Source organism: Neomonachus schauinslandi, chromosome 2, assembly GCF_002201575.2.
Source record: "Neomonachus schauinslandi chromosome 2, ASM220157v2, whole genome shotgun sequence".
Lineage (NCBI taxonomy): Eukaryota > Metazoa > Chordata > Mammalia > Carnivora > Phocidae > Neomonachus > Neomonachus schauinslandi.
The window spans coordinates 44,774,942-44,919,120 of record NC_058404.1 but is presented as its reverse complement, the minus strand read 5'-3'; the positions used below and the strand labels follow the sequence as shown (position 1 = coordinate 44,919,120).

At 45.3% G+C, this 144,179-nt stretch overlaps 1 protein-coding gene and 1 non-coding gene across 3 annotated transcripts; one reads left to right on the top strand and one right to left on the bottom strand.

Annotated features, from left to right (window-relative positions):
* Positions 1-64,366: 64,366 nt before the first annotated feature.
* SLC25A37 (solute carrier family 25 member 37) lies at positions 64,367-102,096 on the bottom strand. Of its 2 annotated transcripts, XM_021698844.2 has the most exons (4): positions 101,860-102,096; positions 69,839-70,067; positions 67,774-67,830; positions 64,367-65,687 (listed from the first exon to the last, which is right to left on the bottom strand). In XM_021698844.2, the coding sequence occupies exons 1-4, from the start codon at positions 102,067-102,069 to the stop codon at positions 65,167-65,169; spliced, it is 1,017 nt and encodes a 338-aa protein (XP_021554519.1). In that variant the 5' UTR covers positions 102,070-102,096; the 3' UTR covers positions 64,367-65,166. The 2 variants fall into 2 exon arrangements, with proteins under 2 accessions (XP_021554519.1, XP_021554520.1); XM_021698845.2 differs by lacking the exons at positions 69,839-70,067; positions 101,860-102,096 and adding an exon at positions 69,361-69,504.
* Positions 76,328-76,400, top strand: TRNAR-CCU. The gene has a single exon. It is a non-coding gene; the product is annotated as a tRNA-Arg (tRNA).
* Positions 102,097-144,179: the final 42,083 nt, after the last annotated feature.

The window sequence follows — 144,179 nt, the reverse complement described above, 5'->3', positions numbered from 1 at the left end:
GGCTGCCTCCTCCCACCCCATACTCCTCTCTCCTCCTTTTTCCCCCCCATAGCCAATTCCCTTAGCTGCCCAAGGCATAAGATCATGCTGTCTTTTGTTTCCCTGTAAATGAATAATAGTATGGTGTCAGGACTTAATATGTAAGTCTGTACACTTTTAAGGCATTTTAGGAGCATTTTTAAAAAACTGCAGCTTGACGAAGGCAATGCTAGACCAAAAGAATGAATCTTCAGCGTGGAATTCCAGGCATTGATAGAGGAGATACTTTGAGGACAAAAGTAAGGAGGAGCCTTCCCGTGTCCTGTAAGTCACTCCTGGTGTTTATCTAGGAGATAAATTGATAAGCCTCCCTGACTGTGCAGTTCAACTCAAATTCAAACACTTTATTGAATGCCTACTATGTGCTAGACACTGCGATATCCTCTGTGGCTTAATTAACAATAGGCGTTTTAATTTAAATTTTACAGACATAAAGGTCAAGTAATTTGCCCAAAGTCACCAACAAAAAAAAAAAAAAAGGAAACACCAAGGCAAAGACCAAGTCTGAAGGATATTTCCACTTTACTGTTTCCACTCTTCTCTGTTCCATGATACAGAGTTCCAATTCCAAGGATACATTATAAATCTGTGCTGAGATATTGGTTGTAACGGCCATTGTCAAAGTTGTAGGTGAGTGCCTTTAATACAGAAAATCAGTGCTTTTAATACTGAAAATTTTGAGTTGATATTAATGCCTCAAATAAAAGGAAATTAAATCATTTCCCATATCTGCAGGTCAAACCGAGCTTTATGCACAGTCCCTAAGCTCACAGTCTCAAGGGTAACAAACACTGATGGGACTCACTTTCAATCAACCAACACATATTTATTAGGCAACTAGTATCTAAGTACTGAAAAAGGATGTAACAAACCTAAGATTCAGTTTGTGTTTAGAGCCTGACACCTACACTCAAAGAAGTAACTAGAAGGTAAGGTGGAATACAGTAGGTGCTAACATGGCGGGGGGGGGGGGGGGGGGGGTAATGTGTGAAAATAAATACCATAAGAGTCCAAAAGAAACACAAATCTCTTAAAGTTGGAGCATTCGGGGAAGTCTTTGGAGAGATATTTTAGGGCTAGATGATAAGCAGATAAAAGGAGAGAAGGACTAAAAATAAGTCTGTTGGGAGGCTAGGCAATGATTTCTGCTGGACACAGTGAGGCTGGGAGTGGGGAAGGGGATATAAGAAGGCAGAATACCAGTGACAAAGTGACTAAAAAAATTGGCTCATTGGATATGGGCAAGAGGGCAAAAGGCTCTAGACTAAAAAGTAGCACCAGGGTTTCTCCTAAAATAAAGGAGAAGCTGAGAAGAGTTGGAAGTTTGATTTGGGATACAGAAGTTCCCCTTATCTGCAGTTCTGGTTCCCTGGTTTCAGTTATGTGTGGTCGACCATGGCCTGGAAGCAGGTAGTCCTCCCTGTGGTGAATCATTAGACAGCTAATAGTAGCCTAACACTACATCACAACACCTATGCCATTCCCTCCTTCATCTCATCACGGAGGCATTTTATCATCTCACATCATCACTAGAAGAAGGGTGAGTACAGAACAATAAGATACTTTTGAGAAAGAGAGAGACAGAGACCACATTCACATAACGTTTATTACAGTATATTGTTATAATTGTTCTATTTTATTATTATGGTTGTTAATCTATTACTGTGCTTAACTTAGAAATTAAACTTTATAATAGGTATATATATATCAGAAAAAACCTAGTATGTTTGGGTTTGGTACTATCCATGGTTTCAGGTATTCACAGGCGGTCTTGGAACGTATCCCCCATAGATAAGGGTGACTACTGTATACTGAGTTAGAAGTGTCATTGGAACATCCTACGTGTCTAGTGGGCAGTTAGGAGATTCTAGTTCTCTGGAGGAAGGCACCAGCCAGAGTTAAAATCTTGGTGTCCTGTACCTAGACACATGGGAATAGATAAGTCTGCAGAGGAACAAAACACTCTTAACTAACATTTACAAGCTATATTCTGTGTTCTAAGCATATGCTTAGAAACATTTAATTTAATCATCACAACTCCATCACATAGAATGCCCTAGTACCATTATTATTCATATTTTTGTAGATTGTGAAACTGATTCAGAGAGTTTTTCTAATTTTTCCATATTGCTCAGCAGATAAGCCAATGGTGAAGCCAGGATTAGAACTCCAAACTCATAGTCTTAAATGCAACAGAAGGTAAGTTGGCTGACTGGTAACTACCAAGGAAGTGACAGAGGTTAGGTGGGTTTGTTTGCCTTGGCACAAGACCTGGGAGACTGGCAAGGCCAGACAAGATGGAAGGGGAGGGGAGAGGCAGAGCCTTCCAACACCTGGCTAGGGCCTCCCTCCCGAGCTGAGCACCGGCAAGCCTTCTTTTGCTAAGAATGCGTGTCCAGGAGAGGGTTGTGCCCACTGAATCAAAGTCATATTGATCACTTTTTATCCTCTCTCTTAGCCACTTCCTGAGCAAACTTGCTGAACTTTCCCAATCCAGCCCAGTGCACTTTTGAACCAGTCAATCTCCTCCCCCAAATACCAACATGCTTCCTTCCTACTCCCCCAGATTGGTTCTGCTGATGAACTGGGCTCATGGTTTCTGTTCTAAACCTTGTTCTTCTTCCATGAGTAAACTGAGGAAGCAGTTGACGACAACAAGACAGGTGTCTTGGACAAAATCCAACTCAAGCTTAGCAAAATTGTCAAGTGGGGAAAATATGCCTTTCTTTATCTCCCCTTTATGGCTTTTTTTCCCCAATTCCCTCAGGTTCCTGCTTTTGATCCAATTCATGGGGTGGGGGCACTTTTTCAGAGTCCTATGCCCACTTGTTCCTTCATAATCCTTTTTAGCAAAACTCTCCTTTGTGAAAAGATATGATAAACTCATTTACTGTCATATATAAAAGACTGATAATGGCTTTATATATTATCTCTACCAACTATTTAACTCAGCACAGAGCCATTTGATTTGTGCCTTTATTATAAACACCTGAAAGTCAAGTCAAAAAGGAATATTAAAGAAGGAAAATCAGGCAACTTTCAAATTGCTGTGTCCCTGAATAGTTTCTACTTATTGGGCCGATCATAGCCATTTGAAATTTTTGCTTTAGAAAAAAAATACTCTGAAATTTAAAAATCTAATCCTCACGTTAGTCAACACAGTTTTACCATGTGGGCAATTTATATCCATTGAAAAATATTAAGCAGAGAACGGACTCAGTAGAGCATTGTTTTGAGAATACGCTGGCAAAAACCATGGTCCCTAACTTCAACTAACTTACCATCTAGTTAGGAACATAAGACTGATGTGAAAAGCAATTAACACCCAATAAATATGCTAGAGATGTTAAGTATAATAGGCTGTTAAGTGAAAGAGAAATCTCTAGAGTCTTCAGTGGGCTTTCACTTGGGAGCAGGACCTTACCCGACCCTTCTCACTGGAACTTCCTATCCTCACAGACCCACCCCGTAAGCATAAATAAAAGGGCTTGATAAAATATGTTAAAACCTACCCTTAAAACTAATATAACATTATATGTGAAGTATACTTCAATTAAAATGAATAAAATTTAAGAAATATTTTAAAATCTTTTCCTATAAATCTCTAATGTGTTATGTTAAGGGAAAGAAGCCAGATTTTGTCTGATTCCATTTATATTACTTTCTGGAAATAGCAAAACTATAGGGACAGAAAACAGCTTAGTCAGGGGAGGGGCTGACCACAAAGGGCCAACATGAGGAAATTCTGGAAGGTGTTAGAACTCTTCTTTGTACTCATTGTGGTGGATTCTCAACTGTATATATTTGTCAAAACCTAGAATTGCACATCAACAGAGATAAATTGTACTGTAAATAAATTCTACCTCAACTGAAAATAAATAAAAACTAAACCTAAAAAAACCCTTTTTCCAAAGTGTATGGATGAGTTGCCAGGTGAGTAAGGAATACTCAGGTATCAAAAGCTAAATGAGAGTGGGGATCTGGTGAGTCAGAGATGCCTTGAACCTGGACTCTGACATTTTCTGATCCTGGTTTGTTGACTTTTGGTTGACAGAGCCCTGAGGCTAATGCGAGACAGAAAAGAAAGCCCAATTTGGAAACTCTAAAAGGTAACTCTTGATAAAACTAGGTCCCTGATGGATTTCACCTTCAGTTAAGAGTGAGTTAGAAATAAACCTGTTTTTCCCAGCCCTCCTACAGGGACTACTTAAAAAGTTCTTTATCTCAAAATTTGATGCTGAGTGGAGAAGAAAAAGAAAATTCCCCTTGGGAATAAGTAGCCACAAGAAAGATTTTATTTATTTATTTGTGTGTTTGTTTTGCACCTTGAATGCACACTATCAGGATAGACTAATATATCTCAAACCAAGCATTTCTTTTAGAATGTTTTTGAGCTGGTAGAACCTCTCAAATGCCTGGCAGAAACTAATTTGAATTTCCTCCTTGAAAGAATTTACCTTAAACCCAATCCTCACAGAATTCCCTAAGCTAAAGTTCCAAGGGGTATGACTCAGTCCAAAAAAAAAAAAAAAAAATCATAAAATACACAAGAAAACAAGGCACCATGAGTGAAATCAAGCACAAACAACAGATAGCTAAATCAGATCTGAAAGCACTAATCAGTTTTGACAAAGAACCAAATACAACTTTGAGGAATGAAAACATTTAATGATTTAAAATGAAAATTTAATGAATGAACTTGTAGGATAGTAAAGGCCACTGAAGAAAAAAAAGGCCACTGAAGAGAGATATGATGAACTTAGATCTTAAAAATTATCCAAATGCATCACAAACAGATAAAGGGACATGATGTCCAAAAGAGAGATTAAGAGTCATGGAGAATGAGGTGTGAAGATTTAACAGATGTGTAATCAGAGTTCCAAAAGAAGAGGAGACATTATCTGAAGGAATAAATTCTGAGAATTTTTCAGAGCTTGTAAAAAGACCCTAACCCAAAGACTTCAGGAAGCAAAAAAAAAAAAAAAAAAAAAGCATTAAATACAAAAAGAAATCTATACCCACATGCATCATGAGGAAATTGCAGATACCAAAGACAAAGAAGATCATAAAAAAATCCATAAAGAAAACAAAATTTAATTAAATAAAGAAAAACTGGAAAGCAGATTGCTATGATCTGAATGTTTCTGTCCGCCTAGATTCCTATGTTGAAACCTACTGCCCAGCATGATAGTATTAGGAGGTGAGGTCTTAAAGAGGTGATTAGGTCATGATGGCAGAACCCATGAGTGGGATTAGAGCCCTTATAAAACACCCTGCCAGCACCTTGATCTTGGACTTCCAGCCTGCAGGATTGTGAGACATAAATTACTGTTGCTTAAGCTACCCAGTCCACGGTATTTTGTTACAGCAGCTTGAACAGACTAAGACCCTAGTCCAAAGAATTCAGGAAGATTAACTTCAAAGGAATAACAATAAAGTTGACAGCTAACTTTCTTAACATGAGACAAAAAGCCAATGAAGTAATATTTTTAATATACCAAGGGGAAAACACTTAGAAAATTCGAAAGAGTGTGATTCAGAAAAAAGAAATCATAAACAAAGTTTTGAGATACAAAAGAATGATGAGCAAAGAAAGCAATATGCAAGTAAATCTTAACATTGATTAAAACAATAATAACCATGTCAGTGGGCTAACAAAAATAATAGCTTGTAAGTCAGGAGAGAAGTTGGCTAAATTAGTGTTCGAAGGTTTTTATATAGATCTGGAAGATGGTTAATATTGATTAACTTTAGATTTGCAAGTTAGGTTATACATCTAATTTTATAGGGTAACATCTAAACACATCGAAATAGCGCATAACTTCCAAACAACTACAATAGTGGGATACATTAACACACATCAGTAGAGAGATCAAGCAGACAAAGAGTAATCTACTGGACAAAAATAGAACACTGCAGAAGGCATATTGATTTCAAGCACATATAGAGTATTTATGAAAATTGCCCACAAACAGACTGTGATGGTTATTTTCATGTGTCAATTTGATTGGTCCATAGGATGCCTCAATATTGGCCAAACATTATCCTGGATGTTTCTGTGAGTGTGTTTTTGGATAGATTAACATTTAAATTGGTAGACTGAGGGACTGCCTGGGTGGCTCAGTTAGTTAAGCGTCTGCCTTAGGCTCAGGTCATGATTTCAGGGTCCTGGGATGGAGCCACACATCAGGCTGTATGCTCAGAGGTAAGTCTGCTTCTCCCTCTCCCTCTGTGATCTCTCTGGCTTTCTCTCAAATAAATGAAATCTTTAAAAATAAATAAATAAATAGATAGATAGATAAAGAAAGAAATAAATTGGTAGACTGAGTAAAGCAGATTGCCTTTCCTAATGTGGATGAGCCTCATCCAATCAGTCGAAGGCCCAAATAGAACAAAAGGGCTGATCTTCCCCCAAGTAGAGAGAATTCTTCCTGCCTGCTGGCCTTTGAACTAAAACATTGGCTTTTTTACCTGCCTTTGGATTTGAACTGAAATATTGGCTCTCCCTGGATCTCAAGCTTGTTGGTCTTTGAACTGAAACTGACCATGAACTCTCCTGGTTCTTAGGTCTTCAGACTCAGACTAAACTAATCATTGTCTCTCTTGGCTCTCCAGCCACCTCACCCCGCAGATCTGGGGACTTGCCAGGCTTCATAATTGCATGAGTCATTCCTTATAATAAATCTCAACTTCTCTTTCTCAATGTGGATGTAGATTTACATAAAGGTAAGTCTCAACAAATTTCAAAAGATTTCCATCTTTGACAATAGTGTAATTAAGTGGAAAAATTATAGAAGAAAACTAGCAACATTTGACAGACTTGAAAATTAGAAAATGTACTTCTAAATATTTTATTTATTAAAGAAGAAATGAGAAGAGAAATTAGAAAATATTGGAACTGTATTAATCAGCTGTGGGCTGCCATCATGAAATGCCACAGATCACATGGCTTGAACAACAGAAATGTATTCTCTTACGATTCTGGAAACTGGAAAGTCTAAGATCAAGGTGTGGCAGTATTAGGCTTCTGATGAGAGCTCTCTTCCTGGCCTGCTGATGGACACCTTCTTGCTGTGTCCTCAAATGGTCAGGGGTGGAGGGGCGGTGAGGAAGGGAGCTTGATCTGGTGTCTCTACTTGTAAGGACACTAATTCTGTCAGATCAGGGCCCCGCTCTTAGGACTTCATTTAACCTTAATTACCTCCGTGTAGGCCTTGCCTCAAAATACAGTCACTTTGGGGTTGCACAATTCAGTCTACAGCAAGAACTGAACAATAAAAAATAATAAATACCAGAATTTAAAAGTGTAGCTATTGACTGATAATTAAAGAGAAGTGTGTAGCTTTATTTTATTGTTTTTTTTTTTTATTTAAATTCAAGTTAGTTAACAGTATTGGCAGTATTGGTTTCAGGAGTAGAATGTAGTGATTCATCACTTACATATAATACCCAGCGCTCATCCCAACAAGTGCCCTCCTTAATGCCCATCACCCATTTAGCCCATCCCCCATCCACTTCTCTTCCAGCAACCCTCAGTTTGTTCTCTATAGTTAAGAGTCTCTTATGGTTTGTCTCCCTCTCTGTTTTTATTTATTTTACTTTTCCCTCCTTTCCCCTATGTTCATCTGTTTGGTTTCTTAATTTGCACATATGAGTGAAATCCTATGATATTTGTCTTTCTCTGATTGACTTATTTCACTTAGCATAATACACTCTCCTCGCATCCATGTTGTTGCAAATGGCAAGATTTCATTCTTTTTGATTGCCAAGTATTATTCCATTTTATACACACACACACACACACACACACACACCCCACATCTTCTTTATCTATTCATCAGTCAATGGGCATTTGGGCTCTCTCCATAATATCCGGGTGCATATATGCCTTCGAATCAGCATTTTTGTGTCCTTTAGGTAAATACCTAGTAGTGCAATTGCTGGGTTGCACAGTGAGACATGTATAGCTTTAAAAGTAAATATTGGGGGGCGCCTGGGTGGCTCAGTCGTTAAGCGTCTGCCTTCAGGTCAGACCATGATCCCAGGGTCCTGGGATCGAGCCCTGCATCAGGCTCTCTGCTCAGCGGGAAGACTGCCTCTCCCTCTCCTGCTCGCCTTGCTTGTATTCCCTCTCTCTGTCAAATAAATAAAATCTTAAAAAAAACAAAAGTAAGTATTAGGAAGGAGAAAAGGTTGAAATTGATTATCTAAGAATCTATCTCTAGTCTAGAATATAGAAAAAGTAAAACAAAATACACCCAAAGGAAGTAGAAGAAAGAAATAATCATGATAAAAATTAATGAATACAAACATACCATAGAGAAGATCAACAATGCCAGAAAAACTAATGAAGTTGACAAACCACTGGCAGGATTAATCACCAAAAAAGAGAAAAAGAAAAAAAATTAGGGTAAAAAGGAGAGATGTAACTATAGAAACTACAAAAATCTAAAGAGACAATAAGGGAAATTAACAAATTAATTATGAATTATTAACTAATTATACTTAATCAATTATTCCATCTGCAGGAAAACCTGCATACAGGTGATCATTTGTAGCAGTTTTATTCATAACTGCCAAAACTTGGAAGCAACCAAGATGTCCTTCAGTAGAAATGAATATGTAAATAAACTATGGTGCATCCAGACAATGGGATATTGTTCAGTGCTAAAAAGAAATGACCTATCACGTCATGAAAAGACACTGAGAAAACTTAAATACTTGTTACTAATTTAAACAAGTCAATCTCAAAAGGCTATATATGGTATGATTCCAACTATATGACATTCTGGAAAAGGCAAAATTACAAAGATAAGAAAATCGTCAGTGGTTGCCGAAGATTGGGGTGTGCAACAGTGAGGGGTGGGAGGAGAGATGAATAGGCAGAGCAAAATGGATTTGAGGGCAGTAAAACTACCCTGTATGATACTAGAATGATGAATACATGTCATTTTACATTGGTCAAAACCCATAGAATGTACAACACCAAGAGTGAACCCTCATGAAAACTATGGACCCTGGTGGTTATGATGTGTCAGTGTCGGTTCATCAGTTGTAACCAATGTACCCCTCTAGTGGGGGATGTTGACAGTGAGGGAGGCCGTGCACATGTGGGGGCAGGTGTGTGGGAATTCTGTACATTCCAGTAAATTTTGCTGTGAACCTAACACTGCTCTAAAAAATAGTCAATTTAAAAAGGCAATTATAACTCTAAAATCTTTGAGTTGAATTGTGACTCCAAGAAACAAGTTGTCGTTCTATACATCAGCCAATGAGATAGAAAATAACAAATTTTAAGAGATAACATTTACAATACCCTAAAAAATATAAAGACATACCTAAGAGTAAATCTGCAAGAGATGTCCATCCCTTTGTAGAGTAAATCTAAAAATCTTATTGAAAACCACTAAAGGATATTCATAGAGAGGCATACTGTATCTGTGGAGAGAAAGAATTCATACATTGTAAGTATTATCGAGTTTGACAAAATGATCCTAAAAGTAATTGGAAGAGCAAAGGACCCATAATAGCCAGTACACTCTTGAAAAACAAACTACAAGGATTTACCTCTGCATATCAGGAATTAATATAAAGCTCTTATAATTAAGGTAATGGCTAGACAAACTGACTAAGAGAACAGAAGAATGGAAACTTGATTCATGACAGAACTAGCCCTGCAGATCGATGGGAGTGGATGGTACTGGGAAAATTGGATCTCCATATAGAAACATTGACATTTGACCCTATCTCACACCATTCACAGAAATCAATTCCAGGTAGATTCAAGACTGAAATGTGAAGGACAAAGCTAGAAGTCTTCCAGAAGTCCATGTAGGAGAATATATTTAATATGTAGGGGTAGGAGAGGATTTTTTACCCCCCCCAAAAAAACAACAACAACAACAACAACAAAAAACTGAAAGCTATAAAAGTCTATAATAAAGTTAAGAATTTCTTTTTTTTTTTAATTTGTATTTATTTATTTGACAGAGAGAGACACAGTGAAAGAGGGAACACAAGCAGGGGGAGAGGGAGAGGGAGAAGCAGACTCCCAGCTGAGCAGGGAGCCTGATGCGGGGCTCGATCCCAGGACCCTGGGATCATGACCTGAGCCGAAGGCAGATGCTTAACGACTGAGCCACCCAGGTGCCCCTAAAATTAAGAATTTCTATTTATCAAAAAATATCATTAAAAGACTGAAAAAGCAAATATAAACCTGGAATATATGTCAGTTTCAACATCCACATCATGAATATTTAAAGAATTCCTACAAATAAAAAGGAAACTATAAATAATCCCCCAAAATGGGCAAAAGACTCAAACAGACACCTCAGAAGAGAAAGCCAAGGTGCCAATAAAAGTAAGAAAACAGATAATCAACCTCATTAGTAATCAGAGAAATGAACATTTAAACTGTAGTGAGGGGGCGCCTGGATGGCTCAGTCTGTTGTTGAGTGTCAGACTCTTGATCTCAGAGTTATGAGTTCAAGCCCCACCTTGGGTTCCACCAGCATGGAGCCTACTTAAAAAAAAAAAAAAAAAAAAAGCCCTTTAAAGATATACAAACCTTGTGACCCAACAATTTGGCTCCTGATCTGTACCCTAGAGAATCTCTTGCACCCCCCAGGGGAGATAGATACAGGAAAGAATGACTAGTGGTGCTTCTGCAATAGCAACAAAGTAGAAATAACCCAAGTCTTCATTAACAGCATTATTAATAAAACATTTTCTTATAGAGATGCACTGTATAGCAGAGAAGCTATAACAAGGTTGAACTTTAAGAACATGATGTTAAGCAAGAAAGCAAGTCAGGAGTAAAATCGTCATTGCCAGGGGTTAAAGAAGGAAGAAGTGGGGAGCTGCTAATCAATGGGCATAAAGTTGCAGTTAGCCGAGGTGAGTAAGTTCTAGAGATCTGCTATAAAACATGTGGTTAACAATACTGCATTGAACACTTAAAAATCTGTTAAAAGGGTAGATCTCATGGTAAATATTCTTACCACAATTTAAAAAAAAAGAAATAGTATAATAAACGTTAATGGAAAAAAATAAAAACAAGTCAAAAAAGAGTGCCTACAGTCTCATGTAATGATATGCAGTATCATGTAATGACTACATATATATAAACTAAATAAAGATAAACCTGAACACTGTATTATTTAAGAATGCTAACATATTTGGTGAAACTATGAAGGCAAGTCAAGGAATAATAAAATAAAAATGCAGAATTCCCTTCTGAGTGTAAGAAAACAGGATATGGTTCAGGGATATGTATAGGAGAATTTCAAAGGTAATGGTTATATCATTTTTATTACACTGGATGATGTGTCATATTTATTGTATCTATATATTATTTTGCATCTACTTTATGTTCAATTACAAGAATTTTAAAAATAAGCATTCATTCAGCAAATATTATCGAATCACTACTATGTCTCAAGCACTGTTCTAGGAGCTTAGGATACCTCAGTGAATAAAACATCCCTCCCTGCCGACCTATGTTTGCGAGGGGTCAGTGGTGGTCGTGCCAATAATAAACAATAAACATTATAAATAAGTAAACAAGGTGGCATGTTCCAAGAGGAGAAGTGTTATGAAAAAATAAAATGTTGAGTAAGATAAACGAGAATGAGGCGTGGGATGAGAAGTTTTGCCAAGAAACTATCTTGGAGGAGAGTAATATAGGTAAAAGGAAGAACCACATGAAGGCTCTAAGGCAGGAAAATGTCCAGCAGTTTGAAGAACAGTGGCTGAAGTAAAGTGAGCATAGATGGGAGATAGTAGCACATGTGATCAGGGAGGTCCTGGTTAGGGGTAGAGGTGGGGGCTGAAGGATGGCTACAGCTTATGTAGGCATTTTGAGCAAAAGAGTGATGTATTATTTTCCATTGCTGCTAAAACAAATTGCCACACATTCAGTGGCCCCCCAAAATTCAAACTTACTAACTTACAGTTCTATAGCTCCCCCAGGATAAAGTCAAGCTGTCAGGGTTGGTTGTTTTTGGAGGCTGGAGGGGAAAATCCGTTTCTTTGCCTTTTTCATCTTCTAGAGGCAGTCCTCACTCCTTGGCTCCTTCCTCCATATCTGAGGCAGCTCCCAAGCTTCCACCATCAAACTGCCTTCTCTCTCGGACTCTAATGCTACGGCCTCCCTCTTCTAAGGACCCTTGTGATTGCACTGGGCCCACCCTGATAGTCTCTCCATCTTGACAGCCTCAGTCACATCTGCAAAAGTCTCCTGCCGTATAAGGTGATACATTCACAGGTCCCAGGGATTAGGATGTGGATATGGTTGGTGACAAAGAGACCACAAGAGACATGATTGAATGTATTTTTAAAGGGATTTTGCAAGAGTAAATGTAAGCAATTAGGAAGTTATTCTAATCATCCAATTGAGAGTTGATGGTGGCTCACACCAGCCTGGTTGGGGAGGGGGGTGGGATCAGATACTGGATATATTTCTAGTATAATACCAAGATTATCTCATAATGGATAAGATATGGGATGTGAAGGAAAGGGAGAAGTCAAGGGCGAATCCAACTGTTTTTTCGCTTGAGCAACCAGAAAGCTCAAATCGCCACCAATGTAGGTAGAGAAGACCATGGACGAGTACATTTTTGGGGGAGACCACAAAAAATAGGCCCATCCTTATATACAATGCTCCTTGGCAATGTGACTCTACCACTCCTGCAATCAAGCGGTGAAGGCTACTTCTCCATCCCTTGAATCTGGAATGACTTTGTGACCAACAGAATGTGGCAGAGGTGACACCATGTGACTTCCAATCCTAGCCTCAAGAGGCCTTGCTGCTTCTTACTCCCACTCCCTTGGAAAGCTGCCCTGAGACTGCCACTCGAAGAAGTCTGGTCTAGCTTGCTTGAGGATGGCCAAGGACAGCAGGGACAATTACCCCTGTGAGGCCCTCCAGGTCAGCCAGCCAACCACAGGCACCAACCACTGGATATGTGATTGAGACATCTTACACCACCCAACCCATTTGAGTTTTTAATGGTATCATAATGTCTGTTCCCTTTGTCGTTCCTTTTGTTCTCATTCACTGTTGTTGCCAGGTGTGGCAATAGGCAGAGACCTCACCTGTGTGGGCTGCATCATTGGCTTCCCCTGTCTGCTGGCTTCTGATTTGTTAAGGCCAATGGAGCGCGCTGGCTGGAGACCCAAGGCCATTTTTTTAACATATTGCAGGACCCTAGACTTAGGATGCTTTAATCCCTGACAGTGTCAATCTTACACATGATTGTTGTCTAGTGTTTTAGTTTCAGATTGTTTTTATAGCCACTGTATATTTAATTGCATTTATTCTAATGAAGTCAGTTCTTATATATGTATACATATGGCTTATCATTTTTCACCATTTCTTTTTAAAGAATACTTCTTATCTCTCAGTTACATTTGATTTTTCCTGAATTCACTCTTTAGTAATTCTGTCAGAGGGTTCTGTGAGGGGTACACACTCTCGCTTTATTTTTCTGAAAACATCTTCCTTTTACTTGGACCTTTGAATGGTAGTTTGAGAATAGAATTCTATGTTCACATGTATTTTCCTTTGGCACTTTGATTTATTATTCATCTGTCTTTGGCCTTTATTGTTGAAAAGTCTGTTGTCAGTCTAATTGTCATTTCTTGGTAAAGGATACATCTTTTTCTCTGGATGCTTTTAAGATGTTATCTCCATCAGCCTTGATCCATACCTTTGCCTATAGTATGTCTTTGTGTGGATTTATTTTTATTTATCCCCCTCCAGACTCATTATATCTCCTGGGTCTGAGTATACATGTTTTTCATAATTCTGCAAAAATTCTCATCAGTACCTCTTCTTATGTAAAATAGTAAGAGCAAACAGGGTGCTGTGGGTCCCTCTACTACCTAAAAGCACCCTGTACCACCCCTGTGTTACTCAAACAAGACTATTCCTAATGGCCTGTTCACAAGGGTTGCGCTCTTTTACACCCTCCAAAGGTTCAAAGTCATGCATCAGTTTAGTTTCATATCTGGACCACAACTACCTTGGATAGTTTTGGTTTTGTTTTTCTAAAGTTTTTAAATCCCTTTCTATTTCTTGGTTGGAAGAGCAAGCCCACACCTTCTTCACTACGTCTCTTGCACTTTTCAGCTTCATATTCTTATCCAGGGGTCAACCTACAGGCCAACTTCAGCCTGCAGCTAGGTTTTTGCAGCACCTGGGAGCTCATAATGGCTTTTACATTTTTAAAGGGTTGTAAAAGAAGGAGGGGGAAGAGGAGAGATCATACAGGATGAAGCAAATGAGGCACTCACCTGGGGTACAAAATTTAAGGGGGAGCCAAAAAACTCTATAATATTTTAATACAATATATAAGAAATCAAATTGGCAAATTATGGCCTGTTCTTGTAAAGTTTCGTTGGAACCAGGGTCAGGATTAGAATGAGACAGGCTCATGCAAAGGCAGGGTTTGTTTTATTTTTTATTTATTTAAAATTTTAAAATTTTGTTCATCATAGATTTTTTGCATTCATGTAGATTTTTACAAAATATGCATTAAATATGATTTATCTTCATGACCAAGGTTTTTGGTAAATTTTTCACCCAAAGCAGGTGCCCCACATGCCTCACCCTAGTCCCAGCTCCACCTAGAATCCTTACAATCTGGCCCTTCCTGAAAAAGTTTGCTGACCCCTGCTCTTACCTACTGCTTGGATTCCATTCTTCTCAAAGACTTTCTTTTTAAGCTCACTGACTTTGGTTCTAATTTGATGGATTTAATTTTAGACTGCTACCCAAGTATCATCCTAGGATCTCTTTATTGAGCTTCTGAGTAAGAGACACCATTTCCTGGATTCCATATTGTCTCTGGACAGAAATTGCCTCCAAAAGTCCTCTTAGGTCTGAAAACGATCTTAACTTTGCTCCTGCATTTACTGATAGTTTGACTAGGTATAAAATTCCAACAACAAACTTATTTTCCCCCTGAACTTTAAATACTTTGGCCCACTGTTTTTTAGCATCTATTATTGCTAACAGGAAGTTGCAGATAAGAATTCTGATACTAGTCTGATTTTTCACTCATTTTTTATCCCCATGAGCAATTTGTTACCATCTTTCCTTCATCCTTTGTGCTTTGAAATTGCCCAGTGATGCATCAGGTAAGGGTCTCTAGTCGTATGTCCTGTTCAGCTTTGGTCAGGCTCTTTCATTTTGAGGCTCACACTTCATTTTTCCTCTGGAAATTTTTCTTCCCTAAATACTTTGATTAAATTCCTATTAATCTGATGTTGAACATTCTTACTTGATCCTCTATCCTTTTTTCATCTCTTTCTATTGATATTTTAATTTCTGAAGCCATAGTTTTTAGTTCCCAAGAGCATGTTCTTGTTCTAATGTTTTTCTTTTCCATGGCACATTCTGTGTCCTTATTTAAGAATATGCATCATGATTTAATCACTGATATTTCCAAGATTCTACTTGATATAGAAGTTTCTACATTAATTTCTATTTGATGTATATTTTTTTTAGTAGGACTTTATAGTGCATATTTGTGACCAACAGAGAAACAAGTAATTGTAGGGTTTACTTTTATAAGATACATATTCTAGGGGTGCCTGGCTGGCTCAGTCAGTAAAGCATGCAACTCTTGATCTCAGGGTTGTGAATTCAAGCCCTACGGTGGGTGTAGAGATCACTTAAAGATAAAATCCTTTTTTAAAAAATAAGATACATATTCTAAATTTTCAAGCAGCCATTTCTTTTTTAAAAAAATTAAATAGGAATTGAATTTTGTCCTCCTGTTTGAGGTAAGCATTGCAGAATGTCAAGATGACCAGTTAAGATGGAGACAGCATTTTCTGGCCCATAACCAAAGTAAACTAACCGGGCTGGGTGGGGCATGGAATCCAGAATGTTAGCCTCAATAATTCAATATTCATCTCTTCATATTCTCTTCTCCCTCCATATTCAAATCTCTCTTCTAGAAAGTTCTTGTATAACATGCCTGTAACTGCAAAGGCAGCTGCTCTCTCTTTCTCTCCATCTGCCCCCATTTTAATGCTCATGTACCTACTTTTTTGGGGGGTGGGGCAGGCGGAATTCCAAGTTTTGCCCCATGAGGGAAAGATCATGTAGAATGAGAGTCAGGAAATATGGTGTTGGTCCTACTTCTGGCTACTTCTTTACCTCATGCAGGAAATATAGCCCCTTGCTAATCAAAGTGTGGGTCTTGACAGCAGCCTGGGCATTATCAGGGGACTTGTTAGAAATGGAGAATCTCAGGCCCTGACTCAGACTTAATGAATCAGATTCTGCATTCTAACAAATCTGCGGGTGAGTTGTGTGCACATTAAAATTTGATCAACATTGATTTAGCCTCTATGAGCCTAATTTTCTGTGAAATGAAGTTTCAATCCCTACATAGTTTTATTGCTCTAAAATCCTACAGTTTTATCAATGAGAGGAAGGAAAGAGATAGCCCCTCTTTCAGAAGGACCCAGGAACTGTCTGTTGATGTTTTGTCTCACAATTAGATCCTGTGAGTGAAGGTGTGAGGTGTCTTGTTGAGGTAATGGAGAATGGCAGAAGCTGTCCACACATGGATTCAGGGACATAGGTGCAGCCAGAGAATGTTCTCTAAGAATTGAATGTCATTGGTTCCACTGGTGCCAGCCACATCTGGAGCCCATTTGGGATCTCTGAATGCCACTTTCATCCTGGATGTTGTCTTTGAGGTTGTTACATCTGAAAGGCCAAAAGTCTTTGGAAAGTCTTTGTGGAAATGACAGGAGCTCTCTGAAGATCTGAGAAGAGCTGTGTCAGAAGAGAATAAATGGGATTCTAATTAGAAAGACAACCACAAAGAAACACGGGCATTTGGTCATGACTGTGACCTTCAGGGAAGCATTTGTCCTTCTTGCTTCTGCTCTCTAGCTCTCTAAACTAGTCCTGAGAGACACCTAGATTTCTGAAGCCCCTGGGGGGGGCGGGGCAGGAGGATGGTTGTAGTTCTGAGATCACTGCAGGATATATGACCACCAGCAGTCCCCAGGGGTGTCCCATTGAAGCCGGAAAAGGAGCTGCCCCATGCAAGGAGCTACTGCAGAGGGATTCTCTAGGGTAGCAGAAGATCAACCCCCTCTTTGTGGTTCCTGACCCACCCATTACATTGTATCTATATCATACCTGTAATTACAAAGTAACTGTGGCTGCTCTTTTGTTAAAATAACATAGAAAGCCATTATGACTCAAAAGCATAAGAGTTCTTGTGTATTTATTAAAAGTTTCAATCAGCCACAATCCTGCCTTAGATAAACTTCATGGGATACTACGCCACCCCGCCAGTGTAAACGGAAGATATGTGAAGGGGGAAGCAGTGTAGGGTAGGTAAGCAGATCCACCCTGGAATTCCCTGACGTGGGTTCAGGCCTTAGCTCTGATTAGAGCTCTGGACTCATCTGTAGATAGGAAAACCAAACTGGGTGACCTCTCTCACTTTTACGTGCCAGAATTTTTCACAAGTCAGCTTTAGAACCACATTTCATGTACTGCCTTGTCTTCTTTCTTTTGTGAGTGTCTTGATTACACCAATAGTTTGAAAACTCATTGTGGGCAGAGACCCTGTATGTTACTCTTTTTATATACCCACTGAGATCTAATCAGAGCTCACGGTAGGACAGGGGCCACGTAAGTCCTTTGCAGAACAAATGTGTGAACGAATGGCCTTGGATCTGTCTAAACTCTACCCCATAGTTGCCAGACAAAAATAAAATATTTTCTTCAACTCTGTGCCATCTGGGTAATATAATTGACTTTGCTTTAAGAAAGCTATTTGCACCTCTCTCTTTCTCTCTCTCTAAAATAAATAAATAAATAAATATTTAATAAGGCAGGGGGCACCTGGGTGGTGCAGTCAGTTAAGCCTCTGACTCTTGGTTTCAGCTCAGGTCATGATCTCAGAGTCCTGCAATCAAGGCCCCGCATTGTGCTCCACACTCAGCGCAGAGTCTGCTTGAGATTCTCTTTCCCTCTCCTTCTGCCCCTCCAGCTTGTGCTCTCTCTTTCTCTAAAAAAAAAAAGAAAGAAATCTTAAAAAAAAAAAAAAAAGAAAGAAAACTACACCAAAAATCTTACAAACATTGGCAGCTGTCAGTGATTCTTTGCCTTATAAGTGGGGTTTGTCTCACTCAAGGGCTTGGCAGGAAACGTGAGGCACTCTCAGAAAGGGTAATTAGAGAGTTTGGTAAAGGAACTGTTTACAAGGGTGTGAGCAGGGTTTAGGAAAAGCCGGAGGGATGATGCACCAGTGACCCGCACTGAGCCGGAGCAGCGAGGGCAGCCCTCACCAGGCAGAGGCCTAAAGGGAAGGCAGAGGGAGCAAGGGCTGGTCATGCCTTCCCTGGAGGGGTGCAGCCGCATGGCAGAGAGGGAGCCAGGAAAAGCAGCACTGCGACCTTCTGTCCCTCTGGCCACCTGTGTGGTGAAGCCTGGAGGTGCACAATTATTCCAAAAAACTTATTTCAATAATAACCACCTTCCCTCCCAAGGCCCTTTGAAAGGTCAGAAAATTTATTTTTGGAAGACTAATGACAGTGCTGGAAACAATTTGTTTTAAATGAGATTGTGTGATCAGAAAAAGCAAAGGAAGAAAGTCACAGACCAAACCACTGGAAGCAAAAGCAATCCGCTCCAAGAGCATCTCAAAGAACCTCCAGGCTTGGGGCACGTGAGAAGAGAAATGGTGGGCCAGCAGGGCAGTTATCAGGATTGATAATGAAAGGGAATTGACTCTTTTCTCCATGGCAGCTGAGCCCAAAAAGCTCCTTTTGGCTCACAGTTTCCTTGAAATATATTCCCAGTATTTCTATCAATGAGCTGTGTTCTCACTAGATCTCTGGTCCCCTTGGACTAGCAAATCTAGCTCTGGAATAATCTAGCTCTGGAGCTCTTTCTGGAATAATGAGACCATTCAGGTCCTTCCCATCCCCACACCCACTTCCTCTCTTCTGGGCATCCTTCTTGCTCCAGATATAGCTGCAGTCCAAACACAGAGAGGGGCTACCTGCACTGGGGGCTTCTAAGTGTGGGTGGGAGAGACTAAAGGAGCATCAGATACATGTTTAAAAGGCTCCAGTCGGGGCGCCTGGGTGGCTCAGTCATTAGGCGTCTGCCTTCAGCTCAGGTCATGGTCCCTGGGATCAAGCCCCACCTCAGGCTCCCTGCTCAGTGGGAGAGCCTGCTTCTCCCTCTCTCACTCCCCCTGCTTGGGTTCTCTCTCTCACTGTGTCTCTCTCTGTCAAATAAATAAAAATTAAAAAATCTTTAAAAAATAAAATAAAATAAAAGGCTCCAGTCTATACCACCGCAGCAGACGCAGGAGGGAAAACAGAAGGAGAGGGGGATCTTTGGGGAGGCAAGTGCACATTGTGCTGCACCTCAGAACCTTCCATACCCCGAACACGGCCTTCCTCGTCTGCCTGGGCCACATCCACACACCCTGAAGAAAAAGCTTGACAATGGTCATGCACTCCCCCAACCCCAGCAAGAAGCCCATGGGGAAACATGCATTTAACCGAAGAAGAAATCCATGCCAACTGTTTACACGATCCAAACACACAGTAATGTGCTTGCACACACCATTTGGTACCTTGCTATTTCACATTACATTTTAACCGTAAGCGATAAGATATTGGAAAATTTTCCCTGTCAGTCCAGAGAGAGGCTTCCTCATTCTTTATTTTGTTTGTTTACAGCTCTGTATTATTTCACAGTACTGATGTACCATAATTTATTTAAACAGCCCCTTATGATAGACAGTTTAGGATGCATTGTCAAACTTTCTGATCTTTGTCAATTGGATAGGGGATAAATGATAATTCGGAGTACTTTTTGTTGCGTTTATCTTATTATGAATGAAATCGAACATCTTTTCATGTATTAAGAGACATTTGCATTTTCCCTTCTGTAAGCAGCCTGATTATATTCTTTCTTGTTCTTTCCATTGGGCTGTTGGTCTTTTATTACAAATAGGAAACCAATATCTAAATTTGGGGGCTGAAAACAATGGAATTAAAACTTGTTTAACATTTCTGAAGTAAAAAGTAATGTATTTGGATGGCAAATCAACTTCACCGTCTTAACATGCGGCATTTTTTTAACTTCATAAATTTAGCTTAACAGAAAAGAAAATACATTGCTAAAGCCACCAAACTCTTATAATCTGAAGACTAGAAAGACTCTTCCACATTATTTAGCTCTATTGCTTCATTGTATGGGTATAACTGAGAGAAATCAAGGCAAGCAGCCTTAGTTAATAGAATTAGCTAATGGAATAAAACACCTCCAGATTACTAGCCCAGGGAGTTTTGTAGTCTATTTTGTTGCTCCTTCTAATCTGCTATTTAGAGAAATCAGAATTTTCTGTCCTTGACTGAAAGTTTCTTTTCAAAAGATATGTGAACAGTCATCACCAAACCCTTTGAAGAAAGCCCGGGACAGCTGAGCTCAGTTTTGCTGGGGTGCTTCTCCTAACCGCTTCCCTGGCTCTCCCAACCTTGACCTTAAGCTTCTATAAAGGGAAGAGTTCAGCAACACTGGGTAGATGAACAAATATTTTGGATTTCTCTCAAATGACAGGACAGAACAAGGCAGGCGGGGCAGAGGTGTGGCCAGGAAACTTCAGAGTCCGGCACTGCGCTGAATCCCGCCATCCAAGGTAAACATGCAGCTGAGTGAAATTTCAGGCCCTTGGCTCTTTGCCTTTATGTCTGATCCCCTATAAAAGGACATAATATTTGATGAGAAACAAAAGATATGAGCAAACCAGGTAATAATCACGTACTGAGAATAGATACAGGAGCTTAATTTTTTAGGTCCTGGATTAATAAGTGACACAGGGTATAAAACTCCAAACGTAAGGACTTCAGCAGAAGCAGTGCCCTGAGAACAATATAGCCCCACTTAGAGCCCCAGGCTGAGTAAGGATACATTGGAAGGTGAGGAACCAGAGGCCAAGCTCTCTTCTTTAAGTAGAGAAGAAATTAGTTCATGCCCACATGTCATTCTGACAGTCTCTGAAGAAAAACAGGTATTCCTATGCGAGAATGAGAGAATGGGCCGGGCTGAGTTGTACCATGAGGGAGAGAGAGTAGCGGACCATCTCTGATGGGTCACACACAGGACTGTCTTAGCAGTAGTCCAGGAGAAAACTGCCTACACAGTCAGGACTGCCCTGTACAGTTGGGCAGCTTGGGCACTGCTCAAAGGCACCATCTGAAAGAGTGCCCTGCCTATCACTACCCAAATTGTGTGGGGAAGAAAATTCTTCCCCTAAACGTATCTTCGGGGCTGCATCTGCCTAGAGGGGAGCACCTTTTCCTAATTCAGGCACAGGTGTCATGCCGACTCCTGGCAGCCTGAGATCTCATTATAAATGCAGAATCTCAAGTCCTCACCCCACCCCCACCACTCAATCAAAACCTTCCCATTAGCAACATCCCAGGTGAGTTGTACACTCATTAGTCTGAGAAGCCCTGACCTAAAGCACAGGAGAACATATTTCACTTTGCAGAAGGGGAAATAGATACACAGGAAAGTGTTTTCTTGGAGAATAAGTGGGGTTGCACTTAGGCCTCCTGAGTTCCAGCCCTTTTCCAGTAACCTTTTATTAACATGGCCCGAATCCCTCATTAAGGTTCTAAGCCTCCTGGAATCCTCAAGACTTGGGATTTTTTTTCACGTCAGAATGGGGGGGTGGTCCTCAGATTATATCTGACCCAAAGCCCTGCTCCTGCTCAGAGCTCCAGGCCTCAGATTCCAGCTAGACCCCAGGTCTAAGAGCATGGGAGAGGGCTGGAGCGCGTGCATGTGCATTGAGCTGTGCGGTGTCTCGTGCACACAAGCATGAGGAGACGGTGGGGTACGGGGCAGACAGAACCACACTGCATGCACATTTTGCTCTTCTACTTGTCTTTTTATTTAGGGTTTAAATACTCTTCTAAGGGCCTCAGCCACCCCCTTAGCCTGTCATACAGTCCCGAAGAACCTGCCACTCAATGTTCTTTGTGCTTCTCCTATGCGCAAACAGATTGTACTTCTACACTTGGGGTGTCTTTTAACTGAAATTGTTCCATTATTGTTGGTATAGTTTCTCTTTCAATTGCTTTCTCTCTTTCTCTCTCTCTTAAATTCTATCACCTTACTAGTCCTGCTAGCTGATGTCCAACCTATAGGAATAAAGGGAAAGTCTTGAGGCCAAAATATTGAGGAGGGAATTCAGAGTTAAAAAAAAAAAAATTCAGGTGCCTTGTAAAATTCAATACATCTGTAAAATTCTGCTTCCAATTTATCCATTTGGAGTAGGGAGCATCATTCACAGCTAAATATCGGCTTGCCACTTCTCAGAGAAAAGCTGTTATGTTTTTCTCCTTAACATGTTCTCATTATCTTTCTTTCTGATCTCCTTCTCTTCTCCCCTCTCCCCTGTCCACTCTCTCCTTTCCCTCTCCTTCTCTCCCCTCCCCTTCCGACCAGAGGGGACCTCTTTCATTTACCCTTGGCTGATTTTCATTTCCCAAGCTCACCTTTGTGAGTCCCAGAAAAGAAAGGAAGACAGTGGAAACAGATGTTTGCAGCAGGCTTTCCCAGTGTGAGAGCCTATTCCCAAACAGGGGGTCCCCACCTGCCCCCGCTTCCATCCCTCCATTCCCCATGGCTTCCGGGGCTGGAGCCTGGGGACCCTCGGGCACTTGTGCACATAGAGGCCACTGGGTCTCTGCAGCTGGTGCACCTCCTTGCCCAGAAAGCCACTGATTTCTGTCCCTGCTCACTGATTTCTTACTCCCCCCCCCCACACCCACTTCCAGCCATTTGTCAGGTAGGCAGAAAATTGTTGAAGGAGTTTCCACCGATACTTTCTATCAAGACAAAAGCCAGAGGAAGAGCATCTGTCTTAGTCTGAGAGAGTAGGGGGTGGGGTCCGAAGTCTAAGAAAAGTGGAGACTTTACATTTTTCTCCTTAACATCAAGGAGAAAAGAAGGACACAGAAGGAGGGCTGGGTGGCTTTGTGACTTCCTCCAGCTTGCTCGTGTTAGTGAGAGAAAGCTTTGGACTCATAGCCATTTTCTTCTCTCTCTCCTCTCACTTGCTTAGCCTTCAGAGCAAGGCTCCTTGCCCAGAGGGAGTCTCAGCTCACTGATAATCAAGTTATAGGGGATGTAGTAAGGAAGGAGACATTTTTTTACTCAAAGACACTGGGACTGGCCCAAGCCACGTATCTCATTAATTTGGTCTGTCACTTCACCTCTGTGAATCTGAATTCTATTGGACATCAAATTAGGATAATGCTGGTGATCTAACCCACGATTTTTTTTTAAGATTTTGTTTATTTATTTGACAGAGAGAGACACAGCAAGAGAGGGAACACAAGCAGGGGGAGTGGGAGAGGGAGAAGCAGGCTTCCCGCAGAGCAGGGAGCCCGACGCAGGGCTCGATCCCAGGACCCTGGGATCATGACCTGAGCCGAAGGCAGACACTTAACGACTGAGTCACCCAGGCACCACCTAATCCATGATTTTGGAAGAACCATGTTAGATAATGTATGTGAAAGAATTTTGGAAAGTATAAATTGCTCTAAGAGTAGAAGGAGCTACTGATATCAAATCATTGCTCAAGTGCTCTGTGGATATGTTTGAGTGCGAATTCCTTACCAGTCCAAGAGTTTACAATGAAATCAGGGAACTAAGACACAGAGCAGTCAATAACAGCTAATAATACGAGAGAGCATGGAATAAGGAGCAGAGGTGTATGGTACAGTACAAATGAGTAGCTACAGACCTATGAGGTATAAAAAAACAGAGACCAAAGAGTGATTTGGGAAGTTCCCATTGAAGGGATGTGAGCTTGTAGGGGTTGAATTGTGTCCCCCACAAAAATATGTTGAAGTTCTAACCCCCCCCAGGCATCACACGTGATCTTATTTGGAAAGAGGGTCCTTGCAGGTGTATTAGTTAAAATGAGGTCACACTGGATAAGGATGGGCCCTTTAATCCAACATGACCAGTGTCCTCGTAAGAAGGGCAGAGACAGACCCAGGGAGAACACTACCTGACCACACACACACACACACACACAAGCAGAGACACCATGTGACAACAGAGGCAGAGCCTGGAGAGATGCAGCCACAAGCCAAGGAAGGCCGAGGACTGCTGGCCACCACCGGAAGTTAGGAAGGGGAGAGGACGGAATCTCCCCTACAGATTTCAGAGGGAGCACAGCGCCGCTGACACCTGAACTTCAGGCTTCTGGCCTCCAGAACCGTGAGACCAATTTCTGTTGTTTCAGTGCACCCAGTTTGAGCCCTCTGTTCAAGCAGGCCTCGGAAACAAAAACAGGAGCTAACCAGGGTCTCGTGAGCCGTTCTCTATCCCCACAGGCAAAGCAGAAGAGAAGGAGATGCTCCGTATGACATTAGATCACAGAGGAATGTTCACCAGTCAAGTTAATCATTTCTCAGTATGCTCTAACATCCTGGAATAATATCTCTGTTCCATCTGGCTAAGATCAGCAATTTCTATTTTACCATCTAGTAATCAGTATTATCCTAACTGTGCTACCCCGTGTATTTGATTTGGCTGTACAAACCCTTTTTAAACTCCTTCTCCTTGCCCATTATCTATTTATTGTCCATGAAGAATCATGGGGACCCTGTTCTCGTTTTTTAAAAAATCAGGGTTTGGCTTTCACATGTATTGGTATTCAGATATTTGTGGTACCCAAATTTCCTGGTAAATTTTGACATTTAACTCTGAGGAAAGCAGCATGAAAGTTGCAATAAGAAACTTCTAAAGCTCTGTGAGCATTGTTTGATACCCAACAGATTTTATTTCCAGGAAATCCTGTTCTCTGAAGAAGCTGTTATGGTCTATTGGACCATATCCAGTAATTATTAGCACACAGTATCCTACCTTGAGAAAGATCTAGGAGCCGTATTTACACGTTCAGCTGTCATAGATCCAAAGTAGCCATTAGTAATGATTAGGTAAATAGAATAACTTCAAATGTCCCTAAATACATATTTGCAGGATAATAGGCTATTGGGTGAGGTGTTCCTCTTTTAAATAAGCCCAGTTTTTGAAGGAAATTCCGATTAGGTTACAAGCATGCTGGGTAAGGCTGCCCTCAGTTGTGTGTCTTACCAGCTAACATATCACGGTTGTATCTGACCACGTCCTGGCATTCTTTGGGTTTGCAAAGGATGTTGTGGAGTGTGTGACATTGACTTAAGGCAAAGCTCAGGATACGAACCAGTATTCTAAGTGTTAGAGCAGAGGCTTTTGCTGACATGCCCCCAGAGTTAGTAATAGATGTCTATGTGTTAGTTTCCTTATTTCATAAAGTCTAACAGAAATCAGTCATTCACACTCAAGTAACCAATGGTCTCATTCAAGTCTCACCTATGCATTATAAAGATTAAGACTTTACAGTCTGGAGCCAGACTGCCTGAAATTCGACATGCCAGTTGTGGAAACTTGTCCAATATCTTCAGCCTCCGGAACCTTAGTTTCCATATCAGTAAAATAAGGATGAAAACAGTATCCAATCGTATGATTGTTGCCAGGCTTACCTGAGTGGAAACAAGGTAGACATTTAGGGCAGAGCCGGACATACTGTAAGTTCTCAGTAAGGGCTTCTTATAACTTTTTGCTTCTAGCCAAATTATATGAAGTCCAATAAAATATTTTACACTAATCAGAAGCTCTACTCGGCAATGGTATGTGTCTCAAATTAATTTTTATTAATATTAAATAACGTATTTCTAAGATGTCTCTTAAAACCTCATTTATACAAGGGAGAAAAAAATGAAAGGGGTCACTGGTGGTAAAAATATTGGGAATCACTGTGTTTGGGGTTATTTTAAAGACTCTTTTGTTTACACTGGATAGACATAGCATCCAAAATTGTAAAGGGAACACCTCCTCAAGAGGACTCAGTCTTTAGAAGCACTATAATCTTAATATAATAATAACAATAGTGACTTGGCAATTGCACACAGTGTCTAATTCTGGCTCTCTTGATTTCCCATTTAAATATCCAAGGAGACTCAGAAAAATATAAAAATGAAAGTGGAAATTGATTAACACTCGAATATAAAAATCTGGGAGGAATCTCCACTAGATAAGGAGCCAAAGAGAAAGAAAAACCTGCTCAGGATGGTACAAAACTTAAAATGCAAAGCACCAAAATTAAAGCTCACACTGGAGGGAGTAGCTGCAGACAGTGTCACCATCACTGAAGACTAGAAAGCCTTCCTGTCCACTCCCCAGCCAAGCCAGGTACCTGCCTCTTTGTTCATTGTCTGAGTTTCCAGGACAGCTTCTGCATTCTTCTTCCATATCACTTGCCACATCATATTGATACTATCTGTTTATAGGTCTAAATCTGAATCTAAATTGTAGGAACCATGTACTAGTCATATCTGCATCTCCAGTAACCGAAGGGAACTGAACAAAGAGAGTGAAGTAGCTCTGGGATATGCAGAGGTGTTTACTGGAGTTGTTGGCTGAATACCTAGCTGCACATGTGTGAAGTGAGATTCCACGTGGATAGGAAAAGAATCACCAGAAAGCAGTTGATGAAACAATTTCTGGAGCTCATGCAAAGCTGAAGATTATTCCTGCTTTGACCAGTCAAGGTGGAGAGACTTCCTGATATGTGGACATGGGCGGTGGTGTGCTGATGGTGAGCAGGCTTGTACAAACTTGACATAGCTGATTGTTAACTTCCAGGGATTTTGAGAGCTGCTTGATGTCACATTGGTAGATTGAAACTGGTCATAGTAGGAAGTAAACAAACACTGTAAATTGGGTTTTTATTTTTTTCCTTGAGAACCAGTTGTTAAATATTCACCAGCACGTCACTGAGCACCGTGTAGATCTTTAGAAGGGACCATGTTTTAGTAGTTTAGTAGTTTCGCCCTAGGACAAAATCTACCTTAAAAAGAAACAAAAACTAAAACTTAAAAGGCAAGCCTCAAAAGGATCAAGCTGATCTACAAGTAACTTAACCTTAACCTATCCTCAGTTAAGATTGGACACTCTTGAATGTAATACAACAAAATCCAGTTCTTAACACAATAGCTTTCATAATCATATGAGTAGCCTTACATCTATTAAATAAATTTAATTCATTATCAAAATCCTTTTCACAAAGAAAACTCCAGGCCCAGAGGGTCTCACTGAATTCTATGAAACATTTAAGGAAGAAATAAGACCAAGTCTATACAGAATTTTTCTAGAAAATAGGAGAGGAGGAAATACTTCCTAATTCAAGATGCTAGGAGACCAACATCACCCTGCTACCTAGGGTAGAAAGCAAGAACATTCCAAGTCTTACATTACATTACATTACATTACATTACAAGGAAACTGCTTACCAATATTTTTCATGAACATAGATATAAAATACTTAACAAAATATATTTTTTAAGATTTTATTTATTTATTTGACAGAGAGAGACACAGTGAGAGAGGGAACACAAGCAGGGGGAGTGGGAGAAGCAGGCTTCCCGCTGAGCAGGAAGCCTGATGAGGGGCTCGATCCCAGGACCCTGGGATCATGACCTGAGCCAAAGGCAGAAGCTTAACGACTGAGCCACCCAGGTGCCCCAAACAAACCAACCCATCAATAAGTATACTAATGAATGATGAGCCAGTGTCACTTATCCCAGGAATGGGATGTCAGTTTAACATTTGAAAAATCAACCCATATAATTCACCGTATTAACACATTAATGAAAGAAGTCAGACATGAGACTCCCTACTAGATGATTCCATTTATATGAAATTCAAGAAAAGGCAAAACTGGAGTGGCAAGAAGCCGACCAGTGATTGTCTGGGACTGGGATAGAAGGAGGGGATGTACTGCAAAGAGGCACAAGGAAACTTCAGGGGGTAATGGAAATGTTACATTTCTTTTTTTTAATTGAAGTATAATGAACATATAATGTTATATCAGAAACTATTCTGATGCATAAAATAGTGATTGGTCAAATGTTACATTTCTTAATAGTGGAAGTAATTATGTGACATTTATCAAAATTTATCAAACGGTACACTTAAGATGGGGGGATTTCACTTAATGTAAATTATACCTCAATAAAGCTGGTTTAAACACTTTTTTCAGCCCAAATCAGCAAATGCAGCTTCTCTCCTTTCTCTAGGTCTCCTCTTTCCCTTCTTTGTTTAGTCTAGTAACACCTTAGCACAACATCAGCCCTAGGTGGCTGGTCCAAGTGCCCTGGCCTGCCACCACCAGAAATGGGAGTCATTCATGGATTTTCTCCCTGGAGAGTCTCTGAGAAAAGGTGAAGTATGGACTTCCAGGCTCCTCCTTCCTTTCCTGCTTTTGTCAAGTGAGTGAAGGTTTAAGGTTGGGCCTCCTGATGGACTCTCTTTGGTTCAGTCGGAAACATTTATTCATTTACCAGTGACAATAAATATGTCAAGTGACCAGATTTTAGAGCTGGTTCTGTATGAGCTTGAAGAAGTGAACAAGTTGCTTAACATTCTTGGCTTTAATATCATCCTTCAAAAAAATGAAGATTGATAATTCCTAAAGTATTTCCAATAAAATCTGAGTCCTCATTTCCCTGAGGAAAGACTTCTACAGAATTACTACTCTTTTCTCACAGCATTGCTTAGAACTGTTCATCTGCTTTCTATTTATAACTTCCAAAATCATGTCTTTAATATTTTAATGCCCAATCATATTCAGTTCAGTAGATTTAATATACAATAATACCTCATCCATCTAGCACTAAGCTCTCCTGATTTCTCAATTCTCCTGAATAAAATCAAGGATCAGATGAAAACCTTTGAAATAGGGAGGAGGAGAGGGGCTCTGAGCTGTCTATTCAAAGACTGGGGAATTTTTCTAAAAGAAGAAACCCATAGGCTTCCTTAGGGTTAACTCGATGGGAACTTTACAACCAAACGCAATAAGATTAATTAATTTGTTCTCAAAGCCATGCTAGATAATCATCAGCAAATTAAAAGGTACTGACAAACCAATTACAAGGGAAGAGATAGAAAAGCCATAAAATATGGGTACAATAAAATACAAATGATTCTATTGTAGAAAATAAACTGTTGTGTACACATACTTCCAATAGGTCCTGAGGGAACTACTGGTATTTTGGAGCTAAATACGATTACTAATCCCATTAATACTACTCTCTTGTGTTCTAAGGGACAACTCCCAGATTTCCAGAAAACTGGATGGATTCTCCAGAATGACTCAACCTTTGACAGTTTTGGAAAGCTGATGTCGACTATAGTATATTTTATTTCGCAGCTGTTTCATATGTGTAAATGTTGTGTTCTTTACCATCCTGAAGCTTCCTGAGGGGAAGGCCAGGTCATATACGTCTCTGTGCCTTGCACACAACCGTCTTCATCTACATTGTGAGACCAGTGACATCACCTTCACATGGGTGTAGTTTAGGGAAGGGACCCAAGTGCCCAGACAGAGAGGCTGGCACATAGCTGTTCCTCAGTTAATGTTCGCGGAATGAATGACGTTAGTGTGTTGTGCAGTTCCAGAAGTACTTGAATTTTTTATTGATTTAGGGATAACTGTGCTTTCTTCAAAGGTGCATCACGTGCTTAGAATGCCATCCTTTCTCTCTCAAAATTTTACTAATCCTCCCTACACAAAATAATTTCTGAAATCCCACAAATTCCCAAAGATTTTCCTGAAAAGGTCTGAAGGTTTCTCTTCAATACCACAAAGAGTAGATTGCAAACTCCCATGGCCTTTGTCCCTATGTTCTTCCCAAAATGTTCTTGCTCTGGGGAAGAACTCAAAATTTCTCTGATCTCTGACTCATATGTGACACAAATAGTTTACAGATTGGGCTTAAGATTTCTATTTTAACTTCTTTTTTCTCTTTCTGTATTCACATCACATGGTTATATTACATGCTTCTAGTGTCTTGGCAAAAAGTACCTTTGTAATGACTATTTCAGTTTCCTGTAGGCAATTAGGTGCTTAAAAATATCTTAAGAAATATGATTGAGGGAGTCAAGGATTCAAGCACTTCCAAAAGAATATTTTCATTGGATGCATTCTGACAGCAAAATATTATAAAACGAAAAAAGGAGAGCATTCATTTGTGACTGACTCTTTTGCAAAATTCTGGGACAGGTCAAGTCTATTGTGTACCTCTTGTATAGCTAATGTAGGGCTATGTGAGGAAGAGGATACCAAAGTGATAGAATCCAACAGAACAATTTGACATGAGTATTTAATACATTTAATTTGTCTTTGTATAAATATAATAATAAAACACATTTCAATCTTGGCAAATTCAAGAAGAGAAATAACGCTCCACGTTCCCACCACCCTGACAAGACTATTTGTATAGACTTTAGAAATGCTATGGGGATAGTCCCTAGGAGAAAACCCAGTTCCTGCCCTGGAGGAGGTGTAGATCTCGGTGGTCGCCGTATCATTAAAAAAAAAAGCTGAGGTTTAAACTAGGTGAAACCATGTATAGTTTCCAAGTGCTAAATGGAATTTACAAAGTATTTACAAAGGAGAAAAAAACAGAGCGTATAGAACTTTGCTTCCAAAAGTGCTTCAAAGTATGAGAAACTACCCAAAAAACAAGATTCTCTCTTCCAGTGACCCACTGGCTGAATGACAAGCACTGGGGAAATGTTCCCGCCACCAGTAACCCCCACTAAGCAGGTGGGAGACAGGCCAAACCTTCAAGTTGGGTTACGAGAGGTTTTTCAAAACTTTATTCCTATTACACCTCTGTATAGCTTCGATATAGCTTGACACCTCTGTAGAGTCCTGGCCAAAACAAACTCAAAGTTAGGCCTGAACATTTGGGCAGATACTAAAACACTCCGCAGCTCGAAGATGCTAAGTCCGCCATTCTCCTGGAACAAATGGCCGCCTGAGTTAAGCAAGCAGTCAGGAATATTTGTGCTGGGAAATTCTTAAAATGTGTACTTAGATGTGCAGGTATGTGCCAGATTTCCCCACTCGATGAAAAGCACTGCCTCCTTGATCCTGGGTGGGTGGCATTCTCTTTTCGTGAAATGGTGTCAGGGCTGGTTTCCACTCTAGGCACAAGATTTTGCCATTAGTTAGGATCTTCGGATTTATACCTGCAGTGTCTAGTTTTGAAATTCAAATTCCATGCAGCTTAAATATTATTTGCTTCTCTCAAATCAAGTTTGAAAAACAATAAACAAGGTAATAAATGTCCACTCGAATGCTGCTAATTCCCTGGCCTGCTAATATTTCTAGATTCTTTCCAAATCACAAACATTATGACTTAACCTGGGGATTCCAGAAAATTGGGTAAACAGGGATTCACTCTAAATATCACCTAAGATAGAACAGAATCATGGAATATTAGAGCTGTGCATGAGTATTGGAGATGATCGAGTCCCATTTCTCCATTTGACAGTGGAGATTTTGAGAGAGTAGAAGATTATCAAGGTAATGTCAGAGCTAATTAGTGGGAGAAGCCCTATGCGTGCTTCCACCTTCGTGAACATTCAACAAGCCATTTGTTGAATGTCTTGCCTGTGTTAAGAACTTGCATGTTCTTGTCTCTGGATTTATCGAGATGGAAAAATTTCTCAAGGAGTTTACATTCAAAATTACATTCAAGATTGCTTATCATTTGATCTTAGAAAAATGTTAAATAGTTAATATTTAATACTTTCTTTGGTTAAAAATATCTTTCTTAACCATCTCCATTTAAGGAGGATGGCAGTAATGTGCTTCAGTTCCTAAAAACTAAAGGGGATCCTCATTATCCCAATATGAATTATCCAGGTGTCTAAGCTCTGACACTGTGTGAGGAAGCAAGAGCTGTTTTAATAAGAAAATTTTCACTAAATGAATTTCCACTTAAAAACTAGTGACTAAACAACCCTTCTCACTCAGCAAGGTATTTATCTTCATCCTTTGGGTCAACATTTTTGTTGGTCAGTCTTTCCCCGATCATTAAAAACATCCACATAATGCCAACTGGTTGCAAAATAAAATTGAATCCTTTACTTCAAGAATTCATAAAGTAAATCAAGTTTATGTGGAAGATCTGTTCAACCACGTGCAAGGCCATTGATAAACGAAGAGCTGCTAGAAATAAAATGGTTAATGGAAGAGAAAATCATGAGAACGGGTGACTAAAAAATTTATTCCCAAAAAGAACAGTCCAGGGGCCCCTGGGTGGCTCAGTCTGTTAAACCACAGACTCTTGATGTCTGCTCAGGTCATGAGCTCACGGGTCGTGAGATTGAGCCCTGCCTTGGGCTGCACACTGGGCGCTGGGCGGGGAACCTGCTTAGGATTCTCCCTCTCTCTCTGCACCTACCCCCGACCCCTACCCCACCCCTGCACTCATGCACCTGTGAGCTCTCTCTCTCTCTTTAAAAAAAAAAAAAAGTCTGAGTATCCTTGAATTAAGAGAAGCCCTTGAAAAAATTAATAAAGTTCTTGAATATTTTTGCAAAAAAGTTCTGCTTTATAGGTTGAAACTCAAACAAGAAGTAGAGGCCATTGTATTCTGCCAGCTTATATTTTTTTCAGAAAAATCACACACTCCAAGAGAGAATGAATACTTAGGTCATTCTTTGTTTGTGCTCAGAATACAACACGGTTTTAATTTAAATACGTGTTTTATATACAAAATAAGATAAACATATTTTTAAGATTTTTAGTTTGATTCTTAAATATCTAGTTCCCATCACTTTTTAGTTTGGAATTCTGTTCTCAATTTCAAGTATACTTTATAGCCATGATTTTCAGTAACGGAGATGACCTGTAACTGGAGAGATGAAGGACCAGAAAGTGCAGCAACTTTTCTAGGGTCTCATATCTAGTAGTGGCCGCACTGAGTCACTGAATGCTCCCGTCCCCCAGAGATTGCTAATCTCTGCCCAAAGAGGTAAAGAATTCACCTTGCATTTAACGTGGTTTTCCCAATCAAGGGAAGAATTTGATGGCAGGAGAAGAAGTAAAAGATGCTGAGGAAAGATCTTATGGAAGATCAAATAAAATTTGTTTTCCCTTCACTTTAGCTAAAGAAATGACATGTCTAAAATTGATCCTAATCCTAAACGTACATTCCAGGGATAAGACTTGCCCATTTTAAAGTGCAATTAAGAGACACACTTAAGATAGGGATTAATCTTGATTATACTGTTTGGGGTTCTTTTTTAAAGAGAGACTACACAGAGGAAACAGTGACACTCCCCAGCACCATCACCGCAGCTGCCTCGCTCCTGCAACAAGTGACAATATAAGGCTAGAAGGAGTTCCAAGGTGTTATGGACTGAATGTTTGTGCCCTCTCAAGTTCATATGCTGAAGCCCTAACCGCCAGTGTGATGGCATTTGGAGGTGGGGCCTTTGGAAGGTAATGAGGGTTGGATGAGGTCATGAGGGTGGGGCCCCATGATGGGATGAGTGCCCTTGTAAGAAGAGGAAGAGACCAGGAGGCAATCATGTGCTAGCACTCTCTCTCTCTCTTCTGCTACATGAGGACACAGAGGGAAGGTGGTCATCTGCAAGCCAAGAAGTGGGCCACACCAGGAACTGAATCTGCCACCACCTTGATCTTGGACTTTCCAGCCTTCAGAACTGTGGGAAAATAAATGTTTACTGTTTAAACCACCAGTCTGTGGTATTTTGCTAAGAGCTAAGACACAAGGTCTCCAGACCAGGTTTTGGTTCTAACTTGGTGGTTTTCCAGGAGGCCACAGTTCCCTCTCCTGTAGACATGAAGGAGACATCAGCATCTGGAGCCAGTAGGCTAGAGATGTGCTGTCTCACTCAGAAGGACAGGAACCGGCCTGCTTCTGCATCTCAGAGAACAAGGTACCGCTCTGTCACCGCTGGGCTGTGCCTTGGCCCTAGACACCCTAAACTAGTGATGTTACTTCACCTGTCCAGTAGCCCTTGGACCAATTCAGGGGCAGTCAGTCTAAACAATAAATATTGAGGCCTCTGCTCTGCCCTTGAGAACACAGGGATCTCACCTTTCATCATTTTAGGGACTAGCTGGGGGAGGGCAGGGCATCCCTAGGCTATCAGGCCAGGCTCAGGCCTACACACTGCCCAGACCTCCGATCCACCAGATTTACTTGCTTCTTGGCACAGAGCATGAGGGAAATCCAACAATTTCTGCCCTTGACGATGATGCCCTTGGTGACCGTGTCGTGGTGACGGAGGGAGCCCAGATGGGGTGGATGGAGAGTGAGTTTCCTCAGCAGCCCCTGGTGGCTACTCCCCATGGAGTCCTATCAGCTGCAGCCCGTCCCAGGGGTTCTGCCTCCTCCCTGCGCAGCTGCAGTGCCCAGGGCCCTCAGTAACTCCCAGCAATGAGGCCTGTTCTCCCCATGCTCTTTCCCTCCCATCCTCACACCACTGGTTTCTGGAACCACCGGAAGGCTCTGGGGCTGGGCTGTGCCGCTCTCTTAGCATGCCACCAGAGGGTGGCTCCCAGCAGGGCCCCCTGCAAACCCCAGGTTGGCAGCGGGGCTGTTGGTCTCTGTCTCTGCCCCGAAGACACCCCCAGCACCACAGAGTTCAGCGTACCTAACACAAGGCATTATTAGCTCACCCCTCCATCAGCCTCAACAGCGGGCTCCTCCAAAGCCCACTGTCTCAACTAATGGCAGCACAAAGCTCATCCACCAGTCCAGAGACCTCTCCCCTCTTTCCTCACAGTCAGCTGAGCCAAGACTTCTAGTCTAGGCCAGAATTCTGAGCTCTTCCCGTTCCCGGCCGTATACAACTGACGCTATTGAGCTGCATCCCCCACTGGCTTCTCAGACTCCCGCCTTCAACTTCTCTAACTTATTTCTGACCCAACCATACTGATCCATTCCTGCTCATGCTCAGTTATCCCTGGCAGTTTCCCATTATTGACAATTTTAAATCCAAACACCTCAGTGAGACCTGCAGGACTACACCCCCAGGACCCGATCCTGCTTCCCTGCGCCACCTGTCATGTGCTCTACCTTACACCCTGCACTCAGGCTTCCTTGGAATATTCATTGTATGTATTCCAGGAATTCACCCTAAATGTCCTTGCTGTGTCCCCTCCCTGAGAAAGGCCCAAGCTTGCTGCCAATTTTTTAATCCCAATTCCAGTTCAAATGTTACAGTTCTTTAGTTAGCTTTTCCACCATCTTCTCAAACTGAATTTATGCTCTGTTTCCCAAGTTCATGCGTCACTTTGTTAATTAATAGGATGACCCTGTGTTCCTGTTTGCTTGGGACAGTCCTGGTTTATGTCCGATGTTCCTGATTATCTATCTATCTATCTATCTATCTATCTATCTATCTATCTATCTATCCATCTATCTATTTACTTATTTGGGGGGGGGGGGAGCAGGAGAGGGAGAGAGAGAATCTTAAGCAGGCTCCACACCCAGCGCAGAGCCCAACACAGGGCTCGATCTCACGACCTGAGCCGAAACCAAGAGTCAGATGCTTAACTAACTGAACCACTTAGGTGGCCCCCTGACAATTTATTAATAATTTCCTCTTTTTGTTCTCAAATGTCCAGATTAGGATAATACATGATATGGCCACTATATACAACTAATTCTTGTATTCTAAAACCTTGTATTCTAATTCTTTATATACTTATCTATGTCCCTCCCACCCTATCCCTAGGTTTGAGGTCAGGAATGGCCACCTCTCTCCAAGTTGCCTTTCCCCAGGCCCAGCCAGTGCCACAGAGTAGATGCTCACTATTATTTAAGTGCACTTTTGTTGGGCCCCAAGGGATGAATGTGATTTGAAAAAGCAGAGAGTAGAGACATTTTTAAGATTATTATATTATAGTGGTATTAGGGGTAATACTGAGATATTTCATTGCAGAAAATATACTTAATTCCAAGTGCATCCGAGCCTTGACATGAGGATTTCCTGATCTGTTGAACAAGAACGCACATGAGGCTCCAGAACATGAATTTAGGGCCCTAAATACATGCTAAACATTTAAAGAATAATGGTTTAAAGGGATGTCAGTTTACTGGCCTGCTTTGGATGCCCACATGTCTCAATTCAGCCCTAAATCTAAAGATAAACAGTAAGGAGGAAAAAATGAGATAGTCTAGATGTTAGTGATACGTCATGCACTAAGGCATATAAATGTTATTGGAAACTGTTCACATTTTTGTAAATACATTACAAAACTGGTGTATAACTGGTGCATTCGTGAATGTGTGAGTGCATGCGTGTGTGTACTGGGCACATGGAGGGATGGTCTAAGTCATGCTGTCACTGTAAACCCGGTGATCTCCAGACACCCACAGGCAGCTGGAAAATGATTCCTGAGTCTGATCCCAGCCCTCAGGACAAAAACTCTTAAACCTCCTATAACAAGAACTGCCCTATGACTCACCTGGAAGGCAAATGGATAGAAACAGAAATCATCAGGGCAGGGGCATTGGTCAGGCAAGCATCAGAGCACTGTCTGGGGGAAGTGGCTGGTACTGGGGGAGGGCATGTTTAAGTACAGCAAGGCATGCACTGGGATTGTTCTCTTGACTGTCTCTAGTGGTTGACACTGGGGTGCTAGGGTCATCAGTCTTAATGCCACATGGAGCACAGAGCTTTGCAGCCCCCTCAAGTTTGAGGTTGTAAAGGTACAAGGCAGCTTCCACACTTGCATTCACCTGTTGGAGCACAGAATGAAAGTGCACAAGGCCACAAGAATGTAGAGATAGTCGGTGGCCCCTCAGGGTCTGGGGACCCAGCATCATCACAGGACTCTGGGGAGGGGGTATTCTTGCAGAGACAATGAAAGCTGTTTGATGAGGTCAGGGGCACCAAGGAGGAGGACGAGATGAGCAAGGCCAGGTGGCCATTCTTGAGCTGTATAAGATCCCGGGAACTCTGAAGGACCAAAGAAAAGCATGAGGGGTTAGGAGACTCAAGGTTTTGAAAAGGAGATTAAGTCAAAGAAATACTAATTTGTTGCAAATAGCATGACTCTGCTGGACATCCCCAACACCAGCTGGTCGTTCTTGGGAAACACTGGTGTGTGTGTATATGACTGGATTTACTGAGTTTACAAGGGGGATACGTTCACATCTGGACAGCTACAAATCCCACTCCTGGCTGCTTACATCTTGAGTGGTTTCTTAGACAGTGGAGAGAGAAGGAGACAGCTTGCTCATCCTGGGAGTGCTCAGCAGCTACGTTTGGAGAGGAATTTCATTGTTGTTCCCATCCTGGGTTTTCTGGTCCTGATGGCATCTGGAATAAACAGCCTGATGCAGAAGTGAAAACAAAACCTTCAGGAAGGCAGAGTAAATGGGTGTTGATGTGATCAGAGGCTCTGAGTTCTAAGGAAGCATCCCAGGACTTAAAAACATTTCTTTCATGTATGCCCCTGACAGAGGCACCAGAGATCTGAAATCCTGGGATTTCAGCCACACTCTGTGGGTGTTTAATGCTGTTTGTGTATTGTTTTGATGTATTTTTCTGGGTGGAGGTTGTTTCTAATAGATACTGCATTCACATGGTTGGGACACTATAGATGTAACTTCTTAGTTGATACACATTAAAGTCTCCCCACCTCCCCTTCCCACTTGGCACCCAGTTGTTGCCCAATCACACCACCATTGTCCTTAGTATTCAATGTATCCTTCTAGCATCTCTTTCTACACAGACAGGCAATATAAATATATATTCTCACCTCCCTCCCATATTCAAAGGTAACATATTATATATATATTATATATATATAATATTTATTTTATTTTATTTGTTTTATTTGCGCTTCTGTGTTTTCTTAATTAAAAATTTTTTTACTTAAAAAGTAGGAATCTGACACACTTCCATATCAGAAGTTTCCTTATTATTTTAAAACAGTTTCTTATAATTGTCATTTAGGTTGTATAAAATATCTTGTTATTATAAATAACTTGGCAAGAATGGGTCCAGAAGAACCTTGTCATAATGGTCATTTTGCACAGATGCAAGTATATCTGGAAAACAAATTCCCAGAGGTGGAAAAGGATATATGGGTTTGTAATTCTGACAGATATTGTGTGTGTCTGTGTGTGACCCTTTATTTTGGAATCATTTTAGGTTTATAGACAATTTGCAAAGATAACACAGAGTTCCCAGACTCCTAACAGTACAGACATTGAAAATTTTTATGTAATCAACTCTATCCATCTTTTTCTTGTAATTTCAATTTTTGCAAAAAAAAAAAAATCCATGGTGTTTCTTTAGTTATTTTTCGGTTTCACCTTTTACACTGAATTATTTAATTCATCTGAATTTATTTTGGTATATGATAAGGAGAATGATACCTCACAATTTAAGAATTTAATTTTTCCCTTTCTATGAAAATTTCCAAGTATCCTGAGATCTTTCATTGGCTAATGCTTCCTTTATGTCCTGGTATGCAATTCTGCTATTATTATATATGGAATTTTTATTCAGACTTGGGTTTATTTGTGGGCTTTCTCTTCTGTTATGTTGATCTGGCTTTTAAGTATTAGTGCTTTGGGGACAGTTTCCTATTTTAATTGACTCATTTTTTCCCATTGGTTTTTTAACTGATTTTCTTGGATTCATAGGGAAGCCATTATGTTTGCATTGTGTTTGTTAATATGGTAATTTTGTCTCCTTTTAAAAGAATATTTATTGTTCTTGCTTTCATTCCTTGTTTTATTCCATTGGCTAGAAATGAGGAGGTAGAAAAAAGATGGAATCAAGTGCACAGACAGAGGAGCCTCACCTTAGAAGGAGAGAAGAAGTCTTCTTTCCATTGGGTCAATAGGGAGGGACAAATGGGTTCAGAGAAGTGGGAAATGGGAAGGCAGGGAGTTGAAGACCTTCTCCTCTGATGGTTCATGTGTCTGTGGAGTGTGAGGCAAGATCGTCTTCTTAGAGATTGTGGATGGAGAGGTAGAGGAAGGAAATGAATGAATGAGCAACTTCCTCTGGGAAGGATGGCAGGGGCATAAGGTTCTCAGGTTCTCAGGTCCTCAGGTTAAGAACCGGGTTTTAGTTAAGATGAGAAGGTAAAAGGAACATTGTGAGAAGAGACTGGGGATGTAGGAGTGTGTGTTCTAAAAGGGCACTGCGGAAATCTTTAGGAGTGAGAGGTGCAGTAGAAGTTTGAGTCATGGAGATGAGGGTCCAAGCACTATGGGCATGGAGCATTGGAGCAGATAAGTGGTCAGGGAAGTCTCCAACTGGGATCTGACCAAGCAAGACAGGGCTGTGAGACAAGGACATGTTAGTTGGTGCAAAGTTTCCAAAAAGAGCAAGGTCAGAGTCCCATGGTGCACAGGCAAGTGTGGAGGTGGAGAGGAGTTGCCACAGTGGGAATTGATTATCCTTCTAAGGGGGTCCCAGTCCAAGAGAGCAGACAAGCAACAAGTCCCTCATCGTGTGTTAAAATTCAACAATCCAAGAACTTCCACGGCTGGCTAAAATGGAGTGTGCTCACCACTACAGTCTATCTCTTCTACTGATTATGACAAAAATTCTAGACCAAATAAAAAGCAAATATTTGAGGGCCCTGAAAAGTACAGACTAGTAGGCAGACTGGGGAGGGATGTCCAGACTTAAATGACAGTAAGTTTCTTGGGTTTTTTTGTTTGTTTGTTTGTTTGTTTTGTTTGCTTTTTTTTTGTTTTCTCCTTTATCTCCTGGCTTTGACCTGAGTGAGGTCCGAGTTGCTGAACTGCAGGTACAGTTAGGCAAAGCTCTGAGGGAACCTCCTTTTTCTGGCCGTAAGACCAGGTAAAAGGGTCCTTGTGGGCCAGAAAGTGTGGAAGAAACCCTCATTGTTTTCTTTTTCTTTTTTCCCCTCTCTTTCCTGCCCCCATTGCAGTGACAGCAGTGATATAGACAAAAAACTGGAGAAAGAAGTTCCTCTGATCCTAAGATCAGGACCAAAAAACATAGGGACAATTCCCACTATTTTGTCCTCTCTTTTCTCTTGTCACTTTTCCCCTAGGGTTGCCCCATGATGTAGAACTGTGAGCCAGCACATGAGTATTAGTGAGGAGGGGTTAGGAGTACTAAAACTCTTAGACAAACCTATATATCTGGTCAGAAAAAAAACAGGGCAAGAAGCCCATGGAGTTAGAGATGGGGATGAGTGGTGGTAATTCTGCAGAGAAGAAAGCTGGAGAAGTGGCCACCATAATTCTGCATATGAACCAACACCAATCCCCAGCTGACCACTGAACTGCACAAGTGTGGAACAGACCCAAAGAAGCATAGTAAAGGCTTTGAGGACTGAACTATGACATAAACACTGACCAACTACCAGACTAAACTCTGAGTTGCACATGCATGGGACAGAGTCCATAGCACAGCAAAGGCTCTGAACAGCAAACTAACATTGGACATACCACCTACAGTAGTTGAGATTGAACTTGCAGTCTGAACATAATCAGTTTGATTACCTGTTGAAATAAAATAAATACTCTTCAGAGGATTTCAATAGGACTCAGAGTCTCACAACATAATATTTAAAGTGCTCAGAATACAATCTGAAATTACCCAACATGCCAACAACCTGGAAAATGTGGCTAATTCTAAAGAAAAGATAATTAACAGATGTTACTCCTGGGATGACCCAGATGTTAGAATGATCAGACAAACACTTGAAAGCAGTCTGATAACCATACTTCATGAGATACAGGTGTACACTTTTGAAAAGAATGTAAAGATAGACATTCTCATCAGAGGAAAAAGCCCACTTTTTTAACAGCCGGAAAGTTTTAGTAGAACGAAAAAAAGATATCTAAAAAAAAAGAATTCACCGGATGGGCCCAATAGCAGAATAAAAATGACAAAAGAAAAAGTGAGTGAATCTGAAGATAAATCAGTAGTAATTTTCTGATCTGAAGAACAGAAAGATAACATTTTAAAACACACAAATTGAGCCTTAGGGACTTATGGGATATTAAAAGTCCTACACTTAAGTCATTGGAATCCCAGAATGAGAGGAGATTAATGCAGAAACAATATTTGAGGAAATGAGGGTGAAAATTTTCCACATTTTGTGAAAGACATAGATATACAAATTCAAAAATATCAATGAATCCCAAGCAAGACGAACTCACAGAAAACCAAAAAATAGTAATCAAATTGACAAAAACAAAATACAAATATATATATAAAACAGCCAGAGAAAATGACACATTATGTATATGAGACACTAGTCAATGACTGCAGATTTCTCAACAGGAACCATGCAGGTCAGAAGACAGTGTAACAGAGAAATGCTCAAAAAGAATTGTCAACCAAGCTTGATATCCATTGAATATACTCCTCAAGGCAAAATAGAGACATTTTCAAATGAAGGAAAACTAAGAGTTTGTCACCAGAGGGTCTGCTCTACAAGAAATGTTAAAGGAAGTTCTTCAGCTAAAGGGTAATGATATTGAAGGGAAACCTAGAACTGTGGGAATGAAAAAAGATGAAGAGCAGCAGATGAAGTCTAGATAAAAATAATAGACTATTTTTCTTAAGTTCTTAAAAATATGTATGATCATTGATAGCAAAAATCATTTTATATAGTTTAGTGCTAATGGAATTGGTGGGGATAGAAATGATGCAAGCTGCATCTCCTTGGGAGAACTATTGAACAGTTTCTTATAAAGTCAAACATACATATACCACATGACCCAGAAATCCTGCTCCTAAATATTTATCCTAGGAAATGAAAACTTATGATTATATAAAAATAATGTTTAGAGTGGTTTTATTCATAATCACCAAAAACTAGAAGCAATCCAAATGTCCTTCAACTGGCGAATGGATACATGAACTGTGGTACATCCATACAATAGACAATAGTTTACAGTTGATATGACATTCTGGAAAAGGCAAAACTATAGAGATGAAGAACAGTGTGTCAAAGGTTAGCGGTGGAGGGAGAAGTTGATGACAAAAGGGCAGCACAAGGGAATTTGGGGGGGAGCGATGGAACGATTCTGTACCTTGAACATGATGGTGATTGCATGACTCTGCATTTCTCAGAACTCAGAACTGAACACCAAGACATTTCATCATTCTTTTTTTTTTAAAAGATTTTATTTATTTATTTGTCAGAGAGAGAGAGAGACAGCACAAGCAGGGGGAGCGGCAGGCAGAGGGAGAAGCAGGCTCCCAGCCGAGCAGGGATCCCGATGGGGGACTAGATCCCAGGACCCTGGGATCATGATCTGAGCCGAAGGTAGATGTTTAACTGACTGAGCCACCCAGGTGTCCCCATTTCATCATTCTTTATGTAAATTTATAAACACATTTTTAAAAATGTAGCAGTCTGTTAATATCTTCAATTTCTAATGTCCCTCCCTTAAGTCAACATACATATTTTTAAAAGCTAAATGCAAACTGAACTCTTGTAAATTTAAATATTTAAAAATTCACTAAGGGAGCTTGCTTTTAAAAAGAGTCTTAGTGTGAATTCCTTTACAAAGTAAACGTAGTGCATCCACTACTCACTGTGATCTATGTGAACCAGAGATTTGAATTTCATCATCTACTTAAAGGGAGGTGAATGTGTAACACAAGATTTTTCAGGCTCTTCTTTCTTTTTTCATAGCTCTGACCAAAAGTGGGTTGGGTGAGTTATTCTCACAGCCTTTCGCAGTGTCAGGACTGGAAGAAAGAGTTGGAACACTCCCAGGCAGTTCATGTCTAAGACCTGCCACTGGAGAAACCCATGTTGCCTCACTTAGGGAAGAGGACACTAGAAGGCAGGGCTGGGGGAGCGCAGGGTGCCAGGACTCGCCCTTTGTTAGACTGTGCTTCCAGCTCAAGGTCTCTGGGCCCTGAGCCCTGTTAAGCCGGATCAGGGCCACATCTCTCCTCCCTCTCTGCCAGCTTTCGAATGCCCTGATGTCGAGAGCAAACAGCAGCACCATGAGAAGGAGGAAGTGGCCTTTGTCTCAGCTTGGTGCTTAGTGATGTATGTCCGAGATGACACTTGTTCAACAAAGCAGGTAAACTTTGTGCGCGTTGATCTGGCTGCCTTAGAGCCCCACAGTTAGCTCAGGTGCTCTGCCCCACTGGTTTGCACATCCTGGTCACATTTCCTCAGCTCTCGCTTTCCCAAGCCGTGTTTCAGGGTCAGCGGTCTTTCAAAAAATCAGACAAACTCTGCCTGTGCCCCCACGAGGAAAGTGTTCCTCACTTGGCTCAACAACTTCCTGAAAAAACAATGGATGCCAATCTCATCATTATCAATTGTGCAGCATAATAAAGGCCTAGGGGAGTTCCCTCCAGAGCAAGCCCAGTGTGGCTCCTTCTCCAAATTGAAGTCTCCTTTTGTAAAAAGGAGCTAATCCACCGCTCTACACACACACACACACACACACACACACACACACACACACACACCAATTTCTCTAGCTCCAAACTCCTGATAGCAGTATTTCCTCTACAGTCTGCAGCACACAGCTGCTTCTGCTTCTGCTTCTCTCCTCACGCCATCCAGCAGTCCCCACCTTTACAGAAAAAGGCAGTGGCATAACTAGGGAGGATATACTTATGTAAAGCACACAGTTAGCAAATAAGAAGAAATAGATCTTACTATAAATGCCCTCTCACTGAACCAAAATACACCTAGAGTTTATTTTCTTTCTCTGGGGCTCTCACTCCAACTGAAAGGGTAAGTGAATATTGCTAAAGTTTAAAAATAAAGTTCAGTGTTAGTCAAATTTAAATTGTTAATCATCTTATTATTAAGAAGCCAAAGAGTATCCACTAAGAAGGAAGTCCACAGACCCCTGGGCCAATCCATCCAATCCATTCCTCATCCTGTGCCAGGCTCACCCTGTGCTCTCTGATCAACCTGTTGAAGGAGAATAACAAGTCAGGAGGACTGGGAAATACCCCCAGACCCTGCTTTACTCGGCTGCCAAGCCAGGTTCATCCTGAAGGACTCCATGGCTGGACCAGCCATAGGAGCAGAACTGTTTCAACAACGTTAGAGGCCTGACTTTCTCCATCCTCATGCCACATCAAACATTTTAAATTTACCCACATCTCACACTAAATAGAATTTTTACATGGCCGCGTAAGAGCTAGAAGCAGTTGAGTCATTGATATCATGTTTTATAGACATTTAATTAAAGTGTTCATTTAATTTTGATTTTGTGTTTTTCTTTTCATGTTTTGAAATTAACACATTTCGTTTTGGATTCCAAACATTCCCGCTGTCCCCTGTAAAGCTGGTCCTCCTAAGGCACTGTATCTATAGCATGGGATGCATACGGTGGCCCTTGCACAGCAGAACACAGAAATGGCACCTTTGGACCAAATCTGTGGTACGTCCAGCTCAAAATGTTTTCTTCCTTTTTTTTTTTTTAAAGATTTTATTTATTTATTTATTTGAGAGAGAGACCACAAGCAGGGGGAGCGGCAGGCAGAGAGAGAAGCAGGCTCCCTGCTGAGCAAGGAGCCTGATGTGGGACTCTATCTCAGGACCCTGGGATCATGACCCGAGCTGAAGACAGACACTTAACTGACTGAGCCACCTAGGTGCCCCTCAAAATGTTTTCACCAACCAGGGGCCAAAATGTTTGAATAGAGGAAGAACTCATTTCTAACACCTAGTGGTAGTCAGTTTAATTTATATTACCTATTCAATCTTCACAACACTCTCTCATGTTTGGAATTACCATCCTCACGTAAAGAGAGAGGAAAAAAGGCACAAAAGTTCTTAGTGACTTGTCCAAGATCTCCCTGCCAAAAAGCAGGCTTTTGGACCCAGTTTTCAACTGAGTCCTCTCTCCTGCAAGGATAGTTTTCAACTGAGTTTTCAACTGAGTCCTCTCTCCTGCAAGGATAGCAGAAAGTCAGGGCTGTCCTTCCCAACATTTAAAGTTAGATAAATATTGCCAATTTCAGGGATTACTTGATACTCTGTAATTCACCGATCTGCCTATATTGTTTAGAAGCTATTCATTCATTCTTTTCTGTCTTTATCTTTTTGTCCAAAATGACCTTGTTAAGCTGTAAAAGGTACTCCTGACATAAGTGTTAGTTTTGTTGTTTTGAGGGGCTGGCTTCCAATCACCTTCTCTTCTCTCTCTCAGCCTTACCTCTCTGGATGCCTACATCACACACTGTCTGTCAAACTCATTTGAAACTTGGAACCCAGTGTCACTTTTTTATTCCTGCTTATCTGGTCTCTCTTAAATTATACTCTGGGATCCTCTAGGGAAAAATGGGGTCTTATGCTTTTTGCTATCTCCCTTAGCAGTGGGGTCGAGTGGTAAATGAGTCCTGGTTTCCAGTTCCTGCTGTGAAGTGACCCAGCTATGTCACCTTGGGCAAGTCACCCAACTTCTAAGTCTCCCTATTTATAACATGGAAACAATAGTTACCCTGCTTAGCTAAAGATGAGAAAGCAAGCTGAGGGGCACCTGTGTGGCTCAGTCTGTTAAGTGTCTGACTCTTGATTTTGACTCAGGTCATGATCTCAGGATCGTGGGATTAAGCTCAACATCTGGTTCCATACTGGGTGTGGAGCCTGCTTAAGATTCTCTCCCTCTTGTATTATGTTGAGTGAAATAAGTCAAATAGAGAAAGACATGTATCATATGATCTCACTGATATGAGGAATTCTTAATTGCAGGAAACAAACAGGGTTGCTGGAGTGGGGGGTGGGGTGGGAGGGATGGGGTGACTGGGTGATAGATACTGGGGAGGGTATGTGCTCTGGTAAGCGCTGTGAATTGTGCAAGACTGTTGAATCTCAGATCTGTACCTCTGAAACAAATAATGCAATATATGTTAAGAAAAAAAAAACGAAGAAGAAGAAGGTAGCGGGAGGGGAAGAATGAAGCGGGGAAAATCAGAGGGGTAGACGAACCATGAAAGACGATGGACTCTGAAAAACAAACTGAGGGTTCTAGAGGGGAGGGGGGTGGGAGGATGGGTTAGCCTGGTGGTGGGTATTGAGGAGGGCACATTCTGCATGGAGCACTGGGTGTTATGCACAAACAATGAATCATGGAACACTTCATCTAAAACTAATGATGTAATGTATGGGGATTAACGTAAGAATAAAAAAGAAGAAGATGTAAAAAAAAAAAAAAAGATTCTCTCCCTCTCCCTCTGCCCCTCTCCACCAGTCCCTGCCCTCCTCCATCTCCCCACCAGCTTGTGCTCACTCCCTCCCACATAAGCTCTCTATCTCTCTTAAAAAAAAAAAAAGAAAGAAAAATAGGGTGCCTGGGTGGCTCAGTCAGTTAAGCATCTGTCTTTGGTTCAGGTCATGAACACCCAGAGCTCCTTGCTCAGCGGGGAGTCTGCTTCTCCCTCTATCTTTCCCTCCCCCCCCTGCTTGTGATCTCACTCTCTTTCGCTCTCAAATAAATAAAATGGAAAGAAAGAAGAAAGGAAGGAAGGAAGGAAGCAAGCAAGCAAGCTGATGTATATGTGAGTGCTTTGCAATCTAGAAAATACTATGCACATATGCAGGGTGATTAGCCAAAAGTATTGCTGACTGATGCTGATGGGAGAAGCAGGTTCCTGAAGTCTTTTGCCAAACTGAGAAAGCTCATAGACAGTAAAGGTTTTACTGCTACTGTGTTGGGCTTCCCAAGGTCATGGCAGGTGAGTGAACCAATGGATCAGCTACGATGTGACAGCCAGTCAGCAACTGGGTCCCAGAAGAGCAAGGAAAAATCGTCCGGCAGCAGCACTCTTGTGAGACCCTTGTGAGCCTCCTGGCCCCCTCAAGAACTGACACTGAAACTCAACCCCTGACTGGTACCATCTGATTGCTGAGTACCTAGAATGTTCTGAGAAGTATTGCCAACACTCAAACAAGCACCCTACCCTTGGCGCTTACCTTACAAAAGCATTACAGGTGCAAAGGCAGATGCCAGTACATGAAGAGAGCACTTTGCCAAACCATTTTCTTAAAGCCCCAAATTGTCAGAGTGAAGACAATGTCTATCGTGGTGGGACAGGCTAACGCACAATGAAAACTGGAAGAAGCTGAGACAAGAGAGCATGACAGGGAAGGAGGCTTCCCGACCAGCAGGATGGGAAAAATCAGATTCTTCAACTAGTCTATCTGGGCCTAACCATTCACCAGGAAGATGTCTGCAATGGAAAAATAATTCCCTCCACTCCTGACTCCAAATCAAAGCAGAATCCCAAGCAAAGAAAGCCACCTGGGCTCAAGGCCCAACACAGCCATGCCTCAGTCCAGCCCTCAATCTAAAACCCATCTCCTTCCAAGCAGTCCTCTCTGTTCTTTTGGCTTTTTTCCAAACCTGCAGCTCCCACTCACCATAGTCCCATGTCTCCTAGAATGGCCTTCCCTTGGCACTCCCCACTCAAAGCTGGTGTGCTCCCAGCTGGACAGCCAGGCAAGTCTCTCCCCACTCACAGAGCCTACTGCACCCACCCCAGCACCTTCAGTGCCCCCCTCCTCTAAGCTCATAGAAGACGTGATGCAGGCATTGGCTGCCAATTTACTGTCTTGTAGAGCAAGCTCTTCTAGAAACATGTGTAAGCCAATGTGCATGTTTTTGGTTTAGCAGAGCCCAAGTCAAGGTCCTCAGCACAGGTAGTTTATTTGGAAGATGATACCAGAAAACAGAAGTAAGAGAGTCCACAATGTGAGAGGGGAAGAAAGTAAACCAGCCAAGGATGCATTATAAACCAGCTGCCGCCTTCATCAACAGGCCTCACACCCACCAGGATCCTCTGAGGAACCATGGAGTGTGTGCTGGGCATCATCCTAACTAAAGAGAGGAGGTTGGGGCCGATGGTTGAGGAGTCCTGTCTCCTTGGAGGCTTCAACTATCCCACCCTTCGTCCTTCAGGTCCTACCTGGCACAGCTGAGTGACCTTCTTCAGCTTCAGAGAAAGCCCTGAGGTAGCTAAGGTCTGCCTCTTTTTTGGTACAATGTTCCACAAGTCACAATATCTGCTACGCTGAGCATGCATGTGCTTTCTCTATGCAACTAGATTGCAAGTTCCTTGAGTGCGAAGATCGTAAAAGGGGAATGAAAATGATGCAAATGGTTTCAATTGTAAATTAATATGATCTTGGCTAAAAAACTTTGAGATCATTTGCTCTTTGCTGTTTTAGCTTGATGGCATTTTACCAATGCGTTACCCCTATGCTCTCATTGAAAAATAAAACCCTCAGACCATTTTATATGGCAAAGACATCAGATCAGGAAATAGTAGAAGAAAAACAATTGTCTCCTTTTGTTCCGTGAGGCAACCACTGTGTGTGTTGCCATATTGGGACTGTAATAATACAGAAAGAGAAGTGGGGAAATCTTACTTTGGTCTATCAGATCCTTGTTAACTCTCACTCTGCCCATCTTTCAATCAGCAGAGTCAGACCAGAGGGCCAAGTGACCTTGGGCAAGTCATTTCACCTCTGTAAGGTAGAGATAGTTAACTGTGCTGACATCACAGGGATATCGTTGGCATTGAACATGCTGGTGTTTGAAAAGATGCATCAGTTACAAGACAGAGACTATCAGAGTAGATCAAAAAAAAGTTGGTAAACTGTAAAAGGCTTTTCAAATCTTGGGTGTGATTATAGCAGGCCTGGCTAAGGGGCTACCTTGCCCTGTAACAAGCCCTCGTGTACTCAGCAGGGGGATCACTTCCTGCTCTGAGAGATCCAACTCAGGTTTTATACCACCTAAGACTAGGTGTCACATATTGCCTGCTATTATTACCTACGTAGGCACAAAGTGTCTTTCTTGGTGTCCCCCACTGTCCCCTGGTGTACTTTGCATTTTGACAGTCCGTTAAAATGAGTTCTCAACTTCCCCCTGGAGAAAGCACAGCTCCTCAGCAGGGCCCGAGTCAGGGTGAGTCAACCAGGTTGCAACACACATCCCCACGTCGACTTTCTCCATCTGACCCGCACCCATAGTTTAGGGTCAGCTTCACTCCACTCTTCCATGAAACACTTCTCAGTCTTCTTCATCCATGCATTTCCTAAGTTTTGTTGTTGTTGTTTTGTTGTTTTGTTTGTTGGTTTTGAGCACCCACTAGGTGCCAGTACTGTGCAAGGTATAGGGGGCGCAATGGTGAACCTATCAGACTTGATCTCTCCCCCTCATGAATCTAGAGACCTTACTCATAATAATGGTCTGGGACTTAGACAATTTGCCTTGTGAGTTTTTCCTTTATGGTTATTTCATATACGTACCTTGTATAGACCCAGCGTGAAAGCTAGATTTGAGTAAGGCTTTTTTGTACCCTCCCACTCACAAGCAAAACAGTATGTGTGTAGTATATATGTCAAAATACTTTGTGCCTCTTCTCTTGGCTGTAAGGCAAAGAAAGATACGGGGAAAGTTCCCAAACTATGATACATATTCAGCACAATGATCAATTACAAAAATTTAAAATGCATGAGCATACCTTGATACAGATTTGACTACCAGACAAAAAAAAAGGTTTGGTTCAAGGCTCCTAGACAAACATAAGTTAATGCAATTTCCTTTAGAGATGTTACCATTTGAAAAATATCCTGGTACAATAAGCTTCCGGAAGCTGAGACAGATGTGGGTTTCCAGTTTGAGGGGTGAGAAGAGGTGTGTGATTCTTGTATTAATGAAAATCAGATGCCATCTTGTGGCCAGAAATAGAAATTCAAGAATTTAGTTGGGCAGAAGAATTGATTGCTCTGGGAATCAAATACAGAATTGCATTCCCCATGTAATCTGCTCCATCTCAGTAGGGTTGGTGTATTCTCACATTAACATTCTTTGCTGTAATCTATGAGGCCCTGCACCCACAATTCTTAATTCATACACACCTGACAATTACAATCCTCCTAAAGCTCCCTGTTCTAATCTACTGGGCTGTCTGTCCAACCTCACCCAAAATCCAATGTTGATCAACCCTTGAAAATACTCTTCAGATACCAAAATTTCCCTGAGAGTTTTTCAAGGGTATTAAGTGAAAGACAGTTTCCTTTTGTGAGCAAATAAAACTTCAGTAACGGGAATGGATGCTTTGCTAAAAGTGGTCTACAAAGGAAGTAATTTTTAAATATTTTATAATTTGTAACACTTATATTTTGCATTATTTTATAATTAAATACTTTTATTTTGTGATGTTATTTTAAATTATTTTTCTTTTATAAAATTGATAATTTGTGATTTTTTTTAGCCACATATTAAGTGACCAATTTTGACAGCATCGCAAAGTTCAGAATTTCCCTCAAACTAAGAGTTATTCAGTAGAAAAAAAATCAATATAAACATAATCATGCCTTGTTACAGATATTACTATTTGGATGATTTTTTTTAAGCTTAGAAATGCCTCAGTTACAAGACAGAGACTATCAGAGTAGATCAAAAAACAAGCCTCAGTTATATTTTGTCTATAAGATACCCACTTTAAATATAAAGACACATATAGATTAAAAGTAAATGGATGGAGGGGCACCTGGGTGGCTCAGCTGGTTAAGCGTTTGCGTTCAGCTCAAGTCATGATCCCAGGGTCCTGGGATCAAGCCCCACATGGAGCCTGCTTCTCCCTCTCCCTCTGCCTGCCACTCCCCCTGTTTGTGCTCTCTCTCTCTCTCTCTGTCAAATAAACAAATAAAATCTTTTTTAAAAAGTAAATGGATGGAGAAAATATTCCATGCAAAATTAATCAAAAGAATAAAGAAGTAGCTATATTAATTTCAGACAGACGGGACTTCAGAACAAAGAAAGTTATCAGTCATAAAGAGGCATTACATAATGATTAAGGGATCAATTTTCAAGAAGAGAAAAGAATCCTTAATGTATATGTACCTAACAACAGAGCATCAAAGTACATAAGGCAAAAACTGATAAAATGCAAGAAGAGATAGATGAGTCCCCTATTATAGTTGAAGACTTCAATGCCCTTTATCAGAAATAGATCCAGCAAGCAGAAAATCAGTAAGGACATACTTAAACTCAACAACACCATCAATCAACTGGATATAATGGACATCTATAGACTACTTCATCCAACAACAACAGAAGGCACATTCGTCTCAAGCTCACATAGAACATTTACCTAAGGTAGAACACATTCTGGGCCATAAAGTACACTTTCACAGAATTGTAAGAATAGAAATCATACAATGCCTGCTTTCAGACCACAGTGGAATTACACTAGAAATCAATGACAGAGATAGCTGGAAAATACCTGGAGGTTAGACACACACTTCTAAATAACATATGGACCAAAGAAGAAATCCAAGAGAAATTTTAAAATATTTTGAACTAAATGAAAATTAAAACAAAATTTATCAAAATTTGTGAGATGGCGTTATAAGAAATCTTATTATAAGACATCTGATAGGGGCACCTGGGTGGCTCAGTCATTAAGCGTCTGCCTTTGGCTCAGGTCACGGTCCCAGTGTCCTGGGATCGAGCCCTGCATCGGGCTCCCTTCTCCGCGGGAAGCCTGCTTCTCCCCCTCCCACTCCCGCTGCTTGTGTTCCCTCTCTCGCTGTGTCTCTCTCTGTCAAATAAATAAATAAAATCTTAAAAAAAAAAAAGTTCTCATCACAACCAGTTGGCAATTTTATACCAAACTGAGTCTCTGATAACATGAAATCATTACTGAATGCTTAATAAGTGGTCAAAGTGAAACTTCTAATTTCCCATTGCATCACATTTTCCTCTATTTTTCCAGCTTTATTGAGGTATATTTGGCAAATAAAAATTGTACATATTTAAGGTAAAAAAAACTAATGGGATGCAGCAAAACCAGTGTTTAGAGGGAAATTTATAGCACTGAATGCATCTCTTAGAAATGAAGAAAAATGTAAAATCAATCACCTAAGTTTCTACCTTAGGAAACTAGAAAAATAAGAGCAAATTAAATCCAAAGTAAGCAAAAGAAAAGAAATAATAAAAATTAGAGCAGAAGTCAATAAAATTGAAAACAAATCAATAGATAAAAATCAAACTAAAAGCTAGTTTTTTGGAAATTGTTAAGTCTCTAACCAGGCCAACTAAGAAAAAGAGAGAGGACATAAATTACTAATATCATAAATGAAAGAGGGGACATCACTACAGATCCCATGCACATTAAAAGAATAATAAAGCATTACTATGAAAAACTAACATCCATAAATTTGATAACCTAGATAAAATGAACCATTTCCTTGAAAAACACAATCTGCCAAAACTCATGTAAGAAGAAATAGACAATTTGAATAGGCCTATATCTACCAAAGAAATTAAATAAGTAATTAATAACCTTCCAAAACAGAAAACACCAGATCCAGATGGGTTTACCAGTGAATTCTACCAAACATTTAGGGAGAAATTATACCAGTTCTCTGCAATCTCTCCTAGAAGATAGAAGCAGAGGGAAGTCTTCCTAATTCATTCTATGAGGCCAGCATTACTCTAATACTAAAACCAGACAAAGACATCACAAGAAAAGGAGAACTACAGACTAATGTATCTCATGAATATAGATGCAAAATCCTCAACAAAAGATTAGCAAATAAAATCCAACGATGTATAAAAACAATTATAAATGGGATTTATCCCAGGTATGCAAAGCTGGGTCAACATTTGAAAATCAATTAATGTAATGCATCACATCACCAGGCTAAAAAAGAAAAATCACATGATCATATCAATAGATGCAGAAAAAGCATTTGACAAAATCTAATACCCATTAATAATAAAAACTCTCAGTAAACAAGGAATAGAGGGGAACTTCCTCCACTTGATAAAGAATATCTACAAAAAAACCCTACAGCTAACATAATTTATGGTGAGAAATTTGAAGCTTTCCCAATAAGATAAGGATCAAGGCAAAGATGTCCCCTACAACCACTCTTTTTCACCATTGTGCTGGTAGTCCTAGCTAATGCAATAAGACAAGAAAAAGAAATAAAAACTACACTGATGGGGAAGGAAGGAATAAAACTGTCTCTGTTCACAGATGACATTATTGTCTTTGCAAAAAATCTGAAATAATTGATTTTTTAAAATTCCTGGAACTAATAAGTGATAGCAAGGTTGCAACATACATGGTTAATATACAAAAGTCAATCACCTTTCTATATACCAGCAATGAACAAATGGAATTTGAAATTCAAAATACAACATCATTTACATTAGCAACCCCAAAAATGAAATACTTAGGTCTAAATCTAACAAAATATGTACAAGATCTATATAGGAAAACTGCAAAACTCTAATGAAAGAAATCAGAGAAGAACTGAATAAATGGAAGGATATTCTATGTTCATGGATAGGACGATTCAATACTGTCAAGATGCCAGCTCTTCCCAACTTGCTCTATAGATTCAATGCAATTTCAATCAAAATCCCAAGAAGTTATTTTGTGATATCAACAAACTGATTCTAAAGTTTATATGGAGAGGCAAAAACCCAGAATAGTCAATTCAATATTGAAGGAGAAGAAAGAACAAAGTGAAATGACTGACACTACTTGACCTCAAGATTTACTATAAAGCTACAGTAATCAAGACAGTGTGGAATTGATGAAAGACAAATAGATCAATGGAATGGAATAGAGAACCCAGAAATAGACCCACATAAATATAGTCAACTGATCTTTGACAAAAGAGCAAAGACAACACAATGAAGAAAAGATAGTCTTTTCCACAATGGTATTGGAACAACTGGACATCCATATGCCAAAAAAAAATTAATCTAGACACAGACTCTACACCCTTCACAAAAATTAACTCAAAATAGATCACAGGCCTAAACATAATATGCAGAAGAAAACATACATGACCTTGGGTTTGATGATGACTTTTTAGATATGATACCAAAGGCATGATCCATGAAAGAAATAACTGATAAGCTGGGCTTTATTAAAATTAAAATTTTCTGCTCTGCAAAGGATGCTGTCCTGAGAATGAAAAGACTAGTCATTGACTGGGAGAAAATATTTCAAAAGACATCTGATAAAGGACTGTTATTCAAAATATACAAAGAACTCTTAAACTCAACAATAAGAAAACAAACAACCCAATTAAAAAACGGGTCAAAGACCTTAACAGATACCTCACCAAAAAAGATATACAGATGGCAAATAAGCATATGAAGAGATGCTCCATATTATGTCATTAGAGAAATGCAAATTAAAACCACGATGAGATACAAATACTCACCTATTAAAATGGCCAAAATCCAGAACACTGACAAGGATGTAAAGCAGCAGCAACTCTCCTTCACTGGTAGGAATGCAAAATGGTACAGGAAGACCATTAGCAGTGTATATATGTATATGCATGTATAATTTTAAGTTCAAACATATAGTCTCTATAATTAAAGAAAAGCCACAGAAAAACCACAGTGTGTGTTTAGCAGTTTAGCAGTTTCTTACAAAAAGAAACACACTCTTACCAAACAATCCAGCAATCGTGTTCTTTCAAACCAAAGGCCTTAAAAACTTTCAGTGCAAAACCCGGCATATGGATTATAGCAGCTTTATCCTAGTTGCCAAAATTTGGATGCAAACAAGATGTCCTTCAGTAGGTGAATGGATAAATAAACTGTGGTACATCCAGACAATGGAATATTATCCAGCACTAAAAAGAATGAGCCAACAAGCCATGAAAAGACATAGAGGAACCTTAAAGGTATATTAACTAAGTGAAAGAAGCCTCTCTGAAAAGATCACATAATATATGATTCCAAGTACAGGACATTCTAGAAAAGGCAAACCATGGAAAAAGTAAATAGATCCGTAGTTGCCCGGGGTTGGCAGAGGGAAAGATAAATAGGCAGAGCACATTGGATTTTTAGGCTAATGAAACTACCTTGTCTGATACTAATAATTATGGGCACATGTCATTATACATCTGTCCAAACCCATAGAGTGTACACCAAGAATGAACCCTAATGTAAACTATGGTCTTTGGGAGATATTGATGTGTCAATGTAGGTTCATCAATTGTAACAAATGTACCACTCTGGTGGGATATTAATAATGAGGGATGCTTGGGGCAGCTGGGTGGCCCAGTCGGTTAACTGTCAGGGTCTTAGGATCAAGCCCTGTGTCGGGCTCCCTGCTCAGCAGGGAGTCTGCTTCTCCCTCTCCCTCTGCTGCTCCCCCCACTTGTGCACTCACTCTCTCTCTCACTCACTCTCTCAAATAAATAAATAAAATCTTTAAAAAAAAATAATGAGGGGAGCTATGCATGTGTGGGAGAAGGAGGTATATGGGAACTTTCTACCTTCTTCACAATTATATTTATTTTTATTTTTTAAATTTTATTTTTTATTTTTTAAAGATTTTTATTTATTTACTTGACAAAGAGGGACATAGTGAGAGAGGGAACACAAGCAGGGGGAGTGGGAGAGGGAGAAGCAGGCTTCCCGCGGAGCAGGGAGCCCGATGCGGGGCTCGATCCCAGGACCCCGGGACCATGACCTGAGCCGAAGGCAGACGCTTAACGACTGAGCCACCCAGGCGCCCCAATCTTCACAGTTTTACTGTGGACCTAAAACTGTTCTAAAAAATCAAGTGTATGTATGTATGTGGGTGTGTGTGTGTATATATGTATATGCATGTATAATTTTAAGTTCAAACATATAGTCTCTATAATTAAAGAAAAGCCACAGAAAAACCACAGTGTGTCTTCCTATAGTCATGTACTAGCTGAAAATAAGGGCATTACTACTATCACATTCCCGAAGCTGCAGGCACTTGATACATTATGAGCTATTTTGTTTCAGGCATTGTGGGAGCCTAGAGTTCAACACAGATGAACAGTCTGCACTCAGAATTTAGATAGTCATAGAGGCCAACCAACTATTGAATTACAGTTGCACGGAGATGCAGCAGTTAAAAGCATATTAAAGAGAAGGATGTGAAATGCACTTAAATCCATCATTTTCCTATACCAATTTCCTGGATTTTTGTCTTTTATTATATAGGAAATGAGAAGAGAATAGTAGTAAAGAAAAGTGATAACGAATGATTCTTTACGGCAGGTGGGCTAAAAGGTCTGTAAAGATTCTCTTTCCAATCTCACATAAAAATCATGTAATCATACGATAATTATAGACGTAGAGAGGGGATAGAGCCTATACTATGTGAACAGAGGCTAATGCAGCTGAAGGAACTATTACAGGACATCTGGCCCACCCCTTTCATTTTGCAGATGGGGACCCTGCAGATGAGAGATTAAATGATATGCCCAAGGCCACTCAAAATTTCCCAACCAGTTAATGAGCTCCAGGACTAGAGTCCAGGCCTTTGGACATGCTGACCCACCTGCTATGTGCTCAATGGTTAAAATGGACCAGAGCAAATAAATTACTTCATTATAGCAACAAATAAAATTATCCATGTATCAGTATTCACTATAAGATAATTGTATGCTTTTCAAATCTGGTTTTTAGAAACTTGCTGAGCTTAAATCAAAAGACTTACAGAGGCCAAGGTGGACATTCAAGATAGCATCAATAAACAAAGATTTTGATTTAAGTCAAACCAACAAAAACAATCTCTTCAAAATAAGAAACTGGTTCAGATGAAGCACGACAGTAAGAATCCAAGAACATCTGCATACAAGTGCTCTTGGCAACCCTAGCTCATCGGAACACCATGAGGCTTAGAACCTCAGGTTCCGTTCTGCGTGAAGAAGGTTTTTCTACCGCAATGAATAATGGGCTCAGGGTCTGGTACCATCTTTCCACCTAGAACATTCTTTTTCCTGGCTGCTCCTCTCAGTATGATTGCCAGTACCATTAACTATGACCCTCTGTATAATTTACCCAGATTTCAGTCATGTCATGAGCTCGAGGGGAGGCAAGCAAGGGGGTCGTACACTACACTTGGCCGTCAGACCCAGGATCCTGCCTGAAGACTGTGAACTGACCATAAAGTTTCACTGTTATGGACATAAACTAAACCAGGAATAAGATCCCTGGAAATGCTAGGAAATAAGGCAAGAACCAAAGGAAGCTGTTAGCAGTTGGGTCTTACCAGCTTCTAGACTAATGTTTTTTCAGTCTTGGACCCAAGGCAGTTGAAATTTGGACATTGCCTTGAATCTTCGGGTATTTTTTTTTTTGCCTAGGACTCTCATTATTGTCCAGTGCTCCAGAAAAAGGGCATTATGGGTTTTTCATTAAAGTTTGCTCATTATTTTATTCCAAACTTTACACGGATACAATTAGGGAAAGGGAGAAAATTGCTAAAATATTTCATTCACATGGTTGCACTAAGCTCAAAATATGACTCTTGGGATATGTATCTGTCACCTGTCAAGCTAAAGGCATCCACCAAGAGGATGTTCTCATCATTCAGCAGAAAACCAGAATCTACTTCCACAAGTCCACAACCCGATGAGAGCAAAGGTTCCCAGTACTACTCTTCATTTCTTTGTTTCAAGCTACATCTTCCTTAAAGGCAGCCACCACAAGGGCCAGCGGGACAATAATGGGGAACGCAGACATGCACCTGCCTCCTTCTGTCGCTCTGGGCTTCACGAAGCTTCCATTGGGTTCTGCTTTCTCGTAAGAGCTGTCGGCCGTGAGTCCTTCACAACAGCAGAAATTCACGAGGACTCTAAAGCAATGACAGGCTTCAACAGCCATGGGTCAAAGACAAAAACATTGCCAGTATCATCTGGATTTGTATTTTTTCTTCCCACAGAGGAGTTTCAGAGAACAGTGAACATGCGCTGGGCTGTCCCTCTTAAGGTGGCACTTTGTCCTCCCAGCAGAGCCCCATTGGTTCTCCACCGGTGCCTCACCTACAGTAGAAAATGAGAGCTCATGGCCGCCATGGGTACATAAGAACATAAGCAGAGAGCTTGCTAACAAGGCCATATCAATAGAAAACCGGAATTTGAAAGTATCCTCTCGTATCCACACATTCACCAAAGAAAGCTCACAGGTTCCCCCAAATAATATTACTTTTAGGAGGCAAGGCTAGAGGAGTAAGTTTGGAAGTATTTTCAAATTGTATAGATGTATGGGGGAGTCCGAATTTTAAATATGGTGTCTGGCTGGAGACCCCTCATGAAATTTCCTCCCTTCCCACTAAACTACCAGGACAGCCCAGATGTTCTACAAATCATTCAACTTCTGGATAGATACCCAGTTTGTTTCCGGCTTTTGGCTTTCATGATCACCAATACTGTAATTCCTTCTGGGTAGATCTCTCCACCTCTGATGTCCCACAGGCATTCCAAACTCAAGGGGACTTCAGAAGTTTGCTAAATACAATTAACAATGATTGTGGCTCGTATGCAGAATGAGGGAATGTTGGCAGGGGGCACTGTGGAGAAAAGAGTGAATGAACAGCAGTTTCTGTTCTCATGGGACAAAAATCCTGGACAGATGGCAGCAAAAATGCAAAGTCAGGTAGGCTCCAGTAGCTCTAGGCCAGGTACTGATGAGAGAGAGAGAGAGATCACATTTAACATGAGAGTCAGGAAGAACTTTGCAGTGGAGTAGTATATGCTGTCTTCAGGGCACCTTAAAGATAGGACTCTGATGGGCAGAGAGGGGAGGTGGGGAGGAGGCAGGAGAGAGAGGAGGACATTCCAGTGGGAATGAAGATCCAGATAGCCAAACTATGGAAAGAGCCCAGATGTCCATCGACAGATGAATGGATAAAGAAGATGTGGTATATATACACAATGGAATATTGCTCAGCCATCAAAAAATGAAATCTTACCATTTGCAACAATGTGGATGGAACTAAAGGGTATTATGCTGAGCGAAATAAGTCAATCAGAGAAAGACAATTATCATATGATTTCACTCGTATGTGAAATTTAAGAAACAACAGAGGATCATACGGTAATGGAGGGAAAAATTAAAAAAGATGAAATCAGAGAGGGAGACAAACCATAAGAGACTCTTAACTGTAGGGAACAAACCGAGGGTTGATGGAGTGGGGCAGGGGCATGCGGTAACTGGGTGATGGGCATTAACGAGGGCACGTGATGTGATGAGCACTGGGTGTTATATACAACTGATGAATCACTAAATTCTACCTCTGAAACTAATAATATACTATATGTCAATTAATTGAATTGAAATAAAATTTTCAACAAAGATCTGGAAAGAAGGCAGCACTGCTGTTTAGGAGATGGAGACCTAGGATCTCATCCATCCATCCTGCTATCCTCTCCTATTTCCCTTTATTCCTTCACACAGGAAGCTAAATCGGGCACTGGCCTATGTAGGAGAACCTATTCTTAAGTTCAATTGGCAATGAGGAGCCCTTGAAAGTTTTGAGCAAGTGAGTGGCATGGTAGGCCTCTGGCAGCAGGGGGCAGGAGTCTCTTGGGGCTAGGGGACAAGTGTTATTAAGATCTGGGGTATCTCCAGCAGGCACCTGGACATGTGGATCTGGAGCTCAGGAGAGAAGTCGGGATGCTATATCCCACATCTGGGAATCATCTTTCCAGAGAGGCCAACTGACACTGTGAAGGCCGACCAGCACCAAAAAGGGGTGGAGAGACAGGAGGTCCAAAGGCAGAAGCTTCCCAAGCAGCCATCTCTAGGTGACCCAGAAAGGAACTGAAGCTGGTGGGGGGAGCCAGGGATGGTAGTCAAGGTGGGCAGCCTGGAGGAGGACAGGGAAATGGAAGCCAAAAGAGGGGAGCTAAGGAGGCAGCTCTAAGCCAAGAGCTCAAAGCTCTGGTGTTGTTCATGCCCAAGGAGAATCAGGACTAGATGGATGGGTGGATGTAGAGACAAGGTACCTCCTCTGCCGCCAGCTGCTATTTCTCCCAGCCAGGTCTCCCCCTTGACACCGCCCCTGCTCTCATCTTGCCCTACAGTCATGCACCGCCGAGCCCTGTCAATGCCACTGTTAGACTCTCATCAGCTGCATGCACCCTGTTCCGGCCACCCTTCCCATCCCCCTCATTATCCCTCTTCCGGGCAGTTTCATGTGGCACCAAAGCAACCATCTCCTGCCCCCGCAGTATTCCTTCTCCACTCCATCCTGTCCACTTCTGCCAGACAAAGCTTCCTAAAGTGAGCTCAGGGTGTCCTCTGCTCCAAGACCCTTAATGGCTCCCCGCTACCTACTGACTAAAGGTCCCGCTCCTCCTGATGGCAAAGCTCTGATTTGCAGCTTACCACTGGGGCACCTCCTACAAAGCTCAGCCGGTGGCAAACTGAGCTGTTCTCCCTAGTTGCACTCATTACTCCTAGGCCCACCCCTGCATTCTGCCTCAGACCAAAGACAACGCTTTACTCCCCTGTGAGCTGTACTAGCCCACCCGCACTCCCTCCCAGTGCTGGGCTCTCCCTCTTGTCCAACTCTGGGCTTGTTACATTCTTCTCTGAGATGTCTGTTCCTGAAGGCCGCTCTTGAGACAGGACTGAAGTCCCTCCCGGGAACTCAGACAGAAAGGAGAGCTCGGCCCTGCAGGAAAGGGAGCCCCTGTGCTTCATGGCTTTCCTAGGGCTGGAATCTGAGTGTGGATGTGCCGGAGAGGGTCGTCAGTGATGAAGACGGCCTCTGCCCGAGGAGGAACTGGGAGGGCCAGCACTCACTTGAAGGGACGCAGGTTGAAGACGACCAGTTTCTCTCTCCCCCTTCTCTCAGTACACATGTTCCGGACACCTGCCACGTACCAAGTCCCGGGCTGTGTGTCGGCAGTGGTGGGCTAAAAAGCTGGTAAGACAGAGCCCTGACTTGCAGCAGTTGCCTGTTTCCGTGGTATAAAGATTCCTACCATTGCTGATTTCCAGCTCACGGTCCCGAACACGGAGCCGGGACGCCACGCACACAGCCCGCTCCAGGGAGCGGGACGCAGGGCCGGCTCTGGCACACCACGGCTGGGGCCGGGGCCGGGGCCGGGAGGAAGAGGGCCAAGTCAGTCATGGTCGTGGAGTTTGGTCTAACGGATTAGGTCACTGTTTTACTTCCACGTCTTCTCTTCTATTCCCCGGGTGGGCTGTTGAAGGCCGGGCAGGGCGGAAACCGCAGCTTATACCGGGCTGTCTACCCACCCCCCACCGCCCCCCACCCCACACCAGGCACGGTGCTCTGCTCACGGGATGAACTCCAGCCTGCGGGGCAGGGAGGGTATGTATGCACTGAAAACAGGCCCTTGCATACCTGCCACCCACGCCAGAGGAGTGGAAGCCACCAGAAGCCACAGGTCAGCTTTGCGCAGCGCAGGGTCGGCCTTTGGTAAAATGACACCGCGGCGAGCTTACCTCAAGCCTTCCGCACTCTCTGATCCCTCTTCCCCACCCTTCCCGATGGCTCGTTCTCAGGCCTGGCCTCGAGTTTGACTCTCCGCCCTCACTGAGGCCTTCGGTGGTGATGCGGCAGGTAGGTTCTCTGACCTCCATGCTAAGTGAAGAGTCGAGACTTGTCCCTGGCTTTTCAAAGGGGTCTGAGACCTCCCTCCACCCCTCTCCTATCTCCAGAAAAGGTTTAATTATCTAGGAACTATGTAAGGATTCTGGTCACTCTTGGGCCTTCCATAAAGAGGGGCCCTGATTGAACCTCTGCAAAGAGCGGTGTGTGTGTGTGTGTGTGTGTGTGTGTGTGTGTGTGCGTGTGTGTGAGAGAAAGAGAGAGAGAGAGAGAGAAATAGGCACATCCCAGGTACCAGGGCTGTGCACACCATACACTCGCAGCCTGTCACACTCACACTCCCGCACTAGGAAGGAAAACTGCCACCCTCCCTGTCGTGGAGAGCAAAGCCAGAGGCGGCTCTCAGCCCTTGCCCGGGCATGATAATGTGACCGTCCCCGGGCTGCCCGACATGGGGATCTGCTTCCACCTCTGAGAGCTGACATGGCACTTTCTACCACCGTCATGGATCTGGTTCTTCATGAGCGAGGCTAGACTAGGCACCAGCCCCACGGATTAGACTCCTTCTGCCCATCCACTCTCCTCTTTTTTTCAATATTCCCACCACAGAGCCCACAACACTTCAAAGATCAAGGCTTTATTTTCTCTAGCTCCAGTGTCACAACTGTAGCAGCAAATCTGAGATATCCCCACACATAAACACACATTTGTCCCTGTTCCAAAGAGCTGGCAACAACTGGAGGCAGCCAACTGTGCTATTTGCCCCAGGCCATTAAGAAACACTTGCTCACCCTTGTACATTGTGCGTCTTACAGGTAGGAAGCAGCAGTACATTGGCATTTAACAGACACAATCATCCTTAAATAAAGTTAAATAAAACCTTATTGGCATAACAGTGTGTTGGAGATGCAGCTTTAGGGGGACTTTGGAGGACCGCGCTTGAAATAAGACATCATCATTAAAGAAAAGAAACAGAAATAGAAAACACACAGAAGGATGTAGGCCAGTAAATAGCTAGATTCAATACAAAGTTAGGAAAAAATAGTCGTGGATTGAAGCTGTATCACACCTGAGGAAAATCAATTTTCTATTCTAAAATAAAACTCTGATCTACAAGGGACTGAATCTCACATCATGGTCTGGGCGTAAGAGTTCACGCCTGTGTGCACACGCACTGTTACCGAGCACCGTACTCAAGGGGCATGCCTGACTACAGAGGTCACTCCAAACACATGAAAGACCAAGCACGTGCCATGATTATGTTAAGCTAGTCATCACCGGGGTGGGGCGAGAACATTTTCCTATTTACTTACTTCTCCATGTCAAAGTCACAGTTGACAACTGGACTGTAGTCTGCACAAAGCAACGACACAAACTTTGGAGCCCAGAGCAAGGGGGAATATCCATTCCCGCAAGATTAAGACCACTTACATTTGTTTAGTGCCTCACAACTTTCAAAACCCGCTCAGATACATGGCTCATCCAGCCTCAGGAAGGTCCAGTGGGGAAGGCAGGACAGGTGGCGTCCCCCCATTTCCCGGCCAATCCATCTGTACGGTGAGAGGAAAGTATGGGCAGACCTTCCAGCTCAGTCCACAGAGCTCTCAAACCCCCTTCCTGCCTCTCCTTCTTGCATCCCGTAAGGGTCCACTGCTGCAAAAAGGAGCTTTCCTAGAGAAGTGAACAGTTTCTTTTCTGAATACCATCAGAAACAAAATCCTGTGGTTTTTTTGCAGCAGTGTGGCACATCTTAAGAGGAGGAGAAAGAGTGGTTGGATAATTATTTTAGAATTCTCTCTAGTTTTCTTCTTTTTGCAGAATGTACCAGTAATACACAGCATGTTTTAGTAGAGGATGTAAATACTTCCCAGAGCACCAGGGTCTCTCTCCATGGGCTTTTTGCACCCCCAGGGAGGACAGAGGCTTGCTGCAACTGGTTTCCCACTGGCAGAGGGTGGGGAGAGGTTCATTCTGAAGTGGGACAGGCCAGCAGCTGAGCCCTCCCAGCCGAGGAGCAAGGTTCTGCTCATGGGGCACACACAGGAGCTTCCTGATAGGGCACCCTTCTGTCTGACCTCAAAACGACTCCCAAAGGCAGCGTGCAGGGTCCCAAGATGAAACCTGTCCCAGTGCCACCTGGAGTTCTTGGCAGGAGGAACAGCCTCCAAAGGAGCCTGGGTCTGAGCCTCAGAGGGATGCACTACATTGACCGTGGGGCAGGTCAGGGGTAAAGGGCAAAGGCCGAAGGTCAGGGCCAGGCCCACCAGATTGAACATACATGTGCTTCCTGCTCATTTTTAAAGGGCTCCAGAAGGAAACCGTGAAGCCATTTGGGCTTCCCTTGGAGATGCCTGGCAGCCAATCAAAGGGCGTGGCCAGGGGAAACAAGCTTGCATTTTCTTAGTGATAATCGGGCTCAGATGCACCATTTCAGAACACAAGACAGTTAGGCCTCGAGTTCTCAGCTGATGCAGATAAGTGAGGCTGACGATAGCTCTGGAGAGACATCCTGACTTGTGCACAAGGGTCCGGGTCTCACTTCAGCGGCTGGGCTCGGCCTGAGGGCCTGGCCTCTGTCACTGCAAGGTGAGAGGCTCCGTGCCAGGTGAACTAATGGTGGACAGAGGGATGGACACATGCCATAGACATACTTGCTATGCTTTTTAAAAATCCCTGAAACCGCCCAGGGAAACAGATTTAGTCAACACACAAGAATATCTGAAGTGCCAGAGTTAAAGGCTGAAGCAGAAATAAGTTCTAGGGAGAATTTATCCTAATTGCCCGCTCAACAAGTAACAAAACCTTGGCATTTCAAGAGCTGCTGCGTGCTGGCCCAGGGAGGCAGACATCCGCATCCCTCACAAGGAGGAAGGGAATGGTGTCAGCAGGAATAAGACTAGTCATCCCAATCCTGCTGGCGGCCGCTGTCCTCCAATGTGACCGATCCTGCCACCATTAGGTGTGCATGTGTATGTGCCTACAGCAAGAGAAAATGCCCCAGGACCGATCTTTGGTCCTGGAATTTTCAGTAAAGACAAAAGGAAAAGGCACACGCAGGTGACTGACTGAATAAAAGGAGAAAAAAGGTAGCTAGGAGTAATGTATCACTATTTTGATTTTGTTTGCAACGTAAATTCAAAATATAAACTTTATTATTTTACATTCAAGTGAAACTTCCATCTGGGGGCTCCACACAATCTTAGGCCACATTCGTAATTTATCACTTTGGTGCCTTTTCACTTAACCCAATGGAAGAATTCAGCCCTCTATCTTTTTAAAAAGAAAAAAAAAAAAACTTGACATTCCCAGCTGTACCACTTATGTGCACACACGCACTGGCGTGTGCACGTGCACGCACGCACACACACACACACACACACAGAAACTTCTACATAGAAAAATAAAGGATAAACATTATCCATCTATTTTGTACTGTGTACTAGAACTTTTATATACAGAATTTTCTTTTTTTCTTTAATGCTTTCAGTCACTGCACATTTTCTCCCCTCCCTTGTGAGCTGCGATCGTAGGGCAGGAGATGGCTACAGGGAGGCAGAAAAGCTACATTCCTGTCAGGGGAGGGATGGCAAAAGCCATCCCTCGCTCCCCGTCCAAAGTCTTCCCCCACCTATCACCTCGGACGTCCCTGTGGACGGCCTTCCGGTCAGCGGCTGTCCCATTGTCCCCACTCTCTGAGGCGTCAGGGAGCAGAGGGCCCACCCTGCCAACACCCCGCCAACATAACCTCAGTGTGAGGACAAGGGAATGGAAGCAGGCAGGAAAAGCCTTTTTAAAATAAAAGATTCTGGAATCACTGCCCACAGCCTGTTCCTTTAGTACGGAGCTCGATTCTCCAGCTTGTGTTTGGTGAGAAAGTACTTGAAGAACTCATAGACAGACCAGGAAATGGCTGTGGAGGGCATCTGGTAGATGACACGGGCCTGCATGCCTTTGAAATAGCCGGGTAGGCCATTGAGCTGGTACACCATCCTGAAGGCATTGGCCATGCCCGACAGCCGGCCGCTGATGTTGGCCAGGTTGAGGGCCATGTTCTCCTGAGTGTTGAGGAGGGTCTTACAGACATCCAGTGGAGTGGTGGCGGCTGCGGCGAGGGCCCCGGCCAGCCCGCCCGAGATGATGTGGGACTGTGGGTTGTAGCCCCGGTGAGGGTTGACCTGCTCCTGCAGGAACTCGTAGGTGATGAAGTGGATGGACTGGAAGGGAATGTTCATGGTCAGCTGTGTGGTGTAGCTCCGGTAGAAGGCCCCCAAGCCCTCGGTCCTCCAAACCGTCCAGACGCAGCGGAGGGCTGACCGGTGCGGCGAGTCGTACATCTGCATGCGCTGCTTCACAACTGTGGTCAGGGCCACCAGCAGTCGGTGGGTGGATGGTTGGGTTTGGCCCCACCCCGGGTCGGAGTGAAATGGGCAGCCAAGCCATAAAGAGAAACAAGCAAGTTTAGACACACTGGTAACAGGTCCCAGAGAGCTAGCACACACGCAGCCCCAGCCTGAGAATCCAGAGCCGCCAGCTGTGGGCTCTCCCGTTTACAGATGTGGCCCCAGGACCCGGTGCTCAGTTTCTCCTGCCTGCAGCCCGCACAAGGGGGTCCCTGAACCAGGCAGCCACTTCAGACTAGATTCAGTGATCTGATCCCCCATATCCCGGAGGCCTCCAGCATCGCACCTGCGGCAAAACTAAATCCCGCCCCCCCATCTCTCTGCCCTCCACCGTCCCAGCTACATGTGTGTCCCATCTTTTATTCTCTGTATGTGGTCTGTACACAGCATTTTTAGCTTCTGTATGTCACAGCGCTCTTGGAAGAAACACTGGAATTATGTGAGCCCAAATTCTGTGACAAACCCCAAGGGAGGGATACCTGGGGTTAAAATACAGACCCTGGCTTAAAATACAGAAGTAACTGCTGGTTCAAAGGCTATGAGGCAACTGGGGGCCTCAGGCTTGAGTCATAATAGTCCCCCATGCACTGCCAAATGAACACATGCAGTGTGCTTTGCTTTACTTTTAGAGAAATGAAGTCCTTAAATCAACGTCAAACAGAAGAGAGGGAGCTGAACCTCACTTGTTTCTCTTTGAAAAGTAGAAACAAAATTCTTGCCTGGTTGACATGGGCTAATTAACTGGTCACTGACCAGGTCCCTGGATACACTGCCTTAAACACGCAAAAACAAAGCCCACCTCTCCCAGTCTGACCCATCAAGTTCCTGAAGGTCAGAACAAGCCCCCTGTCTGCGAGGGGCTGGGAGGCAGCTGAGAGCAAGAAAGAAATGTTCACCTTAAAAGACAAGAACAGACAAACTCATAACAAAAGACTTGAAATGTTGACGTTTTACCTCTCATTTTCGCTTCTGGCAAGGGACCAGTTTTTAGCTGGGGAGAAAGGTGGAGAGAGCCCTACATGTCACACCGAGAATAACCCAGCTGCGAGGATGCCCGGTACCAGGCCCCAAAGCTCCTCGCTGGGCGGACCTGAGTCGGCTAAGGACGCACGTCTGCACGGCTGACAACTGTTTTCCAGTGCTCCCCAAATTCAAAATAATAATTTAAAAAAAAAAGGTAACGTGGGAGGGGCTGGCTAAGGCAAGATGGCCAAAGGTTAAATCACAAGTAGAGTGAGGCGCACATGGGCATTCCTAACACTCTCCTCTCCACATCTGCGCACGTTTGAGATGGTCCATAATGATTTCAGATCTCTTTTAAAAAGCAAATTGAACCTAAGCCCTAATGAATGGCCTTTGACGGCTTCCCCCTAAATCTGTCTGGGATTGATAAAGGTTAACAAAGGCCTGTGCGTGTGAGTGTGTCCCCTGTGTGCACAGGTACACGTACACACAGCTTTTACGGGAGTGCCAAAGACCACTCAGGAAGCTTGTTAAAACAGACTCCCTGTCTCTACCCCCCAGAGGCTCCCATTTAGCTCCGAATTAGCATTCCTAACATGCTCCCAGGAGATGCTGATGCTGCTGGTCCGAGGATCACAGTCCCACTCTCTGTTCAAGAGAACAGGAACAGGGGCGCCTGGGTGGCTCAGTTGGTTAAGCGACTGCCTTCGGCTCAGGTCATGATCCTGGAGTCCCGGGATCGAGTCCCGCATCGGGCTCCCTGTTCGGCAGGGAGTCTGCTTCTCCCTCTGACCCTCCCGACCCTCCCCCCTCATGTGCTCTCTCTCTCAAATAAATAAATAAAATCTTAAAAAAAAAAAAAAAAAAAAGAGAACAGGAACACCATAAGCTCATTTAAATGCTCAGCCCCTTTTTGAGGCCTTTGCTGATGTGGTAAAGAATTCTGCTTATTCTGACTGGGGGCCGGAAGTGCCCTTGCCCAACCTTCGGTCTCCCCACCGCCCGGCCGCCCCCCACTGTTTTTCCTGCCCCTTCGCACATCCCCTCCTGCCATTCCCTGGGACCATGAAGCATTACCTTCTGCTGGATTCATTACCGCATCGTGGAGCAGGGTGGCCATACTCCCAGCTATCCCTGCAAAACAAACTCCAGAAAATTACCCTCTGAGACTGGGAGTTCTGAGGAAGTTCCTGGAACGTAAAATCAGATGGAACCCTGCACAGAGCTTTCTAAGAAGCAAAATCTATGCCCAGCTGCTCCCAGGTGAGCACTGACTCTTCAAAACGTAAAGTGATGATTGAATTGTTGAGCAAAATGAGGACGGTAACATAGGCGCCATTGGCCACATTTTCATCCTGCAGATGTGTAGTCAATGCTGGGAAAGGTCAGACCTGCTGACGGCTGATGGTACCCAGAAACCACACTTCATGGCTCTTCCCAGTGGAAAACTGTCCAGATTTTAATTCTCTCCTGTCCCTCACCTTTGTCTACAGACTAACTTACTCTGTCCTTGAGCTGGGGCAAGCAAAGGGGATGATATTATATATACAGCTAAGAGGGGAGAAAAAGAAAAGAAGTTTTAAAAGAAATATCCTTAATAAAATCCAGGCATTTTCAAGAAAACAGGCAGGAGAAGCAGACGTCAGGAAGCTCTGCATATGGCAGATTTCCAGGGTTGGTTTGCAAAGCGATGACTCGTCTCGGAGATGGCAGACCCCATCTTGAGGCTCTCACCTGGCCTGGCTTCAAGAACCAGGAACTTCTGAAGTCTACTTAAGGCCTGGAATTTTGCTTTTGGCTTTGGGTTTCCTCCCTAGGCAGGTGACACTGCCCAGCAATTAAGATTAGCCCCAGAAGGTGGGAGGAATGAGCAATACCAGGATAATGCTTCAGAAATGCATATAAACCCCCTTTCCCCCTCCACACACACTTACGATTACCACCAGAAAGGTCAAAATGCAGCCACAGCATACATCGTCGCGAAGCAGTAACGGCACTGGGCAGAACTGTGTTCCGTCCAACCCCCTCCAAGGGTTCAGTGACCAAGGGACTAAACCATTACACAAGGCAGTTTCAGCAAGAGGCAACCCCGAGGCCACGGACTCAGGGGACAGCATCAGAGTGTGACCGTTGGGGACTGTCTTGATAAATGCAACCAGGGGCCCATTTAAAAAAAAAAAAGAAAGAAATGTCTGCACACCAGCCAGGTAGTTATTATTACCAGGGTTTGCTGGTGGAAGGGTTGCTTTTGGGTTCTCTCGGCACAAAAAGAAGGGGGAAAAGCTGTCGATGGTCACTCTCCCTCTTCCGTGTTGAAAAATTAGTTTTGTTAAAATAAGGACACCTTATTCCATGTCCAAACAAAAACCAACAAAAGCAAAACCCAAAGGAGATGGGAAGGAGCCACCACTGAGCCCACTGAGCCCACTGAGCCCACTGCGCTGGGCGGGTAGGAGCCGCCTGCCCCCCCGCCCACCCACGCCCCCTCCCGCCACTCTCCCTCAAAGCAACAAAGGAAAACTATTCCAGCCCTTGCTCGCTGAGAGAGGCGACCGAGACCAACGGAAGAGAATGGGGGCGAAACCCCCGGATCCCCAGAGGCTTAAGGTGGGAAAGGTGGCCTGCGCTGCAGCAAATCCTTTGTCAGCCATAAAACTTCTTGACCTTTTAAAGCTTAGTTAGATCTTGACGTTGCAGAGACCTGTTGAACCAGTTTTTAAATAGTCTCAAAGAAGCTGTCCAGATAACTTTTTTTTTTTGAATCCAGCATTGAAAAGTTTTGTTTCTATTCAGGGTTTGTTTTTTTTTTTTTTTTTTCTAGATCTGATCATTAATTGCTTTTCAATGTCTTAAAAAAAAAAAAATGAAAAACCCACGCAACAATGCAAACTGAAACACCTCTGTCACCGACTTCCCCCAGGCTTTAGAAAGCAGAGGGGAACAGAAAAGCGTGTGTGTGTGTGTGTGTGTGTGTGTGTGCGTGTGTTTGGGTGTGTGTGCACACACGACTAGAGTTCTTTATTCGTAAGCAAGCGCGGCAGAGATGAGGCGTCAGGCTGCTGGGTCACAGGGAGGAGAACCCTGGGGAAGGGTCTGTTGAAGGAGAAAGCTCTCTAACTCCAGACAAACGCTTTCAAAATACCGTTGGCTAGGTGGCTGTTTCCTTGGTGGTGGAAAACGGCATTTAAAGTCCTTTTCATGTTTTCATAGCAGGCAAAATACATGGCGTGGGCCGGCCCTGCACCCATCATCATCACGTTGAGGCCTCGCAGGGGCCTCCAGAAGCCTTCAGTCCGAATGATTTTCTTAAGGGCTCCGTAGACACTTGTGTACTGCGCTTTGGGATCTGGATTCAAACTCTGCATTCGTGTCTGGGGGCGGGGGCAAGAAAACAGAAACGGTGGAAGTTAACAAGGATAGTAAAGAGGAAAAAAAGACCCAGGGAGACAGTGAGAGCAAACTGTCCATTTTCAGTTTCACGGGATTTCCCGGTGAGGAAAACACTGATTCCCTCCTTCCTGGAGTACTCCCCGCCTCACATACGCACATTGGCAAGGCTTCCATTGTGGCCAGCAGGGGGGGAGGATGGTTGGGGGCAGGATATGATATAGGAACATGTACCCACATGCTGTGTGAGCCCTGAGGAATCCCTTAACCTCTCTGGACCTCAGGACCCCCCCAATTAAAAAAACAGGATGGTCACAAACCCTTAATAAACTCAGAGGCCTAGTCAACTGGAAGTATTCTTATCCTGTGGTTGCCCCTCTCGTCCTAAAGTCTGTGTCCTCACGTATCTGAGACCTCCATGTTCTGAATGCTCCTCTTCAGCCCCCACCAGGAATCTTCCAGGCGTCCTCAGACCTCATCCCACAGCTCCTCTATATGCATTTTACATTTTGTCTTCAGAAGTTAGCAGTTAAACATAAATGGTCCTGTTCTTAATTTCTTCCTGTGTGGAGCCTTGCCTCCTTGAGGCAGAAGCTCAACTTTCCCCATCTGTTATCCCTGTCAGATGACCAGAGCACTTAAGTGGGTATACAGTTAATCTCGGCGTCAACGGAGCAAGACCATGGTACCCACGATGGCTCCAACTATAGCCAAACACTAGTCTAGATGTTGCTATGGAGGTATTTCTGAGATGAGATTAACATTTAAATCATTAAATTAGACCCTGAGTGAAACAGATTACTCTGTGTGGTATGGTGGGTCCACACACACACACACTCTCTCTCTCTCTCCCTCTCTCTCTCTCCTGGCTTGGTCTCTCTGGAGAACCCTGACTGGTACAGGAGATAATATCTGCCAGGTGAAAGACCCACCCTGGCTCAGTCCTGCAAAAGCAACAAGCATGCGCTCCTCCACTCCCCTCAACACACGCAGGCTAGAGGGGAGGGTCTCCAGCCGTGAGCAGGGATACCCTTTTACCACCAAACAAAATCATACCCAAAGCTAATATATAAAATGGAAGAAGAATTCCTCTAATTGAGAATGGAGGGAGGGCCCTGGGCTCTCTTCTCACTCTGAGGCAGACACCCCCACACACACACGCCGCCCCCCCTCCCCAGCAACCAGCAACTCCAGGGCTCAGAGGAACAGTGTGAAACCAATGATCTAAACTAACACTCATATGTGGAATTTAAGAAACAAATGAACAAAGAAAAAAAGAGACAAACAACAAACAAGACTTTTTTTTTTTAAGATTTTATTTATTTATTTGACAGAGAGAGACACAGCGAGAGAGGGAACACAGCAGGGGGAGTGGGAGAGGGAGAAGCAGGCCTCCCGCGGATCAGGGAGCCCGATGCGAGGCTCGATCCCAGGACCCTGGGATCATGACCTGAGCCGAAAGCAGACGCTCAACGACTGAGCCACCCAGGCATCCCAAAACAAGACTCTTTACAGAGAACAAACTGGTGTTTGCCAGAGGGGAGGTGGTGGGGGATGGGTGAATTAGGTGATGGGGATTAAGAGTCCACTTACTGTGACAAGCACTGGGTGATGTATGAAAGTCTTGAATCACTATGTTCTACTCCCGAAACTAATATAACACTGCATGTTAACAACACTTGAGTTTTAAAAAAATAAATTTTTAAAATTAATGGTCATTTTCAGATGTCACCAGCTAGTAAAAACCACAAAGAAAATGGGCACATCACTGGCAACTTGTCATTTTGCCATGAAAGGGCATAAAACAGTAACAACATGAGCAACAATCACCATTGCCCTCCATTACGACCATTTTCTATGAAAGGACATTTTTAATGCCAAAAAAAAAAAGCAAAGACTATCTCTGATTTTAAAGCTTTTCTTTAAATTAAATTTAGCTTTATTAAAAACTCCCTACTTGGGGCACCTGCGTGGCTCAGTCGGTTAAGCATCTTGACTCGATTTCGGCTCAGGTCATGATCTCAGGGTTATGAGATCGAGCCCCGCCTGGGCTCCGTGCTGGGCATGGAGCCAGCTTGTCCCTCTCCCTCTGCCCCTCCCCCACTCTCTCAAAAAAACCACAACAAAACAACTCACCACTTTACCCCTTGTTTTCTGGTGAAAATGCCCCCTGGCCCAGCCCGAGGCAGCTGCCCCACATCTGGGCCCACATTCCAGGGAATGCCAGGTGGGAATGGATGGGGTCAGTGTCCCTGTGCCTTTTGTTGAACTATTTTCTATTCTAACATGTTTCCAAAAGTATTCGAGGTGGCTTCATAATGGAGGATACATTATAAGCAAACAAGAGCAAGGGAAGGAGAAGGAGGGAATTTGTCAACCTAGAGGGCACCTGACGCTGCTCGGTGGGTGCTCCTGGCCAGAGTGAACCAAGTATGGGAGTGCAAAGTGTCCACTCTGGAAGAGGCACATCCGCTTCCTCAGGACTGCTGAGGCTACCCAGGGCACTGAATCCTCAACAACACTTGAAATCGCTCACATTTTACAGCAAAGAAAGCTCCGTAGTCCCCCTGACCCCCCGCCCCGGCTTTTCCCTATAATTGCCCCTGATGAGAAGCAGGGGCACCAGGCAGGAGGCGGCACAGAGCAAAGAGGGATGGAACCCAGATCCCATCACTTAGGCTGTGACTCTGGGCTAGATGGCTACCCCCTCCCTGCTTTCGTTTCCTCCTGTGACAGAATGGTTGAGAAAATTAAATGTCTATGACCATCGTTACTGTTAATGACAATAAAGGATGTGGTTCTAGTTATCTAGCCCTGCAGAGGTCTAAGCTCCATGGGGGCGGGGGGCTACATCTGTCTTATTTACAGTATATCTACGACGCCTATTACGGTGTCTAACTCACACGGGGGCAGGGCGGGGCCCAGTAAATATTTGCTGAACGAGTGAACAAACAAATGCATGCAACTTAGGGTACCAACGGGGGTGATGCGGTACTACGTCTCTTATTGCATTCTCCCCCTAAAATATGAGTAGCTTTCCTGGAATTACCTGTTCCTCCCACCACCCCTTCCCTATTGATAAAAAAAAAAGAAGTCCCAATTTTGCTGCATTTCTCAAGCCCAGGGGTGATCTGCTGAGCCACATGCAGAGCTGAGGCAGCCTGTCCTGGGACCTGTTGGTAATGGGTGGCTCCTGCCAGTCCTGTGCCCAGGGGAGAGCCCCTGGGGATGGACTGGAGAAGCTTCCTGCCTTCTCTACCCTCCACTTGGCCCCAGTTTCTGGCGTTGGGCCAGACCAGCCTGTGGTGAAGGCCTCCCTTGGGTCTCAGTGGGTAGAAACAAAGGAGCCCCTTACAAGCAGTGTGAGAAGACACATAGGACCTGGAACGAGGAGCTGAGAGGCTGGATTCTGGACCTGACTCCAGCTCCAACAGGGCCAGTGGCCTTGGCTATGGCATCTCATTTCTCTGGTCCTCAGCGTCCTCAACTGGAAAATGAAGGAGAGGACTGGAACCGTGGCTGGTTAACAGAATCATGGGGAAATGTTTAACAATGTACCTCTGAGCACCACTCCAACACATGTTGTTTCTAAACTCTTTTTTTTTTTTTAATTCCCCAGATGATTCTGATCATCACTCAGTTTGGAGAACCCCTAAAAAAAGGGCCCTCTCGGCCTTAGCACTTTCTAGTAACATTCTGCATCCAGCCTTGGCAGAAAGGGGGGGGCACTGGGTTAAGTGAGGAGGGGGTGGTTGGGGAGGCGGTGTGCAGAGAAGGGGGCCAAGGCAGGAAGCTTTAGAGCCGGCCAGTCCAACCTTGTAGGTCTGAATTCCAATGCTGGGACCTTGAGCAGGTTCCTCAATGTTGCGCCGTGGAATAATCCCCCCGCAGCGAGCTCCCAGAGAGCTGTCGGCAGTCGGAGTGAGTTGACCGTGGGAAAGGCCTGGCTGAAGCTGGGAGGCAACGATGACCACCTCTTCTCCTACCCACCCCCTTTCTATAGTGTCAGGAAGGTTCTCCCTGACAAAGCCGCTCACATTGGCCAGCTCTCAGACTTACATGGGAAATTTGGGATTGATTTCTCACCTCTCTCTTTTTAAATTAGGGGTGAGGCAGCTGGAGTAAATTTTACTGAACCAAAATGCCCCACCCCCTGTGGACAAGAAAAGGACAATTGGGTATCTCTCTGTCCCGAGGAGGGGGGGCGGCAGAGGTCTGCTCAAAGGAGGCCACATTTAATGACACAGGGTTGGGACAGAGGCAAGCGGCCCCTGAGCACAGAGGAGGACTCAGTCGAGGCTCCTCTGAGCCCACCGCGGCCAAGCTCGGGGCCAGAGCCCCTTTAGTGCGACCTTCATTTCTTCAACCTGCCCACAGGGAGCACCCACCCTCAATCAGGCACCAGGATGCAGAAGGGAGAATCATTGGGGAAATAAACAACAAGGAACGTGGGAGATAAGGGGAGAAGGACACAGACCCTCTGCGTGCCCCAGGGGAGAGGGGGGTGGCCAATCTGCACCAGCATGGTCGCGGGAGGGGCTGAGAGAAGCCGAGGTGGCCGCGAGGTGGCCGCGTAGTGGCCGGAGGAGTGGCCAGAGCCACCGGTGGAGACCCCTCAGTTTAGCCTCTTTCTTTTTCAGTGACTCTACTTGCAGAAGGTACAACTCAGGACCAGGCATTTTTTAGTGACCTGTGGACCAAAGAAGAATTTAGGGTTGAGTGGAAACCACCCAAGCGTCCTGTCCCTCGATGGATGAATGAATAAACAAAGAGGGATCCATACGGACAACGGAATCTTATTTGGCCTTAAAAAGGAATGACATTCGGGCACAGGCTATAGCTTGGGGGAACCCAGAGGACCTGATGCTGAGTGAAATAAGCCAGCCAGCCAGCCACACGCACACAAATACTGTTTGATTCCACGTAACATGAGGTACCTGGAGTTGCCAAAACCATAGAAACAGAAAGTAGAATGGTGGTTGCCAGCGGCTGGGGGAGGGGAACGGGGTTGTTTCCCGGACCCTGAGTTTCACTTTTGTAAGACGTACAGTTCCGTGAATGTACTTAATGCCACCGAACTGGGCGCTGAAACATGGCTAGGATGGCAAGTTCGATGTTACGTACATTTTACCACAATGTTTTTTTAAAAGCCCAGGTGTGAGGGTAAACAGAAGGAAAAAGACAGCAGAGAAAGGGCAGAGATTAAAAAGCACAACCAAAACCAACCAAAAAGACGGAGACAGAGAATTTCACAAACCGCCTTTCCTGTCCTGGGTTTCAGTTCCTGCTCAGGCCTAGCTGCACTGCATGCCCGCCCTTTCTTTATAATAAATTCCCATTCTCCGCCTTTTAATTCTCCACTCTTGGAAATTCAGAATGCACATTAGCATATTAAAGGCTCTGGGAAGTCCTTCAGGAAAGCGCTGGTGAATTTTGTTTAACAAGGCACTTGTTACTGTTTGTCTTGGGCGACAGAAACCCTGTCTCGCGGAATAACCAGTTCCACCTTGCTGAACACACTTTGAGAAAACAGCTGTAGCCGGCATGGGCCCTGGACGCAGGACTGGACGCAGGAAGCTCAGGGAGCAGCTCGGGGTGTCAGGAGGAACCCCCGGGGGCAGCCCAGGCACAGTGTGGCTGGCAGGAGCCGGAAGACAGGCCTGAGAAGCAGCACGGCCGGGAAGCAGCATGAGCCTCTGGGCGGGTTACCCAAGCACTCTGGCCCAGAAATCAGGAGACCTGGGTCTCAGGCCTGGTTCTGCCACTCCCTGTGTGACTGAGCAAGTCTCCTCCAGCTCTAGAAGGGTGATTCTATAGGAGGGCTCCCCGCCAATGATACAAACTCTCCCAGCAAGGCCAGAATGGAGTGAAGGGCAAACTTTCCCCTAAGAAGACAAATCAGGATGAGCCTACCTTGTCGTCTTGTTCTCTTCTTGAGGGTGGATGGAGAGTGGAAAATGTGTCCTCTGCCTCAGGTGAGCTCGCAGGATCATAGGACAGGAGCTGCAAGGGCCCTGGGCAGAGGGCACACATAGCTCGGCAACCGCCTTTTCAGTCAGGAAACTGGTGCCCAGCAAAAAAAGCTAAGGGATCAAGCCAAGCCTGGCGGGGAGACCTCTGACCTCCCTGCGTATCCTGCCCAGCCCAAGGACCTGCAGCATCATGGGGTCACTGTCCTCCCACCTGACCCAGATTCCATGTCCTCCTTTCTCACTATTTCCAGAAAACGAAGAACAAGCGGGGTGTCTGGCTGGCTCAGTTGGTAGAGTATGTGACTCCTGATCTCAGGGTCATGAGTTCAAGCCCCACACTGGACACAGAGTTTACTTTAAAAATAAATAAGTAAAGAAAGAACAAATAATAATATGAAAAACTTCCTGTGTCAAAAATACATGCACTATCAGGACCAGGAGAAGATAAGGCGAAATCTACCCATTCATCCACTCAAAAGCATTTGCCATGCTCCTACTTTGAGGCAGGTGCAATGGGGAGACAGGGCAGGAATGGGTGTATGCGGGGCTCCCGGGTCATGGTGTGAACAAACATCACAGCGTAACAGGTGGGCACAACACGCACCCACTGAGGGACCAGGGCTGGGCCCCAAAAAGCTACCAAGGAGTCTCTGCTGTTCCAGACTTGCTCCCAGGCATCCACAGAGTGCTAGGAAAATGCCAAACCATATCAGTGTCTGCCGCCCAGTGTCCCTTGCAGAATTAGCAGTCAAATCGATAAGTTTAATTCTATCCCGTCTGCCAACTGGCACTGACAGTCAGTAAATGGAACCACAGCCTAAGCCAGGCCGCAGGTCCCAACCCCAGGCCCCTCCCGATTTTCCAAGCCCACAGCCAGCCACCCACGGGCGCACAGCCTCCTTCAGCCCTGTGCCCGAAGCTCTCCCACTTGCACCCACAGCCCATCCATGGCACTGTGTGTCCCCGGCACTGGGGTCTGCCAGTGACACTCCAGCTCCCATCCACCACCACCCGGCGCAGACAGCGTCAAGCGAGGAGCCTGTTCCCATGCAGGCCTCGCTGGCTGAGACATGGGCGCGCAGATCCCTGCAGGCGGCCGGGAGAGAGGCTTTTTTGGCACTGCGCTTTGTGAGGAAAGAACTGTCTTCTGGAATGAAGCTACAGACCTCATCAAGGGCTTAGAAAGTACTATCCTCGCCTTCCAGGATCCTTAGGAGGCACGCACAGCAGAGAAGAAACCCAAACCACATCAAGGAGAACCACGCACACACAGTAAAGCCTACAGCTCTCTTGAGTTCAGCACTGCCAGGGTTCCAACTCAGAATCTGCGTCCCAACCTGGAACCTCGTCCTTACTATGTATGATACAGAAGATGGATGATCACACCCTGCCCTTTGAAAACACTTGCAGAAATCATCAAAATCGAGGCATGAGGAAAAGGCCTGGCGTCAGCCCCCCACCTGCCCCCCCACACACATTAACCAGTAACAGAGCACCGCAGGAAATGCTTTAAGGAGAACCACACTGTTCACGGCAAGCGGAGGCATACTGAAGTTTATTCTCAAGTTCAAAATTCCCAATCATGTCTTCTTAAATCTCCCAAGTTGGCAAAAGTATAGACATAAAGAGAATGTTACTCTGTCTCTCTTTTTTTAATCAAAAGGAAAATTTGATCCTCTTCAAGTTTAGGAACCAACAAGAGAAAAAGGACCCCTTAAAAGAAGTCCTTGCCTCTCCCTCCACCACCCCCAAATCAAGGGGGGCACGAGGTAGGGGAACGAAGCATGTGGTGGCGTGGTGCGTGGGGAGCGCCGCGCACATACATTCTGAAAGCCCCCCTATTTTAGAGCAGGCAGAGGGGCCGGTTCACTGCACCGTCAGTGGGAAGAGCTGCACCAAGACAAAACAGAGAGATGAGAGCTGGTGGGAACACACTTCCAGCTAAACCGTGTCGGCACTGATTTCCCTGCCTCACCTAGCAGAAGGGCCAGACTCCCCTCCGTTCCCCGTCACCTGGATGCTCAAGGGAGGATGGGAGGGAGTGGGCTCCCACACGCGGGAGCAAACCAGCAAGGCCACTCTGTCTCTCCACTCACGTCCCACAGGAGGCCTGATTTTCATGTGAACAGACCAGCCACACTCCAACGTTCCCAGCTACCCGCTGCCTCTAAAATGTGGGCCTGTGAAGCGTTTGCGCCATCTCTCACTCATCCTCTCCAGACGGAGTCCCAAAACCTCCGGGCCCATTAGCGGTGTGCTTCAGGGCACTACTGTTTCTAAAGGATAGAATGCCTAAGCATTCAGTAGAAAATACAAACCCCACCAAGACAACCAAAACCCTGTCTCGGCCTCCCAGGGGAGAAGCCACGGCCCCAAACACAACTTCTCCTGGGAACAGGCCATAGCGTGAGGAGTCAGAAAGACCCCAGATCACATCCAACCCAGAAAGGGTGGCGGAATAGGGGCCACTTGAGCTGTCCCTCGAAGGAGGAACAGTATTATAATTGGTAAGAAATGGAGCTGTCTTTACGATTCCTTCCATCCAATTTGATTTTTGACTTTGTGCGCGTGTTACTTTGATTGAAAAAAAAAAAGGCCAACCGGGCAGGGAGAGGAAGTGAACGATTCTGCCAAGGGGGAATGTGAATGTGCAGGTGGGTCTGGGAACCAGAGGAAGGTATGGCTGAAGGGTATGCTTCAGGGGAAATGCAGAGGTAAGGTACAGATGGAGAGGTAATCCTGGGCTCAGGAGGGTGGCTGAGCATTAGATAATCAATAAATGCTTGCTGAGAGAAAGGCAGGTTGAGGCTGGACTATGGGAGGCTCTGAACAGCTTGCTCAGGCATTTGGAATTTACTTTATATTCCAGTGTTTTCCATGGTTACGTACTGCACATGACGGTAGCTATGAGGAGCCACACGGTAACCAACACGGATGGGGCCTCCAGCGTCTGGGAGGAGGGTTCAGGCCCAGGCAACAGAAGCCCTCCCTGCCGGGTCTCGTTACAGGCTGGCCACGCTCTGCTCTCTCCGCAGCTGTGGCCCCAAGCAAGGCCACTGTGCCACCACCCCACACCCACGGGTAGCCGCTCACCGCCCTGCTATGGCTCAAAGCACTGTCCCACAGCCCTTTATCCTAGGAGCTAAGCCTGGTCACTCCTCCCCTTCTCTAGAAGATTCTCCAGCAGATGGAGACAGGGATGAAAGAATCCGTGCCTGGCTCCAACCCAATGTACCCAGGACATACTTCTATAGAACATCCAGTCGTGGTCGGACCAAAGGATTAAGTTATTGCTGCCCTACAGGTGGGAAAGTTCCCAAGGTTCCAGGTAACAGGGCTTGGAGTGCACGGATGGGATTGGTGACCCCACCGGAAGATGGGAAGTGAGGCTGGAGGGGAAGCCTGAACCACCAGTCACACTATCCACCTCGTCTGGCTCTAGCAAGGGTCCCGCATTCTAGTCCCACATCTGGTATTAAGGACTGTGTGGCCTTAAGCAAGACAGCTTGCTTCTCTGAGCCCCAATGCCGCCACTCACAAAATAATTATAATAACAAAAGAGTCATACTAGCAACTAATTATCCCCATCTTACAAACAAGGAAACTGAGGCACAGAAGGGCTAAGCAACTAGCTCCCAAGGTCACAGAGTACACACAGACCGGCTCCAGAGCCATACTCTGAATGGGCAGGCCACCCAACCTCTCACTAGGGGGTGGACAGTTAGGGATCACAGGTGATCTCCAACTTCCTTCCTGTCTCTGATGTGCTCTGCTTCTCCTACCATGCTAAGTGATATGGACATCACCCTGTATGTGCCCGACCTTTTTGAAGAGGGAGTAGCCCCATCTACGTCAAAGTCCCCCAAATCCTCACTGGTTAAGACCACGAAGCTTCTGAGGGTCCAGGCTGCAGGCAGGGTACTTACAGAGAGTCATGAGCCCAATCACATGGAGGTCACAGAGCTTCACTGTTTCGCATTGCTGGCCATCAGCCTGGCCACGGGTCCCAAGTGGAACGGGGTAATAGTGGCTCGTTCAGTACGAACCCATTCTCTCTCCTCAAAAAGGGCTTGAGCCATTCTCCCGCCCAGCTCGTGGGCAGGAGGGGCATGTTGATGGATGAAAGCCTGGCACTCCCACAGTATTCAAAGGCTAAGACTGAATATTCCAAAGTTCAGGCTGCTTTCGGGAAAGAATTTAATTCACTGCGCAATCCTGGCCTCTCCAGGGCCTCCCCTGACTCAGCAGCCTTGTCTATGTCATTGGCTTATAAAACGCCCCACCTACAAGTAAGGACAAGATGTCAGGGGCAGAACTGAAGAAATACCTCATTCTCAAAAGTGTTTTATTTTCCTTGCACATTGGTAAACCCAGTGAGGCATCGCAACGCCACATCAAAGAACAAATTTAATGCAAGATTCCACATGGAAATACCCTAGAAGCGCATGACGCCACCCCAAGGCACCAGGATTACCTGAGCGCAGAAGAACAGAATCCAGGCACTGATTCTCCACATGACCAGTCCAGGCCCTGCCCTCCACCTTCAGCCCTCAAGGCTCTGCCGTCATGGTTTGGCACGGTGGGGCTCCCGATGGGCTTTTGTTTGACTTCAGACTTCTGCCACCCATCGAGCACCCCCCAACCTCCACTTTGTCTTCTCTAATGAGGAAACAGTTATGTGACCTGAGCCCATAGCTCCAAGAGCCGATCACCACTGCGCCAGGACTGGCTAGCACTCTAGCTCTCAGACCCTGCCCTGCTGACCAGCCTTCAAGCTTTTGCTGAAAATCCCAACTGTGGAATCTCAAAGACACCTTGTTCAACCACCTACCGGCCTGACGCTCAGATGGTCCCTGGGGTTTGAACTGTATCCATTCAATCAAAAATTACATGGTGGGCTTCTAATCTAGGCCTGACTCTGCGATTAGGACCAAGGACACAAAGACGTCTCGTGTCCTCAACCACCTCACAATCGAAGTCCTATTCTATTTTTCAGCTGTATGCACTTGAGGGAAGTTACTCAACTTCTCTGAATGGCAGTTCCCTCATCTGCGAAAACCCCTCCCTCACGTGCTTCCTGCAATGGATCCTCAAGGAAACTTCTCAGCACATGGATCACCTGGCACAGTATAGGAGGTGCTCAACACATGTTTATCATCTTTGTCATTATTTTTGTAAGGGCTCCAGCATGTTCCCTAAGTGGTTTAGGGAACCACCTATGTTAATAAAAAGGCTTTGAAATATTATTAAGAATCACCAGCAAAACTAGCTTAATCTTGCCGGGAAGGTGTGGGACTTTCTCCCCTGCTTGCTGACAAATGGCTGTTTGGCAGAAAGGATCTCCTTACAGGTCTGAACTGAACATCAGACTACAGAGTAGGACAGGCCATAAACCACACACACAATAGACCCCAGAGTCCCAGAAGGAAGCGGCCAGCCAGGGAGCCCTGGTGTTGAGGACTCCATGCCCCAGTTCCTATAACCTCACAAGGTAGCGAGAGGAGTGAAACCCAACCCTCCCCTCTGATCAGAAAGAGGCTGGACAAAGCGAGGTGGCCCTCTCGTTTCCACTGGATTCCAGACCCACAACGGCTAGCACCGTAGGCTCGAGGGCTCCGCCTGAGTCTAAACCCCCCCCACTCTTCAGCTTCCTCCTCACACCTTTGCACCTTTGGCAAGTTACTCAATCTCTCTGAGCCTGCTCCCTTATCTGTGAACGGGGGATCATAACAGCACCTACTTCCTAACGTCTCTGTGAGGATTAAAGGAAATAATGAACGACAAGCCCTTTGCCTGGGGTCTGGCATGTGTGGGGTTTTTGTTTGTTTGTTGGATAAACTGCAAATTCCTAGGAAGATGTAACTTTTACTGTAATTCCTTCAGAAAACCCTCATTCCCTCGGAGGAGATCAGCCCTGGTTGGGGGCAACACCCCGCCCCCCACCATTACCACACTCTGAGACTAGATTACCTGAGTCACCCTCACCACAGGCCAAGCAGCTTGTAGTTCTGCTGCCTATTAACAGAAGAGAAACTGAGGCCCAGAAAAGCCAGGGCACTTGCCCACAGCACCCACAGGGGCCTCTGTCCCTTCCACCGGCCCCACTCCCGCATTCACCTTTTTTGGCTCTCAATTTCTAAACAGATGGACCTGGTTGCCTACATTAATCCTGATTATGTAACAAAGGGAACTTGGGTAGCCTGAAAGGTAGAGGGAAAATCACCAGTGTCAGTTTACGCGGGCACAGAGGGTCCAAGATGACAGTGCCTCAGGAAGCTGGCTCGCCGGGCCTGGCTGCTCAGCGCCAAGGGTGGTTCTGGAAACCTTTAACCGTTGCTGAAGTCCCAAGGTTCCCTGACACTGCTGACTGCAGCCCATTCCCTTGAGGTCACCACCATGGAGAGGGCCCTCCCCATGCTCAAGGGCTGGCTCCTCTCTGAACTGTAGAGAAATAGCCAGATGGGGCCAAGAAGGGCTACAGCATGGGGCACGGGGAGTCCTCTGTGGGTTCTGCTCCTGGCTTGGGCTCCATGGTCACCCTGCAGGACCTGGGCCCTCGCCATGGGCATGGGCAGGCTCGCAGGTCCCTTGGATTCTGGGGGATTGAGCCACATGGCACTGCAGGGCACGGATGTTTCCACCAAGCGTGTCTCACTTTCCCAAACAGAGCAATCTCCCCAAAATGTGCACTTAAATGTGAGTATGATCAAATGGACAGAGTCCTGTTTCAAGAGTGAGAAGACCCAGACTCCAAGCCAGCTCTGCCCTCAAATCTCTAAGGACCTCGAAGCAATGTAGCCTAGCTGGGCATCAACATGGGTTTCTACCAGCAGGTAAACACCAGAAAAGATGGGAGATTTCTTCTGTTTTGTTCACGATCTATTACAATTGCAAGTATCTGTCAAATGGATCAATGGAGTTAATACTGATGTCTCTAAGGAGGTCCTTTTTGGCCTCATACAGTCTAAACCTATAAAACTAGTAAAGAATCCTTTGAAAAACAAATGTGTGTGGGTTGTGTCTTATTTGGGGGAGATAAATCTATATATCTACATTACTATACATCAGGCCTACTTGCAACTTTAAAACACCTGTATTTAAAAGGAAGGAAGGAAGGAAGGAAGGAAGGAAGGAAGGAAGGAAGGAAGGAAAGAAGGAAGGAAGGAAGGAAGGAAGGAAGGGAGAGAGAAAAGAAGAGAAGAGAAGAGAAGAGAAGAGAAGAGAAGAGAAGAGAAGAGAGGAGAGGAGAGGAGTGGAGGGGAAGGGAGGGGAGGGGAGGGGAATCCAGGAGATATTGGAAGCCTTGTGTACTGTCCTTGGGAATGTACTATACATCAGGCCTACTTGCAGCTTTAAAACACCTGTATTTAAAAAGGAAGGAAGGAAGGAAGGAAGGAAGGAAGGAAGGAAGGAAGGAAGGAAGGAAGGGGGGGAGGGAGGGAGGAAGAAGAGAAGACGAGAGGGGAGGGGAGGGGAATCCAGGAGACACTGGAAGCCTTGTGTACTGTCCTTGGGAATGTAAAATGGTACAGCCCCTATGGAAACAGTGGTTACCAAAAAATATTTAAAAACAGAATTATCATATGATCCAGCAATCCCACTTCTGATTTATAACGAAAAAAAATTGAAAGCAGGATCCCAAAGAGATATTTGCACACCCATGCTCACAGCAGCATTATTCACACTAGCCAAGAGGTGGAAGTAACCCAAGTGTCCATCCGTGGGTGAATGGACAAACAGAATGTGGTCTATCATACAATATTATTATGCAGCCTTACAAAGGAAGGAGGTTCTGACACAAGCTACAACATGGATGAGGATGAACATGATGTGATAAACCCATCACAAAAAGACAAATACTGTATGATTTCACTTCCATGAGGCACCTAGAGTAGCCAAATTCAGGGACAGAAAGCGGAATGGGGGTTGCCAGGGGCTGCAGGGGGTGGGGGGGGAAGGGGGAGTGATTGTTTAATGAGGACAGTTTTACTCTGAGAAGATGAAGAAGTTTTGGAGAGTGGCTGTACAATGTGAATGTACTCAGCACTACTGAACTACACACTTAAAAATGTTAAGAGGGGGGGGCGCCTGGGTGGCTCAGTCGGTTCAGTGTCTGCCTTTGGCTCAGGTCATGAGCTCAGGGTCCGGGGATCGAGTCCCGCATCGGGCTCCCTGCTCAGCGAAGAGCCTGCTTCTCCCTCTCTCTCTCTCTCCTCTCTCCCAAAATAAATAAATAAAATCTCTTTAAAAAATGTTAAGATGGTCCTGTACACCTGAAACTGATATAACACTGTATGTTAACTATATTGGAATTAAAATTAAAAACTTCATGAAAATGAGAAAAAAGAAAAAAATGTCACGATGGTAAATTTTATATGTATTTTACCGCAATCTTTTTAAAATCCTAAATCTAATCCATAGCTCATTCCACATCTGAAATCCTGGCACAATCAAATAATTCCCTAGACTTCCTCTAACACCTGAGATAGCAGTCTTTTTTTTATTTATTTGTTCGTTTTTGGTGAAGGCAACCAGGGGTCTCGAATGCACAGCGCGATCCCCCAGACACAACAGTATTCCTGGCTCCAGAGCCTGCCTTGGAAGGAAGCACCTGGAAGATCAGCCCAGGGGCTCTCAGAAAGAAGGCAAAGCTTCCCCGGGAGGCAGAAATGGCTAAGATGCAGAGTTTGACTCTCCGTCCTTTCCGGTAGGCTGGCCCCCAGCCTCAATGAGACAGCGCTTCCCTGTCCAGGGCACTCTGGCCTGGGCCACCTCAAAAGATATCATCCCAGGGATCAGTACCCCAACTGCTCAGGCATGGAGGGAGCTGTCAAAAGCCAGCCACGTGTTTGTATGCGACAGACTGGGTGCCGACACGGGTGACAGGCCGTCAGAGCCACGGAGCGGAGGCGACGGCCCTCCTGGAATCCGTCCCAGACAGGCCCAGGGAGCCAGGCGCCTCCTAAGCCCTGCGCGCGCTTCTCAAGTCAAGCGTGGTCCTGTCAGCTTCTGCAACACCAGCTTCCACACCCTTCACGGAGGCCCTGCCTTCTAAAGCATGCCCCACTATTAGCCTGTTATCCACAGGAGGAAAAGACTTTTCAAAGCAGCCCTGTCGCCAGCCTTCTCCTGCTCATTTCTCTACTTATAATTATTATCAGGTGACGCGTCTGCATGCCTGTCTTCCAATAAAGTCTGGGGACGGCCTCACGCATTTGCGATCTCAGTGCCCTGGCACTGTCTTTATAAAACGGACACACTCAATAACCGACGGTCAAGGACGCAGAGGGACACAAAATGTCACCCACGGGCATACACAAAGTAGGCCCTTGAAACCCCGCACGCGCGCCCCTTGCCAAACAGCTGTCTCCTTGCTGCTTGCTCGCCCAAAGGGTTACACACTAGCCGAGTCCCACATGCACGACGCGCCTTTCTGGGGCCTCCCACACAGGGAAGTAGCCCCATCAGAGCTGGGCTCCAGAGTTCAGTGTATGCTAGAGGTCTAAGCAGGGGTTCAGGGTAAATTTCCCAGATGTTACTGAAGCCAGATTCCCCACAAATGCTAAGGTCCAATTATCTCCATAATGCTGGCTGATTTATGTGTGGGTGGGGTCAGGTCACAGCTGGGGAGGACGTTCTCCTGCTTTCTTCACACACCTTGCACACCAGCCAGTGACAGAGAAAGAAACCCCAAATACCAGAAACACCACGCTTGATGTTCTCCGGGTCTCTCTCAGAGGAAAGAGACCAAAGGAAACATCCCGAAGATTCCCCTCCCAGCCTCCGGAATCCACTTACACGTACAAATGTCTGCATGGACAAATTGTTTCATAAGCTTTTGGGGGAGTCATGTTTACGTTTTCCTGGATGCCGAAAGCAATGGCAGGGACCTGCAATCATGGTTGAGCTTTCATGCTGACTAAAACCCTCGTCCTGGAAACCAGGGCTTTAAAGGATTTAAACTGAAGCCGTCTGACGAGAAGGGTTTCCAGAAGGCAGAGCGGGAGCCTGGTGTGGTCAAACTACGGGTTTTTTTTCCCCACTGCACAAACATCATCAGTGTGCCCACAGGGGTGCTGGGGCTGAGTCCTTGCCTTCAAGGGGTCTGTTGTCTTAGTAAGGACAACGATAGTAAACCAAAAACCATGCACATAAAAAAAAAAAAAATGACAAAGTCTAAGGGTCCTGAAGCAGAGTAAAGGGGACAATGCAAGGAGAGCAAAGGCAGGGAGCCTCCTGTACATGTGGGGAGGGGTCCCGGAAGGGCCTCTGAAGCCTGGGGAGTCGGGCAAGTGGAGCTCAGCGCACAGGGGCTACCTGGGGCACGGGCAGTGGCAGGTGGGAGGGGGCCAGAGGCCCCGAGAAGGCTGGTGTCCCTGGCAGCACCGGGAACTGAGCCCACAGTAAGCCCTGAAAACCACGGCAGCGGTGAGGATCATTTCACCCTTCAGTCTGTCTGGCTCTGACCTCCGGCCTTGGATGTGGGAAGAGAGAAGGAGGAAGGGGGGGTGGGGAAGAAAGGAGGTAAAGGACACAGGAGAACGTTTCTCACTGTGAAATCTAAACGGGAGCACAAACCATGGGGAGAAGTGGTGCTCCCGTCACCATGAGGGGACACCGCCGAGAGCCTCCCAAGTGAGGAGCCCACCCCACTCTGTCACTCCCAAAAGCGCTCCCCCAAATGCTCGGGTCGTCTGGGCTAACCCATCTGTGCTGCTGGCAACGCTGCCTGACCTTGGCCATGCCAGCTGACCCCTCAATGACTCAGCTTCCTGGTAGTGAACTTGTAAAAGGTCCCCGGCAGGACGGAGTCAGAGTTATAAACAGGGCCTTCCAGAAGCATCTGCTACATGGCTCCCCTTGATTCCAGGGTGGGGCTGTGGCCATTCAGCATTTCTGGAGTTGCCTGAATGAATGGTTTTCAGTCTTTAAGCATTGTAGTTGGAAGTTTCAAGGAAATTAAACAGACTATAATTTCTAGTAGTCTAGTAAGGACTAGCACTAGGATGCAGGGACCCCAAATGGTATATTGGCACCTGGTTCCTCTCCCTGCTCCTTAGCCCCCTGGTAGAAATTCCGGGGAAGGGGTCTTCCAGCGTCCTCCTCTAAAGAGAAGTGTCTCCAAGTCTATACATTCAAAGTCAGAAGAGGATGTCCCAAAGTTATAATGCCCCATGGAAATAAAGGGTGGAAATTTTAGAACTGCAAACTTCCTAAGAGATCATTTAGTTTGGGTTCAATCTTGCCATTTTACAGATGAAGAAACTGAGACTCGCAGCAGTGAAGTGCTTTTCTCAGAGTCACTCGGTTGGTGGTCCTCTGGTCATCTTAAGCTAATTACAATTCACTCTAAAAAGCCAACTGCTAAAAAATATAAAATAAAAGGCGAATGCTGATGTACAGAAAGAATCCGCTTTTGCCTCACTTTTCCTTAGTTTGTTCCCTGCCCTTTGTGCTCAAGTTCTGGGTTGACAAAGGTTCTCCCTGTCCCTTAAACTGGCTGCTCAGAGATCAGAAATCTGTTTCCAATTTAAAGCAGTTTCTGGTAAAAGTCCAGCTTTGTAGTGACTTTCGGTTCTTAGGGTCGGAAAGAGAATTTCAGAAACTGTCTTGTGCCTGGATTATCAGAAAATACAAAGGACCCTTGAAAGAGACACTCGGGGGAAGTTGAAAATGAGACTTCTTACCCAAGGTCAGGGAGAGCACCCGCTGCCGGCGTCAGAAGCCCGTGGGGGAACAGTGCCGAGTCCAGGGAGAAACGGAACGTGCTTCCACCTGAACCTGTCCCAGCGTGCACCCCTTGATCATGACAGACGGCAGTGCCAACCGCTTCTCTACCTCCTCCCGAAACTCGAAAGATTCTTTTGGAAGCACAGAAGGCGCTGCGCGTCCTGCCAACTTGTCAATAGATTCCTTATTGCTATTACATTGCTTTTGTGATGAAAAGCCTCTTCTGAAGCGGACATTCTTAAAGCTCTAGTTGTGAACAATAAATATGCAGTAATTTGCGAAGAAAGCTCACTTACCGCGCCATCCTTCCTGGATGGTGTAAATACGTGTATGTTAATTCAGTTTGTTATATGAGAAGCCAAGATTCAAGGGGGAAAAGAAATGAAATACAATCAATCACATTAAAAGCGAGTTCCCAAGTGTCACATACTATGAAGGATTTTAGCCATTTCACTGATAGCTCCTTGTCCTGATAGGACACTTTCTATGGCAGAACTTCAACCAGCTCAAATCTTGGCTTCTCCCCTGACCATTTCTTCTGGGTTAACAGCTCAGCATTGTCTAAGGACACTGAAAAGGCCCACACACGTCCTCCTTCAAAACACTCAGCCAACAGATTTGGTAACAAAGACCTCCTGTGCCAGGGGAATCCGCAGACACAGAGAGAAAGGGCTGGCCTTGGAGTCACCCAATTCTTGCCCATGTCACCGGACTGGCCTTTTAGAGAAACAGGACTTGGTCTCCAAAAGCTGCGAGTTCTAAGAACTTCTGTCTAAACCCTGGACTAATGCAGACACGAGGGGGAACATTCCTCAAGAGTCCAGTTTCAGGCTCTTTATCAAAACTGCGACAGGCAGATGGGACAAGCCCCGGGAACTGTACTCTCTGCATTTTGTAGGAGGCTCCACTGGAGCCAGATAGGCTAAAAGGGAAGAGAGGACGGGGAAAAATGTCCAGCTCCACAGTGGCCTTTAAAAAGCGAAAAGGAATGACCTTCGAATCGGAGTGTCAGGAAGAGGTCCAGGTGCTACGGGGCTCCAGATCAGTCTCTGTCCTCGGGAAAGCACACTGGTCACCTACATTGTTTGTCAGGTCTCTCCCTCATAACCCTACAAGCCATGGCCTGTGCTAGTAAAGGTCACTCAGGCAAACCCTGACCCTCCACAAGTCACGTGACGGTATTTAATTTTCAGCCACTTATCTGGCTGCTCCTGAAGCCGGTATTTGCCACCAATGCCACCCATTAATTATGAGCCAGTTGTGAGCAGAAATGCCTTCGGTATGACAGCTTTCATCCCTCCCTCCTTGTTCCCGCTTTCCTCTGGTCTTTAGCACTGCGGTAAAAGGTCCCACTCAGGGAGGGAAAGCCACCTGGCCATCACTTGGGAGCCGGACAGGGAATTAAAACCCCAGAACATGAGGGAGAAAAAGAAGAAACTGCAGAGAAGGGGGAGGGGGCGAGAAAATTCCAGAACAGGGGGCAGGTCTCACATGGAGGCCCCGGTGTGGTGACCTCGAACCACGAAAACTGTCTCCATGGATTCTGCAGTCAGAAGGCTCCGAGCAGAACCCCAAAAGCAGAGTGTCAGAGGGGTGTAGGTGTCCTGATTATGGTGAGCACCTTGGGCACAGGATGTGACAGCCTAGGGGACAGAGAGAATGGCACAGCTTTGTTCTAACATCTGCAACCCCTTTGGTCTAGATATACTGAGAGAATTCCTGGAGGGGCCCTTTCCTGACCCCTCCAGATGAGGGGCAGGGTCCCTGAGGACAGGCTCAACACCCACTACAGGAAGGATTCATCAATCTATGTGTCCTCCCTGCCAGATGGGGGCTTCTGCGGGGAGAGACCTCCGAGGTGTCAAGCCCTCGGCTCCCTGGTGCCCAGCACATGCAGTTACTCTCCGTATGTCCTCGCTCCTTACTTTCATTCAGTGAAGTCCAGCGGATGAAGCTGCACTGTTGCGAAGGCCTTTCAACTCTTCCACGGTTCTCTGAATCAGGCTAACACAAGGCCACATTTAGCAAATAAGGCACGGAGACAGTGACTAAGAGAAGAGACTGACTTGGTTCCTCACTTAAGACACGCCCTGGGTCTGCCCCTTCCACCGTCACACACACGTATACATATACCACCACCATCTTTCCTTTGGAAAGGCTTCCCTGCTCTGGTCTGACTTCTTTATAGAGCTGCTCATCAGCTAACCACCCTGCTCCTTTAATCCAGGCTCATGACAGCCCCGGGACGTCCTTGGGACATCCCCTATTCCGGGAACGGGGGGAGTGGGGCACTACAAGTCAGAGGCAGCGCCCGGCATGTTCCTGTCCTGAGCAGGCCTGGCTGGCAAGCTTCCTGCGGGCTGCCCGGGTCCACCCACCACCTTCCGCACCTACTGCCAGGCCCGGGGCAAGCAAGGGGCCAGCAAAACCCTCACAGCGGGCAGCATGCGGAAACAAGGACGGGAGGACCTCAAGACAAAGGCATCTGTGTCCTGCCTCTTTCCCCTCTTACTTTTCTATGACAGCAGTTGTGAAAAAACAAGGCAAACAGAGACAGGAGGGACCACAGTGGGAGAATCCCTAGCCTCATCGGCCTGGCACTGGAGGGGCAGGCTCACTTAAAAAGTAAAAGTGAGCCTACCAAATGCTGGCCCCCAGAGATGAACGGGGCCCTAACTGCTTGTCCTCCCCACACAAGGCCCTGGCACAAGGCCCTGTCGTTCACGGTTCTTCATCTCAGGAGCCACACGCAGCTCCTCTCAACACCAGCCCTACGGGATCAGTTTTGAATGTGTTTCTGAGCAGGCTCTGAGTATAACCCAGCGAACGAGGCGGGAGCAGAGGGGCCACCCTGGTCTTCACTCAACAGATGGGAGACACTGTGTAAGGAGAGAGGTGAAGCACCCGAGGCCATGCAGCGAATCCCACAGCGGCTGGAAATAGAGCCTGGATTTTCCATTCCGATGAGCTAACCTTACCCCTTTCACAGGATCCCCATTTGATAATAAATACCATGACCTGGCACCTGCAGAGAGCTTTATACTTTTTAAACAGTAGGAAGGTTTGTCTGCTGCAAGCCTGGCTCTATTTTCTTCCTAGAGGCAGTGAGCAGACGGGACAGGGAGGGAAGACGGGGTGATCTTTGCTCCTCTTCCCTGCGTTCCATGTTGGACTCTGAGTCGCTGCTGGTGCTCACTTAACTCCAGTTCCTCCCTCCCAAAAACGCAGCTGGGGCCGCATCATCTCGTCTCAGAACCCAGCTCAGGGGCTCTGCTGCCATTAACATGTGAGTCTACTCCCCGGCACCTCACTTGCTTGCTCCCACCTGCTTCCTTCCTCACTGTCCCCCTTGAGCTCTGGAGTAACAGAAAATGCCCAACTTCCAGGGCATCTTATTTTTCTGAAGTTCGGTTTTCTCATCTGTGAAATGAGAAACAGCACATGCCTCTTCCCACCTTCAAAGGAGAGCTAAGAGAATCCAATGACAGAATGCAGGTGAGAACAGCACAAAAATAGTGCAATATAAAGTGCAAAAGCAACATACAAGCATAAACAGGCGTTCAAGTAATAACACTTTTAGAAATGATAGAAGAGCTAAAACTAACCAAATGCTTACCAGGTACCTGACGCTATTCTTAACACTCGAGGTGTACTGTAATTAATTGTCATAGCAACACTCTGAGGTGGGTACTGTGATTATCCCTGTTCTACAGATGAGGAAAATGAGGCACAGAGAGTATGTCAGCAGCTTGTCTAGGCACCGTTCCCGGGCACTCTGGCCCCAGACCCTGTGCTGTGAACCTGAACCGCTCTCCTCTCTTAATCATTAAGCATATTGCCTCTGATACGATCTGGCATTATCTGGGCAAGTCCGGGTTTACAAAAGCTGCCCACAAACACGATCCTGCCTGAGCTTCTCAACAGCCCCGTCAAGTGGGTGAGCAGATGCTGTTAGTCTAGAAGATTAGCATTAGTCTGTGAGACAAGGAGACACCAGCTTCGCCTAGAGAAGTAACTTGGCCAAGGTTTCAAAACTGGTCCATGGCCCCGGGGCAGTGCCCTTTCTAGAGGCTTCCACGCCAGCACACACGGCCCTCACCAGCCCCTGCCCCCAGGAGCATCTCAAATGGAGCCTTATGGCCGTGCCAGGGAACCAAAGTTGTCACCACAAGGAGCAACCGGGCAGGGGCTTCTGCCAGCCAGACCTCAGGGTGCCACTGCTTTCTGGGTCTCTCGCTGGATGCGAGATCCAGAGGCCCCAAAGGAAGTCCTCTCAGCAACACGAAGCTGCAGCCCCCCACTTGACCCAACAATGGCCAGATGTTTCTTAAAGCTGTTATGCAACTCTTGCTTCAGCCAAGCTGCTGCTGGGATTTCTATTTCAACATGTTTTGTTTTCTCTTCAGAGAGAAAGCATGAATGTGAAAACGTAACACCTCTTAGTGACCAGACAACGGCCCTTCCCAACTGTCTGGGGTTACTGGTAGGGTGGAGGACGTTTTCAGAGGCACCTTCTGGGAGCCAAGTTCAGCTTCCAGAATGACTAACAACCTCAGGGGTGAGGAAGAGAATCGGGGGGCGGGGGGTGGGGAGGACAACTGAGGGCCACTGTCTCCTACCAGGGAAGGAGCCAACTCAAGACTGCACAGCAAAGAAGCCCAGAATGATGCTCCCTGGGCGGCCTCCGGACCTGCAAGATGGCAGCTTGAGCACTCCAGAGTCCGGACACCCCAGACCTTGTGCCCCTTTGAAAGTAAATACCAAGTTGGGCCATTCCAAGGGAGCCAGTCCTGCCACCTTAGCTCAGGATCTAATTATAGGGAGCAGTGCTCTGGGAACAGGGGCCAGGACTTATTTTTGCTGCCCGGTGTCTAGCACAGAGACTGGCAGGGAAGGCGCGCAGTAAGCGTGGAATGAAGTGGGTGGCCAGATGAATTAACAGCCTCATCGGGATAGAATTGTGGCTTGCGAATTCTACTGCAAAAAAAGGACAAACAATGGGGCGCCTGGGTGGCTCAGTCGTTAAGCGTCTGCCTTCGGCTCAGGTCATGATCCTGGGGTCCTGGGATCGAGCCCTGCATCAGGCTCCCTGCTCAGCGGGAAGCCTGCTTCTCCCTCCCCCACTCCCCCTGCTTGTGTTCCCTCTCTGGCTGTGTCTCTCTCTGTCAAATAAATAAAATCTTTAAAAAAAAAATAAAAAAAATTTAAAAATAAAAGGACAAACAAAAGGGCTGAGAAAGTCTTTCTATGGGCAAGGTACACATGGATTCAAAAACAACACACACCAAAAAAATTAAAACTAGCATTTGTTTAATAGCATGTTTCAAAGAACTTTTTTCCCCACATCTCTTCTTTTTTTTTTTTTGGAGAGATTTATTTATTTATTTTAGAAAGGGGGGTGCACACGAGGGGGGTGCGGTGGGGACAGAGGGAGAGAAACTCAAGCAGAATCCCTGCTGAGTGTGGAGCCTGACGGGCAGCTTGATCCCACAACCCTGAGGTCATCACCCAAGCCGAAAACAAGAGTCAGACCACCCAACCAAATGAGCCACCCAGGCGCCCACCACCACATCTCTTTAAAACAACTGTGCCTACGTTCATTCAACCACTATTCACAGAATACCTTTAAATACTCACTCTGGTGGACAAGTCAGAGGGGAGTTGGTCTGGGTCTCTGCACACTGCTCAAGGTTCAGGCTTTATTCTGCAGGCAACGGGGATAGCTAGGGGCATATGAGGCAGAGAGACCACCTGATATGACACGCAGAAAATGGGGCTGGTTCTCAGCCCCTGGCATCGGCTCTGCTCATGTGCAGAACAGGCTGGATTTTCCATTCCAATCAGCTAACCTTATCTTTTAACAGGTTCCCAGTTTGATAAAACCATGACCTGGCACCTGCAGAGAGCATTATACTTTTTAAATTACGTTCATGGCTTAAACAGAGTTCACTGCAAACCTGGCTGCATTTTCTTTCTAGATGTAGTAACTACACCTGAAAGGTGGGGACTGCGACTCTTCCCTATTTAAGAAGACAAAGCTGCAGCCTGCACGGAAGCTGCAGGGCTCAGCAGTGAGCGCGAACAGGACCAGCTATGAATGATTTACAGGAATTCATTCAACAAATCCTTAACTGAGCACCTACTATGTGCCAGGTATGGTTTCTGGCCATGGGAACATACCAGAGAACAAAAGAGCAAGATTCCTGCCCACTGGGAGCTTACATTCAAATAAGGGGAGACAGACCATAAATAATAGTCTAAATATGAATAAAATATGCAAAGACTATAAGTAATATACGTAAGTAAATGGCACTGTGTGTTAGAAGGTAACGCACTGGCTGTGGAGAAAAACAGCAGGGCCAGGCGACAGGGAAGTGGGGGTCAGGGGAAGGAGGGTGTACTCAGTTGCGACTCGGGTGGTCAGGGACGCCATCAATGCAAAGGAGACAGTGAGTCTCCGAAACCAAGGTGGCAGCCGTGAGAGGGAGATGAACAAAGGCAAGAGCTACTACAGATGTACCAGTGGAAGGATCTTAAAAACATATGGGGGGGTCGGGGATGGCGGGGAGAGTGGGCAGAGGGGAGAGAAAGGCTGAACAGGGTCACCAAGTTCCTGAGGGAGGGGGGCCCAGGCTGGAGGGGAGGCAGGGATGTCTACACTGCACATCCTGGACACCGAGGCAGCCACATCTACGACATGTCTGTGAGGCAACAGATGCCCAGCTCCCAGAAAGACAGGACCAAAGACACCAGTGTGCCAACCGTGAGCGACCGGGACCCAGGCGGAAACTGAGGGAAGAAGAAAGGGTGGCAGGCCGACTGCTAAGGAAGACCAGGCAGCTGCCCCCTCATCAGAGAGGCCAGGAAAACAATGACTGAGTTTCTAAGCAAGGAGATCATAGCAGCCTCCAGGAGGTTTCCAGCAGAGTGGTGAGCACAGAGCCAAAGGCCTGGCCGGTGAGGGGTGGGGGGCGGACAAGGTGAGGAAGCAGAGACCAAGTGTCAACGATCCTTTCCTAACACTTGTTATTTTAAGGAGAAAGACCCCTGGGGCCCCTGGGGTCAAGGTGAGACGTCCGGTGTTTGTTATTTAAGATGGGACAAGTTTGGACTGTATAAATGCTTTAAAGAAGGAATCACTGGTCGGGGGAAGGCAAAAGATACTGAAACCGAGTTACTCATGAGAGAGATGACCAAAATAGCCACCAGCATGACCATTTATAGCACATTTATACAGCAGACTCGGCAGCAACAGCTTTTCGGGAGATGCCTCATTCAATTCTTTCACCGGCCCTGGAAGGGAGGGCTGGGTATTAACATCCCCGCTCTGCAGACAAGGACACTGAGCTGACAGGGGTCACTCACGTGCCCCGATGGAGACGCAGGACTGAATGCAGGTGTCCGTGGCTGGTTCCCACACACCGCCTTGCCCCAGGCCCGCTGATTCACCTTTGACAAAGGAGGGAGCCTCTTCCCTATGACAGTAGGAAGGCGGGGAACAGCATGGTGGTTGGAAGGGCAGTGACAGGAAGGTGTGAGCTTGACCGGAGTCCTGCTTTCTCTCTGAACGAGGGAGCAAGACGCCACGCAGGGGCTGAGAAGGCGGAGGGATGGGAGTTTGAGGAGCTGCCGAGGAGGATGGAAATAGGCTGACCAGGACACCCAGAAGGACAGGCTGAGGGCCCCAGAGGCATGCGCACACAGGGCACCACCAGTGGCGACAAACACGCGATTTTTCTCCAGAGGGGCTCGACTGCCCAACGGGGCGCTGGGTCATCCAGGACCAGGGTTTGGGCAGACCAGTGAGGCAGGGAAAGAGAGGTCCCTGGAATGGCTGCAGTGGCGGGCCACAGGCTCCCGTGTGGATGAGGAAGACGGGGCCAGGCTGAGGCCTAGGCAGTGGGGCCAGGCTGACACATGTGGATTCAAGATCTCAGAGGCGGAAACCGTTGGGGTTAGGATGAGGCCCCGTGGAGTCACAGACCATCAACCTGAGGGGCATAAAGAACACGGGGATTTGGATGTTAGTCCGGTGGCGCCCAGGAGGGGACGTTCTCAGAGTGATGATGGGATTCATTCGTGGTGGAAGCAGTCTGTGAGCCAGACACCAACGTCCAGAGAGAACGGGGCAACGTCCAGAGAGAACGGGGAAAGTAGCTGCAAAACTATGTTGTTGACGATGCCGGAGATGAAGGTGAGCACTGAGCCCCAGAGAGCACTCAATGCACAGCAGGCTCCCTCATCAGTGCTCTAGGGACTGAAGCCTCACAGCCCCTCTCCCCTTTGCACTGACAGGAAATGGGGCACAGAGAGAAGCCAGGAGGAGGGACCTGCCCAAGGTCACACTAAGCGGAGCCAGGACCCAGTCCACGCGGTCTGGCTCAAAGGCCCCTGCTCCTCACCACTCCACCTCCTGCCTCTGCCTCCTGCCTCTCAGCGTAAGTCAGGCTGGAGGCGGAGGTGAGCAGATGAAAGAGAGAGAGAGAGAGAAGAGGAAGGACCGGAGCCTCCAAGAAGAGGGGAGGCTAAGAGGCCGGTCAGTCACGGTGAGACGGCAGGAGCCCCAGAGGTGACTGGGGTCGAGCTGACGGGAATCTTACACTTGAGAGGCTTCCGGGAAGGACAGGCCTCGGGAGAAGAGCTGGATTTCTATCAGGACGGGGAGACGGGAAGGAACATTCGGTGCAGATATAAGGGAGCTTGTTCTAAGGCACTTCCGCAGGGTGTGATGAAAAATAAAGAAAGAAGAAAGCAATGGAAAGCTAGGTCAGGAGAGAGAAACCAGCGAGAAAATTAGTATCTGCATTTTACAGACAAAGCAATTACAACTCAGAAAAGCGAAGTGGCTCTGCCCCAACCAGTAAGTCAAAGACTAGGGATCTGAATCTCCCCAAGATAGTTCTCTGAGGGTGAGACTCGTGGCTCAAAAGAGCTTGAGGGGAGGTCTAGAGCGAAAGACAAAGTGATTAGATACATCCCCTCTATGGAAAACGCCAGCCATGAACATTCAAGGTGGAGGCCGGGAGGGGAAGGGCAGGCTCAGGGCTCACAATGCCCTCCAAAGAGCTCCCGCAAACAGCAGGACTGTAGAGATGCGTCCGCAGCCAGCACTGAGGAGGCGGGAGGGCTCACTGAGGATTAAAAAAAGAAAAGGAAAATTCTCTGAGAAGGAAATGTTGGGTACTAGGAGAAATATGAAGAAAGCCAGAATGTTCTGGGGTTTAAGAGAGACTGCCAAAGGGCTTCATTCAACACAGAAGCTAGTTCATCCAGTGGGCTGGGGAAAGGCAGCCCTCCTGAAGTTGGAAAGGGGTCAAAAACCCACGCCCATCAAATAGGGAGAGCGGACTACAGTCGGTCATTGCTCCGAAGAGCAGATGGGACAAAAGCTCTCGTGAATGAGATGGCCAAAGGTAGTTAAAACATGCCCAAAAGAAAACCAGGAAGAGATACGGGACACACACACTCCACAGAGCAATGCCCTCTCCCCTGTGACACGTGCACACCCCTGGGCACTTTAAAGACACAGTCAGGTAAATCCCCCATTCAGGCCCAACTGCCTCTCCCTACTGAAGAGGTGAGGGCACCTTCCCTGCCCACTAGAATCCTAGGGGCGCCCCCTCAAGCCCTGGCCCAGACTGCCCCTCCCCCACTTCCGGGCGGAGGGGGCTGGGTCAGGTCTGCCCCCTCCTCCAGTGGCAGGCCTGCCAGGTGCAGATCCGGGCAACGGCACCGGCGGGCAAGAAGCAAAGAAAAGGACACGAGTTCCAGAGTACGCCTTTCTTGACTCCATACCCCTTCCAAATGCACCTTTTAGAAAAGCATCACCCACTTAAAGACAGAAAAAAAGGGAGGGGAGGAACCTGAAGGAGACAAGACAGGAGAAGAGAGACAGAAAAATGACTATAATTTTCTTGCAAGAACTCGAGCAATTTGGGATTTCACGCCCTTTTGAAGCTGAATGGCAGCTACTGAACTGTACTTGGTTTTGAAAACACTGCAGTGGGTGGGAGGGGACTCTGGCTGCCACCCTCACCCTCCCGCTGAGCACCCTGCCTACCAGCCAGCCTGCATGGCTGGGACCCTGAGGAGCAAACTCAGAAGGTGAGGAATGCTGAGCCGTCCTGGCACCTGCCTGGCTCACTGCGGCTCAAAGCTCAGCAAGGCCAGCTACAGAAACCCCTGAGGCCAACCGAGCTTTCCAACTGGCTCAGCACCCACCAGCTCCTCAAGAGAAGGCTGAGCCTCACCCCCTCGCTGCCGGCTCCTCTCCATGGACGGCACCCAGCTGGGAAGGAGGGCTTCACCTGGCACAGTTAAAGGCAGCGTTTCCCTGAGAAGCAAAGGGAAGGGCTGAGAAAGGGTCAGCGGAAGTTCCCTCTCTTCAAATCTTTCCTGTTTCCTTTTGCCCCCCGCTTTCACCACCACGGGATTCAGCGTGGTCTAGAATGGTGTGCCTAATCTGGTTGGAATTTCCTCCTCCGCCCACCTGGCATTCTCCCCACGGTCTTGAGCACTCCCAACCAGGGCTTCTCGCAGCCACCCCACGTGCTGGTCTAGGTGACCACGCCACTTGCCACTCTGGAGCACCAGCTAGAGAATCATGGAAAACCTGCTGCAAAGCCCCAGTTGGGAAGGAAGGGGAAATCGCTACCGGTTGGCGAAAGCGCTGCGGGGCCCCCATGCTCCTTCCCTTGGTACCATGCAGACCATACAGTTACTGGGAACTGACAAGAAGTCCGGGTGGCCTGGCCCTGTATGGATTCATAAGCACTCACAGTCCACCCCCAGGGACTAAATGAGAGAAGAAGGCACAGGAAGGAGCAGAAAAGTTGCCGAAGGCCTTCCAAATAACCCTTTAATAATCACAGACTGCTGGAGCTTGAGAGACATTAGTGATCATTAGGTTCAGTGTTCTTCATACTTTTTTGGCCATAACTCCGAGTCAGAAGGGGATTTTACACAGCCATCCAGGGGACACACACACACACAACCCAAACAATTTCACCAAGCAACACTTCTTACTATATGCCACACACACTTGTATTTTGTACTCTGACCATTAGATAGACTGATCTTTCTTAAAATGTTGATGCCATTAATGGGTCACAACCCACAGTTTGAAAAACACAGGTAATTAAAGTGACACTGAGGGGGGGTAGGATGTGGCTTCATGGGAAAGCATATTTAACATAATAATTTTAAGCATTAGTAAGGTTGGCTTTCTGCCCCTGTGACCACAGCAGCAAGCAGCTCATCTGGCTCAGTGGTCAAAGTGACCAGCACTGACTTCCATGGTCTACACCATCTAGGACAGAAAAACTGGGAAAAGCGGGCCCACCTGATACTCTCACTTAACCTCACATATTCGAAGTTCAAAATGTGTAACTTATAAAATCAGAGATAATTTTTCCAGCATACAATTTACATTGACATGGCTTCGACTGTAATAATTCTTTGGAATTTCAAGTATCATAAAAGAGGACAATGGGTGTTCTGTGTAAGTAGAAAGGGGGACAGGTTAAGAATGGGGAGAAATACTGAACTGGCCCGTAGCCCCCACCTTACAGACACAACACTAAGGCACAGAACAGTGCCTGAGGCATGAAGCAAGTTAGGGGCAGGGCTGGAAACCCAACCCAGGGCTCCTGACTCCTTTACTCACAGTCTCCATCACCCAAAATATTTAAGAAGAACACAGTCGAGGTTTCCCCAAGTGAAGCATTTCCATGACTGAAGCATGGATGCGTCCCTGATATGTCACGCTGGGCACAGACAACTGTGCTGATCTTGGCAGACCTTGGCACTTGGCTGCAGCCTCCCTGGAATCATGCATCGGGGCTCACACCACTTAACACTCTCTCTGTGCCTTTTGTCTCAGCTGAAAAATGAAAAGAAGAATCCTTGCTACCCTCGTCTGAGAAAGTTGTGGTGAAAAACGAGGTGCTTTAAAACCAAACCTGCATGCTTAAAGACAGAAGAAGCCCTTACTAGTAACCAGGGCCTTCATTTTACAGTCAAGCCCCATAAGGTGAGTGACTTGTCTGGGACAGCCCTGTTACCTATCCGCAGGTGAAAACTGCTATGTAAAGTAATACTAAGTACACAGTGACATCTGGATTAAAACATACGACGTCTAGGGGGGCAGAAGGAGCGGCAGGGAAGAAACTAAACACAGAACACACAATTTAAACATATAAGACGAATGCCTCTTTAGACTGACATAGGGAGTTGAAAAGGCATGACTAATTGCATCTAATCCTAAAGATAAGCTGTAGTGATGCTCTGAACCACGCTCAGCAAAACCTCACATGTGGCATAGTTCCTCAATGGAACGTTCATCTCTGCCACCCTGTGGGTCCGGTGCCTGCTCGAATAACATCTTCCTGCCCCTAACTTTCCCCATACTCTGTCCAAGGCACTGGAGACAACAGCTTCGAATATGGGAAATTGTATTACATGTGACGGATTCCTTCCTATACAAATGCCACCCGGTATCTGTCCAGGGTCTTTCCTGGAGAAGCTGTGAAAACCTACGAGGCAAAATCTCCCCCATGCCCTCCATAACCTTGGCAGCAAGGGCCGTTCCCTTAATTCCCCCCTGGGGATGCTGGAGGGTCCGAAGAGGTGATACCTCAGGCCCAGCAGCATCATCAAAGGCTTGGGCCTCACCTTACTGCAAATGCCCATGCTTTCTCTCACTGGACTGTCTGTCCGCTGACTGCCAGCTCCCAGAGAGCTGCCCAAGGCAGGGAAAACCCTGACTTAGACATTCTGGTCTTCACTCCTTGCAAGTGGGGCCAGGATCAGCAACAAGCTACAGCTGCCAGTGGGGGAGCTCGGTGGGCCCTGCCTTTCAAGATAACTGCCACCCAGAGAGGTCCCAAATCTCAGAAAGCACTCTTGGGCTGCAGTCAGAGGAAACAGGTGGAGTATGAGCCCAGGCAGGTGAATCAGTTCATAGCTCTTTGCCTCAGTTTCTTCATCTGTTAATCCCTGGGTTGCTGGATGAATTCGACGAGTTATGCCTACAGAAGTGCAAGATGTCAATACCAGCATTACCTTCCTGAACAGGCGGACAGAAGGCAGCTCTCAGGCTAACAGGAAAAATCCGCCTGGCTGACGCTGCCTCTTTGCAGAAATGCACGTAAAACTACCTGGGGAAGTAACAGGCAAACCGAGTGCCTATTACACAACCCACAGTAAGAGTTGTATAGCACATGCTCTCCTTGCCTGCCCTCCTCCCTGCAACAAAAAGAGAAGGCAAATGTCACTGCAGGGCTCACTGCCTCTAGGCTGCTCAGCCGCCCGAACTTCTGGAGGAAGAGGTGCAGAAACCCTGAGAAAAGGGGATCACGTAGGGCGTCGCTGAACCGGTATTCCCAAGAGAGCTGCCAAGAACCAGGAGAACGCCTGCCACTCCTACGCCTCCCCAGAGACCCTGGGAGCCGAAGCCACACACCCGGGCCGGAGCGCGCACGGCCGAGCAGGGGCCACGTTCCCCGGCGCTAGCGTGGTTAGCGCTTCCCGGCCGCCAGCTCCCTCGGAAACTGCGCACGTGTGGTGGGCAGCCGTGGCCACCGTGCACGGACCGGAGGACGCCTCTCGCCGCGGCTCGGACACTGGGCGCGCCAGCGGGAGCCGCGAAGAGCTGGAACCCCAAAGCCCTCGGATCGCGTGGGCAGACGTGGTAAGACTGTTTAAAGCGGCACCGATCGCCCTTCCTCGGGCACCCCGCCGCCACCGCCGAGACCGGGGGCGCTCGCCAATTCTTCTCCCCCGCCGCAGCGCCCCCAGCAGCCCGGGTGGGGAAGGCAGTGGGAGCGGCGGTGCGTGGCGCCGGTCGGAGCACCCTCGTGGGCTAGGGGCGCCCCCGGGGCCCAGGCGCGCGGCGGAAGGAGCGGCTCGGCGCGCTCGCGGCGAGAGCGGGGGTGCCGCGCCCCACGCCCGCCGCAGCCGGGAGGAGAGGTGGTTTCGGGGCGCTCCCCCAGGCTGCTCTTGCGCGGGATGCAAACGCACGCGCGCGCACTCTCCTGTCCGCTCGCTCCGTCCCTAAAGTCTCCTCGCGCCTCACCTTCACTGAGTCTACCGGGTACATGACCGAGTGCTCCAGGATCCCGGCCATCGCTCCGGCTGTCATGTGGGTGGATAAAGAGGCGCTGGTCGGCAGGTTCTCATAGTCCTCCGACCCGGCGTCCTTGCAGCCGCCGCCGCCATCTCGGCTGTCCCCATCCATCCTGCGCCCCACAGCCTGGCTCCCTACGCCGCCGCAGCGCAGCTCCATCCGCCAGCTCCGCGGGGCGCGGGAGGCTGCAGGAGGTGGGCAGGGAGGGGGAGGGGGCGAAAAACTTCACTTCTTAAAGTGGGAACCACCTCCCCGGTTTTGCGGCGCCTGACGCCATGGCGGGCTGGGGTGGAGCAAAGGGGCCCGAGACACCAATCGCTGGAAAAGAAGAGGCCCGCCGCGGCCCCACCATTGGTGTGCGGGACACTGGGGTCCCGCCTTCCTGTGTGACGTCACTGTCCAGTGCAAATTTCCAAGCAACCGGACGGGGGCGAGAGGAGACGTTGGGGTGTCCCGGAGTTGTACTAGCTCCAGGGTGCTGCTGCCGCGCATGGGGCAGGCTGGGCGGAGTGGGGGGTCTGGTGGTCACTGGAGAGGGTCGTCCGGGCCCACAGCGGGGACATGGCCAGGGGTGGAGGGAGATCAGGGACAACGGATAATCCTTTCCCAGAGACCAGGGTTTTGCAAACAGTGTTGCTCAGCAAGTGTTGGCATTCCTAAGGCCTGGAGAGGGGACAGTTGCTGCGAATGCCATTTATGGAGCAGTTATGATAGCCGGATAGTGGGTGAGGGCGCACGTGGGGGTGGAGTGGAGTTCTAGAATTGGAGACACTGCGCGATATCAGTGGTGCATCACCTTTTGTGCAGCACAGGGCATATACCGTGGAGGAGACAGAGTCAAGGTCCTGTGCTAGACTGCTTGGTTGGGGAGAACACTCATTTGGTTGAAAATTTTTCCCCTCACTGGAAGCACACAGAGCTAAATTTGTTCCTCTTCTTATTTTCACAAAGAGGCTTAAAACCACCCTGCCCCCGACTGATCAAGACATGAGTAGTCATCAGAATGGAGCCTTTCTGAGGCACCTTCAGCACATTTTTCTCAGGACTGATATGCCTGGGAGGTCCTTACAGGCTGATGTCTCAGTCAGGTGCCAAGTGGTTCCGAGTAAAATCTTGCAGCATTGCATCTACCTTCCTTTTAAGACTCTGGTCTCCTGGTTCTTAAACTCATCCCAAGCTGACTTCCTCAAGTGTAACCCAGGCGGCTTTATTTCAGCGTCAACAATATTGTCTTGCTCTATCTCCGGGAAGAAGGAGCAATCAGAAAGTAGGGGAATGACCTGTCTGTCTATGGAAGTCTCTGTGAAAGCATGGCATCTGCACAAATGTGCATGTTCTGGGGCTTAAGACGTGACACTTCTGAGATACCAGACACCTTATCCAGGGAAGCCTTCTGGTCAGGAGAGCTGGGCCTTGAGATATGAAAGGGTGGGGGAGATCCTGAAGACGCTGCACCCACTCTACCCTCACCCTGGTTCCAAGGATCAGGTCACAGCAACCCAGGCACCTCTCAGGGATTTGAGATACAGTGATGTGAGCATTGTTGATCAAGGCTTCCAGGCCGAGGGCACCAATTCCCCATTTTTGGTAGCTGCCAAGAGTAGCTCCCAAGGCAAGTGATAAGGATGTCACAGGTAGAGGCAAGCTCTGTTTAGTGTTGGCAGAGAAAATTTTCCCTGCTTTTACCATAGGTGATTTTTAAGAAACATTGATCGAAAGCCACTGATACTCATTTAAAAATGGATACCTTTTAACCAGTACATATTATTAACCAGTTGTTCCACTTCTGGAAATGTGCCACGAAAGTCTACATATGCGTAAGCTCCTCTTCAAAGCACTATTTATAGTACTAAATAATTGGAAACAACTGAAATGTTCAACTAGAAGGTAATGGCTGAGTAAATGATGACATGTATATTAGTGAACTATTATGGGGCCATTAAAAATTGTGGTTATGTTATGCAATAAGATGAGAAATGATTATGATACAATGTTGGGTGAAGAAACAACACAAAACTCTATGACATTTACAAAGATGTAAATATTATGCACACAGGAAGAGGGAAGTGGTCATTGTGATAGGGATGTAGGATTAAAGGTATTTTTACTATATTTTTCAGACCGAAATAATACATGTATTATTTCTATAACTTAATTCTTTTTTAGGATATAATCGCCTAATGGATGAGAAGCCTTCTGAACTTTGCAATGGTGATATCGCTGAAGAGAAGCCACCCTCTGGATGATTAAGGGGACTCCTGGCATATGTGACCAGGCCCATAATCTTCAGAGACATCAGACTTTTTAAAATTTCATTAAATAAATGTTAAGCTAGAGCCATTTAGAAAATCTTTGGAATATTTATTATAAGCATTCAGTATTTTTTCTTATCCTATAAGGTAGATAGGGTAGGTTGGCACTCAGCATCCGTCTTAAACTCTTTCTTGTACTGCAGTGGCCAGAAATTTGTAAACCACATTTATCAGATCCTTGCAGCTAGTCTAGACGTGAATTATATTCTGCCAGTTGGATGAACTGGAGAGATCTGGGAGACAGTAAGGAGACAGAGGTCACCTTCCTGCTGCTTTGATGTTTTCTGCTGCCTAGCAAAGCCATAGACACTTGGGTAAGGAGCAGTTGGGGTGGGCAATGGCTTTCCTATTGCAACAGCTCTGCAGGGTCTGGTCACCAGATTCATGGATGTCAAGAAGCAATGTGGCAGTAAGAATGGCAGCAGGAATGGTAGCAGCCTCCTGATCCCTGCACCATAGCTTCAGTAGGTGGCCTTCCTCACCTTTCAAGACATGGCAGAGGATCCCTTGGAAGGCCAGTTTGGCAATGTGGATCTGAGAGTTATTCCTGGAGGCCCAGCCTAGGTTTCAGCTCTAAAAATATTGTGTATAGTAGCAAGAGGGCATAATAATGAAGGAGCCATTCCTGGGTATCAGAATACAGCCACCAGCCCTGGTCCTAGACCTCTGTGCAAGGCCTGTTTGGAGGGAGTTGACATCCCAGGTACCATCACCTAGTGCTTTGGCCACACTGTCAACAAAGAGGGAGAGCATAGGGAGCTAGGAGCAGAGCAGTGATCCTGTCCTGTAGGGTGGACCTGGAGACTCAGAATGACTTGGCTGGTTCCACTGGGGTCTTATGTAAAGTTCCTGAATGTTGAAGTTTTGAAGATGTCATCATACTGCCCTAGCCTATCTGGGAGCCAGCCTCCATTTCAAAAGCGGGGGTGGAGGGGGGAGGTTACAGAGGGTAGAGGGTGAAGAGCACTCGACTTGGAGTCATGGACCTGTTCAAACCCTGGTTCCACCATTTACTAGCTATGTGGCTCTTGCCCATTGGTTGGCATGCTTCCTCATCTGTTGGTAGGCATTCATGCTTAACACATGGTGAATGAAACACAGAAAAAGATAAAATAAAAATCTCGTGGTGAAGGATATATATATATAATTTGGGAGTATTGAGAGGAAAGAAAATGGAAAGGAGTTAACGGTCCAGACTTTCTCCAAAATCTTACTTGTTTTCTTTCCACAATAATTGCTCCAACCCTGGCACCCACCTGCCCACCTATGCAACACAGAGACATATTAACACCCTACCCAGATTTCAGCCAATGCCGTGGCGCCCACCAGGGACACACTTGTCTGCCAGAGAGGAGGCTCTGTGCCTTGGAGCAACTGCAGCTGGTATGATGTCTCCTAGAACAAAACCATGTGATGTGGTACCAGGGTGTGGGGGCTGGGGGGCATTTTGTCTTTGTTTTTCTCAAGGTGCACTCATCCACATAGCCATTAATTTTAAGCCAGGTTTATCTGTTGGGAGGGCTGGGAGGACCTCTAGATGTGCAGGATCCCTCCCATTTATATATCTGGCCGTGTATTCCCAGAATCTCTCACTTTCCCAAGGACAGCACTGTGTTTCCTAAAAGCTCTGTGATTCATACTTTGGAATGAATCTCTCCATAAAACAGACAGAAGAAGAAATGAAGGCAAAAGCTAATCTTACTCCAGATCCCCATGTCAAATAAGGAAGTAGTGGGTGCGAGCCATCAGGCCCGGAGAACACGGAGCTGATTCACTTTACTGTCTTTTCAAACGATGGTGATGGGCAAGGGTCAGACCTGAGGGTTTAATCAGCAGATTGGGAGTGGAGTGTTGACCTGCTCACACGTCTGCAGACTCTACTGCTTGAGTCCACTGGTAATCGTCCATGTGATGTGGCTGGGACCCCCTGCTGGGGGACAGTCCCCTGACTCCTGTTTTGTGGACGCCTGTGCCGTCCGCCTTACCAGCTGCCCCATGCACTTTCACTGATGAGACTCAATGATGTCAGCTGCCTCCTCCCCACATCGGGGGCCACACTGTCCCTGCGCTGCTGCCATGCGCACTCCACTCAAGAGCCCATCCCCTAGTGAACGGCTCAAGGCTCCAGAATTGGACAGGGGTGTGGCAGAGGAGCACTAAGGCCCCAGTGGAGGCAAAGCATTAGCTAAATTCTGGGTGAGAGGCGCTGCATCTCTGTGTTTGCATGGGTGGACCCGGGGCCATCCGGTAGCCACCCACCACAACTGCTCACACCTGTCATTTTTCCCTCTCCTCACCTTTTTCCACAAATATACTCAGTTCTCCACGGCTTAAAAAAAATCCCTCTTCCCTGCTCCACGCCTTAAGCTGTTGCCCTGTTTCTCCCTCCATCCTGAAGTCCCTGAAAGAGTAATCTCCCTTTATCTTTCTGTACTCACAATGCACTCACTGCTGAAGCCTCTCCATGCCAGTTTCTAACCCCTGTGCTTTTCTAAAGGAGCTCTGGGAAAGGTCACCAAGGACCTCAGTGCCAAATCAGCCCAGTCCAGTCCTGACCTCTTGACCTCTGCCTCTTCTGGAATTCCTCGCTTCCTGTCTCTTCTTGCACTTCCGGCAGCGCCCTCTGCCTCCTCTACCTCGTCCCTCCTCACCCTGTCCTCGGAGCTCCTTTCTTTTCCTTCCTTTGCTCCTTTCTTCCGTCCCCACATTCCCATCACCAACCCTGGCTCTGTTTTAATTTGACCGTTGCTCCGCACTCGAGCCCCACATTTTCCTGTGCCTCACAGACAGTGCCATCTGAATACTCCACCTGAACCGAAAGCTCAGAAGGCGCATCCCCGTCCAGGGCTGCCATAACTGAATACCACACACTGGGTGGCCTAAAATAACAGAACTATGCTCTCCCATGGTTCTGGAGGTGACAAGTCCCAAATCAAGATGTTGGCAAAGCCACGCTCCCTCCAGAGCCTCTAATCGAGGATCCCTCCTAGTCTCTTCCTAGCTTCTGGTGGCTCCTGGCTGTGCTTGACGTTCTTTGGCTTGTAGATGTATCACTCCAATCTCTGCCTCCACTCTCACCTAGCATTCTCCCTGTGTGTCTCCATGTCTACTGTCCAGATTTTCCCGTCATACTGAATTAGGGGCTCATACTATGCCAGTATGACATCATCTTAACTTGATTATATCTGGCAAAGACCCTATTTCCAAATAAAGTCACATTCTCAGGTTCTCAGCAGATGTGAATTTAGGATGGACACTATTCAATTCAGTACAGTGAGGGAGAGAGGCAAACCTGCAAAGGGGTGGGGGTGGGGCAGGTGACCTAGGTTCCTGTCCTGATTAATGTGCTTGGCCCCATTTCCTTTACCTATGAAAGGAGGGTTTGGAGTCAGTGGTGCGCAGGGCCCCCCCCAGCTCTATCTTTCTGATCAAAAACTGAATTCGTAGGGCACCTGAGTGGCTCAGTCAGTTAAGCGTCTGCCTTTGGCTCAGGTCATGATCCCAGGGTCCTGGGATTGAGCCCCATGTCAAGCTCCCTGCTCAGGGGGAGTCTGCTTCTGCCTTTCCCTCTGCCCCTCTCCCTGGCTTTCTCTCATTCTCTCTCTCTCAAGTAAATAAATAAAATCTTTAAAAAAAAAACTGAATTCATAATCTTTCCTTCTAACTGGCAACTCCTAATGCCATTTTTATCTGTATTTTACCAGGCAACCAAATGGCAAGCACAGAGTCGTTACTGACTCCTCTCTTTTTTCTCCTTGTTTTAATTGAAGTCTAATTAACATACAATATCCTATTAGTTTCAGATGTATGTTATAGTGATTTGATATTTTTATACTTTATGAAACGATCCCCACAATAAGTCTAGCTACCATCAGTCACCATACAAAGTTATTACAATATTATTGAGTATATTCTTTAGGCTGTAAATTACACCCCCATGACTTATTTATTTTATAACTGGAAGTTTGTACCTCTTCATCCCTTCACCTGTTTTGCCTACTCCCCACCCCCTTCCCACTCTGGTAACCAGCAGTTTGTTTCCTGTATCTTTGAGTCTGTTTCGGTTTTGTTTGCTTTGTTTTTTAAATTTCACATGTAAGTGGCCTTTATTATGTTGAGGTACATTCCTTCTCTATCCCCTTTTTTGAGAGTTTGTAATCATAAAAGGATGTTGAATTTTGTCAAATGTTTTTTCTGCATCTATTGAGATGATCATATGATTTTTATCCTTTGTTTCCTTAATGTGGCATATCACATATGTGTAGATACTGAACCATCCTTGCATCTCTGGAATAAATCCCACTTGATCATGGTTTATGATCTTTTGATGCATTATTGAATTCAGTTTGCTAATATTTTTTGAGGATTTTTGCATCTATGGCCATCAAGGATATTGGCCTGTAATTTTCTTTTCTGTGTGTTGTCTTTGGTTTTGGTATCAGGGTAATACTTGCCTTGAAAAATGATTTGGAAGCATTCCCTCCTCTTTAATTTTTTGGAATAATTTGAGAAGGATATGTACCAACTCTTTTTTAAATGTTTGGTAGAATTCACCTATGAAGCCATCTGGTTCTGGATTTTTGTTTGGGGGAGTTTTTAAATTCCTGATTCAATTTTATTACTTGTAATCAGTCTATTTTCTATTTCTTTGTGAGTCAGTATTGGAAGGTTATATGTTTCCAGGAATTTATCCATTTCTTTTTAGATTTTCTAATTTGTTAGCATATCATGGTTCATAGTAGTCTTTTATGATCTTTCGTATTTCTGTGGCATCAGTTGTAACTTCTCTTTCATTTCTGATTTTACTTATTTGGGCTCTCTCTCTTTGTTTCTTGATGAGTCTGGCTAAAGGTTTATCAATTTCTTTTTATCTTTTCAAAGAACCAGCTTTTAGTTTCATTTATGTTTTCAGGTTTTTTTAGTCTCTATGTCATTTATTTCCTCTCTAATCTTTATTATTGCCTTCCTTTTAACTTTGGGTTTTGTTTGTTCTTCTTATTCTACTTCCTTTAAGTGTAAAGTTAGACTCTTTATTTGGAATTGTGTTTGCTTCTTGAAGTAAGCATGTATCACCATGAATTTCCCTCTTAGAACTGCTTTTGCTGCATCGCAAAGATTTTGGAAAGTTCTGTTCCATTTTCATTCATCTCAAGGTATTTTCTGATTTCTTCTTTGCGTTCCTCACTGACCCACTGTTGTTTAGTAACACTCCTCTCCTTTTCTCCCTCGAAGATCCTGTCAGCCATATGAAGATCTGGCCTCTTAGAGAGCATCACTTACAGCTATGGTGACTATATAGTTTATCATCCAAATGGGTTGATTTTTTTTAAAGATTTTTTTTTATTTATTTGACAGAGAGAGAGAGCAGAAGCAGGGGGAGTGGAAGAAGCAGGCTCCCCACTGAGCAGGGAGCCCAATGCAGGACTCCATCCCAGGACCCTGGGATCATGACCTGAGCCTAAGGCAGACACTTAACCAACTGAGCCACCCAGGCGCCCCCAAATTGGGATTATTTTTGAAAGTAAAAATGGGGTGCTGCTAACAATTACACCAGTACAGAAAATATAAACTGAGAACTTCCTAGGAAAACTCAGACATATGGTCACCCTACATAAAGCCACCCCTTGCTTTCCATCCCCAAACCTTCATCGACCTGTAACCCGGTCCCGTCCTTACATCCTCTTCTAAGGGAGGGCTCTCCGTGGCTCCACTTGCTGAAATGGTACTCATTTCTCAGTTCAGATGGCTTTGCTTTCATGAAGCCTTATCTCACCCGGAAAACGTGAGCTGAACCCTGTCACACTTTCATGCTTCCTTCAGGGCTCTTGCTACCTCTCACTTTACATTACAGTTCTAGTAGCCATGTCTTAGCTCTCCCACTACATTCTAAGTTCCTTGAGGATCTAAGCTGAGTAAGCAATCAATATTTGTTAAAGGAATAAGAGTTTCTTTCAAAAGAGCTCCATATTCTTACATAACATTAAAACATCACAGACTCATGATCTCCAGGAAATTAAAGCATGTTGCACTTTCGATTCCAGGGCTCTGAATATAGTTTGTGAAGAAGGGGAAAAAAGTGGCATTTTCTTTTCTTCCAAAGGACATGTCACAAATGCTAACTTAGGTTGCTACTTTTCTTAGGAACTTGAAGTTGCAAAGCCCAGGAACTGGAAGAGACCTAGAATGTGATATAGTCTGTAAGTCTCATCTCACATGTCACAAAAGAGATCCAAAAGGTAAAGCAACTTGTCCAAGGACACAAAGTGGTTAATGGCAGAACTGGGTTGAAAACCCAGGTGTTTCATTCCGTACTCCTTCACTCCACACCTTTGAAATAAACCCTGAGGCTGATAAGACTCCTTTATTGCTGCCATTAGTTATATCTCAGATGGCTGCTGCATAAAAATCAATAGTCATCAATCCTCCACTCTGGCCAGGTTTACCTGACACAGCACATTAGCACATGGCCACATTTGCCAAATTCCATACGTGAGTTTTACACTGAGTTCTGGGCCTCATGAATAAGAGATGGTGATCCTTCAGACAGTACAGTGACCATTTTCAAACATCTCAAATAGATCACCGAGCATAAAAGAGGTGCTCTTTAAGGAAATATAGGAGAAATAGAAAGCATGTACTTTGCGGGGCACCTGGGTGACTCAGTCAGTTAAGCATCTGCCTTTGGCTCAGGTCATGATTCTGGAGTCCTGGGATTGAGCCCCTCATCGGGCTCCCTGCTCCAAGGAAAGCCTGCTTCTCCCTCTCCCGCTTCCCCTGCTTGTGTTCCCTCTCTCTCTGTCTCTCTCTCTCTCTGTCAATTAAATTAACAAAATCTTTTAAATAAAATAAATAAAGTTTATTTATTTAAGTTATCTCTCCATTCAACATGGGGCTTAAACTCAAGACCCCGAGATCAAAATTAACACGCTGCTCTGACTGAGCCAGCCAGGCACCCTGCCCCCCAAGTCACTCTTTATCCACTGCTCTCTCAATTATCTCGTTTATTTATCCTCTCTCTCCCTCCCTCATATCTCTCCCCCTCTCTCTCTCTGTCTCTCTCTCTCTCTCTCTCACACACACACACACACACACACACTGTAAGCTTCAAGGAAACAGACAATGGGTGTCACATCTTCGTAGCTATGTCCCCAGCCTGGAAATACGACTGGCACAGACCCAGCTATCACTAAGTAGATGCGAATGAATAAATGCAATGTCACTTCCTCCAGGAAGACTTCCCTGACCCCAACAGCCCACACACATCTCTCTCCACTGAACTTTTCTAGGATTTGTTTGCTACATCACCCACATGACATTCATCATTCACTACTTTGTAATATGGCTCATTTCAGGACCTGCCTTGGTCTCCCTCGTAGATATTAAATCCCTGGAAGGCAGAATTCCTGGTTTAAACTTCTTTCTATCCCCAGAACCTAGCTCACAGCAGGCTCCAAATCTCCTGCTCATAACAGGAAAGCAATAAACATGTGCTCAATCCATTGAGGAGGAAACAGAGCATAGTAGAAAAGGTGAACTTTGTAGTCAGAAGTCCTGACTTACCACTTCTAGCTGTATGTCCTTGGAAAATTTACTTAGCATCTCTGAGTCTAGATTCTCAATTATAAAAGGAGCGCAGGAATTCCTACAGCATAGGATTTAAAAAGAAGTTCTATAAAGCAGTGTGTGTGTGTGTGTGTGTGTGTATTTAAAAATGTCAATTCCCCCTTAATGTTTGACAAAAGTTTGTCATCTCTGACTGTAACCATGGACATATTGCATAGCATGTTTATGTTCCCCAAAGATTTTCTCTTCGGCAGCAGTTAATTCTGCTTCTTAAGTAATCTCCTTTATCCCCCCGAAAAAGGCAAGTATATAACATGTTTATCAGAGTGTTTTTGATAAATGCAAGTGTATAAAATCAGGGCATGAACACAACTTGCTCAATTTAATAGGCTTCATTTCGATGTTATAATAAACAAAACCAATTCAGATTCTCACCATTGATTTTACATCCACAAACGGGACTTCAACAGCAATAGCAGTCTCTCAAAACTGATCAGCTTGGTGCAAGTAAGGGATGCCCTACTGTGGCACATTTGTGCAGGGAGGAATCCTTCTCTCATCTGCTGTGTGACAGCTTCATGCTCACTTAGCCCCTGTGTGTCTCCACTCCCAGAAGCTGGCGGCCAAGTCTAGTAAACAATGGCCACTGGTGTCCCTCTGGAGAACTTTCCAGCGGTTTACATGTCTTATCTAATTTGATTCTGTTATTAGGGAGTAAGAGGGAGAAGAGCAGGCTGTGTAATATTATCGTATGGTCGGGTGCATCTGTCGTTGTCCCCCGAGGGTTGGTTAATGGGACTTGTATCAGCACGGAGGCAGGCGTGACACAGGACCCTGACCTTGACCAGGTTCGATTCAACTATTTTTTTTTAATCTGCTACTAGGAAAAGTCATGGAATACAGACTTATCAACCTCTTAGAAGACACAATACCAGGAGGAGTAGCTTCCCAGAATGCTAAAAGTCAAGGTTGTTTTTAAAATCTCTAAAACCAGAAAATTTTACGCTTAAATCCTACACAGTATGGATATGCTGAATGGGCCAGAGCACTTGAGGACTGCTAAGTCTTCCCATGACTATAGTTGCCTGTAAGCTTGGCCCAAGCTCCAGCTTCTAGAGCATTTTTCCTGGCTCTCTTCACTTGGATAGCCACCCTTTGTCCTTCCAGTCTCCATTTGCATGTCCCCTCCTTTGGGAAGCCATCCTGATCCCACACCCTGACAGCTGGTTGCTCAGGCCAGAAACCCTGGAGTCATCCCAAAGTCCTCATTGTGTTTACACAGAACACCCCACCTACCAAGAATCATGCCAGCCCTACCTGCCAATAGACAAGATAGTTGAATTTGTCATTTATTAATGCATAACATGACTTTTACTATTTATAGTTTTATTCATTGTGCTTCTGTCTATCTTCCTCCAATACCACATAGGCTTCACAAGAGAGAGGTCTTTGTTTTGTTCCACTGATAATTTTCAGAGTCTACAACTGTACCTCACAGGAACCTAGGAAGTATTTATTTTTAAGAAATGAGTGAGTGTTGGGGTACCTGGGTGGCTCAATTGGTTGGGCGTTTGACTCTTGATTTCAGCTCCAGTCATGATCTCAGGGTCATGGGATCGAGCCCCACATTGGGCTCTGTGCTCATGGGGGAGTCTTCTTGGGATTCTCTCTGTCCCTCTCCCTCTGCCCCTCTCCCACCACTAGCTTTCACTCTCTCTGAAAAAGAAGAAAAAAAAGAAAAAGAAATGAGTGAGTGTGAACAGAGGTGAGTTAGGTGTCCCACTTTTGGGCTCCCATATCACCCTGTAATTTTCTCATCAGAAGACTTAATACACTGCGGGGCAACTGGGGTTTATTTCCACTTAAAAAAAACGTATCTTTTAATTATACGTTGGCCCATGAATAAATTCTAGTTGTAATGTAATGGTTTACTTGTCTGGCCATTTCACTAGACTGCAAACCACAAAAAGCCCACAGCTGGTCTGCCTGGCCCACTACTGTGCCCCCAGCAGAGAAATAGCACATTTATTGAGTATCAGGCACACTTCTAATGTTTTACGTGTGCTAATTAGTCTCATCCACACAACAACCCAATGAGGTGCATTCTATTATTACTCCTATTTTATGGATAAGGAAACTGAGGCTCTGAGGAGTAAAGAAACGTGCCCAGTGGCATCCAGTAAGGGATGGATCTCTGAATCTCACCTGCAAAGTCTGGCTCTGGAGCTCAAGCTCCAAATGACTGCCCTGAATTGCCTCACCTTTACGAGGCACCCAATAAAACTTGTTCAATAAATGAATCAAGGAAATATGGCTGCCAAGAAGGGCAATGCGTTCTTTGGCTGGGTTGAGATAAGAGAGGTTGTAGTCCCAGAATAGAGTACAGGTCAGCTCAGTTTAGGATAATTCCTGGTGGGTTTTTTTATGATTTATTTATTTATTTGACAGACAGAGAGAGAGAGCACACGAGCACAAGCAGGGTGATTCCAAGCTTACAACAGGGCTCACGTCTTCCCATGCTCTCTTAGCCTCCTCCAGGAACTCCATGCTGCCTCCCGCTCTTTCCTGCTCAGCCCTGGGCATCAAATGCCCAACATGGGCATTGCTGGTCAGTCACAGAGGCGCTAAGTTGCCCTCAGGAAGGCACATCCTCACACACCTTCTGAGGGGGTTGCTACGGCCAGGATGTCTCATGACAAACAGAAAGCCTGGCCCAGCACAGGCTGTCCCATTACTGCTCTTTCAGGGTCAAGATTCCTGGGCAATAAGCAAGTTTCCTTGTTATTTCCCTCATAATTTCTCATGTCACAACTTCTGTGTTCCCTTACTTAAAAGCGGACTGTAAATGATGGTTTGAGAACAAAAGCTCTTGCATAGACTCAAAGCCTATTTTAATTTTATGAGCATTGTGCTTTATATTCACCATGGTTTTTAAATGCTTTGAAGCAGAGTCAGGACCAGCACGGCCCAATAGAAATACAATGCATGCCGCATATGTAATTTTAAATTTTCTGGTAGCCATATTAAGAATGTAAAAGAGGGGCACCTGGGTGGCTCAGTTGGTTGAGCGTCTGACTCTTAGTTTCGGCTCAGGTCATGATCTCAGGGTCGTGGGACCTAAGCCCTGCCTTAGGCTCTACACTCAGTGTGGAGTCTGCTTGGGATTCTTTCTCTCCCTCTGCCCCTCCCCCTACTGGCGTGCGTGCTCTCTCTCTCTCTCTCTCTCTCTGTTTAATAAATAAATCTTTTTTTAAAAGACTGTAAAAAGAAACAGGTGAAATTAATGTTAGTAATATGTTTTATTCCTCTCAGTTGGTCCAAAATAATTATTGATGAGATATTTTACATTCTTTTTCACATTGTCTTTGAAATCGGTGCATATTTTATGCTCAGAGCACATCTCGATTCAGACTAGCCACCTTTCAAATGCTTACCAGGCAGATGGAGCTGGTGACGACCATTGAACAGTGCAGGTCTAGTCTCTGCTTTTCAAGGAGTTTGATGGTGAAGAGGAAAGAGAAAAAAGTCATGTTTTAAGGGGAGCTGGATCTGGTGAGAGTTTTGCTTAGTATAGAATTCATGATTACATGTTGATTATGGGGGCTAGAGGACGGTGCTTCTCACGGCTTTGGCAATGAGGAACATTTGGCTTTCTTCTAAGCGCTAAACTTGAAAATCTATACACAATACATCGGATGTATGCAGTCTTTTGGAAGAGAGAAGAAGATGCCCAGGTCCATAAAATCTGACTGATAATTGGCTGAAAATAGCAATATTTCAGTAAAAGGGAAAAAAAATGGACCTTGAGGCCATTAAGCTAAGTGAAGTAAGTCAGGCAGAGGAAGAAATATCCTGTGTGATGTCACTTATGGCAGAATTCATAGAAAAAGAGATCAGATTTGTGGTTACCAGAGGCCAGGGGTGGGGGGAGGAGGGATTGAAGGAAAATGGTCTGAAGGTACAGACTTTCGGTTCTAAGAGAAATAAGTACCCAGGATGGAATATAGGACGTGATGACCATAGTGAACACCGCTGTGTGGTATATTTGAAAGTTGCTAGTAGAGTAAATCCTAAAAGTTCTCATCACAAGGAAAACAAAAATTTTTTGTAACTGTATGAAATGATCCATGTTAACTTATCACGGTAAACATTTCATAATATATGTATGCCAAGTCATTACTCTATACACTCTAAACTTTTACAATGCTGCTAGTCAATTTTAACTCGATAAAGCTCGGGGGGGGGGGCGGCAGGAAAAACAGGTTAATCAGAAAGGGTTTTAAAGTCTAGAAGTAAGAGGAGAGTCACAGATAGAAACCTCGGCAGCACTGGTCTGGGCAGAGATGAGGAAAGAGGCAACCTTCAATGTCCCATCCTTTGACAGCCTCCTTGGTACCAGGACACACTGGAGCGTGAGTGCCAACGGCATGTTAGGATTTCGTCCTTTGGCTGGATGGTTACATAAAGTCCTGATACTTAGGATGTCAAGAAACGTCTGATTCATCCAAATGCCCTGGTTCTGGCTCTGTGCTTACCATGTCGCCATTCGGGTCACCCTTTGGTTTCCACGAAGATTGCCCACAGAGAGGGAGTAGGCCAAGGCCCCCACACATTTATGTCTCATGATAAATGTCTGGGTGACCTGGCATCCTAGTTCTACATATTATTAATCTTGTGTGTCTGATAAATACAAACAGCCACCTGAGGAATCAGAGTACCCTTGGGGCGCCCACAAATGTGGGTTTCTTTTCTTTTTTTTTTTTTTAAAGATTTTATTTATTTATTTGAGAGAGAGAATGAGAGACAGAGAGCACGAGAGGGAAGAGGGTCAGAGGGAGAAGCAGACCCCCTGCTGAGAAGGGAGCCCAATGCGGGACTCGATCCCGGGACTCCAGGATCATGACCTGAGCCGAAGGCAGTCGCTTAACCAACTGAGCCACCCAGGCGCCCCCAAATGTGGGTTTCTGAGTCTGGAAGTCCGTGGCCCTCACCCTGGACAGTTTGGTCATTTGCCACCACGTTAATGAATAGCACCCAACGGGAAGTAGCTGTGCCTTATTCACCTGACACATCATCTTTGAGCCCCTTCTTAGTGCTAGACATGAGCCGAGCGCTGGGGACACCAAGCCCCTGCTCTCTTGGAGCCTCCGGCGTGGTTTCTACAGCAACTTTCAGAGAAATGAAAACAACAGCCTTTTCCTACCATTCTCAAGCCAAAAAACTAACTTTTAAAAAAAGATAAAATAAATGCAGACTGAAGGAAACTTCTGTAGGCAGGCCTACCACGCCCTCAGGTTTTGCTGACATGAAGTTGGTCTTTTAACGGGTGGTTTCCCGTTATGGGCTCCTTCTTAAAACCTGGCTCCATCGTCCCTGTGTGCTACCTGGACAGGTGAGCAGGGAAGAGAGCCGAGGCTGTCTGGAGTTGGAGGACGACTGCTGGGAGGCACGGGGTTGGGGGACATCAGATGCGTGGACGCTCAAGAGACAAATCCTCCGTAAGGTTCAAGCCATTACAGAGTACCCAGGGATCCAGCTGGGTCCCGCTATCTTTCTGTTCAATTGTGTTTGGAAGTGTTGGCATGGCTATGAAGTTGTACAAAGGGCCCTTAATGGGCACTAAGTGGAAGCTGCTGGCCTGTCCATCACTTGTTCACATTCCATATCTAGCCTCCAAGGGGCTCCTAGGGAGGAGACCTCAGCTGTATTTATCTCCCATGGACTTGCCAGGTCTTTTTTGGTTGATTAGGAGAGGGGTGGGTTGGGCCCTGTATCAGAAACCATCTGTGCTTGGGCCAGAAACACATGTATGAAGCGAGATGTCTCCGAGCGGTGGTGGGTAGGCTAAGATAAGCTGGGAGTGACGGGCCAAGGCGAGCACACCCATCGCAGGACCCGGGAGAAGAAAGGCTCTTAAAGGTGCCGAATGAGGGATATGTGTTTCCCGAGCTGCTTTGATTGTTCAGAACATTCAACTGTATGATTGTGGCTTACAGGACACACAGCTAACTGTCATACATTGTAGCTAACTGAGGACACAGCATTGTCCAGTGACAACTAGTAGCATATGTCACTTTTATGTTCTCTAGGAGGCAGTTTATAAGGGGAGCGACTCTGCGGAGATCATTTAGAAGCAACACTTCAAGGTGTTGTTAAAACAAAGCAGGGCTGCCTAAGAATTGCTTGATGCTGAAATACAGATTTCCAGGTCCCACTCCCAGAAATACCAATTCAGGAGGTCTGGGGTAGGACCCAGGAATCTGCATTTTAGCAACTCTCCTCTCTACAGCCCCCATCTCTCCTGGGCCCTCATTTACACACTGGGTGATTTGGACAAGAAATATCCGAGGACCCCACGTGGAGAAAGTCTGTGAAAAGGACCCTGGGCCTGTAAATTGAAAGCCTGGATTTGGGCGTAGCTGTCTGACCTTGGAGAAGTCCCTCCACCTCTCTGTGCCTTCATTTCTGTCTATAGAATAAGGGACCTGCTCTTTCAGGCCCTTTCCGGGGCCAATATTCTAGAAGTTTAGGCGTACTCACAAAGACCTTCCAAGGCTGTGGGTGTTCCAAATTTTCTAGAATGGGAACCCACCCTCGGACTGAGCTTTACCCTAAAGAGGACTGGTTAATAAACCACAGAGCTTTGTCCCAACTCCCCACTCGGGATTAGGCCTTTCAAAAGAGACCCCAGCATACTTCCCTCTAACACAATCCCCTTCCTCCTCACATAATTCTGAGGGCTTCCACAGGCATGATTTATTTTCACCTTCCTGAAGGCTAGACTTTAGGTGGGGCAATGGGCAAAGCTCCCCAATGATGGAAGGAAGACTGAGGCACAGGGAGAGGAAGAAGCCAAGAGACATTGGCAGCCCATCTAGCTCAGACGCCCATGCTTTGTCCTGGGGTCTCCATCCTCATCACACTTCTGGTGCATGGGCCGGAGATGAGCATCATGGCCCCTGGATGAGACTTATAAACCGGCCACCTCCTTTTGTTAGTATTTCTGTGAGCATCGCTGGCGACATGCACAACCCCGACCTCTTCAAAGTGAGCACTCTTTCTGAAAGGCATGGGGCACTTTCTCCTACCTGTTTTTACTAGATCAGCTCACCACCACTGCAGTTAACATCTAATGAGCCATAACTTCCTGCACTCAGAGGGTTGGGATCTGGTTGTGAGTCACCAGCCCTTTGGGTGAAGAAAAGCGAACAGTGACATACGAATAAGAAAAGTCCTTATCTGTGATACTCGAGCATGGCAGCCCTGTTTTATACTCCCTTACCTTCCCACGTCTGATGTTGCCAAGAGGAGGCCTGAGACTATAGGCCTGGCTCTGCACAACCCCAACACTCCCGGTTTTCTCAGCGGGATGAGGTGGTTTCTGACAAAGATGTCATTAATAATCACTTGCTGTATCTTGGGAAATTCTTGTATAAACCACAAAATCTTGTAGCAGATACTGTATGACTCAAGCTTCTGTCTCAGTTTAGGGCTATTCAGACATGTCATCTGTTGGCATCTCATTTCTGAGGCAAGAACCCTGTGCCAATAGCCAAAACTTTGACCTTGATAGAGATCGCACTAGCAATAAATGACGCCCTCTTTCCTCTCTCCCTGTTCCACCTTCCAGAATTGAAGCCAGCACTTCAGAACACCACTGACAACCAGAAGGAAGTAAAAAATAAAATCATGAAGTTTGTGTGTTCTTTTATTTTAGGGAATCCTTCTAGTGTGAGCTGAGGACTTTACAAACCCCTCCAAGAAGTTAACTTCTAAACCCCTGGTGGATTAGAAGGAAAGAGGGTGCTCTAGATGGATAACTGACAGTGAACTTGGGGCAGCCTTTGCACATGGCAAAGCCGGGAAAGCTTTAACTAGGTGTTCTGTGCTCTGTTTAAAAAGGCAGAGAAGCAGATAACAAAAAAATTCTAGAAATAGTTCTACTGCAAATCATTATAATGAAAAAAAAAATGTAAAAGACATTAAAAGGATAAGCAAACCCTCAGCCCTCTGAGAAGACTCATTCCCAGAAAGTAGCTACGGTTAACTGTGTTAAATATTTATTGTCAGTAGTTGTAAGTCATGTCTTTGGGGTGTGCTGGGTAATAGAACACTGGTGAGCAGAGGGCAAGAGCCATTTACCTAGAACCTCTTGACCCAGCTTTGGCTAAATGAATGCCGGAACCTTCTTTGGTACTTCCAAACTTTGGGGAATTACCTAGTTTTGCAATAAAATCTGCCACCCTTCCCAAACTCAGTGCTGGGTGTGTATCTAAGTTGGGGTGGGGGGGAGGAGGTTATATTTAAAGGTAACCTAAAACTACCTTTTTCAGAATTTTTGAAACTTTCATCAATCCTTGACAAAATAACCCTGTTTAGAGTGCCTGACTGGCTCAGTCAGTGAAGCGTGTGACTCTTGATCTTGGGGTCATGGGTCCAAGCCCCACGTTGGTTGTAGAGATTACTTAAAAAAAATTTTTTTTTCTTAATTATAAAAAGAAAAAAATAACTGTCTTCTTATCACAAATGTGATGGACCAACATTTTGGAAATTTTAGAAAATGTAGATAAGAAAAAAAAAGTAAAAATCACTTATAAGTGCATTCTAAGAGTTAGGACGGCAAACATGCATCCTTCCAATCTTTTATCTTTTATTTTTAATGGAACAAGGGATACATGCACCTTTTAAAGAAAATCAGAACATCATATATAAAACCAAATTATCCATTGACCACCTCCCATAATCCCACGCCCTTCCCTCTACCCAAGTGACCAACAGCTTTTGGGAGTTTGGTGTATTTCCTTCCAGAGTTTTATAATTATATATAACATATTTTGTGGGTTTTGTTTACATAAAAGGCATCATACTGTAAGTATGGTTTTGCAACTTAGCTATGTTTTGGAACTCTAACCACGTTAATATACAGACCAAACTAATTTCTTTCAACTACTCAGCAATTGAATATGCCATATTTTATTCGTCCTCTCCACTTTTAGTGGACACTTAGGATTGTTAACAGTTTTTCTACCTCAAACAATGTCACAGTAAATATCTTATTTTTCCACGTCTCTCTATTTTAAATTCCTACAAGAGGAAACTGTGGGTCCCAGGCTGTGCCCCAGGTGCCTCTAAAGTTGCTGTGCCAAACCTTCTTGCTTCCCGGCAGTTGCCACGACCCTGTACCTTCCAGACCTTTCAATGTGGCCAGTGTAGTGGGTGTAAACTGCTATCTCCTCATTCTTTTCATTAGTATTTGCCTGATAAAAACTGTTTGTCTTCTTATAGGTTTGTGGCCATTCGTATTTCCCTTTCTGTGAATTGTGTATTCATATCCTTTGCTCATTTTTGTAAATGGTGGGCTTTTTTTCCCTTATATATCTGTTACACTCATTCTTTGTTACATGTGTTGCAAAATTTTTTCAGTCTCTGGCTTGCCTTTAATATTGTTTGGGGTATATTTTGCTATGTAGTTGAGCTTTGAATGACTCAGGGCTTAGGAGCATGACCTTCCCCCATCCCCAGTGGGAAACCTGCATATAATCTTAATTCCCCCAAACCTAACTACTAATAGCCTGTGGTTGACCAGAAGTCTTACCTATAACATAAATGGTCAATTAACACATATTTTATGTGTTACATTGTTACATACTCTATTCTTACAATAAAGGAAACTAGAGAAAAGAAAGAAAAGGTTAAGAAAATCACAAGAAAAAGAAAATACATTTACACTGTACCGTAAGATATCCACATATAAGGGGACCCATGCAGTTCACACCCATGTTATTCAAGGGCCAACTGTACAGCTCTTTTTCTTATTTACAATTTAGATAACATTTATTCATGAACTTAATTGTTTGGACTTTTACTGTTCGAGTTTTGCATTCCATGATGTACTCAATGTCTCCTTTTTCCTGGAATCATACTTCCCCACACTTTTTTTCCCCTTACTTAAAAATTTTTGTTTTGAGGGTTTAGGTTTTTAATTCATCTAGAGTATAACTTTGTGTATCACATAAGGTAGAGACTTGCTTTCATTTATTTTGTCTATATATAAATACTGATTCTCTCAGGGTGCCTGGGTGGCTCAGTTTGTTAACCTGATTTTGGCTCAGGTCATGATCTCCGGTCGTGGGATCGAGCCTCCGAGTGAGGCTCCATGCTCAGTGTGGAGCCTGCTTCTCCCTCTCCCTCTGCCTCTCCCCCTGCTCGTGAGTGCTCTCTCTCTCTCTCTCAAATAAATAAATGAATGAATGGATAAAATCTGAAAAAAAAAAAAAAGTAAATACTGATTCTCTCAATACCATTTATTAAATAGTCCATTTTCCCCCACTGATTTGAAATGTACCATATATCAGTTTCCTAGTATTGTTTCTGGATTCCTCTCGAAATCATGTTTTATTGACCTTGTTCTATTCTAGTCTTACAAAAAAAATGACACCGATTTACTTGCTCTGCAGTGTGTGTGTTTATTTGTTTTACCCTGCTTTTTTTTTTTTTTCCCACAATCTACTTTTGTTTTACAACCTGCTGTTTTTGCTGAAAAATCTGTAACAAGAGAATGGGTAAGTTTTGATAATCACACAGTGGAATACTATATAGCAATTAATAGAAACTAAAGCCATACATATCAACATGGATACATTACCCCAATATGATGTTGAATAAAAAAAAAAGTTTCAATACAGGGACGCCTGGGTGGCTCAGCCAGTTCAGCGTCTGCCTTCAGCTCAGGTCATGATCCCAGGGTCCTGGGATCGAGCCCCACATCGGGCTCCTTGCTCCGCGGGGAGCCTGCCTCTCCCTCTGCCTGCCGCTCCCCCTGCTTGTGTTCTCTCTCTCTCAAATAAATAAATAAAATCTTAAAAAAAAATTTTGCATACAAATATCACAGAGAATATCATTTACAGAAAGCTTAAAAATAGGTAAAACAACACTTAATATCATTTAGGAATACATATGTAGCAAAAAGGAAATTCATGGGAATGATAGCAACCAAAATCAAGATTAAAGGTGGGTCTACCATCACGCTTATGAAGCTTAAGCCCCTCACTCACATGGAACCTTCGTGAGATCCTACACTGAAATTCTATTTCATCATTTTCTACCTTTTTTTTTCCCTAAAGAGGCTGTCCTTTCCCAGATTGTATTAGCTTTAAGCCTATCCATGGAGTAGGGTAGGGAAGGGAGAGGGGGAAGGAAGGGGAGGGGAGGGAAGAGGAAACAAAGGGTCTCTCCCAAAAGACCTCTGGCTCTTCAGTGCCTGCACTGGCTGGCTTTGGGGCACTTGGGCCTGGCTGGGGCGGCATCTGGATTGGACTTGATCTGTGGTTCAACGCCTTGCAGGGCTCCAGGCTGGGAGGAGACCTCGCAGCAGCCACCCGACAGCAAGGAGTTCCCGGGAGCACTGCCCGCTGCTCACAGCAGGGATCAGTCCATTTTTCCAGGGACAGGTTCTCCAGGCCAGAGGCTGAGTGCTTTGGGGTTTTGTCCAGGAGGACGGTCTGAGACACCAAAGCACCCTAGAGCTGCAGTTCTGCTCCAGCCCTTTAAGCTTCCAGGCTCAATCTTGCTTCTTTTTCTCAAAGTTCATACCATTTTAGAAAACAAACCAACTGGAACAGAATAAATAGGAGTTCTTTCATCAATGGAAATCCACCCTATGAACATTTTCCATGTGGGGAAATATTCTTCTATAACATCTTTCGTGGCTATGTAGGAAATGTCAAAATTGACTTAACCCATCACCTATTGTTAGATGTTTAGATTGCTTCCAGTTCTGCTCAATGCCAGAACACACATTCTTACAGCTCACCCCTGGCCTACGGCCTTAATTATGTCTTTAGGGAAAAAATCCCATAAGTCGTCTCCCTTGGCCAAAGAGTCTGATTATTTTCAAGGCTTTTGAGATATATTGCCAAATAGACCACCAAAAAGCTTGCATCGATCAATTCACCCACACATCAGTATAGGAGAGTCTCCTTCGCCAACTGAAACCAACACTATTTATGTTAAAAAAATTGTTGATTGGGCAGACAAGAAATGGGGTCTTATAGCTTTAATTTGTCATAGGTCATAAGGCTCAATTGCCTTTTGGCTGTCAGACACTATGTTTCCTCTGGGTCGATTTACTATTCATGTGCCTTGTTCTGTCCTCCGTCAAGACATTCCCCTTTGCCTTACTGGTTACTGAGAACTTCTTTCTTATGATATTAACTGCTTTTCATGTACGTTGTTAACCCTTTCCTTTTTGCTCTGTCATTTGCCTTTATATTTTATTTTTTGTGTTTTTTTGACAGATACTTGTAGTTAAATATACTAATGTTTTACTTCAGATTCTTTGTTTTTGTTTTTTTTTTAATCTTTCCCCCCAAATTATGTAAATAGTCACCTATATTTTCCCCCAATCCTTCCCTGGCTTTATTTTTGGAATTTTTTTCTAGTCTGAAGACTGAAATGGGACTCCCTTTTTACCCCAAAGAGTTAAACATTTCATTAACAAGTTATCTTTTTCTTCCTGATTTTAAATGGGATTTTAATTATATACTGAATTGAGTCTGTTTCTGGACTTTCTTCTGTTTTAATTGATGTGTACGCTTTTGCCAGCATTATGTTAATTATTGTAATTATGGTGTATGTCATTTCTAGTATTAGGGAAACTCCTCATTCCTTTCTTTTCTTTGTTTCAACATTCATTTGGTTGTACTTGCATGTATATTCCTCCAGAAAGCAATTCTACTTCTTTCCCCCTTTACTTGTAGTATGAAGAGTGTTACTGATTTTTCTTAAACTCAGTCAAGGTCATAACCAGAAGATGTGGTTGGAAAAGAGAGGGAACACCTAGACACGAGTCTAGGTGAGACATGAAAGATTTTTTGCCCTGATCATTTCACAAGAACCAGGCCTTAAACTCCTCCAGCACATCCCAGAGCCCTACCACTCATGGCATAAATGAAAACCTTCTGTGTAAAAGGGAGCCAAAGAGAAATGATGATGACATAGGGGTAGAAGTAAAAGAAAGGAAACAGGATCTGAAATTAAGAAGAACACAAAGGCCCATGAAACCAAAATGCTGAAAGCAACCTAAAAAAAAAAGATCCATGGTTTCCATTTGTCCGCTTCACTCATTTTTCATTTCGGGAAAAGGAAAAAAACGTCTAGATGTTTCTAAGAAGCTACAGAAAATGTTTCCTATATCCCCTTATCGAATTTATGAGGCATAGAACTTGCACTTCAGACAGCTACGGAATTGCAGCATCTTTGAGTGAACGTCCTGCCCAATGCCAGCCTCCTCCTGCAGCACCTGCCAGGAGTGGCCGTCCAGCCTCCGCTTGGCTACCACCTGACCAGGCCCTGACTCAGTGCCTCAGTGAGCTCTTCCCATGTTTAAAAAGCCTAATATTAGAAGGTTCTTGCTGCTATGAAGTCCAAGCCTGCCTCCCGGTTCTCCCTCCCCCTTGGCCCCTGGTTCTGCCTTTTCGAGTCGACAGAGGCCTCGCTGCTTTGATGGTGATTCTTGTGTCTCCTTCTGTTTTCTCTTTCCCAGCCTGGTCTTTCCTGATTACTCCAACTAATGCTTTTAGGACATGGTTCTAGATCTCTCAATCTTTGTCTCTCCTCTGGAAATGTAAAATAGCCACCATTTCTTTTAAAGGTGAAATGTAGAAGCTACCAACATTCTGCACATTTCATCTGACTCGGGCAGTAAATTGGGAGAAGCTCATTCCTTACTTGGCTTTTTTTCTTTAAATGAATGCACCGGAGGTTACATTCATGCCAAAGATAACAGACTCCAGTTTTAGTTATTTGGCCTTGTCATCAAGAAAATAGCTTGGGCCCTTTTCACATTAGCAAGTGAACCAATTTCACGGGGGAAGATTACCTCCCAACAGACTTCGGTGAAATGTGAGAAAGCCAAGAATAAGGCAAGGAAAGGCCTTGCCATGGAAAAACCGAGAAGTCCAGGTGGGAGAATTATGGGTGCTGTGAACGCTTCCGAGCCCAGGGGAGATGGGAGCCTGCCCGCCAACGAAGACACTCGTGGGTGAGTCACCTGTAGGGGGCCTTGTTCCAGGCACCGGCCTCTGCACAGGCAGCCAGAGGATTAGATGAGTGAGCATTCGCCGCGTCTCAGTCTGGCTCCCTGTTTCTCAGGATCTCTTGGGAGCAGTGAGGGCTTACATTTCCATCTTCTCTGTGCCAGGGTGTGTGCCCGACCATGCGAAATGGAAACGAATACTCAGGACCCCAGTTACGGCATCTAGTCCCCTCGGGGTCCTGGCGAGCTTCTGTCGGGTCTCCTGGCAGCTTCTCACTAATCTACCTCCCGCTGGCCTTTCCAGGCCATGCCATCAGCACGCTGGGCGGGCTCGCGGGCGTGGGCAGGAGGCCAGTGACTGCCACTGAGCTGTGCCCCGGGGGGGGGGGGGGGGGGGGTGGTGATACCACACGGCAGGGGCGGATCAGGAAACTGGGGGCACTCTAGCTTCGCAGACGGTCCCTCTGCCGTTGCCTCCAGATGTGAAAAATCAAATATTCACAAATGGGCCCTGCCTGAAATCCAGGAGGAGGTCTAATTACAGAGCTACGGATCTGTGTTTTCTGTTACCCTAAATCCTGGCACAGACCCTAGTGAGTAAGTCAGGAACTAAACACTGGCTTTCAAGGGAGGGAGGAGGCCGGACCGGGACGGTGGGGGAGGGAGGAAGCTCACTTCGCTTCCATTGGTAGGAGAGGATCATGTGATCTGAGGAGCAGTAGGATCTTTCCGAGCACACGGAAGTTTCTTCAACTAGTTCTTTGTCAGTGGGCCTGGGCTACCTCACCTTTCTGGGTCTTTGTTTGCTTATTAATCTGTCTCTTACAATGTAAAATCCATTCGGGGGTAGAGTACATATATCCCCTTACACTGCTATTCTTCCTGGCAAATTAAGTCACTGAGGAAGTACAAAGCAGCTTGGTGTGTCTTAACTTCTGCCACCATAAAAGGCAGAGAGAAGGTGTTAAAGGAGAGGTATTTTCTCTCTCTTGGGTTCAGCCAGCTGGAAAGCAGGTCTCGCTTTGCAAAGCGTACAGCGGAGCCTGGGGCCAGTGGTTATAAAATGGAGGGGAAAGAGAGAAGGTGGCAGCATCCTGCATGCCCCCTCTGCCCCAGGCTCGGCCCTGAGCCCCGGGCCTCTTAGACTTGAAGAGAGTGACTGGGGACGAAGAGCCCCCCTCCATGCTCCGCATTCCATGCACCCCCTTCCTCCCTCCCTGGGGAACTCTAAGCCCTGGGCAGAAGGATACCACACATGTCCTCCTCCTGTACCCATTCAGCCTCCTGTAAGGTTTTCGGGGTATTTGCTGAACTGTTCGCTTGTGTTGTGAGCTTTTCATTTATAGGTCATGTCTCCCGAACTCAGCTGTGCCCCTCGCAGCTCATCTCTGGGAGTGAGATGAAAAATAAGACCTCTTGAATGAATGCTCACTCCCCTGGTTCCCAAGGGGGAGTGGGCCCTCAGGGGATGTTTCCACAGACTGGTCAACACTGGGGAAGCTTTTCAGAAAGCTGCAATAAAGAGTTGAGTTTATCTTTTATGTTCTACTCCGAATCTTTACACTCTGGGTTGGAATATCCCTGCAAAGGTCATTCATGAATGGTCCAATGATACAAGATTAAAAAAAAAATGTTATCTCATGGCAAACTGCAAGCAAATACAAGAGAGTTCTTGCAGTCCACCACTCAGCCTTAACAAATACAACTCATGACTGAGTTCATATCACTTATATTCTGTCCATTCATTATGTACCCTCCCCAATCAGGATTATAAACAAAACACATCAAACAAACAAAACACATCATGTCCTTTTGTTCCTAAGTATACAGTGCATATCTCTAAAAGATAACTTTTGTTTTAAATAATCATTTTGGTGTTATCATCAAAGTGCCCTGGTCTTTGAGGCAGAGACTGAACGCTGATGAGCCCCTTATGATAAGCCTCTGTCGGCCTCTATTATTATCACGTGGGATGCCACAGCACACGGAAATCTTCCTTTATGTCCACGCTGCCACACACCCCCTTTCCCCAGTCATCTGCTGTCAGGAGGACTGGCTTCTTAGGAGAGGTTTACATGTGTAGCCTTGGAAGCAAATCTGGCTTAGAATCCCAGCTCCACCATTTCCTAGCTCTGTGGCCTTTGACAAAATACTTAACCTTTCTGTGCCTCAACTTCCTCATCTAAAAGCTAAGTCAATTAATAGTACCTACCTCATAGAGCCGTAAAGATTAAATATATTAAAAATAATGTGAAGCTGGGGCACCTGGGTAGCTCAGTTAGTTAAGCATCTGCCTTCGGCTCAGGTCATGATCACAGAGCCCTGGGATCAGCCCTGCATCGGGCTCCCTGCACAGCGGGGAGTCTGCTTCTCCCTCTCCCTTTGCCCCACCGATCATGCTCACTCTCTCTCTCTCTCTCCCTCCCTCTCAAATAAATAAATAAAATCTTTAAAAAATAAAAAAGGGGCACCTGGGTGGCTCAGTCGGTTAAACGGCTGCCTTCGGCTTGGGTCATGATCCCGGGGTCCTGGGATCGAGCCCCGCATCAGGCTCCCTGCGCAGCGGAGAGCCTGCTTCTCCTTCTCCCTCTGCCTGCAGCTCTGCCTACTTGTGCTCTCTTTCTCTCTCTGTCAAATAAATAAAATCTTAAAATAAATAAATAAATAAATAAATAAATAAATAAATAAATACTGTGAAGCTCTTGGAACAGTACCTCCCACATAGAAAGTACCATGTGTTTGCTCTTACTATTTATTCTTTGTTTAAGACATGCACTATTTGCACCAACACCGCCGACTCCCTGAATTCACTGATGACAGCAATAATCCTTCACATCTGCACAGCGACATATGTATTTCTCAAAGCATTTTCATACATTTTATCAGGTACCATCTTGCCATAATCTTTGATGGGGCTGGGAATTCGGAGGGGTTAATGCAGAACAGGGGAGTGCAAAAATTCAGCTACAATTTGCCCTGTTCATGATGAGGAGAAATTAGAACCAAAACAAAGGGCTAACAATAGAAAATTGGTTAAATAAAATAGAGCCTATTTGTTATGTTCTATCATCATAAATGAAAAAGAGCATTTAATAACATAAAAATGATTCATGCTGAATAAAGTGGAAAAGGAAAGTTACAAAAAAGCATGTAAAGTATGAATCTACTATGCTTTTTTTTCCCTTTTGGTATGTTATGCTTGTTAAAAAGACTGAAAAGATACATATCAACATATTAACATTATTTCTCAATGGAGCAACAAAAAGTCACTTTTCTTGTGTTTGAAATTTCTTTTTTCTAATAAACAGATTTTTTAAAAATATTTTATTTATTTTATTTGAGAGAGTGAGAGAGAGAGAGAACGAGCAGGGGGAGAGCAGAGGGAGAGGGAGAAGAAGGCTCCCCAGCTGAGCAGGGAGCCCGACACGGGGCTCGATCCCAGGACTACGGGATCATGACCTGAGCCACCCAGGCACCCCTAATAAACAGATTAACATTGTTTATTATACTGGTAGCATTCACATTGCTTCATGGCATAGATTTATAATAATAGGTTGTGTTTGAAATTTCTGAATGTGACATAATGAACACCTATTACATTTACAATAAGGAAAGGTTACTGTTTAAAAACAAGATACGTTGTATCTTGCATATACGTTGTATATGCAAAGTGGTTCAGTTACATAAAAGATATATAAAAACAGCAAGATGTTAATGGGAGACTTGTGGGTAATTTTTTCTGTATCTTTTTCAGGTTTTTCCAAAGTTTTTATTCTGAGAGCACGATGTTGTTTTTAGGTTGGTGGTTCAGATAGGGAAACTGAGGCACCGTAGGTGGGCAGGAAGGCTCTCTGGCTCCGAACTGGAGCAGGTCCCCCTTTTGGGTCCGTTCCTCACGTGTGACTTAAAGTCGAGGCTATCATGGTCACGGAACGACGGACTTTAAGCCTCTCGTCTCAGCAGAAACGGGCTGCAGGGCCGTGTGTGTGTTTGGGGTGAGGCTGGGGGTGCTCAACACCCCAGAGGCATCAGCCTGACCCTCTGTAGGGGCAGCAAGCCAGCCCGCAGCTGTGCCTCTCCAGATTCCGGCAGCAGCCATCTCCCTGCTCCAGATGCCAGGTGTCAGGGAGGAGTGAGCCCTGCCAGCGGGTGTGTTCGTCCCTGATAGCTGCGCACCCAGGCCAACCACTGTGGGTGTGTGTCTAGGACAAAATAAAATGGGAATAAAAACAAGTAGAGGTGGGGAAAGAAGACGGAATGGGAGAACAAGAGACAAGTATTTTCCTGATAAAGCAGTTGGATCTGTTAGTAACCTGGGAAGCAGGGAGAAGGGAGGGCGGGGTGGCCCAAAGGGTGAAGCTGTGGGTTAGAAGTCACAGACCAGGGGGCTCTTTTGTGCCCACTTCCCACAACTATATGATCCAAAGCATGTCTCCTTGCTGGGGCAGTGCCTCTTCTGCAAGAGGCAAATGTCACTAAAGGGTAAGACACGTTCCTGGCTTCTGGAAGGGTTGCTGCAAGTGCACATTTGCGCCGATACCCACAGGAAGGGTGGTTGGTTCACAGCCTTCCTGCACATGCCTGTTTGGATTTGATAGGCAGGGCAGCTTGCTGACATTGTCAGACTCGGGCTTCCAGATCTGCAGGTGAAGAAATAGCCCCATCTCGGCGATACCACACTGGGAGGCTCGGGCTTGGGCTGGCAGCCCCTTGCCTGGTGTATGAGACAGCGGCAGGCCTGGACCGTCTTTGGGGCAGTCGGCTCTGAGTGGCTCGGTGGCCCATGGTGGCCCTCCAGCAGGCCCACGCTGCCCAGGAGGACATTCACCTCTCTGTCCATTGGCCTCAAAGTAAAGTAGTCTTTGGGGATTTTTTTTCCCCCTGGATGGAATGGAAGCCAAAAAAGTAGCAAGTCTATTATCATTAAAATGACATGTACGTTTCTGGCAGTTCTAGCAATGCCCCCGGTTACTTACCTGTCTTTGGACAAGGGGAGACTCTAGCAGTGATTTCAAGGCAAGAATATATGGAAGAGAGCAACACTGGAAATTTGGATAGTAGGAAAGAATCATTCTTCCTTACTCCCTAGCATCCTAAGTTTTCCCTTAAAATCCCACCAAACCCTCTCCCGGGCATCTGTATGGCTTTGCAGCTTGACTCAGGTTCTAGCCCTGAGTGAGAAGTGGAGGGGGCTATAACAGAAGAATGAGACTTGGTCCTGGTGACTTCATTCCAGAGGGGGTGACAAAAGCCACACCGGAAGCTATTGACTAGAGCGGGTCAGACAACAGTTTCCGAACTGAATTACCTTGATACGGTCCATGAGCACACTCATTCTGAATTAACACTAACCCCAAACAAAACATATAGACAGAATCATAAAATGTATCCCTGTTATTCCCAGCCCGTGCTGTCAGTGAAGGTGCTATAGGGGTGGTCCTCTGCCTTAGGAGGCAGGAGCTATCGGATGGCCACTCAGTACCATGTGTGGACATTTCAAGTGTACATGAATGTCCATCTACACGCAACAGTAACTAGGCTGTTAAGAAATGTATCTGACAGTGTTCATGTTTGTCCTACCCCGAGGATAACATAGAGGAGAGAAGATATTTACTGGGACCCAAAATTGACTTCAATAGCATGCAAGCTGCTCATGGCAGGGTCCACCTGCAGGCCTCAGATAAACCCCACGGGTCCACCTCTCACTGGCTGGGTGTATCCTCTTAATTGACTCCTATTTCTCTCTTTTAAAGGTACAGTTTGAGCCTCACATCTTCTCCTCCTCAACGACGTCTTCGGCTGCTCTTGCAATTCCAAGTCAGTGTTATTCAAATAAAACTAGTTCATGAATGATTTATATTCTGTATTTCATATTTATGTTTCTATTGCAGTTCCAGAGGGGGTAGCAGGTAACACTTCTGTGAGCCCCACCGTGGTGCTTACACAAAGCCGACAATTCTGTCACCAGGAAAATCATGGCAGACACCATTCTAAGTATCTAGTGTTTGTCCTTGTTCTGCTGTTTAACCCACTACAAGTGAACCCCAGCGTACATCTGCCTAGCTGCCTCGGAAAGCAGGTGGATCGATACCTAAGGATAACCAGGACTCACACCGTAGCCATGCCACTTAGATTTTTGAATTATGTTTTTCAAACCCAAGTTCATCAGCCAAAGGGTTACAATCAAAACAGTCATTATTACAAATAGTCATTTGTATAGTCGGTGGTAATTCCACAAGACCTGCGTGATAAACATCATCTTGGTGAATAACAATTACACAAAAACACAAGCATATCCACAAATGTGAGGCTGAGATCCGCAGGCTAGCTCCTTCTAGGAGGAGAGTAATAAGCAAACTGTGCATTTTCTTTATATTTACACACTGGTTCCAAAGGTAATGGTTAATATGTTTGCCTTGTTACAAGATTTAGAATGATAAACTATTTATATTAGGCATGTGACGTTGATAAATTACATCGTCCGCCAAAAAGATGCATCTATGTAGACACCTCTATTTCAGACAGAAACATATAACTGAACAAAAAATTCTTCACCACATGAAAGTGAACACAAAGGCAAGGGCAATTAACTTGCTACTTCTTTCCTCCTGGCCAAGTGTATTAGTCTCTGTGTCCTGTGTACTTAGTATACTTCCTTCCTGGATACACTGAGGGGAGGTCAGTCTGAATTAGAAGTCTGATACAGAGATTTGAAAACTTACTTTCAAATACAGAAACGAAAGCTCCATACCACCACTATAAAATTAGGCCTTGTCAAGCCTGGTCCAGTACAGTTTTGGCTTTAACCACTAATTTATTTATTTATTTTATTTTATTATGTTATGTTAATCACCATACATTACATCATTAGTTTTTGATGTAGTGTTCCATGATTCATTGTTTGCATATAACACCCAGTGCTCCATGCAGAACGTGCCCTTTTTAATACCCATCACCAGGCTAACCCATCCCCCCATCCCCTCCCCTCTAGAACCCTCAGTTTGTTTCTCAGAGTCCATAGTCTCTCACGATTCGTCTTTTAACCGCTAATTTAAAATGATGTTTAATTCAAATATCCAAGAGCCAACCAAGAGACGCAATCATGGCTTCTGCATACAACGAATCACTGTAGATCACTTGCATATAAAAAGACACCTTTTAAAGGCTTTAGTTGATTTCTCTTAAGTAGGTAAATAGTACTTGTATCGGTTTCCTCTGGCTGCTCTAACAAATGACCACAAATTGGCAGCTTAAAACAACAAACACTTATTGTCTTCCTGGAGTCCTGGAGGTCAGAAGTCTGAAATCAATTTCACTGGACAAGGTGTCACCCTGGAGGGGTCGTTCTGGAGGCTTTCGGGGAGGTGCGTCCTTGCTTCTTCTAGCTTCTGCAGGTGACCCACGTTCCTTGGTCTCCTGACCCCTTCCTCCCACTCCACCCTCTTGCCTCCATCCTCACCTCTCCTCCTTCCTCCTCTACCTTCTTGCCTCCCTCTTTAAGGACCTTGTGATTACAAGGGCCCATCTGGAGAACCCAGGCGAATCTCCCCACCTCAGCTTCCTTCATTCATCACACCTACCAGTCCCTGTCACCTTATAAAGTCCCAGAGATTAGGACCTGGATAGTTTGGGGGTTGGGGGAGGAGGCTTGTTTACACTGCATTTACGGTGAGATGGACCAAGGATAAACTTCAGAGCGTCGAGCCATAACGACATCTGAGTCCCACGCCCTGGAATGGAAGACGGTGCTGGATGGTCAGTGAGGAGACCTGAGTTTCAGTATCACTCTGCCACCGCCACAGAAGGGTGGCTGGGGATCAGACAGATCTGCTTGGAAATCCGGGATCTGATTTATTAACCGAGTGACCTTGGGCAAGTTGTGTAACCCATCTGGGGAGGAACCACGGCTCCCAGGCAGGGCTGTCTCCAGAAGAAATGAGTAACTGTATATAAGGTACCCGGCGGAGCAGGTGTTTAGGAAATAATTTTAAACTCATTTGCCCTTCCTACGCACCCCACACCTGGGATGAAAAGATGCCTATGATTTTTTTTTTTAATTTCTAAAAATTAAAAACATCTCACAAATACAGATTCATATGACTGTAATGGGAAAGTGAGTTAGGCCCACCCTCATGTCATTTTTCTCCTCAACTGAGAGCCCAGGTGAGGGCAGAGAAAGCAGTGGTTCTCCATGGCATCCGCTGGAGGGGTAGGTGAAGTCCATGTATAAAAGAGCTTTGGAGCAAAGACAGGGTACGGGGGAGGCCGAGTCAGTTACATGTCTGACTCTTGATTCCGGCTCAGGTCATGATCTCAGGGTCGTGGGATCGAGCCCCACGTCAGGGCTCAACGCTCTGCGCAGAGTCACCTGAAGATTCTCTCCCCCTCTCCTTCTGACCCTCCTCTTGCATGCACGCTCTCTCTCCTCTCTCTCTCTCTCAAATAAATAAATAAAATCTTTTTAAAAAATAAAAAAAAATAAAGGGAGCAAAAGGATGAACAAGAAGGAAAGAAAAGAAATATGAGAGAACGTGAGCTCACAGGCTTTTAGAAGATTAGAAGGACCATTTGAGCTCACCTCACCCTGGATATCATGCTGGATGATTTAAACTAATCAGCTCCTTGAATTTCTGTGTCACCACTTATAAAATGGACGTTGTGAAGACTATCCCACCTCGCTCTAATTATATACAAATAATAATTTACATACAAATCAAGAGAATGTGTCTGCAGTGTCGTGTAAACGGTATTTTGCTCCACAAATCTGAGGCGTCATCATAGCCCATTGTTACAAGACAGGGTCAGGAGGGGCAATGACTGTCACCCAATTTCAACATGTGCCTTCCGTGTCAGCATGGGCAAAACAGGCAACAGCACTAAGAAAAAACTTTGCAACAAAATACATCAACAAGCCACTCATTCCCTTCCTCCAGAACCAACACCCACACTTTCTTCTTTTTTTTTATTATGTTCAGTTAGCCAACATATAGTACATTATTAGTTTTTGATGTAGTGTTCAGTGATTCATTAGTTGCATATAACACCCGGCGCTCATCACGACACGTGCCCTCCTTAATACCCATCACCAGTTACCCCATCCCCCCACCCCCTCCCTTCTCTGACACTCAGTCTTCTTCAGGACACGCTGTGAGCTGTGAGCATTTGTACCCAGATGCCTTGCAGGGAAGGCAGCCTGTCAGCTGGGGCCATGCCTCATTTCTAGACCTCCAGGTGCCTCACTGTACCTACTCCTCTAAACTCAAATCCCGTGTCTTATTTCAAAGCAAAACGGCTTTGAAATGACACCTCTGGGGCCTTACTGCTCTCAGGGCTCCCTGCTGTACGCTGAAAGGGAAAGGATCAGAAGCAAGCAGCTTACTTTTCCCTCGGCTCCCAAGAACTCGGGGGAAGCCCACACCAGGAGGCTCTCCGGGCTTTGTGGGCCACAGAAGGACGAGGAAGCAGTGAGCCCCCTCCCCACTCACTGGGCCTCACTGGGTTCATTCTTAGGTGTTAGTCCTCTTCTTAGTAACAAGTTTTCTTCTAAGGGTCAAATCTCGTGGTTTTCTTTTCTGGCTTGGTTCCAGCTATGTCCGGGGACAGTCCTAATCCCCGGGCCCCAGGATCCCCACCTTCTCATTAGGTGGGTCGTGCTCAGTTGATCACAGATAAGTAGGAGTCTGTACTTGCGATCTCCTAGGATAGCCCACTCATTGTGCAGATCAGGAAACTGAGGCCCAGAGAGGGGAAGTAACTTGACAGAGGTGGCAAAGAAGTTGGGTGTGAATTTCTGGTCTTTGCCACGTCTCCTTAGCCAACTCCTCAGCAACTCAGGGGCAGGGGCTATGGCTTCCTGCCTTTTGAATCCCTCCAGGTGCCCAGGCCCATAGTTGGCGGGGTGGGGGGTGTAGTAGACATGTACTGATTGAGGGGCCTCGTTGATGGAACACCGGATTGGTGGATTCGGGTTGGGGAGAAACTGTCAAGAGTGATCCAGACTGTGGAGCAGGCCCACATGGGCAAGTGCAGGGGGTGGGGGTAGGGGGCTCCAGCAGCCACTTACCGGCTGGGTGACCTGGGTCAAGGTTCTTGACTTCTCTGAGTCTCCGTTTCTTCAATTGTAAGTTGGGGATGGCAGTACCTACTCCGCATGGTTTGAAGATTTACGAAGATTTCCTAAGCCTGTTAGGCTTGGTAGATACTGGCTTATTTTTGTCGGAGTTCACATTATTGTGTGATTACCACCGGAGCAAGGGCAGGGTCCCTAGGGGAGGGGGAGAAACAGTGAAAATGTCACAACAAGATGCGGGAAAGCACAAGGCAAGCAGTCCCTTGCCTCTGCTCCTGAGGTGGGGAAGCATTGCAGGGCTGCCAGAGGTTCTGCTGAGTCTGCGGGAGGTGAGGGGAGTGGCGGGAAAGGGAGCTACTCTCGTTCCTGGTGAGCAGTAGCCCTGCGGCTCCTGTCAGCAGCCCGGAGCCAGCCGCACCTGGTCCCCACAATGGGTGGGGCCACCCCTCCCTGTTTGCGCTCGGGCCTCAGCGGTAGGGGCCCCATTGAGACAATTCTGATGCAGGGCTTAGTGCTGCTGCGGACCTGGCTTCACCTGGGAACAGAGGGGCATAATCCAGGGCACGGCCCACCCGTGATGTGACTTCTCCTCCGGGACGTGGATGCTCCCCTGGCAGCTGGCTCCTCAGGCTCGCCAGCGTGGGACGCGCGGCCACCTCCAGCAAAGCGCTTGGGACGATGCGGGGCACGTGGCGGTAAGACGGGCCAAGCTCCAGCCGGGTGGGCCACTCGGCCACGTGGAAGCCGTGGCTTCTGTGGGGGCAGAATTGCCCAGTCACCCTGGAAGAAATGGTGGCGGAGAGACAGGCAGCTTGCTAAGGAATTAAGGAAATCTCACCTTGGGGGGGGGGGGTGCAAAACATAGGTACTCATGCCTAGGCTGGCTCATTTCTGGCAGTGGCCCTGGCCGACAAGAGGGGTTTGGCATGTGTGGGGTTCTTCCAACACCCTCTCCCAGGTGTCAATCCTGTGGGCGATCACAATGTGGTCATGTCCTCATCAAACCTCTGCTTATCACTGCAGAAGTATTAGCTGCTCATTCAGCACTGAGATAATTGCCAAACCAGAGGCATCTGCCATCTTAATGGGGGCAGAGTGAAAGGGAAACCAGTAAGACTAAGGAGATTGGCTCTGGAATCCACAAGACTTGGGTTTGAGTTCCAGCTGTACCTTGTACAAACTGTGCTTCTTTGCCGGGACTCAGTTTTCTCATCTGTGAAATAGAAATAACGATCTTTCTTGTTTGCGATGGTCATGGTGAGGCTCAAGCGCGATGTCTGTCTGTAAAGGTACTTGGTAAACTCTAAAGGCTCTCGACTCGTGGTAGAGTGTGACTGCCAACCGTCCCTTTTGCGGCTTGTTTCAAGGAGTTTTAAAGGTGGGAAGGGGATTCTCAGCTGTACCTCAGATGATAGAGCTTGGGACACCCCCATACCCGCCATGCTGTTTTTGGAAGGTAGGTGTGCCCTCCTTCTTAACTGAACAGTCATATGCTTGGTTGAAACCTAAAATCCTCCAACCTGATGGAAATGAAGCCTTTCCATTGAGTCAGAGCAGGCCTGCTAAAAATGGCCCCTTTCAGAAGGCAGGGAGGTGACACCTCTGATGGTTGGGTCCTGTGCTGGCAGGTGACACGAGAGAGGGCAGGCAAGCGAAGCAACGGGAGGACGAGGCTCATTCAGTCTTCCACTCAAAAATGCTGTTTGAGAGTTGACTCTCTGTAGGTTCTATGGTGGATAAGGAAGACAGGAAGAGAGGCAGGGAACATGAGAATGGGGGAAAGGAAAATGAGCGCAAAAGGAGGCTGTTTGCTAGAATATTCTTAGCTGTACACTCCCGGACAGGTGGGTAGGCAGGAGAGGCTTCCCCCAGAGAAATCCTGTCCGGGCCTGCGTGGGAAACCTCTCCTGTGGGGTCATCTTACCCTCCTGGGTTTCCCTAACCACCGACCTGTGTACACAGCAATTAAAAGGGCTCTTGCCTGAAAAACAGCTACAGCCCATTCCGATGCCTGACCCTTAGTAGGTGCTCAGCAAACACTGATGGAAGGCCACGGTGGTTCCCTGCCTCAGTTCTCCAAAGGAAGCTGGGTCTGGGACTGAGCAAGTTTTAGAACCTTGAAGCCCGATGCAGAAGCTGGGACCAACTCTCGGTGGGAACAGCTCCTGGAGATTCAGGAACACACTTTGCAGTTGGCCTCTGCCCAAAGGAGGCAGACAGCACAATCCATTTCGGGAACTTAACAGCGGGAACGTCCTTCTCTGAGACCTGTGCAAGTCAGCACGCATCGGGCCTTGCTTCGCCCATTCTCAGACCCCTATCAGGAGCCCAGGGGAATTCACTCTAGCCCACTGAGGGTTATTGACGGTACATCCTGTCTCCGGACAATGCACTGAGTGCTAGAGATAAACAATGAATGCAATCCGTTCCCTGCCCTCCGGCAGCTCCCAACTCAAAGGACAGATGACATCATATCTATTTTACAGATGAAGAAACTGAAACTATATATGACAGCATTAAGACATTCATGTGTTCTTTCTCTCATTCATTTATACAGAAATCTTTTATTAAGTCCACATGAGGTGTCAGGCCCTGTGCTAAGTGCTGTAGGCTGATACAGAGAAGTCAGGCACATTCTGCCCCATGACGGGACACCTACACAGACAGTGACAAATAAATGGAACACTCTGGAGTTTGTATTTTGGTGACGCACTGGAACCGTGTGAATTTATCTGTGTAGCTTCAGTTTTATCACATAAATGCCATTCAGAGGGGTAATGGGAAAATGCCATAGGGGTGTGTGTGTGTGTGTGTGTGTGTGTGTGTGTGTGTGTGTGTGTGTGTCTGGGGACACACAAAGGCCGCTGAAATTGCTGCCTCAGATCTCAAGGAGTTGAGGGGAGAAGGATGACTGGAGAATGATGTGGGAAAAGACAGCCCTAGCCAGTTTAAGTGATGGGGTGGTACCTTCAGGAGGAGTGGGAGAGAATATAGCTTAGAGCCTGGGCTGGGGATTCACCCTGCACCAAGATGGTCCAGAGCGCGGACCAGGGATAGTCAATTAGACCCACCACTTACTAGCTGTGGGATCTTGAGGAAATCTCAGCTTTCTGATCTGTAAAAGGAGGATAAGTCTGCATCTCTCTCAAGGTATACAGACTTCACTGTGACGATTCGCTTAAATATCACCGGCATGTTCTAGGAACTCAGTAAGCTACTGTCATTCATCAGCCTCGATATCAAAAGTGTCCCATGGGGAAGGAGTTACGAGAAGGTGACAGTGAGCGAACAAGGGGATTTTTCTGGTCAGGGCAGGCCTGAGAGGATAGAAGGCCCCCTCCCTATCTCTCTGGGGGTTCAAGCACCTGTGGGAGAGACCCACATCGTGGACAGGACCTTGGGGGCCCAGGCTATGTGGGGCTGGGACAGAGAAGGCTGCATCTGACAATGAGTGAGTGGCTGGGGCCCCAGAGCCCCCAGTCTGGGGTGGAGCCCTGGGGCCCTTGAATATTCAAGGACAGCAGTTATCAGTCCTGTCTCCCCACAACCCCACAAGGAGGCTCCTCAGAAAGAGATAAGCTCAAACCCACCAGTCTCCCTCCCAGAGAGCAGGTAATTTTTAGTTTTAAATAATTGTACGTTTCTTTTCTATTTACACAAATGCTTGTATTTGGAAAGTGTAGAAAAATAAAAGTAACATTTTACAATGATCCTGACCCTTGCCACCCAATTTAGTGCTTTATTTTTTGCCTTTTTAAAAAAACAACAGAGTTTTAAAAAACACCTCAGAATACAATTCTATTCTACTTTCTCACTTAACATTACTTCGTAAGCTTTTGTTATTACAGATTTTCCATACACAATTTCAAAAGTTTGCTTTGGTTTTAAGTAGACGATGTGTTTTTATCTAATCACTCCTGCATTGTTAGACTGTTTCCAATGTTATACTTTTATAAATAACATCACATTCACATCTTTGTAGGCAGCATATTCTGTAACTTGAATTATTTCCTTAGATTAAGTCCTCAAAATAGCATTCATATAGTTAAAAGGCATAAACATTTATAAAGCTTTTAATGTTTTAGGTATCTCCAAATGTTTTCCGGTTTTTTAAAACTGTATATGTTATATATACTTGTGTAAAAATGTTAAAACATAGAGCTAAATAAAATAAATGGAAAAATTTATAAATAATCCTACTGCCCCAAAATTAACCACTTTTGACACTTTCATATACTTCCTTCCACATTGCTCGGGGATCATTGTTTAACTAAAATAATTATTTTCATTTATTTCTCCACATCATCTGTGGAGACACATTAAGAATCTGTCTACCACATGAATTTTTAATTACTGCAAAATGGCCCTTTATGTATGTACATCATAATTTATATCCTATTGGTGGTTAACAGGATTTCTTCCCAATGTCTATTATAAGTAACACTCAAGTGGATGATAAAAGACCACTACATTCATGAGAAGGACCCTATCTGGTGGGAGTCACAGAATTACAATCTCAAGCACTCATGTACTTCAAGAGATTCACTCATCCAGCGCCCTGCAACTAGATTCAAGACCATGATATCCTCATTTTACAGATGAAAGATACTGCACACAGAGCACTGGAGTGGCCTGCACAAGTTCATAGACCTGGGAAGCATCAGAGTTGAGAATTGAAACCTAATGTTTTGGCTCCAGTGCTCCTTCTATATGTGAATCAATTTGATTATTTTCATTGTTCTGAAACATTCTTGTTTTTTGAGCAATTTGAGAGCAAGGTGTGCATAAGATGATAATGTGCTAAGGGAAGTCTAAAGAAGATTGACTTTTATTCACATCAGCCTGAGGGAAGGTCTCTACTGGTGTGTCACAGATCTCTAGCCTTGACTTTATCCTGTTCAGCATTTTTTTAAAGATTTTATTTATTTGAGAGAGAGAGAGAGCACAAGCAGGTGGAGGGGCAGAAGGAGAGGGAGAAGCAGACTCCCCATTGAGCAGGGAGCCCGATGTGGGGCTCGATCCCGGGACTCCAGGATCACGACCTGAGCCGAAGGCAGACGCTTAACCAACTGAGCCACCCAGGTGCCCTATCCTGTTCAGTATTTTAATGAAAATGGAGAAAGCAGACTTATCCAAATTTTGGGTAACCTATAACTAAGATGCCGAGCGACAAGAGCAGGATTCCAAACTCAGTGGACCCAAAGGATGGACCCAAACTCTTCCTATGAGGAAGAAGTATAAAGATTTCTTTTCCATCCAAGGTGGGAGGGGGGGGGGAGGAGAGGAAACTACACAGGGAAAGGAGGAAAACTAACTTAATAGCATGTCTATTAAAAATGTTTGAAAATGGGGGCGCCTGGGTGGCTCAGTCGTTAAGCGCCTGCCTTCGGATCAGGTCATATCCCAGGGTCCTGGGATCGAGCCCTGCATCGGGCTCCCCGCTCAGCGGGAAGCCTGCTTCTCCCTCTCCCGCTCCCTCTGCTTGTGTTCCCTCTCTCGCTGTGCCTCTCATTGTCAAATAAATAGATAAATTCTTAAAAAAAAATGTTTGAAAATGCATTTAACTCCCCCCACTTAGTGCTGGCCAACAAGGGACTCGGGGAGCCACCATGTTGCACAACTCCAAGGGGCCCCATTTACATGTACTTCAGCAAGGCGGCCTTGGATATGGTTGCCAAAAAGCAGCAATGGATTTAGGCTGTCTTAACAGAACTACAGGGCTGTTAAAGAAATTTTCATGATACTTATTAAAGACTATAAGGTCAGACTTTATTCAGTGGGGACTTCTACAATGGAGTTTTGTAGTAGGGGAGAGAGCTTGGGCTCAACTCCAAATACAACAAGGACAAGTGAAGGTTTATAGACAAGGAGCAGAGGCAGTGGATGGAAAGTTACTAAGATGAAACATGAGGGATAGAGGGGATTCTGGCTAAATCAACTTGCCAGGATTATTGCTGAAGGCAGGCCAGAGTGGTAAGATATTGGGGGCAGGGGGAAGGGGGTAAGGAATTTGCCCAGAAATCAAGGATAGGAGTTTTTGCTCAACTGACCCAGAATTCTTGCTAAAACTTGACTAAGCAGACACCAACACAGGAGCCCAAGAGTCAGGGCCTCATTGAGAAGGGAGTTCAGAGTTGATGATAAAAGGTCTAAGAAACATGTCATGCTTATCTTTCAAAAGACACTGATTGAGTACCTACTATGTGCCAGTTGACCAGTACAGACAACAAACTAAATTCCTGTCCCCCAAAATTTTACATTCTGGTGTGAATATAGGGAGAGACTAAAAATAAGTTAGTATATGAAAACAATAAGCAAGATAATTACAATATGATAAATACTATGAAAGAAATAAAGGAGGGAAAATGGTGGAGTTGGATATCATCTCTAAAGCAATTAGTGAGGCAGAGGACAATGGAGTTTGGGGTGTCAGAGAGATGGAGGACTCTCAGAAAATGAAGGAGGGGCTGATTGGTTGAGTGCTGCTGGGAGCACACAAGAGCAGAACAGAGAAGTAGCCACAGAATTTGGCAACATGGAAGTCATTTGTGGCCATAATCCCAGAGCAGCTTTGGCTGGGATATTGAGAATGGAAGCCCAGATGGAGTGGGTTGAAGAGAGAATGGGAAGTGAGAAAGTAGAAACCACATTTTCTAGAAGTTTTGCTGTGATGGGAAGTAGAGAATGGGATGTAGCCCCTGGGGGGATGTAGAGTCAAGGAAGGATGTACTTGAAAAGATGGAAGGTATGAGGACACAATTGTGTGCAGATGGGAAGAATCTAGTAGAGGAAGGGCAAGTGACGGTCAGGAGAGAGGGAGGAGAGGCACGTGGTCTTTGAGATGGCAAGTGGAGATGGGTCCTGAACACAGGAGGAGGAGTCGGCCTTTGATAGGAGCAGGGAGACAGAATGCTTACAGGGGAAGCACTGTAACTGGAAACAAAATGGAAAATATGAAGTCAGCTGCCAGTAGGTTTGTAGGCTCAGTGGTAGGAAGATGTTAAACGCTTCCATTTTCTTAATGAAGAATGAGCCTGAAGTTGGGTGGAGCAGAATGCAGGTATAAGAAGTAGGGAAAGTTACGAAATGAGTGCCTTGCAGCTGATGGGGTAAGCATAGCAGGAGCTGGGAGCAACGGAGCGCCCATGTGAGGTTTCATGCAAGCCTCGGATATTGACTCTGGGTAAGTTAAGCAACAAATCAACTGGAAGAATGGAGAGAGTTCACGTTGTCATAGGAAAAGCTGAAGGACCAGAGTACCAGGGACTCCATAGCAAAAACTCATGGACAGCAGCTGTTGGGATGAGTGGGGTTCCATCCCCCCACATTCAAATTCCAAGGAGAGAGCATCTGATTGGCCAGACTGAGGCAAAGGACAATGATTTTATTGTAAGTCTCACCAAGACTCTGTTCAGTGGGAGGGGGATACTGCATCCAGCAAAACTGTGGAGTTATTACCTGAAGAAGAGGGAAAGGATTCTGGACAGACAAAATCAGATGACTACTATATAGTCATGAATTAAACGATAACTAGTTAGTAGGATTGTGTGATTTCTCCAGCAATACTTTTCTCTGGGGCAAGCTCAAAGAAAGTGTGTCATTGGGATTGAACTAAGTAAGCTTTCTGGAATAAGGAGCTTATTATAGTAATTAGACCTTACAAAGTCGTGGGAAGAGCTAGGGAAGTAAAAGTCCAAATTTGGAGCTGAAGAATCTGAGAAAAGCCATGAACTAGCCCTGACACTGGGGAATGAGTGGGCATCTGTAGGAATTCTGGAAGCTAGCCATATCTAGCTGCTGCAGGAGGACCACAAAGAGGGCTGGTGGAGAAGTCCAGGGATGGTTGTTGGTTCTCCTCTGCTACTGTGTCTGTGAGTTCACACCAAAGTGTCTGGAGTGGGCCTCGTTTCACCTGGTCAGCAATGCCAGCAGGTGCGAAAAGAGACCCAGACCGTGGAAGAGTAAGTGCAACCTGAACTCTGGGACTCCTGTGTCTACCTCTAACCAACAACAACCTTCAGTGCCTGGTGGCTGCTATTTCACCTTGCCTCCCAAATCTTGCACAACCTCACTTTTGACCAACTCTAACCCTGAACCATTCAGCAAAAGGGATTCCGGGAAACATCTCCCAGTGTAAATAAGTCATTAATTAAACAATACAACATGGTGAGCGTAATCGAAGAAAAGGTAGACAAGCAATTTAGGATTTTTTCAGGGAGTGATTATAATGATGGACTGTAGGATCCAGAATATGGGGGTCATGTGAATTGGCAGTCCTAAGGTCAAAGAG

Coding starts and splice junctions, on each gene's coding strand:
- SLC25A37 (XM_021698844.2), bottom strand. CDS start 102,069: ATGGAGCTGCGCTGCGGCGGCGTAGGGAGCCAGGCTGTGGGGCGCAGG. Junction 70,068..101,859: donor ACCCGGTAGACTCAGTGAAG/GTGAGGCGCGAG, acceptor CCCCGCCCCCAG/ACACGAATGCAGAGTTTGAA. Junction 67,831..69,838: donor AAACAGCCACCTAGCCAACG/GTATTTTGAAAG, acceptor TTTGTTTTGCAG/GGATAGCTGGGAGTATGGCC.